Source organism: Gasterosteus aculeatus, chromosome X (assembly GCF_964276395.1).
Source record: "Gasterosteus aculeatus chromosome X, fGasAcu3.hap1.1, whole genome shotgun sequence".
Taxonomy (NCBI): Eukaryota; Metazoa; Chordata; class Actinopteri; order Perciformes; family Gasterosteidae; genus Gasterosteus; species Gasterosteus aculeatus.
This window is the reverse complement of record NC_135698.1, coordinates 7,918,118-8,042,071: the sequence shown is the minus strand read 5'-3', so window position 1 is coordinate 8,042,071 and position 123,954 is coordinate 7,918,118. Positions and strand designations below refer to the sequence as shown.

At 46.4% G+C, this 123,954-nt stretch overlaps 6 protein-coding genes across 8 annotated transcripts in view; all 6 read right to left on the bottom strand.

Annotated features, from left to right (window-relative positions):
* Nucleotides 1-2,695: 2,695 nt before the first annotated feature.
* Nucleotides 2,696-72,907, bottom strand: LOC120808970 (neural-cadherin). The gene is made up of 33 exons (XM_040162382.2): nt 71,545-72,907; nt 49,555-49,752; nt 46,364-46,589; nt 45,147-45,351; nt 43,963-44,074; nt 41,841-42,090; nt 39,461-39,603; nt 37,967-38,139; nt 36,478-36,646; nt 35,750-35,920; nt 35,227-35,399; nt 32,938-33,105; nt 32,129-32,378; nt 31,496-31,623; nt 30,943-31,129; nt 29,257-29,400; nt 27,701-27,984; nt 25,681-27,289; nt 24,863-24,956; nt 23,945-24,129; nt 22,894-23,123; nt 22,159-22,436; nt 19,228-19,442; nt 17,732-17,859; nt 17,463-17,590; nt 15,640-15,763; nt 14,761-14,944; nt 14,296-14,462; nt 11,843-12,107; nt 11,069-11,252; nt 9,661-9,911; nt 4,351-4,505; nt 2,696-3,737 (listed from the first exon to the last, which is right to left on the bottom strand). The coding sequence occupies exons 1-33, from the start codon at nt 72,542-72,544 to the stop codon at nt 3,171-3,173; spliced, it is 8,745 nt and encodes a 2,914-aa protein (XP_040018316.2). The 5' UTR covers nt 72,545-72,907; the 3' UTR covers nt 2,696-3,170.
* Nucleotides 72,908-77,341: 4,434 nt separating this feature from the next.
* On the bottom strand, nt 77,342-97,973 carry LOC120808969 (protein MTSS 2). 3 transcript variants are annotated; one of them, XM_040162377.2, is made up of 15 exons: nt 97,244-97,973; nt 94,864-94,925; nt 94,699-94,772; nt 85,373-85,457; nt 85,115-85,206; nt 84,940-85,014; nt 83,253-83,410; nt 83,058-83,165; nt 82,672-82,769; nt 80,628-80,760; nt 79,982-80,056; nt 79,606-79,761; nt 79,117-79,287; nt 78,839-79,004; nt 77,342-78,725 (listed from the first exon to the last, which is right to left on the bottom strand). In XM_040162377.2, the coding sequence occupies exons 1-15, from the start codon at nt 97,310-97,312 to the stop codon at nt 77,935-77,937; spliced, it is 2,313 nt and encodes a 770-aa protein (XP_040018311.2). In that variant the 5' UTR covers nt 97,313-97,973; the 3' UTR covers nt 77,342-77,934. The 3 variants fall into 3 exon arrangements, with proteins under 3 accessions (XP_040018311.2, XP_040018313.2, XP_077938734.1); XM_040162379.2 differs by lacking the exon at nt 79,606-79,761; XM_078082608.1 differs by lacking the exons at nt 79,606-79,761; nt 79,982-80,056.
* A 4,948-nt stretch (nt 97,974-102,921) lies between these two features.
* LOC120809364 (mitogen-activated protein kinase 12) lies at nt 102,922-108,028 on the bottom strand. Its single transcript, XM_040163098.2, has 12 exons — nt 107,343-108,028; nt 106,533-106,662; nt 106,353-106,411; nt 106,080-106,191; nt 105,940-105,969; nt 105,702-105,749; nt 105,484-105,598; nt 104,894-104,965; nt 104,655-104,734; nt 104,416-104,494; nt 104,147-104,320; nt 102,922-104,038 (listed from the first exon to the last, which is right to left on the bottom strand). The coding sequence occupies exons 1-12, from the start codon at nt 107,459-107,461 to the stop codon at nt 103,971-103,973; spliced, it is 1,086 nt and encodes a 361-aa protein (XP_040019032.1). The 5' UTR covers nt 107,462-108,028; the 3' UTR covers nt 102,922-103,970.
* selenoo1 (selenoprotein O1) lies at nt 108,006-113,440 on the bottom strand. The gene is made up of 9 exons (XM_040163092.2): nt 112,330-113,440; nt 111,977-112,180; nt 111,708-111,885; nt 111,356-111,486; nt 110,918-111,195; nt 110,656-110,824; nt 109,839-110,024; nt 109,495-109,651; nt 108,006-109,293 (listed from the first exon to the last, which is right to left on the bottom strand). The coding sequence occupies exons 1-9, from the start codon at nt 112,869-112,871 to the stop codon at nt 109,051-109,053; spliced, it is 2,088 nt and encodes a 695-aa protein (XP_040019026.2). The 5' UTR covers nt 112,872-113,440; the 3' UTR covers nt 108,006-109,050.
* Nucleotides 113,440-119,859, bottom strand: LOC120809363 (traB domain-containing protein). The gene is given in 11 exon segments (XM_040163097.2): nt 113,440-115,523; nt 115,612-115,708; nt 116,121-116,293; nt 116,781-116,920; nt 117,464-117,574; nt 117,930-118,070; nt 118,390-118,556; nt 118,960-119,026; nt 119,179-119,219; nt 119,771-119,822; nt 119,824-119,859. Coding segments are annotated over 11 exon segments (1,209 nt in total). The 3' UTR covers nt 113,440-115,339.
* Nucleotides 119,860-119,902: 43 nt separating this feature from the next.
* The window catches only part of LOC120809360 (pannexin-2), a 7,933-nt gene continuing 3,881 nt past the window's right edge, over nt 119,903-123,954 (bottom strand). The window contains exons 3-6 of the mRNA XM_040163093.2: nt 123,144-123,954; nt 122,837-122,972; nt 122,432-122,617; nt 119,903-122,073 (exon numbers count right to left, since the gene is read on the bottom strand). The exon at nt 123,144-123,954 is cut by the window's right edge and continues 304 nt beyond it. Coding sequence (XP_040019027.1) covers nt 121,730-122,073; nt 122,432-122,617; nt 122,837-122,972; nt 123,144-123,954 — 1,477 coding nt within the window. The 3' untranslated portion in view covers nt 119,903-121,729. The remainder of the gene's footprint in view (nt 122,074-122,431; nt 122,618-122,836; nt 122,973-123,143) is intronic.

Genomic DNA, 123,954 nt, shown 5'->3' with positions numbered 1-123,954 from the left:
TTTGGTCAAGCAGTGAATCAAAACCAGCATTATAAATGGACAATGTTACATGTAAAAATAAAGTGCACTGCAGAGACAATGTGTAAATTCGGAGGTGATGAGCTGCTGCTCTCAGTAGGTGGCAGTGTGCTTTCGTGCAACTTGGACAAGGGTTGAAGCAAGGCCGAGTCAATCATAGATAATTCAGCATTATCTGTAGAGAAGCAGATGCACTGTCGCATTCATGTTGTGATCTTTGAGCTCACACAGAGATCTGGTACTTTAAGACTCAGGATTGCAAAATGTCTGAACGTGAAGCGCCTTAAAAAACGGTTGTCTTCTTTGCCTGCATGTGTCTGACGATGCATCATGTACGTGTGCCGGACACAGTCATCAGGACCATCATCTCAGCTCTGTGTGCTTCCCCAGCGGCTCCCTCCAGTGTCACAGATGTTTAACTCCAGCAATGCCAGCTAATTAAGCAGTAGTGGTATAGGGCGACCCATTGGGACGCATATTTAGTTCAGTCTGCAGACCCTCAGAAGCTCAACTCAGAACGCTGAAGGGTGCGGACATGAATGATTGATCCTGAAATTGACATTACTCATCAGAGGCTCTCGTGGCCGGTGGGAGTTAGATCGTAGTAGTAGAAGATCTATTCCGGACTGATTGTGGCATGAATGAGTGTGTTCTGATATCCTAGATATGTTATAACGACGGGATTTCTGAACAGTCTCCAAAACAAAAGCGCCGGCCTTCAAGTCATCAAAATAATGCAGCTCTTGCTTGAAGTTCCATCCATCCATCCATTATCAAATCGCTTATCCTGCACACAGGGTCGCGGGGGGGCTGGAGTCCATCCCAGCCAACTTCGGGCGATATACAGGGTACATCATGGATTGGTCGCCAGCCAATCGCAGGGCTACACAGAGACACACAACCATTCACACTCACATTCACACACCTACGGGCAATTTAGAGTCCCCAATCAACCTGATCCCCAGAGCATGTCTTTGGACTGTGGGAGGAAGCCGGAGAACCCGGAGAGAACCCACGCAGACTCCACACAGAAAGGCCAGTGGGCGGAACCAAACCCAGGACCTTCTTGCTGTGAGGCAACAGTGCAAACCACCACGCCACCGTGCCGCCCTACTTGAAGTTGGGAGGGTTTTTTTGTTTCTCTGGGTCTTTCTCGTGGTCTAAAAAGGGATTTTTGTTTCTGTATTTATATTTAATTTCAGTTATTGTGGAGTCTTGTTCTTATTTTATTTCTCCTTTTCATGACGGTTTGATCTTGTTTTCTGTCTGTGTGCACTTTACTCCCTTTGCTGCCTCAATCCTGTAAATTTCCCCGCTGCGGGACTAATAAAAGATTATTTTATTTTTATCGTATTCCAACATTATTTACTGCAAAAGATTACATTTTAATGATTGAGAGGCTTTTTCTCTCATCACCTTTTCCTTTTTACTAAAGTCTAATGAATATTTTGTGTATTTTTTGTTCATACCATACTATACCATGACCTCTTTTGACTGACTGTATTACTTTATTTTTAGTTACAATACTATGACTTTTATTTAACAAACTATAACATAACTCCTTTGACATTTGATGACGTGGTACACTTTGATTCTTTAGACATCCTTTACAGAGGCTACGGTTAAAACGCCAAACATTTTCTCCTCACGTCTTTTCCTAAATATTTACCCTTCACTTCAAAGGAAAACATCTTGGGATCCAGGAAAGATGAGAATAAGTATTTAGAAAAGAGAACCTCACTGAAGAGAAAACTGCCCTCTGACGGAACAACGTAGCGATGATACGCAGTGTAAGTTATTGAAGGTCGTTTTCTGGGGTGAAATTACAACACAGGCAGAATGCAAAAACTATATTTTTACCTTTTCTCGATACTATAATATTTATGTTGCTCACTAATCTTTGACTTTGTATTACTTTTTAATAGCATTTTAAAATGTTATTGAATATTATACAATATTATTGGTGTTTCATTCTTTATTTCCAAATATTCTATGACATTTTTATGTTATAATATCATATATATATATATATATATATAATATACTATAACTGCGTCTCATCCATGGCATGCTATACTGTACTGGGATATTGTATTGCATTTACATTATGACGTTTCTATCATAATAGTAAGGCTAATGATTATGACTATGACTGAAAGTTTCATGGAATACTAACAGAAGCATTAATCAATGTAGGACGACAATGTAATACATCTTCATCTGGTGTTCGAGGTTGCTGAGATGCTTCTGATAAGCCTCCCTGTGGTTCTACAACTTCTCCTCCGTCGTACTTAATGAAGCATTCATTTTTATATTAATAATCATGTACGAGTGCAAATATGAACTGAATCCACAAAATACAAGCGATTCAGTAGGTATTCTTCTTTACTAAACATGCAACGTTTCATGCTGCGGGGTATTTGGGAAACTAATGCTCCCCTTCACAGGATGCGGCCACCACCACCTCACCTTTGAAATGGAAATCCCACCCATGCTGGAAATAAGGAGACAAATTATTCATGTCGGTAATAAGACATCTGACTTTACTTTGTGTCTTGATAAAAGAAACGCAGCCTGACCAACATTTGATGATGAAAGTCGGCTTGAACTTCAAATGCGAAAGAATTTGACGATGACTAACGTGAACTTGTGTTTCAAAAAATACCAAGCTTGGAATATTATCAAAGATCATTATTTATTTAAAAGGAAATAGATAATACAAATGAAACAAAATCATTTATCACAAATGATTTTATGAGTCATTAATGGCAGAACAAGAATCCAGCCCTCGCACAGGAAACTCATTTGCCGTCTTGCTGGCAGACTTATGAGCTTTATGACATGAAAGGTTTTGACACAGGGCGCTTTCAAAAAGTGCTTTCTGTGAAGTAAATACTGTACAGTGCAATGCCGAGTAAACAATACATCACATCCGATCATTCATTGGTAAACATGTTGTATATCAAAGAACGTAAATGTTCAAAGTTTCATCAATACAGTACATTTATAGTAGACTTCACGGGGGGGAGGGCGAGCTCCTAGTCTCAGGGAATTTCACATTGAATCATCTCCATTTGGAATCCCACCAACGCCTTCTGATTTGCGTCGCTTTTCTGCCGCCTCCAGTCCCGTTTCTCGGCGCAGCCGCAGCCTCACCCGCTCTTCTCACAGCTCAGCTGCCCTCTGCTCTCCTTCAGTTTGTCCTTCTGGCCCTCCGGAGCCTTGGACTCGCCCCTCAAATCGCTCACCACGGCCCGCAGGGTTTTAAACCTGTCCAGCCGGTTGCCCTGGGCCGCCTGGAGCCTGACCTCTGACCCCTGCGGCGCGCCGAGGGAGCTCAGCGAGCGCACCGCAGCCAGCCGGCGCTCCTTTCCGGGGGGGCGACGCGGCGTGGTCATGGCGCCGAGCTCCCCCGGGTGCTCCATGTCCCTGATGACCTCGCACAGGTAGCGGGCCAGGTCCTGGCTGGAGAAGGAGAGGGCTTTCTGCGAGCGCCGGAAGGTCAGCGGGGACGGCAGGCTCTCCGTCTCCGACGGCGGAATGGCCAGACGCAGGGCTATGGCTGCGCTGCCGTTCCCGTCAGGCGCCCCCTTCTTGACGTCGTCCTGGGGGGGCTTGGTCTGCGGGTAGGAAACGATGCTCTGCGGGTAGCTGTACCGCAGGGACTGCGCCGGGCTGGGCTGGAGGGAGCGCTGCAGCTCCACCATGTTGAAGGCATTCTGAGGGAGCGAAGCAGAGTGCAAAGGAAGGAAAAGGACGTGGCATGTTTTTCCCGTGTAATCCTTTTTTGGAATTCAGTGATAATGGAACAACATCATTGCCTTATGACACTAATTTGTGCTCAGAGCGGTGTAACAAGTAAATGCCTCTGCAAGCAAATGAACTCAGACCAAGACTAAGCTGTTAGAGATGTTAGCATCAAAGGCACCATTGATTGGCTAAGCAATTAATTATCTGATTGCACAGGGGGGTGAAAACTGCCATTAACATCACTATTAAAACAGAGGCATTAGCAGCTATTGGTGTCTAATTTCAGCTAATTGACTCACATTGCCAGATCTCCAGGGAGCTGATATTTGATTTTCATTTCAGGGCCCAAAACAAACGCCCTGTCCCTGTTTTTGTTGGTTTAGCATTTGTTCTATCTTATTTGAATTCTCATATCCCTTTAAAAGGTCCTGAAATATTGTACAGCGTTAAAAAAAAGAGAAAACACCTGCAAATTGAACATGAAAAAAAGAGAAAAGCTGCACAATGTTTGTGTTCAGTGCTGTAATTACTCTCCCTGCCTGTGTTGCAACCGTCCGTACCGGACACGTAGCATTTGTTTACCTGGTCCTGCTCCCCTCCGCCTTCCTCGTCGTAGTTGAGCACGTTTTCGCGGATGTCCTCCCAATCGCCGTGGTGTGCAGACACATGGTATACACCCTCCTTCAGACCCTTGTGTCTCCTCCAGCAGGAGTAGAGGAACAGGCCCAGCATCAGCACTGAGGGGCGCCAGAGAGACGGTTAACTTGCGTTCACATAATTGAAAGGAGACAGCGAGCAGAAAAACACTTTGGATGAACATGGAAGTAAAAAGTGATGATGCAAAGAATTAAATACTTTAGAAACTGGCTGTAAAATGTGAATAGCTACGCTTTTTGTGAAAATGGAAATGCAATCTAAATTCTGTAGATTGGTGGTATAAACTAAAACACAGGGAACCTAATTTTCCATCCCATTAATATTTCCTTTAAGAGCTCATCAGTTGCACTAGCTGTCCAGTCACGTGCCAGCAGTACGTACGTGGAAGCGGAGGCTCCACCTTTCCATCTACTCCCATTTAAGTTGCACCTCTGTCTCCAGTCTTATCAAAGACCACAGTTCCTTGGAAACCTATTAACTGAATTTGTACTCCTCCCAGCTTAAACTCAAAGCCGCGGTGGCTTTTGCTGGAGGTGGGTAGGAATGCCGCGTGAGCCGAGCAGAGAAGGATCTGAAGCATACGCATCAATCACCGCTATTGTGTGCTGAATTATACCGCCTGCTGGACTGACCTTTTAAGCCCATTAATCTCAACCAATATATTTTTCTCCCATCTGCCATTCCCCTTTTCTCATTCTCTCTTCCTCGCAGTCTGTTTTTTACTAGTTCAAGGGTTAGTTAGTTATTTTATTAATCTGTTATTCTTTCTTTTTTTGTCTCAGCGTTGGAACTTTCCTCCCGTCATTCCTCCTCACTTCCCCCGCTCATTAAGTCTGCCGAGGTTCCTGTTTTTCAGTCCCTCGCTGGCCTCTGCCTGGCCTCAGCTTTTATCCCTCACACTCGATGGGATCCATTTCAACTAGAATGGTTTATATCATGTGTGCTAAGTAGCGGTTTAATTGGAAATCTTGTGAGAAATGCAAGGTAATCACATTAGTCTGGATTTTTAAGGTAATTGCCTCGAAATAGAAGAATGCACCAATGCGGCTCTTTGGGGGTCACACTAATAGGCAGATATTCACAGACAGAAAAACAACTCCCTTGTAGCTAATCTGCGCAAAAAAATAAATAAAATGTTATCTCAATTAAAAATGATCATCTCTGCCGGGAACACATGCAACACCAGCTGAAACACGATTATTTACACTACGCTTCTCTGGTGTTATATAGAAGCCGATTCCTCGCAGGAAACGTCTGAATCTCAATGAGGCCCGGCAGCGGGAGAAGACGCCGGCCCTCCTTCTTCCGGCCTACAATTATACCTGCTTACAGGTGCTGCCTGCAGGCCTGCTGCTCCCCTCGACCCTCAACGCCACCGGATGTTCTACACAATCGGCACGGGGGTCCGAAACACAACACAGAGAGGGAAGCACAAGCATTCCACCACATACGGTCATATGCACGCCCACACACACACACGCACACACACTAGCTGCTTGGGGAAAGAATTTGCCGGTGGTGTGTGTGTGTGTGTGTGTGTGTGTGTGTGTGAGCAGCTACATTGCAGCGAGATCAATACCACTCGGGGCGGAGAACAAACATCGCAGTCATTCATCAATCCATAATGCGGCTGCCTCTCTGCCCTCAAACCGATAGCGTGAGCGGGGTATTATGATGTTAGCCCAGACTGGACTGTGCATTATAAATGAGCGTTGAGCAAACCACCACAACACAGTTTGATCAAAACACTTAACCCTTTCGTTGTAGCTCCAGTCTGAGTTTAATGAGGAAAAAAAAAAATGGAAAAAACATCAATGGTTAGGTTGAGGGGAAGGAAAATTGATGAATAAGCAGAAAGAAATGAGACAGATGAGTGATGTGTGTGAGTTGGGGGACATTATTTATTTATAAATCTTTGAGGGAATAAGAAGAACAGGCAATTAACACGATCGCTCGGCATCCACGGCCCATCTGGGAGGCTAATTTCTTCCATTCTTCAAAAAACCGGAATGTCGGATTGGAAGCTGGATTAATGAGGCTTTGTCAGAAATCACCTCATCCGGCTCTGTCAACAGCACACGCTCAACGCCCGCTTTGCTCCGTCCGTGATGGCTGATGTAAAACTCAATAATGGATGACCGTTAACTTTTAATGCACACCAAGGCAGAGGAGGAGTCCCCCTTTAATTTGGCGCCCAGCTAGTAGCGTGGCTCGGTGCGGCATGTGTGGGTTATTTATGGCAGCAGCTCCCCGAGGTGACATGTTGTATACCCACATGTTCATTAAATCACTGGAGTAACCGTCTGTCCACATTCAGGACCCTCGACTGTGAAGTAAAGCTCTTCTCTTTGGCTGAACTGTACCGGCGAACAGACGGTGGTTCTTTGTGCGGGGAAAGATCTGGACTTGCATGTAAATGCCTTGTCGGTGACAGCGGGCGAGCCACTTAAACGGACCGCACCTTTCTTTAGTCGGCATGCAAGAAACACATGCATTTTCATGAGCGACGCCAAGGCCACACTTTATCATCTTTGAATTCATTATCAAATATTGAAGACCGCTTTATGCGTTTCACTCTCAAATGTCAGAATAACTGATGTCCCAATACTAGCCACATGCCCTGGAGGGAGCGTTGAGTCGGTTATAGAGGCAGAGACAGAGTATTGAATTGCCCGAGCGTTTTATAAGCCTGCCTCCGACAGAGAGACTCATAAACAGCAGTGTGGCCCCACAGAGGGTCATCAACACGAGAGCCACTCACACAGATGCACACACACACACACGCGTGTCCTTCGGTCTTTGTGACGACGGGGAAAATCTTATTTTCTTAGCTTTGTAACACAATTAGCTCATCGCTGACAACGGTTCATCTTCTGTAGAGATATCAGTGCATGTGCATTTAAAAAGGCACGGCTGGCAGCAGATGTGCGTGTAGGTGGACAGCTGATGACATCATCAATCATGCAAACGTTGGACAGTGTCATCAGCACCTTGAGTGGTTCAAGGCATCAGCTGATTTACAACAACAAGAAGAATTGTCGACAATATTGATAGCTGATTAATTGTCATTTAGTGATGTCACTATTCATAAACAGAAGTCTTATCATTAATGAATAAGGACATTATATAGCTTTCTAAACACATTTTCACAAGTTAAAATGACATTTTTCAGAAAAATGTATTCTTATTGCTCCTACGGATTAAATTTAAGGCACTTTAAATATTAAAATCTGTAATAGATACACAATTGTGCCTGCCTGTGAAGCCAAATGGCCTTCTTTTTTAGATCCCTGGATTGAATTAAATGTAGATGCGGAGAATAGTAAAGTGTTTAAACACTCTTCCTTCAACTAAGAAATATATCCCCAAATTATTTTTGAAGCACTCCACACCAAAAAGAGACACTCAGATATTAAAACTGTCAATGCTCAATATCACTATGTACTCAGGCATCAGTCAAAAAACTAAAAAACGTCTTAATTCAGCAGCTAAGCTCTCAACAGGGATGAAGAGAGCACATTCCCCTCAGCTCATACGATTATGAGGTAAGATTATACTCAGTCAGCGGTCGGGCTCTGGTCTGTATTTCTGAACCTACGACCTTTTATAGACCAGAAAGTCTTGGGTAAGCCAAAGTCAAATTCTTCAAACGAAGGCTTTTTCAGTGAGAGTACCGTGCTTAAGGCTTTGTCGATGCAATTTTTACTTTGAAATATTTCCGAAAAAACGCCCTTTTTTGTTCTCATTTCTCATCCCCACACTCTTGAAACGGAACTTTTAAATACACGCCACTGCCCTAATCTGCTGCTTATCGTATCATATAATCTATTTATATAATCTATCTATTTCTATATATATAACGGCTGATCAGTGCACGTCAATGGCGAATAGGGTTCGGGTTGGGTTATGAAGAGGATCAAACAAACACTGGTACACCTGGGTCGTCAGTAAGTCGAGGTAAAGTCGATGTTTTCCTGAAGCTTCTGGGCTTTTGTTGCGTGAAACATCTTCCGGTGAAGACAGACAGAAGAGGGATGTATTTTGAAATGACACTGTTTGTGTAACAAGAGGGAAACTGACACGCCGTTCCAGCCACGTCCACAACTGACACTAATGGCACCGCGGGCGTCACGGTTTAAAGCTCACGGCCACTAAAGTGAGTGAAAAAACATTTTGCTATTAAAACAATGCATTACGTTTGCACAAAGGGTTTCTTGATTTGATGTCAAGCTGTCAAAAGAATATGGCAAAACGCATGAACATTCCTCTTATTCATCCACACTTTGATGTAATATTGTCACTGTTTTGAGCATTTATAGTTTATAATGTGCACTGGCTAATGTGTCCGCGCTGACAACACCTGCACTTTCCTCTATAATGTCCCGACTGGAAGGTGCTGCAAGACCGTAGTAAGTTTTACTTCACAGGATATGTTGTGATGTTTTTATACTTCTATAATATATTTATACTAAACTATTGACACAAATGACTCATTAGATTATCCTGTTTTATATTGTTCTGTTTTCCTTGCATCTTGCCTCATGCATCAGGAGTAAAATACAACGAGATGGCATTTCTTCTTCCCTGATCACAGCTCCAAATAGTGTAGATCGCAGTAAATGGACAGTGTGGACATATTTAAGGGGACTTGGGGAAACTACGATGCTCACAGAAATGTTGAAGTAATGGCATAAAAAACACATGAAGAGTGAAGAGAGGACTGTGGGATATCAATAAGTCGGACACATAAAAAGTAAGGCTGAAAAGGAAATTGACTTCTGAAGTCAGAGCATAAAATTGGAAAAGACAAGGGACACAAAAGATAAGAAATATTGAAAGAAACACATAAAGAAGCTCCATGATTTCCTGGGGACCTTTACAGCTTCCATGTGAATCATAAATTGATGCAATGTTTCCCTCCCTCCTACTCCATCAGTTTTCTTTCATGTTCGGATCACATCCTCTTGGAACTCAACATGGCTACAAGATACCGCATGTTTATGTAGACTTCACAGAAAAAGGGGGTGAAAGAAAAGACAAAACGGTGGACGTTACAGACAAAACGCTGGGATTATACGATAAAGATGAGAAGAAACAAGCTGAAAATTGATGTATTGAAGATGAAAAGGACGGAAAATGGCAGACAACAACAAACACCGAACATAAAAACAACCCACAAGAAGAGAAAAGTGTTGGGTCACCACAGGTAGAAGAGCACATAGTCGACATAGCTACCTAGGAAAGCCATGACACATATGCTGATGGCGAACATGGAGCTCAGGCTGAGGCTGGTGCTGTCCGCGTCGTGGTACATGGCGAGCGTCACCTCGCAGTGTCGCCCCCGGTAGCCCTCGCTGCAGCGGCACGAGTAGCGGGATGGCGAGTGAGCCACGCAAGTGCCGTGGCGACAGGGCCGGCTGGCGCACAGCGTGTACACGCACACCTTGCCCAGGGAGCTCTCTTTGGTCATGTGACCCGCGGGGCACCTGTGCAGAGGGGAGACAGTGGTGTGGAACAGAGACCGGAGACAGTTGGGGAAAGCTGCCGGATGAAAAGGAGCGTCGGGTTCAAAGATATGCTCTTTGAAGGTTACAAAGTGTTGACAGATAGAGAGATAAACTGAGGTCGGCTCTGCAGGAGTAGTTCCACAGTATATCTGTAAACCGGATGGAGTGGACGAAGTGCAAAGTCGCACTATTTCAGAGCCTTAAAATCACAGCCTGGAGACGTTAGTGGTCCTGCAGGCAGCTGTTAGACACTATGGACTCACAGGTTGACCCTCACAGTGGAGAAGGGGCTGAACTGACACCAAGCTGCCCTCTGGTGGACACTTTGATCACACACACAAATGCACAAACTGGGCTTCTTTTACCAGCGCTGTATCGTCTGTTTTGATTAATGCGTGCTTATTATTCTTATTTATGTGGATTCAAATTTTTTGGAAATGGAGCTTTTGGATTTCATGGATGCTAATACGTTTCATTGATGTAGATTGTTAATTCGTACATTAATGAGAACAACGTTGGGGTTCGAAGTTATGCATTCATGTAAATTATTATAAATCAATAATACATGAATATGTATGATAGGGCAACTTATTGAGTATACACTCTATTTCATACAATATGAATAAAATTATAATATATGGATTTAAATCTTTGTTCTTTGCAATGACTATATAGATACGGATAAAGTACCACACAAACTAATTATTCATGGAAAGTTTTTTTTTAATGATGTTTCATGTTATCTAGAAAATAGTAATCATTAATTAATATGTGTTAAGTAATCATTAATTAATTAATGTGTTGCTTTGAAAACCTTTACAAATGAGTGCCAATTTCCAGACCTTGTTTATACCTGACAAATGATAATAAATAGCATTCATCCTAATGTGACCAGTTGTTAATATGGTTGATAAGTTACTTGACATTTAAAGTTCCTTTCCAAAAGGTTATATTATTCTATCTGCCTGCTTTCGGAAATCTATACTGCACGAGTCTGCCGGTCTTGATGTCATTTCTTTTTGCAACATTTGCAAGTTGAGTGCTGCCATTGGTCATTTTGTCATAAGCAAGGCTGTGGTATGTATGTATGCGCGGCGTCATTAACACCCGGGGTTATTTATGCTGTATTTATTTACCTGCACTCAGGGTGTCTCCAGAGGTCCACACACACTAAGGGAGGGGAGCAGTGATGTTTCCTGCAGGCCTCTGAGTAGCAGCCAACAGAGACGCCCTGCGAAGTGATCACTTGAAGCCCCTCGGTGGGCTGGTCCCGTCCCAGAGGGACGGAGCGGCCGTTAAACCTCACATCTCTCAAACATCCTGATAGAATAGGGGGGAGGGGGGAAATCTGAGTTCACAATGCCAAAAGACACTCAGAGACAGCAGTCCTCGGGCAAAGTGTTTTATGGACACGCATTCACACCGCGGCCAGTCTGTAAACCCCAACACGCAGACACACTGGTGGACACACTCGCATGCAAACACACAAGCAGCCTGAGGCAAAGCTGTCAGCATGGACGTCTTTTTTTTTTTTTTTTGCCGGATAATTTCTCTGCCGGGTAGTTTGCTAACTGTGGGAAGCACGAGGCTCTAACACATCATTCAAATCAGCACTCAGTGCCATGGACTCTCTTTCTCTCATCTGCCTGGAACAAAAGGATCAAACACCTTTTGATTGGTTGGTTGTGAGATGTGTAACCACCAGAGAGTAGTAAAAAAAACACTGAATTGCTAATACGTCCATTTTTATGAACAGGTAAACAAGGTACTGCTTTCATGACATGGCTGTAAATGAAACTATTTGGATATCAAGCTGTTAATTCATACAAAACTTCCAATGACTCATTTGTTCACTCATTTAAATAAACACTCATTTAAGTCTCAATCGAGGGTCGTGAGCATCCACCTACCGAGGAAGCTCCGATTGAGTCCCGAGGGGAAAGAGTTCCCGAGCATCACCACAGAGGGGTCGATGATGATCTCCTGACTCCGCCCGAGCGAGGCCGTAACTTCTCGCCGTCCTCCACCTCCGTCCAGTCGCAGCGTGAACTCTCTGCCGTACCGATCCAGCTCGGCCTCGTGCCACTCTCCGTCGCCGAGGGGATAGTGGGGCAGCGTCAGGTTGTAGTCTCCGTCTCCGAGGTTGTAGAAAACAGCCAGCAGACCCTGAATGACCTGAGACAAAAAAATAAAAAACATCGGGAGAACCACAAGAAGCAATTTCACGTGTTATGGATGGGCTCCAGGTGGACTACTGCACTGCATGCAGAAGACCTCTGCATTGATTAAACCCCATCATTCACCATTTTAACGCCTGGCGTATAAAAATGTAGAACGGGGTGACCCAAATTCCAAACAGACAGGCCTGGACTCCTGCCATTTTGTTCTGTGTTGATGGGTAAAACAGATCTTGTGCATAACAACATCATAAGAAGTAGGCCAGCTCCCGTGGCGAGAGGAGAAGAAGCAAAGGTTGGGCCGGACAAGAAGTGAGTTATTAAACCAACAAGAAGAGGCTCTCTGTGGTGAACGGGCCGCAAAAAAAGCATGAAAAGTTTAAGTTGTAAAAATGAATTGTGACATTCTGCAGCCACGATGCCTCGCCGAGCCGCCGCACACAATGTTGCATCACATAAGCCAGAGGGACCCCGAGGGGAGGGTGTAGAAGAAACAACAATTATCTTCAGCAGTTAAGGATGAGCGAACACAATGGAGCGAACCAATGAGGGGCTCCCTTAGCTGCAGCTTGTCCATGTCTGACGCTTAATTGGAAACAGTGGGGCAAGATAATTCACATTCAGCCCCACCTGCATCAACCACGGCTCTCCCTCAGCATGGGCAGTTCAAATGCGTCTCCCCCACCGGACACACACAGACACACACACGCCGACCAGTAAAAGATGACTTTGTTCTCAACAGTGCTCCTCAACCTAACAGAGCAAAGGACAATCAATAATCAGGAAAAATAATGGGATTATACAAACTTTCTGCCCCCCGGAGATCTCTGCAATCACCATCTTCACAAAATGTTCAAAAATGCATTTCTGAGGTCTGAATTTTTGCAGAATACTAAACTCGGGTCACAATTCTGCAAAAAAAACAGAAAAAGGAAAGATGAAAGGCAATGAGTTTTAGTGTTCTTAAGGGTCACTGGTCCTGACAAAGCAGTGCATGCCAGTCGCTCCCCAAAACCGCCTTCACGCGCTGCATCGGATGAGTGTTTTCTGCACAGAGACACCATACTCCTTGGAGAGCTGCATGTTGTTTCTACGCAGCAAGCCTTCGGTAACCTTTGGATGAAAGTGTGGTTATTTATTCAGTGAGCACTCTACCCCATATCTCCCCTTAAGAAAAGAAGGGTGAGCGAGACAGCCCTTTAAATTCAGCCTTGTTGTAGGCAAACACACCAGGCTTCAGCTCAAGTATTTCTAAGAGCTTAGAGACAGCTGAAAATGTTTCAGCGTGGCGCAGCAGACGGACGTCAGATGTTTTATCCAGCTCACCAATCCAACTCCGCAGAGGGTTTCAGAGAGAAGCTTCACGGGCACAGCCACAGCCTTTTCCTGCTCCTGTCGCCGTGGGACTGCATCAAGCGAAGAGGACAACATTGTTTTTTTTCCCCCCCACAAGCTCAAAGTTCCTAACAGGAACAAGCGACGAGGTCTTCGCTTCAAACAACGCTGTCTAACGCGTAACAAGCGCCGGGCAAGATGCTTTTCAAACATACCAGTAGAGTGGAATACGGTGCGACGGACGCGGGTTCGGCCCAAAGCGAAGGTTCTAACGGAGCCACTTACTTCCGTCAGTGGGTCCAGGCCACAACACGGGCTTCTTATACTCTCAGTAACGTTTATCAAGGCCTGGCAAAGTGAGGTGGCCTCGTCTCCTCCTCTGCGTGAGTGCCACTTGGCAGCGGTTGCGGCTTAAACTCGCTACTCAAAGCAAGCTGTGTTAAAAGCCTCAAGTTCAGGGCAGGGGGGATCTGACCTTCACTCGACGGCACCCGTGCCCTTCGATTCGCAGTGCCCGCAGTTGCTTTTCTTGCCGCGGTGAAGTGTTTTAAAAAATGTTCCGCAGAGACATAAATAACCTTGAACAAAGAAGGCCTAATTTCTTAAACAGCAGTCTCTCGATTGGAAGCATTCTTCAGACTCCGCTGAAAGACCTTGTTGAGAACACACAGATGTCAATCCCCCGGCCCCCTCAGTATCCACGCATATGTCTCCAACCCTGATATTACTCACTCTCAGCCTGACAAGTATTTGCAGCAATCATTTGTCTCGGCTCTAATTGTCTTCTTGAGGCCCACAGACAAGACAATGAGAGCTGTCAAGGTGGAGGGGAGTGATGAGCCGTGACTCACCTCCAGGCGTAGGTATTCGTTCTGCTCCCGGGAGAGCAGGCTGAGGACGACGCCAAAGGCGGCGCGCGTCCGAATCCCGAGCTGGACCCTCGTCTGGCGCGCAGGCAGCGACCACAGGAGGTGGAACTGAACGTGGCTGCGGCCGTCGAAGGAGAACTCCGGAGCCCCTTGTCAATCAAAGAAACACACGCACGCGGTTTTCGAGTTAATTGGGACGTCGAGTGAGAAATAATTGAGGATATCGCAGCGAGGGCCGTGCTTTAACCGCACAAGCACTTTATGTTCCACCGCAGCAAAGTGCTGTTTTGTAGTGTAGGATTTTCCCCACATCCCGGAAGGCTTTCTACTCTGTGTGAGGCTTTAAAATACCCAAAACTCACACCGGGATCAAACAGGTCTTCGACGCCCCCCCCCCCACCCAAAAAAACCCTCATGGTCCAAATCAAAGCAAAAGGGTGTGCCCACCTTGATCGCACTGAGGCCCCGTGAACCCGGGTTCACAGAGGCAGCTGAAGGAGCCCCATTGGCCGTGACAGCGACCCCTCTTGCCGCAGGGGGACGATCGCTCCATGTTGCTGCAGTGGTCATCAATAAGAGAGCAGCCTGCCACAGTGTTGGAGGATTCAGCTGGGGAGCCAAGGTCATATAGCTGAACACAAGAAAGAAAAAAGAAAATGTGAAGAGGAGGAAAGCTCGGGGTGGTTTTTGCCATTAAATGTAAGATGCTACAAATCGATATCTAATTCCTGTCTGTTTAATACTAATAAGTTATGGCTTGATTCATCCTCAACTCATTGTACGCAGGGTTAAGTGTTGCACAGACAGAAAGGTGTAAAATAAGAGGTCATGTATAATTAGAATGGAGGTTTTCCAGTGCAAAGGCATTGACTTATTACACAGTACTTAGTATTGTTAATGTATTTTCACTGCATGCTGTTCTTTACTTCTTAGCAACATTTACCAGAGACGTAGCGTGCTTCGTAGGCCACAACATTGGTTTAACAGCTTTAGTTAGATTGCATAGTTAGATTTCAAATTCAAAGCCAGTGTAGCCTTCTATTCAACTACATATGAAGTGGCTAAAATCAGCCACTGACTTTTGCTGGTACATTTAAGCTTTACTTATAATAATTCATGTGAATGTTTGCATGTTTTCTTTTATATGAGTCCACTGACTCAAGCGGTCCATTTTTATTAGCAAATTTGCTGGTGCACTGTATTTACAACACATCTACGGAATAAGTTATATAAATAAAGCACTCCAGCACGCTGCGATCTAAAAGGAAACGTAGAGATGAATCTATTCATCTACCACGGCAATGTGTGTGTTCACTACTGCAGTACCTTGCTGTCCACAACTAGGTTCCTTATACATCCAGTGTAATGCGTGTGCTGCAGCTGAGGGTATTCATAGGATATGTTATTGTTGACCCCTCCAATCTGCAATACTTGACTTCCATTCAGGTACCTGGGAAAGAAAAAACAACCATCAATATGCAAGAAAAACCGAGAAGAAAAAAAAATACAGTGTAAGTTGGTACAGTTAGAATTCAAAACACACCTCTCAATATAAAAAACACAGAAATAAAAGCTGAAGAAAAGGAGCACACGCACACACACACATCATATAAGCTGTCAAGCTTAAAATTCATGGTTTATTCTTTTCCTGCTGAGGCTGCCTTCATTGTCACTGCTCTCTGACAATAAGGCTGACATCTTATTGTTGTTTCCTTCCCTTATTGTAAAAGCACAACGTGTAAATTGCATTCACCCGAAATGATGAAAACGCAAAACTGATTCAGCCCAGCAACTCTTGGAAGAATGAGATGAAACAGAATATTTTCAATTATAATTTTGGCTTGTCAACTACCACATCAAATGTGTAATGATATAACTCTTTGTATTACCTATGTTGAACTCAAATACGGTTATCAGAGTAAATGGGTTTTTAATAAAAGTTACTGTAATAAATAGTGGTAACACGTAATTAATAATCCTTTTAAATTCAAAGCTTAATTATACAACAAAACAAAGATCACATGTGCCCGGCCGGGCTCACTACGGGGGGGGGGGGACAAACTTTGCAGCAACTATACACACAAATACAGGCAAAAACATTAATTAACATTCTATGAATTTGTATCTGTGGATTTCACCATCATTTTCTTCCCTCCAGAGAGGACAGAAATTGAACGCAGTGAGCCTAAAACAGTCCGACTCATTAAATGACTCCATGCAGCTCGTGCACAAACACATTCTAAGACACTATTTACTGAGCATGATGTAAAAATCTATGTGTGTAGTATACAGCATATGATGCTGAGGGAACAATAAGTTAAAACAAATGTGCTTTTAGGGAACATTAGGGAACACGGCAAATGCTGCAACTTGTCTTTGCAAGATGAATATTGTGCTGAAACAATAAATGAATGAATGAATTAAATTAAAGAAATGCATAACAACCAGAAAATTAAATCTATTCCGAAAAAAAAGTCTGGCTCCAGCTCCTTATATCTGAGCATTTTCTGATTTCTTTGTTCTATGTTAAAGTATATATCTTACATCTATCTTACAGCCAAAGCAAGTCAAGCAAACCTTGGGCTCAAGCCGCTTACATCGTAGACTAAAATATCGATTAGTGGATTTGGAAAACTCAATACATAAACCAATAACTATATTACATACCAATACATATAAAAAAGAGTAGCTAATTTTTAGTCCAACCACGACTCCGGGTTACTGTAAACTTAATAGAATCAAAGCCAAAAAATAAACAATTCTCAGCTACAATCATTCGGCTGATGCTTTCTAAATGTTTTTCATTTTTACAGCTGTATTACAAATGCTTATTAAAATAATGAACAAAATTAAATTCCTTCGGAAGAATTAGTTTTAGATACAGTATAAGTATCGCATCTGTATGTAAAACATTGACTTAATTTAAATATTTCACTTTTACCAGCTTGCAAACTGCTGCAAGAAGAAAGAAATGGGCTTTCCCCTTGAAGCCAATCATGTTTGTTCATGCCTAAAAGTTCATGTTTATATTATACAATGAACACAATAAATTATTTATCCCATCATTTAGTACCTCCAGCGTTCGAAAGAACCTCCAGGTTTTCATCGTGAGCAGTGCTGTTCTGGCTACATTTAAACATTTATCTTACTTGTCCCGGTTGGGTGTGACCCCGCGGATTTCGCAGGATGAGCGGTCCTCCGTCACTGCCCACGAGTCCACGCCCTCCGTCTCCATGATGATTGCACTGGAACATCGATCCAGGGTGAAGCGTACTTCCTTTAAATTGAGGCAGAGTGGGAAGAGGTCATTGCTGCTGCATGTGTGGATGCGTGAGTGTAATAAAGCCATGCGCGCTCTACAAATTAGAGACCATATTTTACTCTGACATCTTGGGATGCAAAGATGTGCCGCTCTTACTTTGCTGTTGCTCCTCACGTCGAGGCGATGCCAGCGTCTGTCAGTCACCCCGATGTTATTTGTTAACTGGAGGACCAGGGTCCCCGAGCCGTGGTTAATTTTCAGACTAGGTGTCCCACCAATCAATTCTGAGGAAAATGAAGATCCAGCAGTAACGGTCAAGATCATAATTTAACCTCAATGAAACCTTTTCAACTGAAACTAGAATTGCTGCATTGCGGTTGGACGCCTCCACCGACCAGTGAAGCCGCAGTTTACCATCCACGTTTTTCTAAGATATCGTCACTTTCACAGTGACCCTGACCTTTGACAACCAATTTCAAATCAATTCGTACTTGAGTCCAAGAGGATGTTTGTCCCGGATGTAATGAATTTCCCTCCAGGCGTTCCCAAGATTGTTCACCATATTGGTACGGATAACCCCAAAACATAAAGCCCCCCCGAACACAGCTGTTGGCGTGGAGGCATTAAAAGGCTCTTAGAGATTTGTAGAAAAAGAGCTTAACTTGTTTTCTCTGACAAAATGTACTGGGCAAGGTCAAGAAAAAAAAAAAAACTGTGATGAAAAAATATGGCAAAATGCAAATTACAGTTTCATAAAGACCCAAGGGACACTGAAATGTCCCACCACAGAACTAACACACACTATAAACTGACAAGGCAAAAATAACACAGCGGGGTTATGGCCAGGAATTTGAAATCACCTGCTCACCACAAAGACGGTGATGGAAAATAGTGATGCGGAATAGCAGATAAAAATCAAGTTGAGGAACGGACACACACACACACACACACAGGGAAGCGCGTGAATAATTCAGCGATGATGACATTGTTTCTGAAATGAGGTGTTGCTGCGGCATCTTTACATGATATGAGGCTGTCAGATCGCCATAGTGCAGGAAAATACAATTTATGGAGACGTGTGTGTGTGTGTGTGTGCAACAGCAACAGAGCCCTTCCATGCATGATTTAGGAGGGTCTAAAAACGTTATGTCATTATTATTCCACTAGCATCAACAACATGCGGCAGTGTTTTCATGCTCTCATCTATTACTTTACTATTTTGTACATTCGGTTTGATCTATTCTTTACTCCTGTCCTTCACCTATAGCATTCGGGTTAGCCTTTCTCAGAATAAACCTCGTTGACGTGATCTTGGCTCAGACACTGAATATCAACCAGCCATTGAGTCTGTTCAGGAGCTGAAGCACTGACGCGGAAGCACTATTCCTTGTGGCACAGGACAAAGTATTAATACACATTAAACAGTTGAACCGCGTTGCCAGTGTAGCCGGCACGTCAAGTACTTACTGTGTAACTCGGTAGAGTGAGTTTTTCATTTCCCTCAGCGGTAGACTAACGAAAAAAATTTGCCTGATGTATCCGATTGGCTGCCGCCCAGCAATTAAGCACGAAATTAAGTTTCTGGTTTTAGTGAAATAATGGCCTGCAGGTCCCCCCAGCAGGCCATGTAATTATGCAGACTTATTGCTTACCTATGGCCATGTAGTCCTCACCGTCCCCGGGCAGCAGAGTAGCCAGTGGGCCTGCATACAGCAGCAGTCCATCGTCTTCCGCTGTCATGAACTCCAGGGAAAGATGGCTATCAAAGCATGGCCTTATGGGGGGAAACCAGGCATAGCCGTTGCCAAGGAAACTAAGCCTCGTCTGCTGACATTCTGGCCCCTCGAGCTGCGGGGGGCAGTGGCACCTGTAGCACAGAAAACGAGCGCCCTGTGAGGGAAATCAATGCGAAAGACGGGGGGAAAGGAAACAATCTGCGTTGTTCATGTTTCTCGAGCCGTGAAATCTTCACTCTGTCCAATCTCTGGATCTGAGTGTGGTGACATTTCTGCGGTGGACGTGACAGTCTTGTTGATTCGCACAGGAACGGGGGGCTTTGATGTTGCACCAACATGGCGACTGTCTACGCGGCTAAGAAAGTGCGGTCTCATCGGCCAATTGTTTGCATTTTTTAAACAAATCCCTGAATACCTAAATCCGCGTTGAATCAATTAGCTATGAACACAACTTCACTCTGTTCTTTTCTTCTTCTCAGTTGCTGGGGCTGAACCCGCCGGAGACTGCTCTTACTCGGTACGTCACCATCTTCAATGGTAAGGGATAATTCATTATTATTGTTCACTCTTTTTTTATGCACCGTCCAATCAATTTCTCCCCTTATCCCCACCCGCCCCCTTTTCATTCTTAAGGTATTACACGCTTTGGTTGATATCTGCGCAATTGCCTCTTCTTGTACTCATCTACTTTGATTAGAGCTCGAGTGATAGGGATCACTGCCTCAGCAGAAACCAGAAATCAACGTTTTCGTGAGTGAGATCGTAATTTCAAATAATCAGACAAAATTACAATGAAGGAAGAGGTACACGCGGTGATGAAAAACACCTATATGGTGCACATCATATCATTCCAACGGCCAGGGTGGGAGGTAGCGGTTGATCTCATCCCATCTCCTCCAATGTAGGCATTGTAGACAAGCTGGCTTTACTGATAATGTGAAAAGCCATCTATTTCCATGCCATGTCTGAGGAAGGCCGTGTGTGCCGAGGCTGTTGGAGGCTATTTCTTCCCATCAATGTTTATTCTGCAGCTGGGCAACACATGTCAAGAATACTGATTCATACGCACAATGAGAGGGACGGCGCTTAGGCGGAACGTAGCCTTATGCATACATATGCACAGCGCTTCACTCTTTCACTGCTCTTTCATGTGACTTGTGAGAGCAAGGCCAATCCAACTCAAGTAGCGCACGGCATGTTTTTCTCACTTCTGACTGACAGTATCTGATCAGCTACCGTCTGAGGTTGCATGTTAAGCTCCTTTGACAGAGGATATAACCCAAAATTGGATTGTGTATGGTTGTGGTGCAGTCATATATGGGCACATATGGCAGATAGTCTTCTTACAGAAGAAGGGCTCCTCTCAGCAGTGTGCCGATTAGCTGCAGTAGAGACAATTTTAAACATAAAATTGAAAAAAAAAAATAAGAGGAGAGATTTCTTCACACTGTTACATGAATTTGCATCCATGCATGTAAATGACATCAAAGGAGATTCTGAGAAGTTGTGAGCATAGAGGGGGGCCAGAGTTGTACTAATCCCCTTGCCCTATATTTATTTAATCTGGGCATTAGAGTGTGCATGAAATGAGCTGCGTGCTGTTTCTTCCGCAATAGACTCACACAGAAACCATCACAGTTGTTATGAATTTATGAATATTTCGGGTTAATATTAGTACTGAGCAACAATTATATATTGCAGAAAATTAAAAACATAAAAGTGGTGCATTTTTATTATGAAAGTACTAATATACAGTATCAGTCAAAGATTTGGCCACACTTTATAATTGAATTGAATGTGTCCAAACCTTTGACTGGTACCGTATAAAACAAAAGTGCATAACAAAAAAGCAGAAACATTTTTTTATCAGGGGGCAGCATAAACAGTCGTTGTGGTTTTTGTTATATATTGATGTTCATAATGCTTATTGATGTTTATAAGGAGCAGTACTTAGGGGACTCAGGGGGGATTTAGAGGAGGGGAACATCATCGGGCAAGAACCGCATGGCTGGTTTACCCCAGTAAAGAGTTTAATTAAGAGGAGTTTACTCTCACGTCTTGTGCGTATCTAAAAACACAGCAGGAGTGGTTACAAATAATTTTGGCTCCATCAACTTGCTCGCTTAGTAGAGATTTAGAGAGAAATTGTCCACATAAGAGTTTGCTACCTTTCTCCATTTTTCAGTCCCTGCTCATTGTTTGAGATTGGGGATGACGCCCCTCCCAAGTCAATACTGGTCAACAACCTCCCCCCGCCCCCCTCGCCGTGAGCAATCGTTTGTCTGCATGTTTATTAAGAGCCACTGTGCAACGGACATATTGTAATAAAAACTAACGGTGATTAAATAATTGTCGGTGTTAATAAATAAATGAGTTAACGCAATAATGTCTTAACGTGCCCTAGTTAATAATCAGACGATTGGCTAATGACCTTGCGTTGGCCAAATTGCAGCAATAATGCGAAAGCTGTGTTCATTATTAACTGTCAAGTTCTGCGAAACACAGTGCACAAGGTCTAATTTTATAATCTGGCCAGGATACACTTAATATACAGTTCGTATACACTTTATTTTATTTCAAATAGCCCAAAGCCTTTTGGAAAAATCCTGCTACTCTATATTCAGCTGACAACACAGCAGAGCAGCTCAAGCCAGTTAGGTCAAGTTGCAGGTGAAGGAGATTTTTCTCACAAGAGGGGCTCATTTTCGAAGATGAAACTCTTACACTAAGCCCGAGGACTAGAGCGAAAACTGCGAAAATATAAAGAATCTCCCATCTCACTTTCGCGCATCTTTTGACAGCCGTTTCCAACTCCAAGTCCCCCAGCGAAACCGCTGGGCCTCTCACCTGTATCCACCCTGGGTGTCCACGCACGTTCCTCCGTTCAGGCAGGGGTTAATGCGGTAGGAGGAGCAGGGCTGGCGGTTCATTTCCCTGGCGGCGCAACCGCACACAGCCGAGGATGTCACCTTCACCGACGCCAGGGATAAGGCACCCGAGTCCACCAGGGTGGGCGTGTCAGCGACGCTTAACCGCGTGGAGCAGCCGCCGGCTGTCTGGCAGGCGGCGCGCACACACTCGTCCACCTGCACCTGGCTCACGTTCGCGTGCAGCAAGGCCTGCAGCTGCGTAGAGCCGGGAGAAGGGAGGAGATGCGGGAGACAAACATGGCAATTACGGAACTTGTCAGTGAAGATACAAGGATTTTGTATCTCCAATGTGGGTGAGCGCAGAGTGACATACATTTAGAGGGTGAAAGGACTTCACAAGCAAGGCAAAAGAGAGAGAGAGAGGCCGGGCCTGATTTACATAAAGGCTGTTATTATTCTATATAATAGATGAAGGAAGAAAACAGAAAGAAGCAGGCAAAAGAAAGGAAAGTAGACAAAGAGAAGGAAAAATGGGAGTGACAAAGAGACATGACACAGCCAGGCAATAAACAGACAGGGAGCTGGTGTGAAAATGAAAGGGCAGATAAAGAGCCCCGTTATCGCTTCCACTCAAGCTCCCGAGCCCGAGTGCAATGCTTAATGTATGAGCATCGATCTCTATCCATCAGACGGTGGCGGTATATATATATACCTTCGTTTTATGTGCGGCGAGGACCGAATGGAGTTTCTCGGGGCGCATGTAGCCATTATCGGTTAGCACGTAGAAATGGACGTCCACGCTTCTCTCCTCCCTGTCTGCTATGCTGAAAATGTTGACGCTCCCCGGCCTGACGGACAGGGCTCCAGACAGGAAGTCCCAGAACGTCTCCAGTCGACTCTTCCCCTCGACGTGAGGGTCGATAAATCCTCTCGCTGTTATGCCTTCAGGAGACAAGAGAGAGAGAGAGAGAACTGCTCAGTCGTCGATGACACTTGCAGGGTTGATGAAAGTCTGCCGGTTTCCGGATTCCATACGCACAAAGAGGTAGCCTAACATCTCTGGTTATTGATCCACCTCCTCACCGGATCAGCCATAAGTTGTGATGCAGTCAAGTAAAAATCGTTCTTTTTCTTCGCAGTAATAAAATCAGGGTCTTGAACAGCTGCCTTGTGCAAAACGTTTTAATGACCTGGGAAATGAATCACTTTTTGTGGTGCCACCTTCCAATAATATCTGCAGAATGTGGGCAGTCATCTTTAATCTCCCGAAATGATAATGACTCCGAGTCCGAGGCATCCATAATAGCCGCCGAATGGCTTTTTAAATGTCAAGGACTTTACCTGACACTTCCAAATTGACCTTTACTACTGCCATTTGCTCTGAGAGACTGACGGAAAAATGAACACTCCGACATAAACTTCAGAGCGTCAAGAAAGCTATCGCCATCAAGCCGTGCGGAAGCTTGCTTTACAATACTTGGAGCAGTTAAATAATGCAAGTGTTAAAATGTCTGCTGACAGCCTATTATTTCAGCGTTAACTGGATTGACAACCAGCTAATCAAGTCAAAGAAAAGTACCAATTTATTCATGCTCGTGGCAGATGCTGTCTCTGTCAACAGCCTCAAAAAAGAATCGCAAAACAACGGCAACAAAAGGACGTATTCTCTAATTGGAGGAGGACGACTGAGACTGAAGATCCAACTAAAAAAAAAAACCCTGTTAAAGACAATATTGTGTTATGCCACGAAGTTGTAACGTTACCAGTCAGACGCAGCGAGGCAGACAACAAGATGGACTTTTCCTCCAGCTCCCTGACATGAACTCTGACCCCGGAGAACACGTCGGGCCACACTCCGTCAGACACACCGACCCTCAACCAGTAGCTGCCTGCTGGAGTGTTGGGTTTGATGGTCAGCACTCCCGAGCTCTGGTTCAGACCAAAGTATCTGAGAAAAGCAGAGGAGCGGTTAAGTAGGAGAGGACGGCGTAAAGTAAGAAATAGAAAAAAAATGGCAAGTGGCTTTTTTTTTTTTTTTTTGCTTCTGAGCTTTTGAAGAAAAGTACCTGACAGACGGGCACAGACAAGCACGGAATTGCTCAGGTTACCTGGGTTCACTCCACTAGGAAGCTAACGTAAGTTCATTTTGAGAAAAAAAAAAGCCAGGAAGGAGAAAAAGGAAACCAAAGGAGCTTCATAGTTGTCAAGGTAACTGTCAGAATCTGTTATATGAATAAAACAAATATGCAATTGGTATTTCTAATCTGATCTTGAGGGTGTGAATACTGAATAGCTGCACAAGGAACCTGATGGAGTCAAACAGCGTTTAAAACGGTTTGTTCCATCTTGGGAATACCATACAGTTGGAGCGAGATTGCTTATTTTCTTTGAATCTGATTGACTTTTCCAGAATGACAATCACTGCTGACGGCTGATTTTAGAGTCCCTTTTTGGAAAGTTTAGCTCATATTCGAGCCCGGGGAATTAAATGTAAGATTAGGAGTCACATGTTTCAGGCCGAGTGATATCAGAAATACAGCTGTTTTTTTTCTCCAATTTCTCCAATGTTGGCAGTTCTTCTGGCGTGTTTTGCTTTAGCACTTGTACTTGCGCTGCAAATTTGGAGATCAGCATGTTTTCCCGAAAGAAATAATGATATGCATTTAACTGAGCGCTCTTACTTGGCCGTGCTTGTCTCCAGAGTGTAGGTCTTGTTGTCCCAGTCATCAGGATCTGGGGCATACACCTTCCCCAGTGCTGCATTTGCAAGCCTTCCTGCTCAAGGTAAACACACACACACACACACACATACACCCACATTGATTGAGTCTGAGCAGAATCTGCTGATGCCTACACTTATCTAGTCGTCCCTCTCTTCTCTTTATCTCGCGTTCATGTGTTCGTTTCGACTTATTGTGCTCATAACTGAGGCGGCCCCACTGCTGGAAAGAATAGGCTCTCGGCGCTCCACTTCAGAGAGCGTGGAGCTTAAGGATGCACGGGTATCTCTGTATGGATTATGTTATTATCGACCTGCACTGCCAGAGTGGTGCAGCTGGGTAAACAATGGCAACCTAGATGAGTCACGGCGTTCCCCGTTTTTTCCACAATAAGCAAAACCGCCGTGTAGTGTGCGATCAAAACGTTAACAAGCCGGCGCACCTAACCAAATTTACCTGGATGGTTAAAAAACACCCAACTAAAATAAGAATCATAATCCTTATCATAAAGTGATGCTCGGGATGAGCTTTAGGCACACGGAGAGAATGTGCTGAGGGCTCGAGAAAGGATTTGACAACGATATTACCATAACAAAACACTGCTGGAATGTAAAAGAGTATCATTAAATTCTGACTACACCAACCAGGTACGGGGATGAAAACTTTACCCTTCAGCGGTAGCCTCCGTTTCTCCTCCTCACTCACATATCTGCCTGCAGTAAAAAAAAAATGCTCTGTAGCAAAGGAAAATTAAAGGTGGGGGGAAGCCGGCAACTCACCCTTGCGGGTATGCACATAGACATCTTTCTCTCCTGCCTGATGGGCGTTGTCATTCTGGTCGCCGATGGTGATGGTGAGCGTGGCAGTGGCTGTCATTGGCGGCTCGCCGCCGTCGATCAGAATAACCGGCAGGTGGAATTCGCGCTGCCTTTCCCTGTCAAATCGCCGCAGGGCGGTGAGCGTGGCGGAGCCGTTGCCGTGATCCTGCAGGTGGAAGTGGATGGAGTAAAGTGAGGGCAGCGAGAGAGAGAACGGAGGCCCGTGCTCCGAGGAGTCCCTGTCCACCACGCGGAGCAGGGTCGAGCTCCTGTTGAGCCAGACCACTTGGGGCGCCGGACTGTTCTCCCACAGCACGGGAGAGTAGGGCGCCTCCAGCTCGGGCCCGTTGTCATTCACGTCCAGCAGCGGCACGCGGACCGTGACGGTGCCAGTCAGCGGCGGGTTACCCCGATCCGTCGCCATGATGACCACTTCGTAACCCGCCACCGTCTCCCTATCCAGCGGCTTGGCGACCGTGACCAGGCCGGCTCGACTGACCGTGAAATGCCCATGTGGGTCAGATCGGGGGGAAATGCTGTACAGAATGTCCCCGTTCAGGCCGGAGTCGAGGTCACTGGCCACGACCTGAACGACGCTGGTTCCCACAGTTACGTCCTCAGGCAGAGGGGGGAGCAGCCGGGAGCTCGGGGTGAACACAGGAGCATTGTCATTCACGTCCTCCACCAGAATCTGACAGTGGATGAGGCTGGAGAAGTCAGAGTCCTCCACCTTGAGGGTCAGATTGAACCGCTGCTCTCCCGGCTTCTCAAAGTCCAGCTTCTTCTTCAGTCTCAGCGTGGCCGTCTTCTCCGTTCTGTGGCCGACCACGTAGAACCGCTGCTCCGCATCTCCTGCCACCACACTGAAGGCCAACTGGCCGTACGTGCCCGCGTCGGGGTCCACGGCGCTCAGCTCCAGGACGGCAGCGTCTTCATCGGCGCTCTCGGGCACGCGAGCGCCACACCGGTCCTGTTTGAACTTAGGCACGTGATCGTTGATGTCCGTCACGGCCACAGTGACGGTGGCCTTACCTATCATGCCCCCGCCATCCCGGGCCTCCACCACCAGCCTGTGGCTGTCGGCAAACTCTCGGTCAAGACCCTCCGCTGCCAAAGAAAGCGTGCCGGTGCTGGAGTCAATGACAAAAAGGTCCGCGTCGTTGGCCACGCGCACGTTCTCGCTGATCCGGTACGTGAGGATTGCGTTCTGACCCACGGCCGCATCGTCGCGGTCCGCCGCTGTCATTTCTACTACAAAGGTTCCCGGAGGAGAGTTCTCCGCAACGCTGCTGTGGCAATTATCGGGCGCACAGGTGAAGGTGGGGGCGTTGTCATTGATGTCCCACACGTTAATAATGACGTCCGTAAAGCCAGTGAGCCCTTCGCCCTCTTCGTCCGTCGCCATGACAACAAAGCGCCAGACGGCGCGCTCCTCTCGGTCCATGGTGCGCTGGGCGTACATCTCGCCTGTGATGTCGTTGATCACGAAGTGCGACTCGGCCCCCTGGCCGTGAATGGAATACCGTATGGCGCCCTGGTCCGCGTCCTTGTCCGGGTCAGTGGCCGTCACCTGCGGAGACGGAGACAACGTCTTAGGGAAGCGGATACTCATTCGTCCGGTCAAACCCAAATGACTGCTTCCTCTTATCTCTTTTCAGTCGTCACCCAGGCCTTCATGGATTTTCTAGACAGCCAATTTAAGTGTATGTTCTTTTTGCTGAGTTAAAGCGATCAGCTTTGATCGTGTCTTGTATCTTAGGAAAGGCCTCTGAGTGGGTCGGACAGCGTTACTGTGGAATTTCCTCACACAGGAACCATCGCTGTCTCTTCAACTTTGTGAAATGACAATTTCAGAATGTGTCGAAATACAGTGGTGAAAAAAACAAAAACTCAGCCGCCGCATGACGCTACACTTTAAGAATCTGTGTTATTAACGAACAAAATCATGCAGTGCGAAACCGTCATCCTCCCAGTCTCTCACCTGTAGTACAAACACGGGTGACCCATCCAGCTCCTCTGTGATGGACCCATAATACTCATTCATGGAGAACACGGGCGCCTCGTCGTTCTTGTTAACCACGGTGACCACCACGGCTGCGTAGTCCTCCCACTTCCCGTCGGAAGCGAGGACAAGTAGCTTGTATCTCTTCTGCTCCTCGTAGTCCAGTGGTTGCGCGATGAAGATCGTCCCCACCTCTGGTTCTATGTCGAAAACGCCACCTTTGTTGCCAGATGTAATCTGGTAACGCAGCTTGGCATTGGCTCCTGTGGCAGGAATTGGGAAACGCACGACCGGGAATGTGAGATCGCAAGTGTGGCAAAATAATTTACAGTAGGTTGCTGCTTAGCAATTCAGTATTGTCCCTTTTTTTTTCATTCCAGCAATAACAGAATTGCGTAACCACAAGAGTATTACACTTCATTTCCTCTTGGTATTGGTATCCTTTGCTTGTTTTGGCAACTTAATTAAATGGTAACGTTGCACCTCGTCTCCTCGGCTTTAAACATACTCATTTTAAAAAAAGAGAAAGGTAAAAGGGAGTAAAAAGCACCATACAGTAATGTCCTTTTATAGGGTCCTATTGGGAATGTGTGTGAGGCCTGAGAAAGGGTGTGTGGGGGGGGGGGGGGGGGGGGGTTAGTAAAGAGGAAGTCAATATCTGAACTTGTCTACCGTGCTTCCATGGAGACCATCCAGTCTACGGGTTTAACATGGCAACAGATAAGATAATCTCCCTGAATGAACAGTCTTCGTTTTCAATCATCCCGTCGGTTTAAAGTAGCTGGAATCCCATGTAAATACACTAATCTGTACTATTAACACAACCCCAGCTGACAAAGTGCTCTCTGCCTCCCACAGGGATCTGGCAGGCTTACAGCAGTCAAGCCCAGGGTGTTGCTGTTTAAACAAGACAGATTTAGCGTAGCCTTTCAGACGCAAGTGCAACAGTATTGCAACTTTAATGTTGGGGGGGGGTTGGTGTTATTTCACGGCTATTCATCATTAGTGCCGCAGCCCAACCTAAGCTGCGCCCCCGCATCCCCATAAATACTTGATTAACGGCCCTAAACATGCCCGATAAAAGGGATCTTAGGCGACTGCCGTACGGAGGATGAGCAACTGCTGTTTTGGTTAAATCCCGCCCACCTACTGTGTGGGAGCGTGTCACTCTTTTTGGAACATATGTGCAACATTGCATTACCAAGCACTCAAATGACTACTGCTAAATCTAGCGCACGGCACAATTTCATCAGAGCTCAGGCCGGATTGGGAAAGATTGCCCAAAGGGTCCATTTATGCTTTCAGTTACAAATGCAGACCATTTTGCACTGGGGTGCGTACTTGGCTCACAATTCCCAGCTGGACAGACTGCCAGAATACTGGGGGAAATGAAAAAAAACTTTTCATTTTAAGTGTTACACACAAAACTTTCCTACAGTTTTTTGCCGGCTGGCGTCTTTAACCTTCGATTCTAGGAGGCGGCGCGGACGAGATCTCCCTTGGACCTCCCCGGGCGGCTGCTTTATCAAGCATACCTTCATCCTCGTCATTAGCGCTAACGGTGACAACAGCCAGGCCCACATCTGCATTCTCGTCCACACCGACTTCATACAGGCGCTGAGCAAAGACTGGTTTGTTGTCGTTGACGTCACTGATGAAAACCCTCACATACGCTGTGTCTGCAAGAATGACAGAATGATTAAACGGCATAGCACAAACGCACACACACGCACACACAAACACTTTGCCAAACACGTTATGTGTGTATTTTCCCTCTTTCCATCTGTTTATTGATTCTTCTATTCATTTTCGCTGTTTAGTGGGGAAGAAGCACTTAACCGAACGCAAAGTGCCTCATAGACATCGAAATCGGAGAGAACATTACTCGTAAAAATGTGCTGCAAATCACATAAACTATTCATTTTGTTACGAGTATTTTGTTTTATGGGGTGTTTTAAACAGAACGAATAACATAACGCGGCTAAACGTCTTCAGCAAGCTGCTTTTTTTGCCTTCATATATATAACCCCTCTAAATATGTTGACAACGGTTTGTGCCCTCCTCATTACAGTGTTAATTCATTTAGTGAGAAGCAGTAAATTATCTGCTCAAAGTACACATGGGTGACAGGTTAATTTGGCGCTGATGCAGTGAGAGACGACGGTGGTGGAAGCTCGCTCTGTTTTCTGGGCTTGTTTTTACGTCTCGTGTCTCGGGTGGAATCCCGGAGGTGACTCAGGGTGACAGGTAATGTTTGCAGAGTAGATGAGCCCTGCTGCAGGTGAGAGAATCATTGCCCGAGACACCGCTAAGGCTCATTGTAGATGCTAAGCAACCCTCGCAACCCTCAAGAGAAGGATTTACCATTTCGGAACATCGCGCTTTGCCCCCTAATACCTCCTTTGCAAATATTTGTAAAATATCCACTTTTGGATACAAATGTCACAGAGAATCATGGTAAACAAACACACAAATTTTGAACGTTGAAAATTAAAACACAGGATTAAAAAAAGGGGTTGTAGCTATTTTCAGAAGGAAGATGGAGGGTCGGACTAAATTAAATAAGATGTTTTAATGTCAATCCCAAGGTACAGATGAATGAATCATGTCAGTGTGCTCTGTTTAAAATTCAGTTCACACGGAACGTAATGCTGAGAATTAAATTTCTGTGTCGCCCTGTTGTCTTTTAGGGGGAAAAATTTTTATGAAAGGAACATTGCACCAGGCAAAGCTAGCTCCATGAAATCACATTTCTTGAATGTAAATATCATGAAAAACAACAATTTATATGATACAAAAAGATACCAAAGATATCAAAGTTCTGCCGTTGCCTTATTATTGGCTCAGAAATCCCCCTAAAAATGGGCTTCGAATCGTCTTTTTGCAATCCGTCATTTTGCAATTTTTCCAAAACAACATTTTTTTTTAATTTTAGCTTCTTGAGATAAAGAGATAAATGAGAAGATTGTTTGCACTCTCATGTCGGTAAGGTACATTTGAAGCCACATCCAGCTAGTTCTAATCTAAGATAGCTGAATGGACCAAACCAAGGTTCCTTTTGAACAGACCCAGGCTAACGTTGTGCTAAGCTAAGCTAACGGCACAGATGTGTACATTTTCTCCCAGTGAGTGCACCTCCCACCTGTTCTTTTAATGACACAAAGCAGCTGTACGCTGGATGAACAAGCCTGATCATCACTAAGCTGCTCATAGTTTCTAACCTGAGTTGGGCTGTTTGTTCTTGCCCGGTCGTGCCGATTCCTGGCCGTCTACGGACTGAACCTCCAGCAAATAGGAGCTCCGGGCCTCCCGATCAAACACAGCTTCCGTGTAGATAAGGCCAAGTTTTGGATCCACGCGGAACAGATGGTGGTCGCCGCTGCTGTCACTCAGCAGAGAGTAAGTTATCTGCGGAGCGCAGGGAATTTCTCAGTTAAGCCACGGCATTATTTCAAGCAATAACCTTCAGAAATAGCCCCAATTAAATGTGTTGTAGCTGTAAATGTCAGGACGCCTTTATCATATTCCCAGACACTGTCTTCTCGTTACAAAAAAATAAAATCGATACTCTGTATCGCACCTTACCTGTGAGTGCACTGTGACAACTCTGAAATAAAAGTTTCCGTAGAGTTTAATGTGTTTCGTGTGTCTGACAAATACTCAGCATAACATAGATGTTTTTGCAAAGAAAAGTTGTCCAGGGGTGGTTGAAAATCTCTTTCATGGTTTTATACACCCGCCCAACATTAAGACAAAAAATAGACAACCACCAACCTCTCCATTAAGGCCGAGGTCTTTGTCATTGGCCGACACCTGGAGAACCAAAGTCCCGATCTGGGCTCCTTCGGTTACTGAGGCCTCGTAGATCGAGGATGTGAAAAATGGCACGTTGTCATTGACATCTGAAGGGAGAAGAGACATGTGTTCCTTATTGTAATCAATACGTTATACGTTATCTTGCATTCCAAGCTGTAGCCCGTGTAAAGGAACACATTCATCATTTAAAAGGTTTTGATTTTCTGAAGAAAATAACACAAATGCATCATCATGCATGTTTTTTAAGCTGCTGACTTGAACATTTTGGAGGTTAGACAACTTCAGATGAATTCAACATTATATTTAATAGCTAAAATATATTTAATGGATTCTTTAGCTATTGATGTCACACCGCAGTGTTGTGTCTGACATACAGCATATTGTGAAAAGAATCAAGAAAGCCTCATATATATATATATATATATATATTGGTCTTGTTTAGAATCATCTTGTTAGTATATTTGTATCATTACCTCTTAAAACCTTATGATAATGTCACAGGATGACATTTTTACAATTAATTTAATAAACCAGCAGCTAATTATCCCTCACTACACTAAATCAAATGCTAAACGAACATAGAAAACTGACCTGTAACATTAACATAAACTGTGGTGAACGCTGCGAGCGGCACCGCAGCCACGTTCTGCGCTCGAACCCGGAGAGAGAAGACGGGTGTGGTCTCGTAGTCCAGCGGCTCGGACACCAGGATGGACGCGGAGCTGTCCTCGCGGTTGGGCGAGAGGTAAAAACGGACCGGCATGTTGGTTTCGGGGACCATGCCGTCCTCCAGGTTATACGTCACCCTCGGATCACCCAGCTGGGAAGTCGCCTTGATTGTCTGAATAACCGATGCAAAAAAAAACACAGCAGAAAAACAACCCTGAGCTGAGGAAATGGAGCTATGATTACTGACCTCAGTTATGCTGCCTGATCGCTGTCAGCTATGGCTCCATAATTAACACCAATACATAAAGGTCAGACTGTTTTTTGGACTTTTGGTTTTTTGGATGTTGAAATGTATTACAATTATTGCGATGATTCATTATCTGGTAAGAAACCGGGTCGGATGAGAGTAAAGGTGTTTTTCTCTCTTAAGGTTCACAGCTATCTATTCTTCAAATCAAATGAGACATTCTGAATTAATTTACTGCCTGGAGTCATGAAACTTGCTTTGCACGTGCCAGCCGACGTCAGCCTCCTCTAAAAGCATCAAAGTAAGACACATTTCCAGATTTTGCAGCTCCCTGACAAGCTTTCAAAGGTGCATTTTGAGCCCAATGAGAGCAGTGTCTTAATAACACTCAGCCGCGGGCGGCAGTGGGCAGGCGCGGGGGGGGGGTGTAGTAACCAAACAAGCATCCAGCTCGACAACATTGGTGTAATGTACACACACGTACCACTATTGGTGTGTCCCTGGCGGCGTTTTCAGGGATGACGACGCTGTAGCTCTCCTTCTCCCACTGTGGAGGCTGGTTCTTCACGTTGGTGATGGTGACCGCCAGCTCCACAGAAGTGTTTCGTTCCCCCCCATCGGTCGCTATGATGTCCCGCGTGATATAAGTTCTCTGCAAAAGTGAAGAGTCATTTGATGATGATCAAATGAGTCACAGTTGTAACTGCTTGACTGCATGTCTCCTATGACGACATCTTCCTCTGGAAGGAATAGTGCTGCGTGGTGCAGTGTGGTGAAGCTGGCCGGTGACACCAGCGCGGCGTTTAAATGGACCTCTCTGTAATGTTTATAAGTGGTGGGCTCATCATCAGCTGATGGATAAAAATGACTTCAAGCTCCTGCCTGTACTTGTTGCATGAGCTCCATTTAGAAAAATCACTTAATTAGGCTAAGAACAACAGAGGCAGCGGAGCTTTAGGTTGCACAAAAGCTCATCTACTTTTCTAATTGTGGTATAATTGAAACGCTAAAAAATAAAGGAGTACGTTTGTCTGAGGAGCGGTATTTTATTACAGTGAAGAATTCCTTTAGAAGTCATTAGAGCATTTGATTGTGTTCATCTAAATTAGACAATGGGTAACATCAACAAAACCCTCCCCACGGAGTAAAGACACGTTTCACTAAAGGGCCTCTTTTTGCTCACACAAGGAAATGTAATTCTAACCCACTCAGAGTAAAAGATAATACTGAAATTCAGCGCTTCAGCCATTAGTGGCATCAATGCAAATTGTGCTCGAGACACGCTATAATTGTACTGCAGATAAAACAAAATGTCTCTTGACTATTAAAACTTCAGTTCATTTTATGGGACAATCTAATTATTATTTGTGAAGAAGTAAAGCTTCATAATGGAGAACAAAGATGGCCTTCGTGTTTACAACAAATACATTAATGTCTTTTTGGTAACATCCAACCAAGGTTTAAAATGAATTTTACAGTAATGGTGTCTGATCTCAACCAGAAAGTATCCCGAAAATATTCTGTATCCAGTCACAGCCGCCTCTTGCATCTCCTCCACTTCATTGTCTGTGGAGCTGCACTGCTCGGTGTGGAGAGGACGGCTCGGGCTGTACTGTCTCTGGACACGATAATAATCACTGTAGTTCTATACTCTGTCTCCTTCATCGTCCACCGAAGTGGATTGGGAACTGTGCCGCAGGCGAAATACGGCCTTGATACTTATTCACTGTAATCAGGAACCGTGGTGACCAAATCAGAAGAGAACAATGTATCAGACCAGCTGAGACATTTAACATTTAATGAAGTGCTTTTGCAATCTGAGTTACAGCAAAAAGATTAAGGGGAGGATTCCAACAGCTTCGTAAACCACATTGAAATATGCAACAGCTTTGTTCAGCGAAGGTTCTGAGCTTTACACTTTAATTTTGCATGAAGTCAGCAGCAAGATTTCCAGATACATCTAACACAACTGCACTAAAAAGCATGTTAAATAAAAAATGTCTGAGGCTCTACCGTGCTTTTGCAAGTTTCTAGCCAAAGAACAACTCCTACATTTAAATAAGTGAAAGAGGAGGAAACAGTAAGAAGAGCCGTGATGGGCTATAGCGCGCATATGAAAACAGCAATTACCTGAGAAACGTCAACCAATAAAGCACAACTTGCTTATCTTCATAGCTAGATTTAATGTTAAAGATATCTATATAACTGAAATAATCCACCTGCCTTGTAGGTTAAATCACATGCACAATCGTCCAGCCTCGAAATCTTAAATTCTTCAAAATACACGACTCGTCTCCAACTGCTGCAGGCTGTCTCCTTATCAACGCCGTATGATGAATTCAAATTGAAAGGCCTTGAATCTCTTGTATCAAAGCCACAGTATTTGACAGAGACAATGAGTCTTGATTCGTAATAATTAAACCTGTGCCGTCCACTTAAAATAAGCATTACCGTTTCTTTTGAAAGCAACTGCTACAGGTTTAATTATTGATATGCACATTTAAATGAGAGAGTTTAATAACACCAGCAGTGAAATAAAACACAACTACATGAATCCCAAGTTGTTAAAAACTATTTGCAATCACTTGTTTAGCTTGAATTAGTCTCCATTCATTTTCATCCACTGTGGTCTTGTGCACATGCAGATTAGGAGCAAAAGATGTGGCTTATTAATTAACCGCGTTGACACAGACCCTCAGGGCCCCCATGTGATACAGACTGTGTGTGTGTGTGCGCTGGCTGATAGGCAGCTTGCTAACAGCGGCTGGCTGACCTGTGATATCGGCTGGTTAACGTAGATCCATCCGGTGACGGGGTTGACCTGCAGGTACTCAGGCTGCTCCAGGGACATGGAGTAAGTGACGGCTGCATTAGTCCCAAAGTCGTCATCGTGAGCCGCCACGCGCAGGAAACTGGTCCCGACCGAGGTGTCTTCTCTCAAGAAGTCTGCGGAGGACGGAAATAATGAATGTGCTCGGGAGGAGAAGCGTACGAGGCTTTTGGTTAAGTTTGGTTACAGTCCAGCCTGAGGCCTTTTGGTTACAAGAGTGACCCAAAATTACCTAAATTAGGTTGTTTTTGTTTGTGTATTTCCAATGTTCAAACAGAGATGGAAATCATTATGCAAGAGAATTAATGGCATTTATCCTCCCCCACAATCAATTTTTGAGGAGGAATATTTACTGCATCCACAGTCTAAAAACATCCTCAATTGACCTCAGCGTTTTAAGGGCTTTGTTATGCTTCAACTGAGGATACTTTTTACATGTGTGCATGTATATATTTCTGGTACTCACACTCGTAGCGCAAGTTCTCAAACTTGGGGCTGTTATCATTCTGGTCCAGGATTTGAACCGTGAGCTGACAGATGCCAATGAGCGGCTCCTCTGCCCAATCAGTGGCCGTTACTGTAATCGAATACTCTCTCTGCCGCTCCCTGTCGAACCGTCTGGCTGTAGCAATCACTCCTGTGAATACAGAAGAAGCCCCCGACATACACACATGAGTGCATTTAAATTCATCCACCCTTAAAAAATTCTCTGATTCACCTATCAATGAATGCATCCCGCCATCCATCAACTCATCCTGCCATCCGTGCGTGAATCTATGGATCTGATCATCCGCACATCAAGTGCCGGCAAACAATTGCACATTTCCATGAGTAAGTCGTGCATCCCTTGCAAGTGCAGCCACTTTGTTATTAAATCGTGAGATGAAGAACATAGAGCAGAAGCTTTAAAGATAACACCAAAACAACATGTGGACGTGCCAGGACTTCTGAACAGCTTTTCCCCTTCATCATGTGCAGAGTTCATTTTATTACACCAAGCTTGACCAGATTCAATTAAATGACAATTGAAAGACGGCGTTGGCCATTTGACTCATTCTTAGGAACAGCAGCTTGAATTACACAGACATTTGAATGAGAGTTGTCGACTATCTTTAGCATGCAGCACTGCCTATTGACGGTGAGCCAGTGCTTAATTGAGACATGTTTTAACCCGACAACCCGTGAGTGCTCTACCTGTGTCTGGGTGAATTCTGAAGGCGGGCATGGTGCTGTCTCGGTGCATTAAGCCATATTTGACTTTTCCATTCGCTCCCTCATCTGCATCCTTCGCATGAACTTGCAACACGAAAGTCCCCGTAGACTGGTTTTCCAGCACTGAAGCCTGCTCACGATATTTCTGGCACTTAGAGAGAGAAAGAGACACAAACACTAATAAGAAGTGGTTCTGATATATAAGAATATACGGTAAAATATGTTGCATAAATGAGACTACGGGGATCAAAGAAAATAAAATCATTACGTGGAAGGTCACTACGCAGGCAGAGAGAGAAACTCGCATCAGAAAGTAAATGAAAGCTATACAATAACATCTGAGGAACTAAAAACACTTGAGCTGATTTCTTTTGAAGAGCCAGCAGTGAACAGCTTTGTCTAAACCAGGGATTCAATCCATTCCCCTTAAGAGCATATGCCCCAGATAAAGAGCTGCTCTCCGGAGTCTTCCTCTTTTGAAATCACACAGAAATGCTTGCTGCTCTTTCAGCAGAACGACCATGAAATATAAAAAAAAAAAAAAACAATAAGCGAGGAGGAGGCCCGAGTGAGCCAGAGAAAGGGAGGCGGGATCAAAGGGCGGCGAGCGAGCGAGCGATATAAAGAAGAATAATGCAAGGGTTCATGGGACGTGATGGCACATACAGCGTGGCCTTCACAGTGCTGTTCATGATAATCGCATAATATCAAACATACAGTCGTTCTAGAGGATCTGGATCCTGGGCGTGTAGGTGATCTTTAAAAGACTTCCAGCCCACCCAGAGGACCTGAGGAAAGTATGTCTCCTGCCAAAGTTCAAGTCAGTCCTAATTAAGGAGGAAGTTAATTAAAGGTAAAAGTATATTGTGATGATATTGCACTTTCTTTTTTTTTCTTCTCACAAAATTAATTGAAATCCCAATGGAGCGCCTAAAGATAGAGTGGCTGTGCAGGCTAATCAGAACTCCTGGGAAAAACAGAGCGGGGAGAGAGACGCAGAACACCAGGAGAGTGGGACGAGGAGACGGAGGAAGGAGTGATAGACCGAGGAATACCTGGAGTGCGCCGAGCGCATGAGACACACAGGCAGATAAAAGAAGAATGGAACAATACTGTGAAGGCTGATTCTTTGAATTGAGGCAAAAAAACAACAACTGACTGTCTCGCTACTGAGGATGCTTCAGGTTGGCAGCAACAATGACAAAAACAACGCTTGAAAGGAATTGTTTTGGGAAACAATAATTGTTTTGTCACCTTTAGACAGAGCCAAGTCTCTACGGTAAGTAATGTTATTATTTGACTGTCAGGAAGTGAGCAAACAAGTGTATTTAACAAAAAAAACAAACCCAGCGAAAATAACTCATACCTAATTAAAGACTTTTGTCAACCTTTTGCTGAGTGACGTTTTTATGATTCATGAGAAAAAGACCGGAAGGTTTGCTTTGAAAAAGGATGAGGGGAAAATCCTCACCTCCTCAAACACAGGTTTGTTGTTGTTGACATCGTCAACTCCGACGATGACCCGCGCGGTGGAGGCGAGAGGGTGCAAGCCTCCCGATGCATTGTCGTCCGTGGCCGTTACGTTCAGGACGTACTCCAGGCCTTGGAGCTCGGGCAGCGGAGCGGAGCGGAGACGGATCAGCCCTGCAAAGACCACGGGCCCATTGATCGACACGTCATATGACAAAGTCCCTCCTTACACATTAAGCGCAACCATTCCATTAGTCATCAAGCCGGATGTTATGTGGCCTCGCATGACATAGCAGAAAGAGAATGTTGTTGTTCTGCAAATTAGGGGAGAAAAATGATAGCGAGTAGTGGAAGAATGCTCATCAGAATATTTTAGATTTTGTCACGTTGCTAATCTAATAATAGCACTTGTGCAGAAACATAAAGTTATAAGTGACTCGGGTTAGAAGTCAACCAGGCTCAGCCGATTGCCCATTTAGCTGATCCTCTCCCCCCTCCTCAGTAGCGGCTTTCATGTAAACGTCAAGATAAAAGGTGGGATAAAAGGAAGCAGCATCTGAGTCAACATCTTTCTCGTCAACAGTAACACAAAAAAAAACATCATAGATTGCAGGACGAACAAGCAGCCTGTGATGTGGGGGAGGGGAGGGGAGGGGAGGAGGAGCATCGGGAGATTTCTTCTTTTTTTTCCCCATCCATCTCTCTCCGTGGTGTTGATTAAAGACGAGACGGCGTGCTGATGCACACATACGTGAGCGCCTGGCTCTCCTCTCTGGCCCCCGGTACGTTTTAAAACAAGCGAAGGGGCGGGGGGCGTACGCGGTAATTCCTCGGGCTTAAATGTCAAACTTGTTCGCGAGTGAGACATGAGCACCGGCGGCATCCGATGAGGCTGCTTTATTCGCATATACAGTAAGTGGGAAGGAGTGCAGTGGATTTCCTGCACCCAAAGCATATCAGCCTGAGCAAATTCTTTTCTTTTTTTGGCTCTGAGGATACACAGAAAGGGTGGAGGGGGAATATAAAAAGATGACAGAATAGAAAGAGGAGCTGACAGAGCGCAGCCGGAAGATCGTGAGCTGTGATAGAGCAGCTGTTGTGAAATTGAATTGAAAGGGTTGGGTGACAAATGTCACGGTGATTGCCACTGGTCTCGGATCAAAGGGTAAATAAAAAAGATGAACTGTGCAGTCGCCAATGCTAGAAAGCTTCCGCTTTTGGAGGTTTAAAAGTTTCCTAAAAAATGTGCCCGTTTATATTCATGTCTCCGATCACAGAAAGACGGTGCTCTCATATTGAAATTACAGCTTTAGACATCAACTCCCAAAAAGCTCTCCAGGTTGACTTTGTGAGCAAAGGGCACTCGTCTCCCACCACTGCAGCAGGAATGAATCAGCAGGAAATTGAATGTGTGATTTGACGGAAAGCCTGTCAATTAGACCGAGAAAGGCCGCAAAGTGAAGCCTCGTTTGGAAGATTAAGAAGCATCTTTCACCTTTTTGGCTGTCGATGACGAAGTTTCCCTCCTGGTTTCCCGCCGTTATGGAGTAGCTTATACCGTCTCCATCCGGGTCTTTGGCCAGAACGGTGGCCACGAGGGTGTTGGGCCCGGCGTCCTCGGAAACAAACGTTCGATATCTGCAAAGTGGAACTCAAGCTTTACGAGTGCAGGGACTAGGCAGACGGAACACACAAGCCAATGATAAACACACACACACACAGGCAGGAGATACAAGTCATTCGCACACAGCATCAGCAGGCTGATTAGACTTATGGCCGTGACTTTTGCTTGTCACTATGATTTAACCCGTCCTTTTAGCCGCCGGCACCGCAGACAAATGGCGGTGCCTACTGGGAGGGTAGAGCCTTTGGACTAATGGGGCTTCCGCACGGCCCGGCACCACTGCGAGCCATTTGATCCGGCGCCTTTTAAAATGTCAACGGTGATTTGCTCGCCGCGTGGAGCCGGGACGGCAAGATGGCCCAGCGCGACACGGGAGACTGATGTCCAGCCGTGGCACAAAGCGCGATGGAGTGGGAGACGGACTGAGTGACTTGGAGACGACGTGGAGACGAAAAGAAACGGTGAAGAAAGAACTAGAGCAGAGGGGAGGAAGGAGGCCGACAGACAGCGGGGCGCCGAAAAAACGCCGAGGTGAAAGTGATGTGAGCGAGAGAAGAGAGAGATGAGTGGGAGGAACGAGAGAGTCTGGTAGACATGGAGAGGTACACGCTGCAAGGAGGGGCGGCGTCCTCGCGGAGTTTGAGTTGATTCGTCAGCAGAACTCGTCTCCTCCGAGATCTGTGCTGCATCCTCGTCTAATGTGTGCGTCTCTGTGTGCGTGCGTGTGTGTAATTACGTGTGTGTTGTAGGGTGGGTGTTGCTGTCTGTAGTGAGAGTTCAGAGGTGATTGATGGTTTACAGAAGAACGCTGATGGGTGATTCATCTCCGCGGCAGGATGAGTGACCTGTAATCTGTCAGCCGGCTCGGAGGCCACCTCCCCGGGATGAGGCACGCACACACTCCCCCTCGGCTTTCCTCCATCTCACTGAGCCGGGAAGCCGGCTCGTCGGGTTGTTTGCATGTCCGCGGGCTCTCTGCCTACCCGTTGCTTACTTTCAGCCTCCCGATAACTCGCGGGGGTCACGCCGGGGAAGCAGCTGCCCGTCCACTCACACGCACCAACATCTGGAGGAGTCCGACTCGATGCACATTTCATTAACGGCGTGGTATCCATCAGTCCAGCCCACAACATGTCTGCCTCGGTTGTTTTTCGGTGCAGCCTGTTCCCGTCTCCGCGCCCTCGCAGCGCTTATCTTCATCTCAGCACGACACAGTACGCCGAAGCGTCCAACACACTCCAGCCGGGCAGAATGCCCGCATTTGCAACAGTCCGCCGGCTGGACTGGCAAGAGAAGCCGACCGACTGCCGACAGGCCTCTCTGTTTATCTGACAAAAAACCCGACCCGGCTGTCTCCTTTCTACTCGCCTTTCGGCATCCTCGTCTCGCTCGCCCCTGCAGACCTTGTTTCAATGTTTTTCTCTTCATGTTTCATGTTCACATCTGCACCTCTTTGCCCGCCCGCTTTGGGTTCCGTGTCTGGACGCCCACCCGACACGCAACGACAGGGAGCCACAGAGGTTTGCAACTGTCTCCCCCGAGGAGGCCGTTGACACGTGACAGACAGGACAAGCGGCTCACTCTTTTTTGGGGGGAACAAACCCACAGAGCGGAGTAACAAGTTGTTTGGATGCCAGATGTCGAGGAATGACACTCCAAATAAAATAGTCACCTGTGTCTGGTTGGTGGTGCTTTTATAACAGCGCAGCCTGACTCACAAACAGTGACTCTTATACAGTGTTTTGCGGCGAAACAGCCCAGAGGAAGTCAGGTGCGTGGCGTCTAATGGGGCGACCCGTTATGTATCAATGGGCCAACCGCCTCATCTGCTCGCAGAGCAAAGCGTCGATGTTATGAGCAGTGATCAGCCGGTGGATCCGAGATAAAGCGTCGCCGGCAGCATGAAAATAAGATAAAAGTTTATCACCAAGACGAGAAAGTTTATCTTTGCTGATCACGGTGTTGGTGTCAGGTTTGGGTCCACACTTACAATGCACACAGCGTAACAAGTGGGCAAAGAGCACGTTGCATTTTGTGTACGAAAGGTGTTATCTGATTCAACAGGACAGATTGCATAATATTTTATAAGAGCTTATTGATCCATTCCGTTCCTAATAAGTAGGAATTAATATTGGCAACTAAATTGATATCACCTCGCTCGTATAGGTCAGATCTTCTTTAAGACAGCTTTGGCCAAAATGAACAGGACAAATGATAAGACAGGTATTTTATGAGTGGTAGAGCTCCTCACACAGGCTGGGAGAATTCCGGCGCCTCGTCGTTGGTGTTCGCCATCCTCACGCGGACCGTGGCCGTCCCAGAGTGGGGCTCGTCCCCCCGGTCCATCGCCATCACCACAAATTCATACACGTGGTTGGGCCTCTCGTAGTCCAGCCGACCAGCAGGAAAAACCGTCCCATGGGGGGAAATGCTGAAGTCCGGGCTCAGGGTGTAATAGGTGAGCTCGGCGTTCGACCCCGAGTCGCAGTCCGTGGCGAGCACTGGCGGGAGGGAGGGGAGACGTCACACGAGGACCATCAATTTACAGTTTAATGGAAATGAGCTGATGAGATGGCGTCGACTGATTACTATGTTGACGTCTTTGCAGATCATTATCTCTTCGGGGCTTGAAAAAACATTAAATGGATCATAAGCTCTGACAGCTACAATTACAAGCACACAAACAGCACTGCGCCCCCCTGGAAAAAGCTTTAAAAACATTTAAAAAAAGACCTCATTCCCACTGCGCACTGATTGATTTTTTCACAGATTGTGATGTTGATGTGATGATAGATTGCTGTCTGATGTGTGATGGGACGTACATCGACACCTTTGGCGTCAGTGCTGTTTTATGTTCGCTGTGTAGTGAATTTTACTCAGACTCATTATATCATACATAGCTTTATATCATATAGAGTGTAGCTCATAACGCTGGCATGTTGCATATTTTTTATTTCCTCTGTTTAAAGCATCAGCACCTGCCGCCGTGCATTACAATGCATTTCCTTTAGCTGAAGACTGGCAATTTGCTCTTTGTGTAGAGTTTATAATGTGACAGGCTCATTAAATGTTAAAGAATTAAAGTAGTGCATTTCCCTTAAGCCACGCTGTTCCAACGGCTTTTAATTTAAGATTATTTATACATAATCCTTCCTAGGTAAAGTGTAAATGATGGCCCGCATTGCGTAGCATTCATCTGTGCCCAATAGAATGCAAGCTGATGGAGTAATGTGGATTTTACTCACTCGCTGCCTCACAACTTTGACATTTCATTAGTTTGTGTGCAGTCCAGCAGATTGATAAATTCACTTCCTTTTTCTTTCTGGGTTTTTTTTTGCCCCATGGATTTGAGTTGTTTGGGACACTGTGAGCTTCTGTCAAGGCCAAATTAATTGAAATATAAACTTTTTCACAATATATCAGCCAGTCTAATTGAAACAAAATGATCTACCTTTCCTGTAGATCTTTCTGAAGGCGTCGTGTCTTCACTCACTTTACATTGTAAACGCATTTTCGCCTTCTGCTGGATCTGCATCTCTAACCGTTAATATTATTGCTCCAGGCCGCGTATTCAAATGATTCAATCAAATTAGTTGGATTTTTTCTCGATTGCTAGAAACAATTTCCCAGACAACAACTAAACAGTCAACAAGGGAAAATCTTGAACAAAGGCGCATTTCTTACTTTTGCCCTGAGCTACTGTTAATTTGAGAGTTAAGTAAGATGAGATAATGGAAAACATTTTTAAAATCATGTTGAGCTACTTAAATTACGGCTGTATGGCTTAATTTTCCACAAGGTGCAGTATCTAAAAACAAAGTCTTGAAATCTCACGAGCGAAATCTGAGCTGTAATTATTTAATTAAGAAAAAGGGGATATTTACAGTAGCAAAATATTTTTGTTACAAACATAAGTTCAATTTTGAGGAATCCTATGAAGCAGAACATTTCTTCATTGGGTTATTTCAAAAAACCTTTCTGCAGCAGTTGCAAAGGCAGGACATTTGCTGTCAGCCTCATAATTGATACTTATAAGGCAACCTCATGCAGTAATAGATAGATTGACGTGCCATCACTCACACAGTAAATCATTAATAAAAACAAATGTTTGCCGTCTTTGTAGCTGCTGGTGTAGCTCAGTATTACCGAGCCTATATCAGCACAGATCTGAAGATCTATTACTTTCCTTCAGGATGGAAAAATGGATGCATTATGGGTCAATAAGCTTCAATAATGACACCGTCTGAAATGCAGCGCTAGCTTTCTCACAGAATACGTCTGTTGTTTCTGTTGAAAAAAATGAGTTTGAGTTTTCTTTCTTGACTTCAAAAAGAGACAGATGGATGTGAAATACGGGGTCAGAAGAGTCTCACCCTGCAGCAGGGATGTTGCCGTGGTTACGGTCTCAGGGACTCCATCCACACTGTAGATGGATTGGAGGAACTCGGGGACACAATCGTTCTCATCTGTTATCAACACCTGAACCTGATTAGTGCCACCGTGATGATACAAGAGGAGAGGCGGCAGGAGAAGGGAAAAAAAAGACAAAATCAGAGCAGAAGAATACGAAATTAGCTTCTTAACAACCCTCACATTCAGGAGACAGCCATAGGAAATCTTCTGAACAGGAGGCTGACCGCAAAGCTTAATCTAAATTGCATTTTATACTTTCTCAAGTTGCCAGTTTAACACATTCTTTATCTTCCACTTCGGGATTTTTTCGGAGTCCAAAATAGAAATGTTCTGAGCATGTGGGCTTTTTTTTTTTTTTTTGACAAAGGCCGCCAGCCGCCTAACCCCCCCCGGCCCCCCGCGTCCCCTCAAACAAGCTCCATGTCACCACTAGGTGTAAAGTGTGAAGTGACAGCTGAGTAATAGTCCTGAAATAGCTGCGATAGGTTTTCCCAGTCTCCATCTCCTCCTCCACATGCAGCTGAAGGGAGGGAGATTTTGCCTGCGAAATCTCTGGCAGGAAGCGAGTGCCTGACATGATAATTGGGTAACAACATTTTAGAATTAATAATTAAAACGATCCTGAATACATGAGTAGTTTATTTAGAAATATTCCTTTGCGAATTAGGCTTTTGGATTGCGGGGTTCTCGTGCCAAGTGCCCCAGAGTGTGTGCTGTGTTTTTCACAGATCATCTCCAGATCACACTCTCAACAAACAAGCGCTCATTCTGAAACATGGAAAAATGAGAGTAAACAAAACCCTCTTGGGCACCCGGTCGACTTGTTAACATTCCTGCAGACGGCCACAAACTGTGCTGTTTCTCCAAGCAGAGCGGCGTCTGCAGGTCAGCGCAGAGATCTGATCATTTACGATGACGCAGACTCGTCAGCCGCGCAACATTTCGGTGGGAAACGGGTCCGTCTGGGGGCTTCGTGGAAGTCAAAGGTCAGCGACAATGTCACTTCATTTCAGCAGTTCAGAGTCCGACAGACGCTATAATAAAACATCCCCGCAGACCTCGGCGTTGGGCTTCGTTGACCCGGGTGCGTGAACTGGAGCGTAACTCACTTCACTCCTGTATTGTTGTGTAAATAAAAACTCACCTCGGTGGCGGTGCTGAGGCTGCCAGGCTCTTCGCTGGCTCGCACCATCAGCAGGTAGCGCCGCTGGTCGCTCTCGTAGTCCAGCGTCCTGGTCAGACTGATCTCCCCCGTCTCCTGCCTGATGCTGAAAAGGCTACTGGGATTGATCAGCAGGCTGTAGCTGATTGGCTGCTGCTGGAAGGAAAGAGCGAACACCACCACGAAGCTGCAGGACACAGTAGTAGAAAAAAAAGAAGAAAAAGGGAAGGAGAAACAGCCTCTATTATTTGATTTCAGAGCCCCAGATGTTGGTTTGAAATCGAAATCCTCTTTTCCTACATCAGCGCTGTAAAGAAATCATCGACTGTGTGCTGTAAGCATGAGCAATCAGTGCTTGTCAGCTCTGCGTAATAACGTCTTATCATTATGCAGATATCAATGTTCTTTTTTTGGGGACGGGGGGGGGGGGGGGCTTTCCGGTAAAGAGTTTGTGTTTCCCCAAAGGTGTGAGATGATGATATGACAATTCATGCTTGAGTGCACCGGTGTGACCGAATGAATATTCATCAGCACGAGTCTTAACAGGTAGTGAAATTAACACACAAGATACGAGTGTGTCTTTCTGCACGTCTGCATTAGTTATTACAGGACTTGTGGTTGCAGAGACATTTATGGATTCATTTTCAATTTCATTTGTTCAAAAAAAAAGGGTGTTATGTAAAACATTACTTTTGTAAGTGAATCAGTATGCTTTCATGCATGCATCCATCCTAGTTTTCAGCAATTCGAGGACATGATGTACACTGACATTACATTTTTTTATATTGCTCTGCCTTATTGTGTTCTTTTGTATCTGGTATAATTATACCTATTAAGGCAACAATAAAGAATTCCACAAAGTGTGATAACCACTAGGGAGTAAAAGCCTCGGTACAGGGGTCTAACTACATTGAGACACATTAATGCGATTTATTATAAAAAGGCCAAAACCAAATACCTTCACATAATGTTTTAAATGACATACAATTAAATCCATATATATATACATGTACATATATAGACACAAATATATATATATATATATATATATATATATATTTGTGTCTATATATGTACATGTTAATATATATATATATATATATATATATATATATATATATATATATATATATATATATGTGTGTGTGTGTCTATAGCAGCCCTAATTCATCATCCCTGTTTACGTATGCAACACTCACGGCTGTCCTTCAGGCGTGTTTTCGGGTATGGCGATGGCGTAGGTGGTGTTGGTGAACTGCGGCGCTCGGGCTCCCGCCACTACGGAGAGCATAGCAGGAGCACTGCGGCTGCCCAGGCCGTCGAGAGCCACGACGCTCAGCAAGTACTCTCTATCCCTCTGAAGCACCAGCCCCGTGGTCACCACCTGGCCCGTCTTCTTGTCCACCGCGAAGCAGCCGTCACCACCTGCAGAGAGGAGGGGGGGGTATGATGACTTTATTTTCAAGTGCTGGATCCGAACCAATCCAATACAGCTGGCTTGAATACTAACTCAGGAATGGTTCCCAAATGGCCGTTTGAAATTGGCGATTCTGTCTGAGGTTTTTTTTTACGGTGTGAATCATGTTCAAATTGCCTTTCTAATTTTTTGTGTATTAAAATTTTGAAAAGTGTGGACATGTGAATAAACAATGTAAAAATGAAGGCAAGGTAACAAGGCTGCACTGTCACACGACACGCAATGAAGGCTGCTTCATTAAAACAACTTCAACTGCTACTTTGCAGTTGGGTGGGCACTGAAAAGTGACTGTAAGATGAATTTAAATTCATATGTATTTATTTGGCAGCCACCAAAGCGATGGACAAACGTGTTAATCCAACGGACAATAGAATGAGAAGCCTGTGAGAATAATTGCATCAAACACTCACCACCTGACACAAGGAACGGCAGATGTGGTTAATTTGCAGATCGCGGTGACTTAAGATAGTTGATAAACTGTATTGACTGGAGAGCAATCAACGCTGTTGGAGCTCAGAGTTTTGCCTCTCACCGTCTGATCTCTCACCTCCCTCCTCTCATCTCGCACCTCACGGCTTCCTCTCTTCCTTAAAGTTCCCCCTTTACATCTTTATCTGTCTCACTCCTCTCCCTTCTCATCCACCTCATGACAGGTCCTTTGCCCCCCCCCTCTAACCCCCTTTCCCCCACAGCTCCCTCTTAACAGCTCCACAGGAGACATGTGGCGGGAAGGAGGGGAGAGGTGAAAGGTGAAAGGAGCGAGGTGAGAGTAGAGAGGATGGAGCCTCGGGCCCTGAGCCTGCGGGTGGGAGGTCGGACCAGGAGGCAAAACTGAGCGAGTTGGAAGGTGAATGTTTATTGCTACTCATTTCGGTTCCAGAAGGGAACTCGAGAAGGAGGAGCTACGTGCAACCAGACGCAGAATAAGGAATGTTAAGGTAACCAAAAGTGGTTACAAATAACTTTCATAAGCTAAAAGCATACTGCAAACGGGTCACAGTTATAAGACTTGAAACTAGCCAATGAGACCATGAACAGATTTTTACAGTATTTATATTGCAGTGAAAAGTTGATCAGACTGTTGGAGCAGCCTGACACGGAGCTGCGTAGCGACGATCCAGGTATCATAGGCGTGTATGAAGAGAAGTGGACCAATAACCTCTTCTTGCCATACACCAGTTCATCCTTTATGACTATAGGGCATCCTCAATGCACTTCCTTTACTTCTGAATTTTAAAATGATTGTGAAATAATAATATAACGGAGCCTAGGGATTAGCATTTTTTTTAACCTTCCCAAGGCTTGTTTGCAGATGATGCAATTTGTATGCACATAGCTCCTCCACTCAAACTACGTCTCTATTGACACAGCAAGTGTTACATTGGGAAAATTGAGCTCCCTTGCAAGTTAAGCCACATTTGGGAATCACTCAGAAGGAGCTAGGATGCTCCTTGCAATAGTCCATTGATGTTGCTCAGCGACTTTGGGGTTGAGATCATAGGGTTGCAAGAAACAAAATCTTGTCAAGCGTCGGGTAACAACACTTTAGTAGGATCAATTGTTCACTGTTCAAATCATTTGCTGGGAATATAAAAACTGTAGAATATCACCAGAAAGACAATACAATCCTTTACTTGAGTATTTCCCATTTACCGGTGGCAGTATTTTTAATTATTTTCATTCTACATTTTGTGATGATACTGTGGTACTTGCAAGCCAGCAGAACCTTTAATTGTCACACTTTAAATCCTGTTGAGTTCCTGACCATTATGTGACAGTACTGTCACACTGCAAAAGAAAAATCCCGGCATACGCTTCCTAATATTCTGCAGATTGACAGCTGGTGGCAGCAACGCACCAACAAATGTATTAGTGCGCCAAAGGCGATGTAGAAGAAGACTGCAAACAAGCAAACCATATGTAAATTATGTATGATTTTAAATATTAATAACGGGCTTCGCGAATGTTGTAGAAGGGGGGAAAAGTATTCAACACATTTTACAGACCACAGAGATACAAGTGTGTTTTGGTGAGATACACTGAATGTACATATAACATTTGTTTGTTTACAAGAAAACTCCATAGGGCGGCTTTAAATAAAATATCTTTTTTTTTCCCTTTCTGGTTGAATACCAAAAAAAAAAATGGGATCAGACAGACGGACCATGTTCGTTCAAAGACCAGCTACTCTCATCCCCTCGGGGTCTTAAAAGTTAATCGCAGCATAAGAGGGTTAAATAAATACATGTGTTAAAATGAGGTCTTAAAAAACGATTGAGTTTACCCAAACCTCCCTGTTTTAGCGCGCTCATGTAGGACCAGGGTACTTTGTGGTAACTGTTGTTTAACGCACATAGGAGGATGTGAGCATTGGCCTGATGTAAGTCAGAGGGGAAGTGTGTGACAACATTATCACATCGCCCGAATCTCTGAAACGGCAACAAGCCTTCGACCACCAGGGGGTCTGCTGCTCGGGCAGACTTCCAACAGCCCACTGTGTGTGTGTGTGTGTGTGTGTGTGTGTGTGTGTGTGTGTGTGTGTGTCTGTGTGAGTTCATGCCCGGTGATTCTGTGTGTAAGAACCAGAGAAAAGCAGACAGACAGACAACAGTGCATGATAAGTGTATAAACAAAAGTGTGAAGTCCTCTGGCTGTGTGCCTATGTGTGTGTGTGTGTGTGTGTGTGTGTGTGTGTGTGTGCGCGCGCGCGGGACAGAAAGACAGAAAACTAATGGACACCTAAAGAGTGTATGAATGCATGAATGACTCTGCTGTGAATGCCTGTGGCTGTCTGCTCCATAGCTCTGCCAACCTACACTTACAACAACAGAGCCCATTCGAATACCTCTTCTCATGCATCTTGTGTGTTGTAGGTGTGTGTGTGTGTGTGTGTGTAAACAGCAGAAAGCTTACCATCAGACAAAAAGTATTCCACCTCTCCGCTTTTGCCCTCGTCGCCATCTCGAGCCCGGAGCTGGTAGACGAACGCTCCGGCGGGGGCCTCGGGGGACACTACGGCCAGGTAAGGGTACGGCTCCATGTTCCACTCGGGGACGTTATCGTTGACGTCAGTGATCTTCAGCTTCACCTTGTTCAGGTACCAGTCCGGGCCTGGGGGATTGTGCAGAGATAGTGACGGAGCTGCAGTTACTGAAAGTGACAGCTGTCATGTAACTGTGTGTGTGTGTGTGTGCGTGCGTGCGGGAGACAAGCAGCCGGGGGAACCCGAAGCGGTGGGTCAACTGGGTGCAGGTACCGTCGTCTTCGGTAGGCGGTACGACATAATGCTGCTTGTTTGGAGAAATGCTCCTCTTTAAAGAAATGAGCGCTGGCCCTAAACAAACAAAAAACGTCAAAAAAATAAAAATAAAACTTTGAGGTGATTCTAAACTAATACAAATGTAATTCTGAATACTACACACTATGATCTGACCCCGCAGTTCTCTGTATTTTCAGTCTGCAATGGGAAACTGACACCAGTCTTGATTGAGCTTTAGAGTTTTGGTCAAGGTGAATCAACACAGTATCCTGGCAATTTCCTCGCTGTCTCCCCACTTCCTTTTCCTTCATCATGTCTGCCGGTTTGTCAGAAGGGCTGTTTGGGCCGGTGCCGGTGGACATGACGTCATTAATCCTTTTCCGACCCGGGCTCCCATTCAGGAATCTAGACAACCAGGTTCCCATGGGGGCGGGTGGGGGGAAGAGACACTCATCCACAACCGCATCTAGCAAGTCTATGTATAGCTGTGCCTTGATCTCCCCACATGGTCCCAGGGATGACACCTCACGGCTGCAGGCTTTCTGTCGCTTGCACACTGCCTTGCTGGAGTGAATAAGAAGATTTTCAAGAATCCAATTAGCAGCTCGCTCACCATGACTGTCTGCAGACGGAAGGAGCGCAAGGAGGAGCCTCCGTCACGGGACCCGAGCGTGCACTTCGCCGGGGTGGATGGAGGGGAATGGTTATTCCCGTTAAACACGACGACGCAAAGCGGAAACAAAATGCACCCAAATATATTTCCAGGCCCGACCTAAAGCAGCTTTTTGGGTAAACTCTATTCTTGCAAAGTGGAGCAAGTCCCAGGAGCCCGGGCTACGAACAATATATCTGCAGATATTGGCTGCGATCATGTGTCAACGTGGCATTAAGGAATGTCAAATGAGCTGCCAACCCGTTCAATAGGCTGCAAACCACAGCGGCCCACTGCCTTACCCCTGCCAGGACACACACACACACACACATACACGCTCACACCGATATGAACAGTCGCAGACATTTGAAACACAGGCAAGTCAGACCCAGACACATGCCTTCTTCCTGTTCGCCGTCTCGCTCTCTCTGTCTCTGTCTCAGAGGTGAGTTACCTAAGGGCTAAAAGTATGTACAGATTTTAAATCCCATTATGTAAAAGCTCTCCTGCGTGTGACCACAGGCTGTACATGTGCTTTTTAAAACCAAGACAAAGGCAGTGGGAGTTTGTCCTGCATCCTTTCACTAGGAGGGCTGTCGGTTTGCGTCATATTCCGTGTCTTTAAAGTTGATTAAAACCGATAACAGAAAAAACACACATTGGTAATGCGCGCCACATGCACGCAGCAGATGGTATAAAGTCTTCAAACTGCCGGAATGGCTGTAATACACATTTTACTTCACCTCTTTCCTCAAATGAGTTGAAAGCAGAAATAAATGCTGAGATCACAGTTTCTATTTCAACTGGCTTACAGTTAAGATGCATTTTGATGGAAAATACAATGTGTTGCACTACAGACTAGCTCTGGAGTGTTCACAGCTGAAACACAATGGCTATAAAGTGTGTGACAGCTCCTAAAAGGATTGTTAGAGGGATAATAACAGAGAGAGGAAGGAGCTAGAGGAGAGAATTAATCTAGCTTTCTGCTCGGGCTTTAAAGTTGCTCTCCGCAGAGGAAAAGTTCTCACTCGGATCTGACGTTGGTTCGTTTTGGATAAATAGCCGCCGCATCGTGGGGGCAGAGAAACTAATCAACGCTCCGATGCTATCTGCTTCAAATGTCGACAGCGGCAGTTCGTGCAACTTAAGCCAGATCATCCTGCCCTGTAAGACGGAGCAATCCTTTCGTGATGAATAATGAAAAAAAGGGGGAAATACTCTTTTTCAAAGTAGAGGGTTTGAAAGGTCCTTAATCAAAACTAAATCACAGCTCCAGCACTTAACATTTAGTCGACTATCAAATCAGCAGCGCCAGACACATTTCTTGCCTCCTGCTTGTTGGTGTCTTTCCCAACCATGTCTCTGTGGTAATGGTGGTGATGATTTTACAAGGCTCCATCTAATTAGCTTGTTACAGAGAGACTCATCAGAGTCAAGGCAGATAATTAAAGCCTATCAACTCTGGAATAATAAATGATGAATGCACTTCGTGTGTGTGTGTGTGTGTGTGTGCGTGAGGTTGGGGCTATCTTGGTGAGGTTGGGGGTATCTTGTGTGGAGGCGGGGAGTGCACGCTGTGCATGTTCTCAGGCTGCAAACCCGCAAGCGTGAGCGATAGCTCTCTGATCCGGGGAGTCCATGGAGATGGAGCGGATGTGAGCGATGCCCCACGAGCAACCAAGCCGACACACAACGTGCCCCAACATGGCCGAGGCAAAAGATGCGATCAAACAACCGGGGGGGGGGGTGAGAAGGCTCCCAGGCTGCACTGGATTTTTCAGTTAAATACGCTTTCTGCTCGCTCAGTATGATGAAAAGCCGGTCTATACTGTACATAATCTGTAGAAGTACAAGAGGTCTCTGCCGAATGACTAACGCAACAATGCATTTGCAAAAAAAAGTGTGTGACAGTGGTGTGCGCCATGCGTTTGGCCACGGCTCAGCGTCTACAGCCGGCCTTGTGTCACCTATATGTGCACGGCGGAGTGTGTGTTCTAAATGACTGCATGTTTCCTGCTGTTAATCCTCTCTTTGGGTATAGCTGCTATATAAAGCTCGCTTAAAGTGGCTTGCCGCTATAAACAACAACAGAAAAAGAAGAAAAAAAAGTTGTCTCAAGTGCTGCTGTGCACACATGTGCCCACAGTGCAGAGACTCTTCGGTGCGCGAGTGGGAAGGGGATGAGAGGGAGAACAAGAGGGAAGAAGAGAGGCACCAGTACAGAAACACAGATATCTACAGAGGAAGCGAAGGAGACGAAGGCGAGAGCACGAAGGGAAGCACAACGAGCAGTGGAGCAAAAGACGCCCGGTGTTTTGGAAGGGAAAAATACAGAAGCAACGCAACGGACCACAAGATAAATGAAGATGAAGCAAAAAGAGTGGAATTAATATCAGAGGGTCTGATTATGGACCCCTTGTTCCTCCTCTGTCTAACGAGGAAGGAAATTAAGATACAGATATTACTGTGATGAATTAAACAAAATGCGTCCGCAAGCATAAATAGCAACGGCCCGTGCGAGACACGGAATGTCAGTGGTGCTTTTCTAAGCAGCGAGTGAATGGAAAGTGAAAATCAGCTGAATGGAGGTGTAATAAGGTACATTACCCGAGTGTTTGCAGTGTTAAGGAGGTTCTATTCTAAGCATCACCCCCCCACACCCTCACTGCGCTTACAGCAGAGTGTGAAGTCGTCAGCAGGAGATCAACACGCTAAAAGCACCGGGGACAGAAATCTATTAACTCAGAGCAGCACACACGCACACACACACACACTAAGCATGTAAACACACATGCAGGCCCCTTCACCTCGGAGCCACTAGACACCTTCAAGTTTTCCACAAGCTTTTCTCTCCAAAGCTGCATCTCTGTAGAAAAGTGGTGAAGTGACGAAGTGGCCTGTATCTGTATTTTAGAAACTACATATTCAAACAGTGAATAAAAAACAGGATTAGGAACACGGAAGAAAGTGAAAATGTAATAGCGGTTTCTTTTTTTTATCCGAGACTTATCCAGTCTCTTTTTATTGACTTGTTTATAGCGGTGTTGCCCTGCTTCTATCAAGACAAACAGAATTAGTTGCTTAGATCACAAAGAAAGCATCGCTAAAGGGGGCGAAATTGATCTTGTCCATTCAGTTGTTCTGGTTCCATCACTTCTTATCGAAAAGTGGAGCCAATAAAAAGCTGAGTTATTGTAACACTTCTACTAAAGACAAAAGCCAGATGTTGGTGGGTGCTTTTCTTCCAGCGGGGTTTGACATTTATTGGTCCCAAAACCTTCCCACCATGTTTTAAAGCTTCATGTCTTTCACATTAATATTCATTTTATTTTAATTATTTTATTCTGGTTTTACATACGCTGCACGCCACATGCCTTCCTCAGAAAGAGCGGCACACAAATGCCAGCCATATACACACACAAACAGACTTAAACATCCAAATATTTACAGAAGAAAACGAAAAATGACTTTAAAAGAACAATCGTAGGGGCCAATACACCAAACCACGCCTTCCATAACGGTCAACCAGTGGGTCATACCCAAAGGTCGCAGAGCTTCATTGTATGATTTCAGTATAGTCTTACCCCAATAAAATCAATGATACTAATTTGTAATTTGAGAACATATGTTGAGCTTTTCCAATGCGACAAGTTGTAGAATATTATAAAGCCAACAGGTGGTTTTAATGTTGTAGGATTGTAAGACGTGCAACATTCTAAGTAGCCACCAGTGCCCCATTAGAAGAACCCTTTTTGTGGGAGAAATATTTGCGACTTTAATGAGAAAATGTTCCATTCACTCCCAACACAATATGATCCCGGACTGCCTCCACAAACCTCACAGAAGCCATTAACTCTCAACTGTTCACTTCCACAGCAGTGAGATAGAATCAGATGGAAGCATGTACGGACTATTGCGTGACTCTCCAATCTAATGCGCTGTGATACCTGTACGCGCCAAACTATTAATAGTGCTAAAACGTTCTTCTTCTTCCACTGAAGACGTACAGCGTATCTCCAACCACAGGCAGATTTCGGCGTGTCCCCAAAAGCCTTTTTCCGGTGGGCTTGTTTTTTCTCCACTGTGTTTCAGCCCCCCACCCCCCCCCCCCCCCCCCCAAAAATTACAAAAGTAATTCAATCCGTTTTGTTTGCCTTTAGCAGAAAGAAATGTGCCCATTCACTTCTATTCACTTGCATAAAAGAGGCGGATTTAGAGAGGAGCAAGTGTTCAACGTAGATATGCTGGCACTGAATATGGCCTTCAGGGAAAGGAAATGTGATAAGCTGAAATATGCAACTACGGCATACGACTCATCCCCACGGTCTATGAACCTGCTCAAATAACTTACAAATATCTATAAAGTTAAATATTTGCAATTCTGAAACCTACCTTCCCATCAGTGAGACGTTTTGCATCTAATTGTTTACGCACAGTAACACACATTCTTATCTATTGCCCCTCGACGGATCTCAACACGGAGATTAATTAGTGAAAGTGACTGTTTCAAGTCTCCGAATGAACCACTTTGTGCCACCTGAACCATTATAAACGGTGTGGTTGTCTGCATTTTTTGCCAAACGCTGCCGATACGTTGTTCAGCTGTAGCAGTGACTCCAAGATCCCAATATCTGTACTCAGTCAAATAGTTTAACGCGATTACACACATAACCACGAACCATCGCCTTTATATTGCAGTACGCTGCCCGAGGACAAAGTCAAAACGTACCATACACCACCTAATAAAGAACAAATCATTCTTCAAATAGAATTTGAAGGCATGCAGATGGTATTAGAGGCAGGACGATAAAGCCCCAAAAAACCAACTGTGGTTGGTTAATGACTGATTCCCATTACTGACGCAAACAGGTGTATATTTCTTTGATATGAAAGAACAACACAGCGCCACATTTCTTCTTAATGTGTGCTGCTCTCCTGAGAGACAAAGACAACAACAATAAGGAGTTGCACGTTATAGAATTCTCCATGAAGAGCCTGTATGAATTACACTCTGTGGCATCCTCCATCCGAGGTGTAAACTCCCCAAAGACCGCCAGGCGCACACACACACACACACACACACACACACACACACACACACACACACACACACACACACAGCGTGTCTCAGACAGGACATGCATTTTAACTCTCAGTTAAAAGCCTGCAGTGTTTGTTCAGTAAACTCAAGCTATCCCTGTGGTGTAAGGCCAACGCTTTGTCGACACAACGTTATCCGATACCAAATGCAGTGCGCGTAATCTCACTCCCTGACTCCCGAGGTTCTGTATATCTGTATGTATGTGTCAACTATTGACTGAATGCTCAAATAAACCCGATATAAAGATATATCTTATGAGTCTTAAAGTACCAGTGCAACAGAAGTTGAAAGGCTTCACCCTCTGCACTGTGAGATATTTCACAGTGAAACTGAATATCTGAATATAACGGTGTACAGTTATTTAACTACTGCCAGGGATTTAAATCAAATCCCTGGCATTTGATTGGGTCCCTGAATGGTGCACGCAGGCTTACATTTTGGCGCGATATGGAGCCACGGAGGATTTTGTGTCTACGAGCTAGTAAGATCCACAAAGTGTGGTTTCATACACTGTGATGAACTGCTGTAAATGAATGGCGGATTTACAGTATTTTCTCATAACTGTGACATACATGTAAATATGTATGGTTTGCATGTAAACAAAGGGTTAATGCCTTCAATGAATCTAGTTCACCTTAATGACACGAAGCCATCTTTAATGCTCTTGACCTCTCAGATGACTGCTCTGCAAAAGGTGATAAGATGGCAATTCTTGTCTTAAAAAGACTGAATAATAGATTCTGCACCTTTTGGAATTTTCGGAATAACACCTGCGCGTGGATGCGCTGCCTTCAACGTTGAGTTTGTGCCGTGCGAAGCCTGTTTATATACATACTGAAGCAACATGTTGACCAGACATCATTTGAACAGGAACCGACAGAAGATGGGAGAAGCAAAAACACATCCATGACAGGAACCTCAGTCATTCCGAAAATGACTCACAAACTCCTGCAGGCCATAAAGCCGAGGATACACATTTGCCAAACGGAGATAATGAAAATGTCATGTCTGTTCTAAAAACAGGCCTTCTTCCTTCCATTGTCTTGAAACCGCTTTGTGTTTTAGCCCAGAAACCTCGGATAAATTAATATAGTATGAAGACTGTATTTTGTGGTCACGAAACAGTGTCTGTCTTACAAATACTTTATGTACAAACCCACATCCCTGGAGGTCTGAACAAATAATTTTGCATTAGTTGAAGGCTGAAAACCCAGATGTGAGGAATTGTAGTGGCATCATGTTTGCGTTAATTAGACCCCTTTTCACCAGAAAATCGCCTATTGGTGCATAAATGGAAGCTTTGTGAATTCGCGTTGAGAAACCTTCAAAAATATAGGCAACATTTGACCAGTATGAAAATTCCCAAACGCAAAAGAATCAAATCTAAAAATCTCATGTTTACCAGTTACCAGTTACACTTCCACTGGGACGCATCTATAGACTATTGTTACAGTTGTTGCTCTGTTAGTATTTGAAGAGTGGAGATCTGTTATCTGGACGTATAGAATGGAATGCAAAAGAAATATGAAGTGCAGTGCATGTGTTTTTTCAATAGTATCTGTATTGGATTTGTGCAAACTCTTCCCAATGTTTCCGGTGTTTTCAGGGTTATTCAACAGCTGTTGACAAGTTTCCACCCCATCAAAATGCCTTTGCTCTTAAAAAGGAAAGTGAGTCATTCTCGGGTGGATCTTTTTTGTCGTTTTGTTACTATCGTCATGCGGCAAATTGAAAGACTACAATGACAATGCATTTCCTTTACAAACACTTCTGCGTGGAGCTGCATGTCTGCAGGGCGTCCTCATTTTCAAACCCTCTTCAAACTTTCACACCACACAAAGATCTATTGATGCGAACAAACATTCCTTCCTTTGCTTTCACACTCACGGTGCAAACAGTAGGCTGGATTTTTTTTGGGGGGCGGGGGGTCTACTCTTGTCATCTCCTTAATCCCCATATCCGCCCTAATAACTGGTTGTGCTCCCCCAAACAACTGCAACCAAGGGTTTATTGTAACCGGCCACGAGTCTTTCACATCGCTGTGGAGGGAGTTTGTTTTATTTCGGCCCCGTTGGAAGGTTTTCAGCCGTGAGCGGCTTGGCACGGCATCTCAATACATTTAAGTCTTTGACTGGGCCGCTCCAGAACCATCATTTAGTTTCTTCTGAGCTATGCAGAGGTGGACCTGCTGGGGGGGGGGGGGGGGGCTGGATTATTGTCCTGCTGCAGAACCCAAGTGCTCTTGAGCTTGAGGTCACAAACTGATGGTCGGACGACTCATGGTTCCATCAATTGTGGCATGTGGTGCAGGTCCTGAAGCTGCAGCCCCGGACCATCCAACCAGCACCAACACGTTTGACTGACGGTACAATGTGGTTTTTATGAAACGCTGTGTTAGTTTTACGCTTGCTTTTGTCTCGTCAGCCCACAGAATATTTGCCAAAAAGACTTGAGGATCATCAGGATAATTTCTTGCAATTACTTTTTCACCTATGGGCCGGTAGGTTGTGAGAGCTTTTTTTCCCTTTATACCTTAGGTGGACAGAATAAAGGCTTAATATTTCCCACAGTAGGCCAAAGTATCAATAGCCAGGCTAACGTTTTCAACACCTTTTCTGCTAAGCTACCTTCGTGCTAAGCATTCCCCTGGCCTCCAGCATGTCTGCTCTGGATGCACGTCGATATTGATGTTCTTATCTGCCTCTGCCTCTAGACAACAATGCGCACTAATCCCCCCCCCCCCCCCCAACTGGCACAGTGTTCATCTATTGCGTCAAATTGGACAATACGACCAGTGAGAAACCATCAGACATGCAAACAGTAAAGCCCACAGGAAGCAGAAGCTTCACAGTAACACACACAAAAACAGGCTTAATGGTCCCAGTCACCCTTTCAGCAAATGCTAAATACACCATCGAAGCCAACAAGACCCTAAACTCCCAAGAAATCAATATTAGTCCTTTGGCATAATGAGGGCAGTAACCGGTCGACTGTTGGATGATAATTAGGTTTTCAATTGTGTTCTAAAAGAAGACAATGCTGCAGTGGCTCTTCGGGCAAGTGGCTTCGACGTCGCGAGGCCCCTGATTGAAGACGCCCGACGGTCGACTTTCTTTTACAGAGACTATGAAACAAAACGCCTTTTCTTTTACTAGAAATATTGTAGATTGGGAGTGAAAAGCCCCCTTAACCTTTCTTCATATACATCTGGTGGTACAACAAGAAATGATCTCGAAGACGACATAACAAGCTGAAATCTCAATTCCCCTAAATATCGTATAGTTACATTTTTCCATGGTAGGTAAGCGAAGCAACTAATACGTTGAAATTAAATTGAAGTGAGAACGAGTGATTTACAGTGCGTTGGACTGCTCGCTTCTTCTCGAGTGACACTGTAGGAAGGTATTAGGTCTCATTTACATAAACACTACATTAGTAGTCAAGCATTGTATCTCCACAACTATCTGCTAACACCCTACGTAATTAGAAATGTCTGTAAAGTACGCTCTCGATTCTCAAATCTGGGACAGAACAATGTAGCCGCTATCCAAGCAGGCCCTGTTGTAGAAATAATATGCACTCACGCACACGCACGGTGCGGCGCACTTACCCACCTTTCCACCCACCAACCGCGCCAAAAAAAGACACGGACGCGCGACGGCGATGCAAAGTATACAGACATAGATGGCCTCACCCGCCTCGCTCTGCGCCTCAGTGTATGTGGTGTGCATGTTTCTATCACTACTCCCGTGCACCTTTTGTGTGCATCCGTGTGTCATGTGCTGTTTGTTGCCAGCGTATTGACATTTGTTTACGCATTCATGCGCGTGGGCTTTCGCATTTCTTTGCACGTGCGTGATGTCAGCGTGGCAGACTTGTCGTGTTTCCGTGTTTACTGACGTGTAACAGAAGTGTTTGCGTGGGGGGGGGGGGGTTTCCGGGTGAAAGCAGATGCTCAAAGTCGCACCGGGGTTAAGTGGCAAGTGTGAGGAGTTCAAAGAAAGTCATGAACAACAAAAAGAAAAAAGGTCTGATGTTCATGAAGGTCAAAAAAGAGAAGGATGGAGGAAAAGGCGATTGAAACTATGCTCTCCTCCATTCTAGCCAGAAAAGTGCTTTTATTTCATCATTAGTCTCTATCAACACCCGTCTGTTAGTGTTACTGTGTGTGTCAGAGAGCTTTCTCACTCTGCCTGGTTTGATGATGGAGAGGTAATTTCAGCTATATATGACTCTAGTGATGAGGGTGTGAGAGCTGAAAGCATGTCACGTACCAACCGGGGGAAAATGCACAACAAACGGCACGCACCCTTTTCTCCATGTGTGCCTTCGTATTACTGTGTGTGGAAAAATGTGGGACGGGGTCCAACTCCCACCACTGTCCCCATCATCACTGAACGGGCCGTTAATGAAGAATAATGAGGGAGTACTTTCATAGCAGATGTGCCCTCCCTGAAATTCTTGTTTTTACCCCGAGACTGTAAAGTCGGCCCAAGCGAGACATCGGCATTCACGCAGCCTCTCCCTCGCGCCGAGTGAGCTCTCTGTGCGTGATGCAGGATTTTTTTGGAATGGTTTGTTTGGTAAGTTGGGGCGAACGCTGCTGCACCCCAGGACGTAAAGAGTAAGTATCATTTCGACATAGCACCTAGAGTCGCGTTTAATGACAAAATCCCCGGCGGTGTCAGCCAGACCCCCAAAAATCTGTTAGAGGACCATCTTCTTCACTGGAGTGTGAAATTATTTTAGCTCTCTGCTCATTATAGGATTTTAAAATGCATTATAGTTAGGGCTTTTATGGTGTGCCGCGGCATTAATTCAATTTGCCCCATTCACGCTTTCGTATTATCATGCTCGGTTCGAGCTAAAGGGGGGAGGGGAGGAAGCTGCTGAGCGGTGTTGCCTTATCTTTAAAGGATATAAACCACACCACCCGGCTCAATCAGAGTCAGCCCGGACTGCTCCATCCCTCCGTCTACTTTTTCTGCCTCCGCCTCTACTATTCTCTAAATGCCGCTTCCTGTGGCGACCCCCATCTCTCTTTCCGTCCTCGATTCCTCTCTCCATTTTCCTCTGAGCCGGTGATTGATGGGGGTTGTCCTGGAGCCCTTTCGATATCTTTCCATAGAAACACACACATATATATATATATACACACAGGCAAAGAAACAGCACCGCGTACGCAGCTCATACAGTCGGAGATGTCAACGCACACAAACACACACAGCTATAGACCCGGGCGAGGCAGAAGCAACAGAGGGAGGCGCACATATTTAATGGGAAAAGCAAGCAAACGGCGTACGTGTGAGACAGCATTAGTCTGTCGCTGAAACCAGAAGCCGGTTCGGTTGTTTGTTCAGCACGGCCGGGAGAGAGGCATTGTGGGAACACCCTTCCACTGACTCTAATTGTACAAAAAGGTGCAATAATGGGTTACACTGACCTTCTGATTACTGCGGATGTATTTCTACAGTTGATTGTTATGGAGAAGCAGAATCTGACAGTGTTCCTCTAATGGTAATGAACAAAGAAGAAATCAAATTGAGCATTGTCTGCGTTGCACACACACACACACACACATGTGCAGTAATTCAGCATGTGACCTGGCTTATTGGTAATGGGTGAAGAGGCGGGGAGGATGGGGATAAAGTCCTCATTTGGATATCTAATCCAGCGAGCAGCCTGTCCTCTGAGGACCATCATCTGCCGTCATTACCGGCAAGATTAAACGAGATCAATGTTTATCACCCACTGTGAAAACCAAGTGTTAAACTCCCCCCACCCCATCACAGTTTGTCACACCGTCTGCTATCTGAGCCACGCTAGAAAAACTGAAATCTGTGATTACGCCTGACATATGCAAAGACCAATGTTAACTTTAATGCCCCCAAATCTGTAATAATGGTCACAGATTGACATTGGGTGAACATGATCGCATATTAACATCTTTTTTTTAGTAAGTAATGCTCCATCAGCAGGATTTACTGTAAATACACGGGGAGCTCAATCCAAATGTTAAAAATGTTCAACCTCATCGCTGTCTATCTCAGAGACGGATACAGTGTGAAAAATATACCGTCGGTTCATGCTGATGTTCTCTGTGTCACGCAGCTACAAAGTCTGTTGTTCTTCCAGCAGCCGGCGGGATAATTCAGTGAGCGTTTGGGGAAGAACTTCAGAGTGGTTCTTTAGCTCCGGTAGCTGTGGGCCACAGCGCCACTCAAACGCTTCTGCTGGATGATGTGGAAAAATAGGTCATTTCATACCTCAATAATGATTTGTATCACAGCACGGCAGCGTTTCTACGAATTATAAATAATTATAAATAAAGTCTATGAAATAAAGTTGGGGTGAAGCCGATTTTTGTGTATACTTTATCTACTGTTTGTAAAACACTAATAATCGTTTTATTTTAGTGGGAAATCAGATAAAGTGCTAAGATTTTCTGAGACATTCGTCATCATCAATCTAGACAACGTAATCATGTATTTAGATATTTTAATATATCATTTTATCACAATATGACTCACCAGCCCTTCAGGTAAGTCTTAGTTTCAGTGGGATGTGTGTTTTAGAACGAGGTTAACAACGCTATCAGGCCCGTCTCGATTCAGAGAAGTCATTTAGAATGTGTACGGTTGTATTTTTCTATTTACCTCTATCTATTTACAAAAAAAAAGAAAAAAAAAAAAAAGCAAGAGAGCTTGGTAATCGCCACGCGCAATGCATCCTCCTGCTTCTATGAGCGGGCGACCGCTTCAATTATTTCTCGAGTGGATTACATTTATCATCAGCATGATTTGGACATCCACACAAAAAAGGTGGCAAATGGCCGAGTGACTCATTCGCAACTACGAGCGCTCGGTTGTTCATGTGGCTTATTCTCAATTTTAGGGTCTGGAAGATGCAGCCGTTTCTCTTTCAGCGACATCCATCAAAACCAAGTTAACGTGCATTCAAACAATTGATTATTGAAACGACATGATTTAATAGAAGCTGTGGTGTCGGGCGGAAAGGGCGAGAGTAATTATGGGTGAAAAATGACGTCTACGCAAGCTCTGGTTTTTAATCTTTTCCTTTTGTTTCCTTTGGAGTAAAAGGGCTTCTGAGGCCTGCTGCACACACTGCGCACTCAGTTCCACTTCTTGATCCTTAATGTGTGGCATCGGCGCGTGCCTATGTGTTTCCACGGCGAGGCTAACGACGCGGCGGCATCCCTGTCCCCGGTCTCCTCAGCGCATCATAAGACCGCAGAGACCATATGGTCTGATTAGTCTGCAGAATTAAGCCCTGCGCTGTCGAGGCAGAGAGGATGATAGGGGAGAAAGCCGTCTACGTTCACTGGTTCAGATGAGAACGCACACAAATTGGTAGCTAGAGAAAGAGAGAAAGAAAAAAAAAAGAAGAAGGGAGAAGCACTCGCACAGAACAGAAGAAAAGCTTGCGATAAACAGCCTGTGAGCACAAACAAAAACTGTAATTCCTCCTTTTTTCCGTTTTACATCCCCTGTTTTCACATTTCTCCATACGTGTCAATCTCACGCGCGCACAAACAAACTCAGAGTCATGTTTAAAAACGGCCAATACAGCCCATGCTCTGTGCTGGAGGCCCATTAGACCTGAGAGGCACTACATTTTCTCTGCATCCAAAGCACCTGCTCCTGTAATAAGTCATCCTCTGGCTGTGATGGAGTTGTAGACCGTCTCCCTGTTTCCTGCCAATTGATTAGACAAGTGAACCGTGAGATGGACGTCGTCCTCAAGCACATTTTCAGAACTGAGCTGCGGTCCTCTTTGCTCCTTGAGAGCCTTTCTTTTTGCCAGCTGGAAGCGTCTTGTTCTTCTTCGTTTCAGCGTCTCTCTCGCACTCTCTTTGAATGACAGTCATTCTCATCTTTTCAACAAAAGCCACACGTACACTCTGCAAATTGGTGTTGTGCAATTACTGACATTTCTGCAATTTCTGCAATTTGCGCGCTTTCCTCCGAAGCAAAGTTCAGGCCGTGTCAAAACATATCACTGAGCAGCTTGGCCAGCCATGTGATTTTTTTCTTTTTTCTTTTACAGCATTAAAAACCTCCTTGTTCACAGTTCACCCAGCAAAGCTTTGAACGTTGTCTGTGTCCTGCGTGTTTATCAGTGCCTCGTTTGGGCCACCGAGAGCAAAGCTGCAACCATTGTTATGCTCACTTAATTGGACCTTTGGGTACAAAAGGTTGAGAAATTCACCACCAAATAGATAAATAAGCACAAGCATTGAATTCCCATGACGTATCCCAGCGGCAGCTCCAATTTCCCCGTGTTCATTCTAGCGGTCTTGTCTGTAAGGCTGATTCATTAGAGGGCTTCGGGATAGTTCTATCAGCCGTCGGACTCAATCCAACTCCTACCTATCCGCGAGTTTGTAAACAGTCAGCAACAGTCACAGGCTGCTTCTGCTACGTATACATTGTTGTTAAAAGTGAAGTTTTGTCGCTGGGAGCAAAGCAGTTCCAGGTTTATCCACAGCACAAAATCAATTCAGCGTTTTGGAAGAAGCCACCGAGAGGTTATCCGTCATGCAAAGGTGGAGCCAAAAGATCGTTTTAAATGGACGGGAAAATGGCAGGTGTGGAGGGGGACAGTCAGTGAAATAAACTGTCACCGCGTTGAACGAATGATTCCAGATTTGGCAAACACAATAGCAGGAAGACTAAATTGCATCATGGAACCCTCAAACCTTTGTCTCCCACTAAGTTGGTGTCAGCACATCATGGATTAGATTTATAAAAAAAATAAAAAATCTCGGTCGGCAATAAGCTCATTCTACAATGTCCAAGCCGTCCTCATTTATCACACAGGTGGGAAGCAGGTTGCATTCTGGGACTGTGTGCTGCTGGGGGGTCATTCCTGACAGCGACTGCCTCCGTGTGCACGGCAGCCGCGAGTTGACAACGCCTGTGGTAATGGGCATCAATAATGCAGCCCCTTGGCCAAATAAAAACTCTGTGTCCTCAGAGCGCCGGGCCTCATGCAGCGCTCACGTCTCCCACCGCACCGCACACAACATTCCTAATTCATATTGGTCGACTGTTGAGGATTTCCGCTTTAACGAGAAATGCATAGCATGTGCAGTATACACCGTGCGCTCATTTCACTTCTTCCGATGCATAATTATTAGGGGTGTAACGATTCATTTTAACAACGATTCGATTCGAATCGCGATCCATGGTTGCCGATTCGATTCATAGACGATCTGGGTTAATTTAGAACGATTCGATTCGATTCCATTCAGTGACTTGAAATCGATTCAGTAACTTTACTGGACAGTGCAGGCAAAGTTTCTGAGATCCCTGTTGTTTATTTGAATCAAGTGCCATTTTCAATGTAAATATTACACAATAATTACAACGTTTTTATTTGGCTTCTACATATTCTACAAACAGCGACCGACTTATTTAGAACACCTCCGTGTTTGCAAAAGCCAAAATGTTTCCACTCGCTGGATCGATAAGTTGGTTTGTAAATGTCTCGCTCGCAGTCGTCTCCTCCACGCTGTGTTTTGTTGTTGTTCTGAGTTTCGCGCGGCTGCCGCTGCGTACTGATGACGTCACAGACAGGCAGACTGAATCCAGTAACGTTTAACGTGTCTAAAGTGCTAAAAAACGAACGAACAAACAAATACACATCCACACCGTTTTTGTATTTAAATCCAACGTGTAGTTTCCAAGTATCGATACAATCGATTATGTACCATTTCAATTGATTTATAATCGATATATGTCGTCCGGAATGCCGATTTGCGGAGCACAGATCGATTTAGTTGGATCGCAGGAATATAAATCAATTACTCTATTCAGTGAATGAATTGTTACACCCCTAATAATTATGTTGTCCTGCTCAGACATCAGCGCAGACACACAAATCCCCCCGTTTACGTTGTGATCATTATAACGTCTTGATCAAAATTGGCGTTCATCCTCTATTGGTGTGTATTCATTGAGTCGCGGCAGGTTTCGCCGAGTGGGACGTTTTTGGAGACGCAAAGTCCCACGAAGGTGTGGGGCTCGGGGCGTCATCAAAACGTCCACACATGCCACGCTGTTTCACCAAGAAACACGTTATTGGTATAACCATGACAACAAAGGTCATCAAACCATAGAGTGGGTAGCAGCTGGCGGCCTCTAGTGGTAAGGTTACAGATTACGCCCAGCTCAAATCACCCGGGTGCCAAACGCGTAGAAAAGCTTACACAAAAACACGGAAGGAGACGGCGCTCTCTGTGCTGTGAATGTCCGCTTCTTCCCCTCAACTGAGCGTCGTCATCAGTTACTTGTAACGCTTACGAAATAACTTTTAATAACTCAAAGATCTGCCTGGAAGGGAGCAAGCACAGCAGAGCAGAGCAGAGCAGAGCAGGAGAACATCTAGACGCAACGATCGAGGTCTCCGGGTAAGTCGAGAATGACAAACAAACTCGACAAGGGACACACGTGGTTGAAGTACACTGGGCAGGTGCAGGTGATTGGACACAGGTGGGAACAATTAGGGGGGGAGGCGACGCAATCACAAGGGAGGGAGAAACACACCGGGTGAGAAAGTGAAGTTACTCCGTGGACACGAAAGGCAGGAAAATAGGACAAAGACAAACCAACCCTGTGACATATTGTTGCCCCGCTGATAGTGGGGACAGACATGGTCGAGGTGTCACTATATATAACAATGATCCCAGCCAGCTCTAACTTTAAAAATGTCTCCATCCGCCGCCATAACTTAACGTATTGTTCTGGGTAAGAACACACAGTGTTCTCTTACTATCGCTCCATCTCTTTCTCTCTGCACGCCCCTTCTAAAGGGCAGGTCATACTTTTTTCTCGTACCCCCCCCCGCCCCCCCATTTACCCCCCAACCACCTTCAGACACATCCTAGTACACATTGCCCTTTTCACATTTGTACAATACGGTATTGTATTTTTCCCAAGTCCTATGCCCTGTAGCTACCCAGAGCACACAAACACCACCCTTATCCCTCCCCATGCCACCCAAATAGTTTCTCACTTTCTGCCCTCTAACCGTTGGACAATTATGTTTCACCAAGATGACCTCTCATCAGCGGTGCACAACTCCCTGCCTCTGATCTGGCTGCCCTTTACTTATCTTCAGTGAAGCTCGTAGGCACACAGGGGGAAAAACAATCTCACACAGACATGCAGTTACACGCTCCCTCCATCTTTTTCTTCCTCCATCCTTCCCCTGCTTTTCTCACCCATTTCCACCTTTGCCTCGCTCGACCTTCTTGACCTTAAGGCCACGCTCCGTGTCCGTGCCCCCAGCCTTGCAGCTTTTCCTGACCCCGTTGTGCCCTGATATTAGTCCCTTGGACCCGCTTTGAATATCTCCTCTGCATTTTCAGGAGAGCTGTTTTCCTTCCTCTCCCAGCTCTCTGAGCTTAATCCCATCTTAAAAAAAGAAACTGTGACACACACACACACACGCTCTCCCCTTTCCTCCTACATGGCGTCAGATACATACTGGCGCTATAGAGAAGAGAGGGCTGCAGGGATGTTGCTTAGACACGTCCATTTGATATCTGAGAACCACAGAGCAGAGATATAATGCTGCAGGCATGTTACAGCTTCACAGCATGTTGTCAGGCAACAAATCTGAGAAGCTCCGCTCCAGGGAATCTGGCTACTAAAAGGACAATGATAACATTTAACACCAACACAGAGTAGTGCAAACACAGACAGATTTGCACAATTGTACATGTGAAAAAAAATGTCTTGTGCGTAGACACATGCAACCACATGCGCACATTCTCACAATAATAGAGCATAATCAGCACAGCCATTCTGACTAAATTGAATAAATGCAGACAGCCTTTTGTAAAAATTGTTTTCCACTTAAACAAACATCTCCGCAGTCGCAAATTACAAACAAAAATTAGATTGGGTCTCTCCTTAATTCAGTTCACATCATAAGAGGAGTATGCAAATATAGTAGTGGTGGTGTGTGTGTGTGTGAGGGGGGGGGGGGGGGGGGTTAAAAAAAGGAGTATGAAAGGGTAAATTGGATTAAAGACAGCATGAAGCTAGATGCTGATTACGAAACGGGAAAAAGAGGAGAGAGTAGGACGGAGAGAGAGCAGAGTACGAAGGAGCTGAGAGCGAGGTGATTGCGGCGAGCTGCCTGCCACCCGACCCACAGGTACCTAAGGAGAGGGGGGGGGGAAACCACCACAACACCCCCAACTCCAACTTCCCCAAAGACCGCACCGCTTATTCGGCACCGTCAAATAACATTAAGAGATCCCAACTCAGGTGTGAAGAAAAGGATTTTTCGGGTGGGACGAGCTAAAGATCTAAAATAAATCCCGCACCGATGAAAATCTAAACTGACGTCCTCTGTGGGCCGGTGGAAATCCTGTAGAGGGAAGGCTGTCGAGGTCCCTCACTCGCTCTCCTCAGAATCAACACCACGTAACCGGTTTCTGTGAGTTGTGAGTCATGGCCTACTTCTATTACTTTTCCCCCTTCGTATATCGCTGGTTTGATACACAAAGGCTATGTCAGAAAAATAGCACTTCATTTTTTTTTTCCTCTGGGGATTCTTGGTGCACTGAATACGGATTAGCAGGTAAATATTTCTCCAACGTTGCCAGCGGATCTACACGAGGAGAAAGGAGGAAGTCTTCCACAAGCTGGATAGTTTGACAGAATCTGATGCATGAGTGAGAGAAACATTATCAAAGCTTGTCAGGGGTCATAAAATCCTGTATATGCACATAAAGTAAAGTCCTTATTAGACCTCCCCAAAGTGTTTTATTATGATCTTTAACAATGCTCCATACATACATACTGTGTATTCTAATGATGAGTTACAAAACCTCATTTTCTGATTATGTAAAAGTGTTTGGAGCTCAGGAATGATTAAAAGATAAGAGATTAACTGAAAAGGTTTTTCTGCTTTTTTGCGAAAAGAAAAAGTAATTCCTAACTTTGAGGGTGTGATTAAAAAGTAAGTGATGTAATCAATCACAGCGCAGTAATAGTAATATATGTTATATAAGAATATTTCTCCAGGAATGGGAGAGAGTAAAGAAGCAATGTCATTGGTCACACTGAGCGGCTGTACGGCACAATATGTCGCACAATTACATTAAACATTCAATTTCTGCAGAAAATGGCGGCCATGATGATGACAAATCATATCAGACAGGAGCAGATTTGAGTGATATGGTGAATTATCTCGGTTCTATGAGAAGTAACCACATTTGGCGGATGAAGGCCTCTGTATCTTTTTACAAATGGAAAACAAACTGTGAAATTCATGGATAAATTGTGAGTAAACTACCGTGTCACTCTGTACTGATAGCAAGACAGCTTGGAAGAATTGAGCCCATTATAACCTTATTATCTAACATGTATTCAAATAAAAACCTTTCAATGTGTTTTTTCTTTTTAATATAAATACAACAGACTACAGAGACGCCTCAGTGCTCAAACAAATCACATCTTAGAGGCGCCGGGGGAGGATGAGTTTTCGGTAAGCATATTTCCTCTCAGGTAAGTACGTCAATGAGGACGGACCCCATACTGAGCGTAATCCAGTGTTGCTGTTCTACGTTCTCCTTATCTGCAGCCTGCCAGAATAATTTATCAATTTATGTCAAACTACACTTTTTAATCTGCATTTGAACATTAAAAAGAAACGCTCTTTTGATGGCACTAATCAAAACGATGTACCCACTGCAAACTTATTAGCATAAGAAAGCCCCGCACCGCTGGGATTTGCATTTCATCCCCACATTAACCAGCTAATGAACACATTCACTTCACATTTAGCAAATCTACATCCACCAGTTAAGAACCACAGTGATCTTTCCCACACACCGACTGTGACGGCCGTGTTTGCATTCTCCAGGAGAGTATAAACATTAAGAGGTTGATCCCAAATCCATAAGGAATACATTTCCATACGGGAAAGTCCACAAGGCTGTAGCCTACAGCTGTAGAGGAAGACAATGAAGAGCTAGATTTTCCCTTGGTACTGGTACATTTGTGTTAGCATTAAAGTGGCGGTGTCCAGCAGATGTGAGAAGAAAATTAAGAATAAAAAAGATCAAAGGCCGACAAATAGACTATCTGCACTATTAGAATGTCGCATGCAGCACCGGTCTCTGAGAGGTATTATTTCAACTCTGGTTCTGGCTTTTGAGGACGCGGTTTGTAAAGTCGTGGCTCCGGATTTTGTGAGAGTGTGCCTATTATTTGGTCCACCCCCCAGTATGTGAATAATATATCAAATGCTGTTGTGAATAGCACTGGATGCCAGCGACATGAATATTCTTTGAACTGCTGGCAGACTGCCGTCTGACTGAGGTTTCTGTTTGACATGCAGCAGGTGACTGTCAGCACCGCGGACAGCTCGGTGCTACACAGAGTCCACGGTAGGGAAATTAGTTGAGAGGATACAACACATGGGGCCCTATTAAAACTGTTGTTATCGTGCCCGGGGTCAATATTAGTGTGACTGTGTAGTCTCACACACGCATACAAAACATACACCTACAGAGACTCACGTAAGCATATTGCTCATTATTTCCTCTCACTCTGTCTAGGAAGTCCTTTATCTATTGAACTGGACACCGGATTTGTCGCAACACCACAAGCACGGCGAGAAGAAGATTCACCAGAGATATCAGAGTTGAAGACAGCTAAAATGGGCTCATTCATTTAGAGGGATTGGGAGGGAGTCCAGCAGCAGAAAGGCCGGGTGCCCCCGGACTCGCGTCGGGACTCCATCTGGATAGCTGAAGTTAAAGGATGAAGAACACGCTGTGTCCTTTGATCGGGAGAGGAGGGTTTTTTTCGCAGGTGCTAGAGAGCTAAAATGGTGGAAGGTAGATCTGAATATTTGTCAGGCTTTGAGTAGCTGCTTTCTGTTACGCATCTGTGCAGGAGAGAAAGTGAAAAACAGACTGTTCTGACTATTTGTTTCGCTCTCTGCAAAAACCTCCAGCCAGCGCATTGCAAAAAGTGTCCCAATCAGGCTTTGCAATTACCATCCAGAGCATTCAGCGCAACGCAAGAGCGGCAGGCCATTCAAATGAAAAACACCACACACTGTTTTCTGCAATTAAAAAGCAAATCATTTGTAGCCATTGTTTTTGTTTTCTCATCTTTAAGAAGTCTGACTTTTGGAGGAGGAAAAATCAAACTTGAACTGTTGATATACGCACTGGTTTCACCTTTCCTCCAAGAATTCGAGAGGTTGCCCTGCATTGGCAATGCTGCTTGAAATCCCTGGGACTAGAGAGTGAATGAGAGGGGGATTAGAGGGGTAATACCAGTAGATGAGAGGGATCGAGGGTCGCAGGGGTTTGCCACTCTGCGAGGATTAGCTCTGAAAACAACTTTGCAGTCGCAAACTCTGTCAATCAAGGATGTTGCTGCAACCGGTTCACAAGGACCACTAAACACAAACTGAAAAAAACATGTTCCCCCTGCTACAAATGAGCTTTTAATATTCAGTGATAATTGAAATATGCACATCTTTAAAGACTGGACAAAAAATAAATGCTCATTTTTGTTTTGTTGATTCGTGAATTGCATTGTTTGAGCTGATATTTCCGATTTGCAGTGATGACAATGAGGCACACTTGTGGAATGAGCCCTTGCTGTAGACACCGGCGGCCTTGTATGGATGTGATGGATATGTCAGGCCTGCTGAAAGGGGCTCCGCTGATAACTGGGGATGTGTCCAGATGGCACAACAGCTTTACCATGATGTGCAGCAGTGCCATTAAAATAGGGCATCATCCCCCACAATCCAAATAACTCCTGGGTAAAGAAGGGGGCGGAGGAGGGGGGATGGGGGGGGGGGGGCACTTAAGTGAGGAATAATACACACCTCGTTTATCCTGAATCTTAACATTGAGCTCCAGGAAAGGATCTGTCTCGCGATCCAGCCTCCTGCTTATCATGATATCTCCACTGTCGCGCCCCACGGTGACCGGGGAGCTCTCTGGCTCCGGGTAAACCACCTCGAAGGCGGCTGACGCGAACCTGGTGGGACTTAGGCTCGTTATGACCGAGCCGATGCTGGCGTCTTCGGACACGTTGAGGGAAACCACCGTGCCGGGGTCAAGTAAAGCCCTCGGAGGCCGGCCTCCCCTTCCCGGTGCCGCCAGTTCAGCGGGACGCGTCGCCCACCGCTGTGGAGCGACGGTCACCAGGACACCTTGACTGGTCAGCGGGGGCCACCCGTGATCTCTGGCAAACACATAGAATGTGACTTTAGAGGGGAGCCCCAGCAGCGAGTCAACCAGCAGGACTTCCCCCGTTTTCGGAACCACGTAGAAACTGCCATTTCTGGGGATGGACATGTACGTCAACTCCGCGTTGTTGCCGCTGTCCGTGTCGACAGCCTCCAGCCTGTACACCGCGCTGCGCAGGGCCGTGGTGTCGTCTAAAGTGATGTGAACGGCGTCCGCGCCGCGAAAGGTCGGCGCGTGGTCGTTGGCGTCCAGGACGTCCACTTTTACCGACGCGACCTCGAAGACGGCGGACTCCGACGCGCGGGTCCGGCAACACAGACCGAGGCTCAGCAGGTAAACGGAGCGAGCCTCTCGGTCCAAAACCCTGGAAGTTTTGAGCATTACATTTCCCAGCTTGTGGTGCGCCAAGGCGCGGAAATCGTCGCTGCCGTTTCCGTACAGTTCGAAGCGCATGCCGGAGACTGGGCACCATTTTTGCGCGTTGATGCGCCTCACCGGGATGCTCAGTCCGCTGACTTTGGAAGCCGCCGGGGAGTTCTCAAAAATGTGCCCGTGAAAGAAAGGCAGTCTCTCCCGCGCGTGATGTCCACCGGCCGGCGTCAGGAGGCAGCATAACAAAACACCCCAAATCATTCTCGCGGCAAGTTATGTGCACCTCGGGGGGGGTTGGCAGAAAACCATTAAAAACGAAAAGAGAAACACGTGAAAAACGTTTCCTTCACGGTTATGGTCCTTCCTGGAGTCCACCATCACCCCTCGCTCAATTTGAGAGAGATCCGCGCGCTGTTTCCGCGCCGCACGGCCGCGTGCAAGGCGGCTTGCACTCGTATCCCGCGTTCAGCACCAAAGCGCCCGGACAGCGCCAAGCGCGGGGGCGTGGCGGCGCACGGGGGACGGTGCTCCTTGGCGAACCCCACCCCTGCGCGCCAGGCCGGGGGAGGGTCTCTCCAGCCTTCGAACCTATGTGCGCGCAGCCGGCTGAGCCTGTGCACACGCAGCGAGAGCCTCTCCAGCTGCGGAGCGCCGCCCGCCACAGATCCGCACTCAGGGGGACGAAATGTTGACGGAGAGAAAATCCCTTATCCTCCCTGACGGGAGAAGAGTCGCGTAAACACATCGGCTGTCACTCATTCCGACGCGCTGTCTGGGAATACTGGATCCGGTGAAGCAGTTAGGACTGCCTTGCTCAAGCGCACTTAGTTGTTGTTGTTGGAGGAGGAGGACACGCTGGTGCCCTGCATCTGTCAACGACCTGAATCCCTCTTTAAACTTTATAGTTTATTCTTTCGATGCTCTGCATGTATGCATGCACATGTTCAGCCACGTTTCACATTGTCTGAAAAAAACAACAACGGAAAGCTATAAGAATGCACGAATTTCAATGCAATTTGCCGTGTAAACAGGAGGATTTAAGACAGCCTGCGTGGCTCCACTCGTCTTTGCAGGCAGTGTTATGTGCACACCAGTTCACATTAAAATTGTCTCCCTGATTGCTCTCACTTTTCCTTCCCACTCTGCTAGGCAAGCCGAGCACCCAGAACACTCTAAACCTAATCAGTAGGTGTCTGCCGCTAATTCCCACAGACCAAACACTTCCAATTCCCCCTCACTTCTCTGACATGTCAGAAGACTAAATATTACACAGACTGCCAGAATAATATGAATTGTCAAAAGATGGAGGAAATAATGGGCCGGAGGGAACGGCTGTAGACACTGTGTCTCCCATGTCATGTCATGTCTTTACCTTACACGTGCATGGATCAATATTCACATTAAAGGTAGGCTGGACCGGTAATGTAATGCTAAACCTCAGCTCGTATATTGGTTACATCTATATTCAGCTTGGAAACTCATCAAAGCTCCTGTTCAACAATCCTTATCAATTTGCAACCCCAATCCATCACTGCAATTTTGCCCAAAACCACTCTGTTCTTTCCAGGCAATAACTCCGCTAACTGGCGGTGAGCCCCCAGACAATTTTGTATCACAGCCTGCAGCTGGAGCACAAAGCTCATATCGGTTGATCACTTACATGGTGCGAGCAAGCTGTGGGCCGTGTCCCCGCAACACATGAGCTACGCCCACTGGTGTTTTCACCTTCCGGGGAAGACATTTTTAAGATATGTTAAAACAGCCGTATACCACTTTACGGCAGGGAGGGTAAGTGACCAAATGTAACATTTAAAAATGAAATTGTGAAATCTAAAATGAGACTGTTTGATCAGTCTGAGGGGACCCCGCGTCCTTCATTCTGCTCTGTAACTTCTCTTTGAACTTCCTAAGTGCTTTCATGAATGCAAATCGAATCCTGCCTTTTATCGTGTTGTCTCACATGGTGAAATTCAGCGTGACCGCCAGCATGGGAGATAGCTGTGGCAAAGGCTAATTCAATCACGGGGGCCAGGCCAGAGTGTGAAGGATAGTTTACTTGAGCGTTGCAGCAGTCATCCACTGAGATGAAACACCACATGAAAAAAAAACAAAGCTGTAATGAATTATTATCTTTTTTTTTATATCACGAAACATCCTCATCATCCATCTTCTCCAACAGATAACTAAAAGAGCTGCAGGGCATTAAAGGAAGAAAAAAAAAACATCTAACTGAAGAAAGTAGCCTAGCGACTGCTTACTTAATGAATAACTGACCCAATCCGTTGTCTTCACTCAAACAGAGGCAGACAAAGGGGACAATATTGAGGCCTTGTAGCATTTAAATTCTACCTTTGCTTCTGTGCTCCCTCGAGACAAAAGGATGACGGGAAAGCAGCTTCTGTGAGTTGCAGGTTGTCGATCAACCTTCCTGTATGCTGAAGGGGGAGGGGGGGGGGGTGCACAAACAAAAAACTGGCAATGATGGAAGGTATTGTTAAGAGGAATTGGCACTCGCATCAGTTAATAGGCCGTTTATGCTACAGTGACGGTGGAGTGTTTACAATAGACCGTTCAGCAAAAGTCAATGAAATAATTACCTCGTATACAGGCAGGTTTGTTAAAGAAGGACAGGGCAATTAACATGGATGACTAAGCATGTAGCTCTCTGGTTGATATTCATCTGTGAACACGTATAGTGATCATTTATGGAAAGCTTAAACCTCCCGCTCCCTCCTGATGAGTTGCAGAGAGACATTTCCTGAAACAAAATGACAGCTCTGTAGTGCCTTTTATTGCAGCGTTGTATACGAGCCCCTCGGGACACCTTCTCCCATCACAACCTGACGGCGAAACGCATTAAGAGGAGGTACAAGAATATAAAGACATTTCCCTAATGCATGAGCTATGGCTAATTAGATTTGATCTGTGATCCCCTTTAGGCTCATACCACCAACTGCAGCATTTAAGCTGTGCTGTATAAACCCAAACTGTTTATAAACAGGTATTAATTATGGAGCACCGTGTGAAACAAGGTTAAGAATTTCCCTTTGCTATTAATAATGCAATAGAGGTACAATCTCTTTTTTGAAAATGTCAGTTTGCCCAAAAAAACAAAAAAAAACTTCTAGCAATTGTTTCTTTAGCCTTTTCCTAAGAATGCCACATCTAATGAGAGTGGACGTCTGAGAAAGAGCGGCCACTTTGAAGCAAAATCAAAAAATAATTGAATGTTTAATGCATGTCCTGTTGTTATGACGGAATCAAGACCACGTTGTTGTCTGAAGAGCGATTTATCATATTGTGATTGTGATTGGGGAGCCTGGGGTTTGCCACAGAGATTAGAACATTAATAAATGTTCATTGATTTGAACAATTACTTACTTTCTACCGGCAGTTCATAAGATTATTCATAAGGCCAAAGACACAGGAGATGATCATCGAAAAATAAAATAAAATGAAAGATCAGCACAGCTTGGCGTCTCTCTGCTGCTCTCACAATCTAAGGGGTGAGATATTTGTCGTTATTCGTCGAAGGCGGTGATGATCTTCTCGTTGAAACACAGTTTAGCGAGTGAGAACAAACTCACAATGAATCTCCTCTATACTTCTCTCAGTCAATTATCCCAGCAAGCCATTAGGCGGGTTCCCATTACTCGGCCAGTTCAAGACTGTGAACTAATATCGTAAATTTGATATTGTGATATTTATGAGGGTGAGAGGATTATGAGGGACCCAGTTAGGGGAGAATCACACAAAAATAATGAAGACTTCCCGAGCCAAGCAGACTTAATCATGTTTTCCGTTGTGGCCGTCCTGCAGCACCTCTGATCGTTTACACATGGGACCAAATTAAGACCGCTCCACCCCTCATTAATAATGGTCCGACCACTGGATCCAGCGGTCTGATCCTCATCATCTCGTCTTATATTCAGCCTCCACTTCTCTTTGTAAATCCGCGAGAACTGTCAGCAATGACTCGGTCGGAGACATTAAAATAGATCAGCGGTGTTCCCTTCTGTTCCAGAAACCCTGCCTCACTCCCTAACTTCTTTTAACTAAGACGCTTCATAATAAGTGTAGGTCTAAAGTGATTTAACGTTCATACATCATACATTAGGGCCCCTCCAATAGAGGCCCCTTATCCAGGAGAAGGGACCTGTGGTGAATAGTCACGTTGAAGGGGAAGAGGCTTCTTCCAGCAGGACTAATCATTTACAGAATAATGAGGGGGTTTTGACCTGCTCCCAGGTAGGTCAATGGCACATATTCTGCTTCTGGATATACTGGTCATTTGTCATTCAAAATAAAAGCTGCAAAATAATGTCAAAAATGAATCGCCTGACACAGGGATTTATCTGTTGATGGAAATGCAACCAATGGTTTGAGTGAAATATAACGTTAGCACATGTTTGTCAATCAGAGTATTTTTTCACGTGAACACATAACGTTACAGGCTGGACCATTGAATTTGGTGTATGCATTGAAAACCAGGAGTAGGCCGGCATGTATGTCGTTCCTCTGGTGTCACATTAATGTAGTTCGTCCTGGAGATTGTGGAACCTTCTTCTTACCTTCTTCTCTCCTTCTTCGTCTGCCGCCTTTCCACCCTCACAAATATATGTACAGAATCGGTGCTGTCTATATGCTCAATGACGGGCTGGCTGGGCTGCAGGGAAGGATCTCTAGCGCTCCCACGTGTTCTTTTTACAGTACTGCAGTGTTGCAAACGGTATGACTGAAGGCAAAGTTGATGTGAACTAAGCAGAGAATTAGACAACATACGTAATTGGTTTTCAGATAAAACTACACCGCAGAGCACTGAGAAATTAAGAAGATTAGTTGCACTATTTAATTCATTTTAAAAAAAAGTTTATAGTATAAAATACAAAGTAGAGAATGCTCCTGGGGAAATACTAATAAAATACCAAGTGGAGAAAGTAAAGAAGAAATTAAACTTGGAAGTGGTCACATTTTGGATGTGAATGAAATAATAAATGTTGGTGTACACAGTTCATATCTATTAATGCATTACATTTTCTGACAAAGGCAATCGGGCCATTTAACAGTAAAAAGCTGTTTAATTGCAGAATATATTGACTGTACAGTACAGCAATAAAAGCACTGCCATATTGCTCCTATTTTACACGACTTACAAAGCTGCTGTTCAGCTTATCCAACAAAAACAGTAATACGGTACTTGTACAGTAATGGTGAGAAACACAACATACAGACGGGCCCACAGAGCGCTTCACTGCCCATCACTTCCCACTGAGCGCTGGCTATGTTGATTAACAAATGCACAATAATATAAATGACCATAAGAGCAAGAACAAGGACAGTCAACCCCCTCAGCAGCGATGTCCTCATCACTGGGGCCAAAAAGGGGGACGAACCGAGGTGCACAGCCACAAAGCCCGAAGACAAGAACAAAAGAGAAGGATAAAAACCAAAAGAATATGGATTACTTTGTACGTACACAATACATACATAACATGAAATAAAGACACTGTCCATGGTCACCCATTGCTCTGCGAACTGGCCTCCTTTATGACTTGTACCTGCGTGCGTGTATCACACGAGTGCTTTTGCATTTCCCTACGAAGCTTCAGTTTGTTAAAAAAAAAGGGAAAAAGAAAAGGGCTCCACAGCAGCTACCGCAGGAACATGGGAGCGGAGCGGTCGTCGGTCACCGCCTTGCGGAGCCGCACCCCCCGCCGTATGGTCACCAGCATGTCCGTGTCCTCCTCGGTCGCGGGGGACGGGTCCCCCGGTAGCTGGCTGTGGAAAGGCAAGTGGCCCTCGCCGAGGGCGTGGGCGCTGGCGGCCAGCTCCCCTATCTTCTCCACCAGGCTGTGGCGGTTGGCGGCGAGCAGAGGGTCCTCCTCGGAGCCGCGGGGTGCCACGCCGGGGGCCACGCCGGGGGCCTGCCGGCCGTAAACGCTCCGGTCCGCCCCCCCGCAGCCCCAGCCCGCGTCGGGGAGGCTCATCCGCTTCGGAGTGGCCCTGGTGTAGTCGCTACCGATCGGGTCGTCCCCGTGGAGGAACTCCTCGCTGCCCGCGCGGTGCTGGGACGGGCCGGCGCGGCCCGGTGAATCTGGTGGCACTGTTGGGGTTTTGACCGGCACAATGGGCGGCCTGATGGGAATGGGGCCGGACGTGGACGGCGTGCGTCTCACTCCGGTTTTCGACGACGGAGTCCGGCGAATGGTTGCCGTCCCCGAGGCGACGGCCCCGGCGCCGCTCCTGGCCGCGCCGTTGGGAGCGCACTGCAGGGCCTTACCTGCCGGCAGACCCGCCGTGCTGGCCGGCCTCTTGGTTTGGATCATGCGGCGGTAGCTCTGAGCGATGTTGCTGTGGCGCGGGATGGTGGACGACTTGTCAAAGTCTGCCTGTCCTTCGCCGTCAGCATCGCCGTTGAGAGAGTAGCACTCATAGTCCGAACCTGGAAGCGACAGCACCTGCCAAGTTACTCAATCGCATCACGCATTCACATCAATCTGTGCCGTTCAGAAGAACCAAATGTGTTTTCGTCCCGACGGACGGGGTGACCACTACCTTGTGACGGTATGGTGTCCTCGGAGCAGGAGGGGGTGTTGGTCTGGGTGCTGTAGCCGCTGGAGTACTGCAGCGAGTCCCTGCTGCTCTTCTGCTGCTCCATGCTCAAGCCTCTGGTCAGAACCATCGCCAGAGTGCTGGCCGCCGGGGAGAGCGGCTCCCCGTGCTGAGGAGCGCACACAAAACACAAGTAGGAAGTACATATAGATCAGCACACGCGTACATATTGAATTCGTCGCAATAGTGTCGAGGCGTACAAATGTACATTTTTTACTCACCTTGGCTGCAATGGTTCCCGGGACGGTTCTCCCTCTGTGTGGCTCCTCCGGCTGCGTCCCAGAATACCCCAGCGGACTGGGCGGAGCATCCGGCTCTGTCATCTTATCCGCAGACTCCCTCCTACGCTGCAGAGTGGTGGCCAGTGACGGCTCACAGGATTTGGCCCAGTCCTACAGCAGCAGACGAGACAATGAGACTGTCCTACGACTTGTGCACCTGGGGAGTTCGCCAGCCGACAGTTAAAGCGAAGAAGCTGCTGATTAGGACTCGTGGACCGGTCAGATGCAAGTGTCTCAGTTTTGCACATCTTAGCGGGGTGAAGATTTCAAAACTGAGCTTGATGAGCAACAGCAAAATGGCAACTGTGAGGGTTAATCCTGACGCTCATCAGTGAGCACGATGTGCAGCAGAACACAAGGAAGCGAAGAAGCAACAAAGTTTTAAAAGAGCAAACGCAAAAAAGTAAAATTGCAAAAGAAAAAACAAACCTTCCAGCTAGGAATCTTTGATGTGGGTGAGGGGGTGTTGGATCCGAGGGAGTGGTTAAATGTAGGGGACGCAGGAAGTATGACAGAGAGAGGCCTCATGGTGCCAGTGTGAGAGAAAGCAGGGCGGAAGGTACCGAAGGATGAGCATGAGCCAAACTGCAGAACGGACAGACAAGTCTGAGTGAGAGTGCTCAACAATCATGAATAGTCAACGATTCAGGCTGTCAAGAGGAGCCCAACGGGCCTCTAAGCCATAGATAACAATGAGTGAGATGCAAAGCCCATCGTGTGCGTGTGCACGGGAGTGTGTGAGTCTGTGTGTGTGTGTGTGTGAATTAAAGCCAGTAGAGGCCGGTGAGATGCATGCAGTACCAACCGCTGTGGGAGAGTTGCACTCGCTGATAGACTGGCAGGTTTCTGAGGCCTCAGAGGAGGCTGAGCTCGTGGATTTCTGGGAACGGGAAGGTGGGAGTTAAAAAGCCGTGGAGGGGAAGAGTAAATGGGGGGGGGAGAACGGTAGGCGAGAGGGATGAGAGCCGCACAGGATGAGGCAGAGGGTCGGAGGAGTTTTGATGAGCTTTAGCATTTTGGTCTCGGAGGGGATCTACAGACCTTAGCCTAGATCGATAATAAAGTAGCCTGTAAGATCATTTATTGCGTACCGAACATTGCGTCAGTAGGTGTGTTCGGTGCATTACACTCTTTTCAGACTGTGAAAGCCTTGGATAACTTTTTAGACCGGTGGGATAGAAAATTCAACATTTCTAAGGGAGAAAGCTCTGCAGCAAAAAGTAGATGAATGAATGAATAAGATGGGTTTGGTGGTCGAGCTATGGAGCAGGGGTCATGGTTAGGTTCAGATGATTGTTGTTGTGCAAGAAAATGTCGTTTCTGCGTCATGCTAGCTTGTAGCATGACCACCTGGGGAATCTCGGTCTGCTTAATGCAGATAATGCCTTAATGCCTGGTGCAGTTGCCCCGGGTCAAAGCATACGCTTTAGTAAAACGGCTGAGACTACTACCTGGCTGGCGATGTCAGAGGGCATAGGCGACGGAGGCTTAGACTGGGGGTTGGCGTCCTGAGACACGAAGCCGGAGTCGTGGGAGGAGACACTGCTGAGCCGATGGGCGCCTGCAGAGGGCATCTGGAGGATGCTGTAGACGGGATATCACATCGGTATAAAACACAATATGTATGGAGGAGACAAATCAAAACAGGGACAAAAGTCATTTGTATTTCCTTTATATTTACGCATCAATTTAACTGGTTTAAGTGACAAATAGTTTGCCTTTTGCTTCATATAATAAACTGACATTATACCTATAAGAGGCGTATTTATCTACATCGAAATAGGATGAATCAGATCATTATTTATCAAAATTAAAATACTCAACCCTCCGATCAGATTGGGATTTTCACCATAGATGGACGCCATGACAGACAGCCTTTCACAATAAAAGACTTCCCTGTGGGTCACCCGGTTACAAGGATACTACCCATGCATTCCAACACCCATGCTACCGCAGAATATGGAAAATATTTTGTATATTTGACATCAGTATTTCTAATGTGTCCTCAGTGGCATGCTTTTCTGGCGATTCTGACCCCCAATCCTGCAGTATAAATAATATAATGTCCACTAATCCAATGTCCAAGTATCGATTTGTTGTGTTCACCTCTTTGGTTTCTATATAATCATTACATTTTAATATGGCATGGAATAATTCAAGATGCAATAAAAAACATATAGCAAAAAACAACAAGCAAAGAGATAATTGTCCTAATAAAATACAGTACGTGTTTTCATTCAATTATGCATAGAAGGAAATATATATTGCAACATGCGCAATTGTTTGATTTATGTTAATTTGCACATTGTAAATCATCCATAAAAATATAAAATGATGCATGCTAAAACTGGATTGTGATTAGAGCTCGTCCTCCCAACCCACCCTTTACGTTTTCTTTATGAAGCTTATTATGGAAGATTAATAGTCATGGAAAATAGAAGAAAACGCTTAAATGAAATAAGTACCACAAAAGCAACCTGAAGGCAGTGATCAGAAGTTATAATTTTTCCATAATATTCGTCCTCTAGGATGAAGCATAACGAGGAATGCCGAATGAATTATGACAAATTAAACACACTCAAACGATTCATTACTCAACTCTGACCTTATGGCGGGTTTTTGTACAGACCGTTGTCTCTTGATCACAAATACATTCTTAAATTTCCATATATCATGCATATCCTATTACCAACATCTGAATGAAGAAAATACCATGGCCTTCAGCTCATCAAAAACCTTTTACTCAGTAGATAAACAGATACGTCTACATTGGCCGGGCTGAGACCCCGGTTGTTCCATTTGGGAGAAATAACCTTTGAACCTATGGATCTTAACCTCACTCAAAACATAACACCGGCAGATGTAATAATCAAAGTTTGTGTTAAAATCCATCCTCTTAACATTTAGTCAGTCACTGTACTGTTGATTAAAATTGGCCCTCAAAAAAGGCTTTTAACTGGTATAAATATCAGAGAGGTTACCAAAACAAGTTGATAAGACAATTTATCATTGCAGACTATTACATGCTAGAGAGCACATTTAATCAGCATTTGTAGATATGTCTCTGAACGATCACAATTAGACTTACAAATATGTAGAAGCTGGCTGTCAAGCTGCTACGTTTCTCAAGCTAATCTGGCTGCAAGAAGCTTGAGAATTGCAAATCTACCAGGTGCAGGAGCTGAGAAGCTGGCACGGTACGCCTGCACTCTATGTTGATTGTCACTGACAGCCTGGATGTGTGGTGAGTGGGGGTGGGGAGGGAGGGGGGGGCACCTGCTCAACCCCCAATATTTCATGTCCTGCGTGAATAAGTGAGTTGAAGTGAAGAAAGTGCCTGTATGTTCACTCACCTCCCATCCATGCAGACACGGCACAAACTGAGCAGAGCACAAAGAGCCACAAGGCGTGTGTGTTTGTGTGTGTGTGTGTGTGTGTGTGTGTGTGTGTGTGTGTGTGTGTGTGTGTGTGTGTGTGTGTGTGTGTGACATATACCTGCACATGCTGCTCTTCCTGGAGCCGTTGCTGCTGGGGGAGGAAGGGGGGGTCTGGTAGGACCAGCTGTAGTCGGAGCCTTTCAGGTCCCGGACCACCTTTCGGCAACATATAATCATAATACGGTGAAGATTTGCTAGCAGCAACAGACACGTCGAGATGGACAAAATAACACGCAAAGGGTGGAGATTTTAAAAATAATATATAACTTAGCCACAGAAGAAGTTCTTTCTTAATCTGTGTTGTGAAATATATTTATATACATAGCTGTATATTTCAATTTGTGGTGGAATTGTAGTGTCTATTTCATACGGTCGCTTGAAGAAAATGAGTAGCAGGCCGGAACATTTCAGATCTGACCAGCGGTAGTATTGCACCCGTGTTACCTGCTCACTGGCCGGCGGCAGCTTGTGTGGGTCTTCCGTCAGCACAGTGAGGTCATCGACAATTGGCTGCAGGTGTGTTATCTCTCCCAGCATGGCGATCTCCAAATTCTGGAGGGGGAAACAGGCGGCATTTAACAGCCAACACGTCAGAGCAAAACGTCCTATTTTACCTTACGACTCCTAAACGTTCCTCACCACCACAGGCTGCAGCAGGTTGATGAATGTACAGTAGCGGCCTCTCTCCTCCAGGAGCGCCCTGCGCACCGCCTGCTTCTCCGTCTCCTCCATCAGCAGGTACAAGTCGCTGACATCTTGCATGGCGCTGTCCAGCTGCGGGCGCAGGTTTCCCCGCCCTGTGCAAGGCAACGGAAAGGGTGCGTGGGAGAGAGGAGAGGAGGGGGGTAGGGACATTAAGGGGCGGGTAATAATTATGGAAATGACATCCAGGGAGAAAGGTGCACCCATTTTCAGAGGCGAGGAGGAAGAAGAACAAAATGAGAGATGATTAGAACACATAATGATAAATTGCCTGCGTGCCGGGGGTTCAACGCGCTCGCAAACAGCGGAATGAGAGGACGGCGAGAAGCTCCATCAATCATGACATGAAGGTCGTAAAAATGGATGTGATTAGACAAGCGGGCGTAAAATGAATGTCTGGGAGTCCTTCAAGACCGCAAACAAAACCGACACCAGGTGATGGATGAAGAAAGGCAAAAGGATGCAATGATGATGTGCACAGAGATGCCACATTCTTCTGTCACTCTAATTGAATGATTGAGACAGACCTTCACTGCCAGATAAAAACACCCTAAAAGACATCTTAGCATATTGGGTGAATCTCAAACAAAGCAGTCCCTTTAATTACGGTGAGACTTGAAAATGCAAGTGAGGAATATAGTTTGGAGTGAGTTGACATATTGTTCATAACTCCGTGGATCATAATCTCTCGCGCTTTAAAAAGGGTAGTACCATATGGCGTAGGTTAAAGACATAACTTTAATCTGCTTTAATCCGTCAGGTCACCAGCATTTAATAGGACACTGATTTAATTAAGGGGATCATAAGGATCTGACAGTTTTCCCAATTAATAGGCTAACTTAACTTAGCATAACATCTGGAAAGACAGCGAGCTGGAAAGTTAATCAACGGAAAAACACTTTGTGTCGTCTGCACACTTGTATATTGATTGGTTTATGGATAATGCTAATTATTCCACAACTTAGAGAAGCTGGTAGCTAAACAGCGGCTGGCTGCACACATGAGCGTGGTATCAAATCTTCACAACTCTCTACAAGCAAGAAAAGATTTCTGAATTTTGCACCCGATTCCACTATACAGGGTTGTCTTTGTCTGGCAGTTTGATCCAACAATGATGGGACGCCTTTGAAAACTATCTCATGAAGCACAGCGGACGTACCTAGAAGCTCTACAGCCAGGGAAATAACCCCAAAGAAATAGAGGACGTTGCAGGGGAGAGGTGGGGGAGAGAGGGGAGGGAGGGGGACAGAAGAACAGGCAGTGTTAGCCGCATCAAAACAGGGCACATTGCATGTTTATGAGCAGCCCGTGGCACCGGGGTGGATCCTGTATGGTAATAGGAGTTTAATTACGTGCAGCCGGGAGCGGCTAACGCCAGCACAGCCAGCAGAGGCGATTATTTCTTTGATTTATACGCTAGAGGCTGACAAATCATCCGCGGCTGAGAAAGAGCTTTTGAAACGGGTCCAGGTTGTCATTTCTGATTCTAATCTCTAGATGGCGCCAGTTTATTCTGAACCACAAGACCGGACCAGGGAACAGTAGCCGAGCAGATTTAAGAGATTAATGTCAGCCCTTGAATCTCAATGAAGCAGTGTAAATGATTCTGTTCTCTTTTTCTCACCTTTTCTGGCTTTTTTCTGGAGTTTAATGGTATCTAGCGACTTCCTCTTGATTTCCTGGCGAGACCGCTTGTATTCTGTGGACAAGCCAGTCAAAAAAAAAAAAAAAAAAAACGGATTTAGATTCCAAATGCACAGTGCTCACAAACAAGCGCTCATAGTTTGCAGGTTGTTCACCTTTGGCGTGGTCTTTGTCCAGCTGATTTGCAGTCTTCTTCCATTCCTCTATTCGGTCCTGGAGTGGCGTAACCAGGCCTTCCATAAGAGCACTACAGAGAGTTGAGGACATTGTGGTGTAAAATGAATAGCTTTGTTTCCATGGCAGAGAAGGTCAATAGGAACGAGACGAGACCTGGGGGGGATATTAAACCCCCCTCAAGGCCGGAGAGGAAAATGCAGTGGAGGGTGAGGACAGAATGTCCAGGTGACGCTTACTTGGTGAAGTGGCGTAGTTTTGTCTCGATGCTGCGGTGTCGCATGCACATCCTGGTCAGAGCTGAGCCGACATCCCTGGTGGCACCTTCGATAAGAAAGAAACAAATTGTCACCCCCGATTTTTAAGGCGTTCGGAATTACGAATCTAAAATATTCCACGTGGCCTAGAAAAATATAATTCTCCATGGAAGAGACATAACGCATGAAAGGGTCTGATTCTCGTGCGTGTCCCTGGCGGGGAGGCGTCTCCAGCTGCAGCCACTAGGTGGACCAGTGCCGACAGTAAAAGCAGAGCCCATAAATGTAACGTTTGTTTGTCAGAAAGCAGAACGCAACACAGAAAACTACCCCCCCCCCTCTTTTAACAAAACATGCATTTCTCCCTTTGACAATTGCACGTGTGATTCTCACCACAGCGTAAACTACGGCTCGTGTGAATCAGTTGCTGTACTCAAGTGTAATTAAATACGGGGGGTTTCAGCCCCTAAAGCCCGGGCTGGCCCACTGTCTCTGGGATGGTTCACAGGCCGGTGTAATATGTGGCAGCGGTGATCCGCTTGTAATCTGGGCCACATAGGGCTAATCTGAGGGGTCTCTCGCTAAACAAACACACACACACACACACACACATACACAAGCCTCTCAGCAGCAGACAGGTCTCATAGAATCGCGGCACACAGGGTTTCGTTTGTGTTCATTGATGTTTTTGGAGCATGTGCACAGGTGTGTGTGTGTACATAGACAGGTGGTGTGATTTACCACCCTCCTCTCCGCCCTTTCCAAGGTCCTCACGCCCTCTATCCTGGAGGAAGAAGGAGGGAACCCTGTAAGGGGATATCCCTCTATTCTTCCCTGGCTGCTCGGCCTTTCCTGTTCCCTCTGTTTCCTAAACACAAGTGAAGCAGGGCGGACAGAGAGAGAAGGAACCTGGCGGCCAGAGAGAGTGATGCGCGCGGCGGGGGGGGGGGAGAACACAACTAATATAGTGAGCCCGAAATAAGACACGGAGCAAAGAATGCAGCACGGAGTTGCCCGCTGAGGTCTGTGCCCTTTTCCAGTTTGCGAACAATAAAAGGGAACTGGGTTAGCATGACGTCACACCGCCAGTTCAAAGACCCTCTCTGTCGACTTGAAGGTCGCCCCCTTTCAAAGGCAACCGACCTGCACAAACACACACACACACACTCACTCGCTCTCTCTCTCTCTCTCTCAGAGGCAACTTTTCATCGGACAGATGCAGAATAACTTAAAGGTGTTTGTGCCCCGGGTCGGCATTGCTTTTCTAGTTGGCAGGGAGAGGGGCGGGTTAGAGGTGAGAGGTCATCCAGCTGTATCGCTCGCAGACGTTTTAAAACCCCGGCAGGAAGTGATTGAGTTAACATGTGGAAACAGCTATAAATAGCGGAAGAGGTGTCCGTCTTCCAAGGACTGGCTTCGAGTGTTATGTAACGACCTCTCTTCTGAAAGGCTCCGACGGCGTGCAAGGGCACACGCGTGTTCAGCATTTCTCCTTTATGACTTTCCCCTCTTAAAAAGCATCACGGGAGGCGTCCGCAGCTGCAAATCAGCTCTTGCAGGACAGAGGGAGAGACCGGAGGAAGAGGCTGAAGACGAGAGAGAAAGAGGGAGTATTGTGCGCTCTTATATCTGTATAACAGACCTTCACGATGTCCCCCCCCCCCTTCCTTCTCCTGTCCCATCCACACCTGCCAATTTCTCTTCCTCTCCCGCCTCGTCTCCTCTCCCGCCTCCTCTCCTCTCCCTCCCGGAGGGAGGGGGTCAGCTGACAGCCACATCCTGGGGAGGTCCAGGGCCTTCCTGTTCATGTCCAAGAGCCCCGCTGGCCTCTGGCCTCCACCGGATGGACGCGGCTGAAGTGATTTACTCCCACAGCCCCCTGCGTGCACTCTGGCATGTGACAAACATATAAACGAGCAGGGAGGACAGTTTCGTTTTTATATTTTGTAGATTGCAAACGACGAAAATATCCATTCCATCCCGTTTTGGTCTCGCTGAACATTTTTTCTTTTTTTTTGGCCCTTTAGTGTTGTTCTCTCTTATGATTAAGGATGTGATGCTTTTATTACAGATGGATACTTGAATTATTAGCAGCTTGAAACGTGGCTGGGAGCTGGTGAAGGGATTATTTAGCAGACCTGGACCCGAGGGGCTTTCGGGGGAAGCGGCGTCGAGCGCACAGCAGACATCCACACGTGCGTGAATGAAGAAAAACACAAACCAGTTATTGATCCCGGCACTACGTCTTAAGTAACGGCGGAAACAACATCACAGTAACGTGTCGCCAGAGCCGATGGCACCTTTAATACATTTAATGAACATGAATATACATTTCCGGCAGGTGGGCTGCGTACGCTGAGACGTTCACAGGGTTGTTGTTGTTGTTGTTGGGTGGGTGAAGCCCTCACTGTCGGGTTATTCTGTGATATTGGCACAGTGGGGTCCCGGTGTTTTGGTGCGTGGTTCCATCCAGAGCTCTGGTTCCGATTATCGAGGTGGGAGGAGCGTTTTAATAGGTCTGCTTTATGGGGAGCTCTCCTGCCAGGAGCCCGGGAGCTAAACTGCCACGGGTCTCATTCCCTGATGTCTTCAACATGGCAGCTCGGCTCAACCGTCTCTCCCCTTCCAGCCCCGAAACCCTGCTGCTCAACTCGGGTTTCATTCGCCGCGCTGGAGTGAAATTCCAGAAGTTGTTAAATGTTTCTGCGAGTTGGATCCGGCTCTCCTGAGGCTACATCCACGACACTCATTTTTCACCCAGTGTACATTGAAGGTCACGTGACACACGTTTGCGAATATGCCAAGTGGCCTCGAATCGCCTCGGGAAAAAAACGAAAAACGTAGCCCCGTCGAGCGCGCGCCCCCTTCTTTCCCCTGCTTCCTGTGTCAATAAAGCATGTTTATGTGGGCTGCAGAGCAACAAGGTACAGAACATCCTCCCAGTTGGACTTCCAGGAATACGAAATGTGGGGCTGCTTCTGCTAAGCTCTTCTGCAGTTGCTGCTTAGCAAAAAGGAAAATTCCATCACCAGCGAGACCGCAGTTATTCCTCACGTCGGCGGGGGAGGCCGACCGCGGCTGGCAGGGCCTGTGAGCTTCCTGCCTTCGCTCGCTCGCTCCCTCCTGCCCCCCCCCGGGGGAAGTGCTACCGAATGTGCACTGGCAGCGACACAGCGGAGGCCACTGATGGATGAAAGGCGCCGTGCGGATGAGACGAGGCGGAGGAGGAAGAAAGGGAGTTTGCACGCTGCCGAGGCGGCGGACGCGTTGGAGGGCGGCTGCAGGTGCGACGGGCGCCGCTCGGACAGAAGCCCTCCCACATTAGGCCCAGAAGACGTGTACTATGATTGATGACATTTTTCCAATATTATAAACATCTTCAAATAGTTGTGTTGATCTTTTCAGGGGAGGGGGGGGGGGGGAGCGAGCGAGAGGAAAACAAAAAAGAGAATAAGGAGGAATGCTTTGACTTTCAGTTCAGCAAATACGCAACCGCGATTACAGAGTTCAAGGACCTGACAAAACATCATAACATCTTCAAACCTTTGCTTCAAAGCACAGCTGGAGTTCAGCGTTCCTCACTGGGAGCAATCAGTCAGTTAAAAAATAAAGCAGCGTTCGTCTGCTGGTGAGGGAGAAACCGCTTCTGATGGAGCGAAAGGAGGCGATAAAAGAGCCGATCACGACCGTTGATTGTGGAACAAGAGCAGACTGATGTGCTCCTGCAACAAGATGGTTATAGATCCACTGAAGTTACATACTGGAGATGACAGGAAGAGACAGAGCTCAAGTCTTTTATTTATTTTTATATTTATTTCCTTATTTATTTATTTATGATCCAAACGGTAATAAGTATATATATTTAGGTACTCATAAGGAAATAAGCATTTTAAATCAGAACTAGTTCAAGATTGTAAGAAAAAAAAAACACCGGATTCATGTGAATATTTAATGTTCTGACAGATTGGGGTGACGCAGTGAGTTGTTTCCTAGGCCATCGTTGTGTGTACTTACTAAACTAAAACAAAGACACCTCTGTGTCTCTGTGCAATGAATAATAATACAAAATATATTATGATTATAAATTATAATATATGTAGGAATATATTGATGTGGTAACCCTTCATTTATTTCAAATTGGAATATGTATTAAACACAAAAGTTTAAATAAAAAAAAAAGTGACGGATTATGACGGAATTAACCAATAAACGCTTTGCAGTACGTCTGCACTGGGAATCAAAACACCATTCAATACCTTAGTGTCACTTCCTCACACACGGAATGTCTCTTCTCACCAGCAGGAACACAAAAGGAAGGCCGAGGAAACGGCCCCGGGATCGATTGTTTTAGGCGACCAGAACAACAGTCAGACGCACACTCAACCCATTGTTGTCTGACCGGTGCGCACAGCGAGGTTCACCTCACAACAAGAAACACCGGCGGACAGAACTTGCTGTGTCCTGGTGTGGTGTAAACATGGAGGAGATGGGCGGGGCGGGGGGGGGGAGCTTCCTATTCGGTGACATTAATGCTGCTAGAAACAGTATATACTGCATAGAGTAATATACTGCACAGGTCCTCATCTTCACCTCGCCTTGAGAGGAGGACGCCTGGGGAGCCCATGTGCCATTACCCCTGATATTCAGCCCCCAGAAGGGATTAGTCATCTTCACCTTCTTGGTGGAGCACGTTACCATAGTGACGGGTAAACACAAAGGACAGCTGATGCCGCCCGGAACGTCATTAGTTTTGCACCTGGCGATGGCGCTACATGAATAGTGAGAGATTAGAGAACTACATTATTAAAGTGAATTAAAGTGTTGCAGGGAACATCATTGCTTGAACTAAATATCATGGCGATCCATCCTGTAATGTTTCTCTATACATCCCAGTTCGGAGTGGCAATAGAGGAAAAGTTAAGAGGATTCCTCCTCTGGGGATTAGGAATGCTTGGACCAAAGGGGTAGACTGACAGAGCCATGATGATATCATGGGTAAAAGGCAAGATTTAGGCAAAAAAAAGTGAGCACATTAAAAATAATAATCACACAATCATGAAATGGGACTGATGATCCTCCACCGGTCTCATTAAATGTATCCAGCAGTTTCCAATCAGCCACCTCGGCGGATTAAAACTATGCATGTGTCTCTTTCATTACTCGTGTGACGTCCTTTCTTCTACTCCTCCGCCAGGCTCACTCCGGTCGGTGTTTTCCCTCCCCGGCTCCCTTCCTGACTTTGTGTTCTGGACAGAGCTGAACGGTGTTACGATCGTGTTTGTCTGCTTAGTTTGGCATTTCCCCCCCCCCTCGCAGCGAGAGGAACAAAATTGGTTTTACTTCCATTATTATTCCCTCTTTTCCATCTGTTCTTCGCATCATTGCTCCAGCCACTTCGGCCTTTGCATGTGGTCACTAAAATAGCTGCAAAACATTCCTTTTCACTGCGAACCACATTGCGTATTGAAGTCAATAACCTCCGGTGAGAGATGGAGGGCTGTTTTGGGAGCTGTTCCTTCAGACGGCGTTGGACAGCTGAGGGAGAAATAAGAGGCCTTTGTTACTACTCGTGCAACTTTATGGCTGGAGGGGGGGGGGGTCGTGAAATACCTGAGGCGCTTTGCATACAAAAGGCACAGCTGACCATAACACATCCTTTGTTAAAGAGAATGCATGTGCATGTAAGTCCAAGCTAAAAACAATGTGTAGCCTCCCTGTAATGGCACAATATAGGCTCATATCGGGCTTGAGCGTAAAATGTCGAAGCTCGGCGGACGTCAATGTCGGTCACACGGTCCTGCACTCGCATTATTCGACGCGTCCGTAAAAATAGCCGTGCCGCCATAGGACGGCGCAGAGGACAGTAATCCCCTGATCTCGCCGCGCACTAGGCCACGGCCGCCTCTCATCCACGCCAGGCCGTGCAGATGGCGGCTCGGGATATCCGTCCCATCTGCCGCCCCAGAGATGCACGGGGGCCAAGCAGATTACCGCTCGGCTGAGGAGACACTGATCTACCGGCGCATCTCCATTCCACCGAGGAGCATGGACTGAAGGGGTGAGAGAAGGGAGTCAGGCAGGGAGAGTTCGCAGTGACCCCGTTGGGGACATTATGTCTGCGTAATGGTGTGTGTGTGTGTGTGTGTGTGTGTGTGCGCGCGCACAGACGCTGTAAAAGCTCTGGCCCACAGATGTAAAGAGAAAAGCGCCGAGCACAAACTTGCAGCGCATGGCAGTCTGGCCGGTGATCCCCGAGTGTGAATGTTTAAAGCCGGGGACGGCTGATCAGGAAGGGAGGCAAAGGCAGTCTGTGTCCGTGTGTTACAGAGTGGGGCTAAGAGGATTAGCTAAACGCCTCTGCCTAGCCTGGATAGCCGGGGCTGTGGAAATCCCGACCACAACCCCCACCCATGGCTAACACCCCCCCCACACACACCACCACCACCACCACCAACCTCAGCCCAGCTCACTCTCCCAGACTGTATATCCCATCGCCTGATGGACCGTTAGCTCTGAGCGACCGGCTGTTTAACTTCTTTCTCATTCAACCTTCACCAAAATGAAGTCAACCTTCCACTAAAACATTCAGCCCGGCGACCACATACACAGAGCCCACTATTCTCTATAATAATAATGATAATAAGCTTTTATTAGGTACCCAAAGACGCTTTACAAAGACAGACAAGAACAAAACCAAGCAAGAAAGAAAGAGAAACGAGCAGACGAAAGAAACAAACAGAACACTAAGTTGAAGAGGTGGGTTTTGAGGGCTTGTTCGAATAATGAGACAAGTCCACTCTTCTTATATACGTTGCACAACAATATAATACGAGTGACGAAAATGGGCCGGACGACACACCAAAAGCCACTGAGCTGACCTCAGACCAAATCCCAGGGGGGGAAAGCTGAGATATCTAATATAGACTTTGTGGCTGGCAGACCTTTATTGAACCCAGATGCAAGAGACAGATGTGCCTTTAGACATCCATCCATCAGCACAGATTACAGAAACACTGCAGTCGGACACAGTGCCACACGCCCCCTCCAGCTGCCTCATAAAGCACACACACTGACGCCATGCCCCTGACCATAAACTCTAAAAACGGACAACACGGAAAAGAGGAAGCCTGAACACGGAGTCCGTTTGAGGTTGGAAACGGGGGAGTGATCTCAAATACAATACAGCTATTGCTGCACATGTATGAAGAGCTTTCCTCCAGGAAAAAGACAACAAAACACGCGGAGACAGGAAATCATAAAACCTGAATAAGGGGAAACTTCGCTTGGCGGGGAGACGTGCGGTCTGGAGTTTGTGCGTATGTGTGTTTGCGTGCGCTAAAAGGGGTTGACGCGGGGAGTGTGTCAAAGGTAAGGATTAAGGGAAGCAGAAGACGAACGCGATGAAAGCTCCAGCTGTGCCAGCAGCTGCAGCTCGTCCACGAAACACGAGAGGGTGGGGAACCCGGGGTGACAGCAACGGCGGGCCAACGGTTCAGAGCCGCCGGGCCGCCAACCCCCCCGTGGTGCAGTCAGCCCTATATGGTCGGTGCAGACGCCGAGATAAACATGACCGCTGCAGGCAGACAGACCCACACTCGCACAGGAAACGGGGCCCGAATCAGCCACAAAAACACTTTGGAAATGGGGAGAAAGTAGTGTGTGTGTGTGTGTGTGTCTTGAGTCAGTCAGTGGAAAAGAAGGAGGAACATCTGGATGCCAAAGTATTTGGGATAATAGGTTTTAACATTGCAGCAGCCAGCAGGGTATGTTTGCCTAAATCCTGCCCATGGAGCTCGGGGTTCAAAAGGTTATTCCAATCCACTATGAGCCAGCTCCAGTACATATCGACATTCCTCCCGCTAAATTAATTGCCGGGTTTCGGAGCACGCAAAGACTAACGCGGCTCACCGAGGCAGCACGCGGTTAAAGATAAAGAGAAAAGCAACGAGGCTGATGGATTTACTTTGTGTCAAATAAACACGGGCCGAACGTCGAAACCATCAGATTATTATTTTTGCACGAGATTTGACAATGCGAGTAGAATTAATCTACTGTTGAACAAATACAAAAATCACAAACTTTCATGTAATCCGATGTTCTTTGGTACAGTCAAAGCGTCATGGCAGCAGAGCAAGGCAAATCAGTTTTGCAAGAAACGGTTCACAAAAAACAAAGATTTTTACCTGGATGAAACATAAGGCCCAAAGTTTACAATGTCATGGTGTCTAGTTTTCTGTCTGAACCAAAATGGCGTTTGACCGACCACCAAACCAAGACGCCGACCGCATAGACGGACTGTTGAAACCATCAGATGTTGCGACTATTCATCTGCACCGGCCTAAAAAAAAAAAAAACACGTTTCATCGGTTGCTCTTCGCTTGCTACAAAGTCTGTCATTGCATATCGTGCCACGCATCACTCATCCAGTCGGAGGCCTCGCAGGGATGCCGATAATCCTAAAAGTTAATGTCCCCGGAGAGGAAGAGTGAGTGGGAGTATGAGTGACACACTTAGAGGGATTTTATGTATCTGCAGCTGAACAACTCAAAGCACCCCTCTCAGCTATCTCTTCCTCCCTCTCCCTCTGGTCCATCAATCATTCTGCCGTTTTACAGTCTTTTACAGTACGTGGTTTCCCTTTGAAATCCTGCCCTGGTCACGCTCCATACCTGCGTTTTATTGAAGCAGGCAGCCAGCAAGTCCACGTTGCTCCACCTCGCTTCATGTTGAAGTCACATCAGGAACCCTTTAAGGTTTATGTATCGCTGGGGTAATAAACTCTACTGTTACTGGACAAGCTTACGGAGTAAAACTAGTGAGAATGTGTGAACACGGTTGAAGAAGAAAGGCCCCTCCGGTCCTTCCAGCAGTGAGCGACTGCGACGGAGCCAAATGCTTAAAAGCATGTTGTGACCCACGAGGTCAAGTGGCCCGGCTACCAGCTGTCAATCCACGCGGGTGTGTTTTCTATTTATCAGGATCCTTTAAAACGCTCACCAAGCTATGCGTTTTTTTCTTTTTTTTTCTTATTGACCTACATTCTGCTCTCTACGATCGCTCCGAAAGAAATCTGTGTTAATCAGCTGCTTCTCTGGCCGGCTGGCCTGTCTGCTCCGCTGCCACTGGCAGCGTGATAGCAGACCAGCAGATCAGCAGACCTCATTAAAGAAACAATAAGCTCAGATTTTCACTTCTCTGCAAATCCCCCCCACCCACCACCACCAACCCATCCCCCAGAGCCTCCACCACTTCTGAGAGGCGGCACCTTCTTGAGTCTGAGTGGAGACTTAACAGAGATCCCTCCTTACCTCTGGAGTTGGTGGCCATGTCTGCCACCTTCTGAAAGGCATCTAGGAAGGCCACCGCTGCCAGAATGGTGGTCCTGTAAATGTATTGGGCACACATTTACTACACCGGCACCGCGTCAGGAGTCACATTTACTCAAGAACCGTTTTTTTTTTTTTCTTCCTCACCTGAGTTGAGAGTGCAGTTTTGTGGCCTTGGCACTGAAGTCTTCCCACACGGGGTAAGAGCTCTGGTGATGAAAGGGAAAAGAGCAGTCATACCCTCTGCAGCACACACACAAAGTGGAAAGCAGAATAAAATCTGGTCCAGCATAAGACCATAAGTCCTTTTTTTCCCCATTGCAAATAATGAGTTGAAATAAGGTTGAATAATAACTGGAATATGGCTGTTTATGTGCCAATAGTGCGGCCGGTCTTTGAAAAATGTGGCTTTGATTGACCCGAGGATCATCACACGCTGCTTTGAGCTCTAACGGCGGAAGCCAAAACATGAAACACATTCGTTATCTAGATCCCATTAGACAAGAGCTTGAGAGAAAGGAAGACCATTACGCCCCACGTGCCCATTTGATGGACACGAGCCAAAAGACGCCGCACATCCTGACTATATATAGTCTTAGTGGTCTTGCTCTTCCTCGCGTCCGGCACGACCAGAGATGGAGACGGCGTTTTAACTCACAGCTCCTCTCCGCTTTAGAAAGCGATTCGGGAGCCGTCGTCCCCCCCCCCCAACAAACTACAAGACACTTTAAGCCTCGCCGGCTGCACTTGACTCCAGCAGGTGTCCAATTAGCTTGTTCGGCCTCTGGCTCCCGGGGACGCGCTGCCAAGACAGCTGAGGTGGTGAGGGTGAGAAGGAGGGCGGCCAAGGGGGGCGAGGACAAACATCCCCTCTCTTCGTTCACCCCCGGCAGCTCCCGGGCGAGGTCGAGGGGAGACGGGGAGGAGTGACAGGAAGACACTTCCTCCGACGCCTCCGTCGCTCAGCGCCATCCTGGGAGGCGGCAGGCTCAAGGTCAACGCAACAAAACGGGGGGGGGGGGTTGGAAGTCACATTGGACCCGATTCTTGATGTCGCCGACGTGAAGACAGCCAGTGTCGCGCTATTCCATCCTTCCTTCGTTTCCTTCTCACCCTCCGCCTCCACCATTTTGCTCGATAACGGTTATGCAACCAACAGGTGCCGCTTACATCACAACGTGTAGTCAGTACCGTCCATAAGGGAGCCTTTTAGTAATTGTTCACTGTACTGTGACTCCCTAATCGCGAGATCAGCCGTGTTGTTCCCGGGGTGGTGGTGGTGGGGGGGGGCGGACGGGGGAGGTGGGGGTGAAGCTGGTTCTGACAGCGCTGTGTGGCCCAGCCAGGCGGCAGGAATGAGATCAGATGTCTGTCTCCGACAGTGGACACGGACACTGTGCTGACTAAGGGCTCCGGCCTCATTCGTCTTTGCTGCTTGTCAATACACACACTGCCTCTTTCCAAGAGCCCCCCCCTCCACTCCCCCCATTCCACCCCTTCCGTCTCCGCAAGCCTGGTGTCAACGCACCGCTGAAGGGAAATATATATATATACGAAAAACCCAAACGTCGCTGCCAGCAGCCGGGGAGCTGATTCCAATGGAGCGTGACAGGCGGGGGCCCATAAACAGTCGGCGCGAAGGCCCCCGTGGCCTCGATTGAGCCAGCGATCAATAAGGAACCCGTTGGGCTTATTCGCTGCCTCTCAACACTTTGTCGCATCGGCGTCCTGCACAACGAGGAGCCGCCGCGCTGTGGGCCCGATGAACGCGTTCACACTTTCCATCTGTTGTGGTGAAAAACAACAGACCACCCGGGTTCAACTTCCTCGGCTTGACCCTCCCCCAACACACACACACACACACACATATGTGGGTTATAGATCATGACAGACAGCAAACTTTCTATAATAGCAGCGTTCCACCGGGGTCAGTTCTGCTCCGCGAGGTGAAGCCTGGATCAAATGTGACGTACCGCTGATCAAAACATCCGGGGGCTCGATCGACAACCTTTAAGGACCTCGTTTTCTTTCACAGCTTCCACCTGTGTCATTTAAATCGAAGAAAACCTGGGAGGCCGGACGAAGTGTGAACAGTTGTCAGGGGGGGTCACGTGACAGCCAAAAACAGTTGTGCTGCACAGCGTAGAAATGACCTCCCAAATTCTAAAGCTCTCCTCCTTCTCTTGAATAATCGATTTTTGATTGTAGTCGTTATGAGGTTAGGTTTTGAACTTAAAACACATTAAAGCACCCAAATGGTCTTTCTTTAAAATTAAACATTTCATTATTTAGCGCATGTTGGCAGGTATTCTGGTCAAATGAAGTATTGTTAAATAGACCTGCAAATAACACGAAGGGATTACGTGTTTCATCTCTGCCTTTGACCTGCAGCGGTGTTTCCAGTGGGGGGGGGACCCCGCACAAGAGACAAAGGCAGTAAAAATATGCGCCCGATGAGCCACCGCGTTACCGCAAAAGGTCACATCTCGCCCCGGTCCGCCAGCGGGGCTGTGCGCGCGTCACCTACCTTCATGTCGCTCACGATGGCCTGGAACAATCCACCCAGCGCCCCGCACTCCTTCTCCACAGACTCCATGGTGCCAAAAACAAACAACAACAACTAAAAAAAAAAAGCTGGGGGGGGGGGGGGGGGGGGGGGCAGTCTGGATTAAGGGATCCGCTTTCAAACCCCAGACATGAAGATCTTTGTGTTGGTCTTCATCCGCCCTCCGTTGTGCCCCTTTTCGCACAAAAGCCGGGAGCGCGCAGCGCAGAGGATGCGAAAGCCGCAAAAGCCCCGCGGCCAGAAGTCTGCGCAGCGCACGGGGACAAAAAGAAACGTGCTGCTCGATGGCACCGGCTGAGTGCGTGTGTGAGAGAGAGAGAGAGAGAGAGAGAGAGAGAGAGAGGGGGAGGTTAGGGGGAGAGAGGGAGGAGGGCACTGCTGCTGCTGCTGCTTGCACCGCCGCCGCGCTACTCGCCTCTCGGATGCACGGGAGGGATGGCGCTTTGTCCCCGGTCAACTACCGCCGGGAAACGTGGAGGGGACGCGCACTGTGACTCCTCATGGTCGCAACGATGAATGGAAGACAAAAAATGTGCAGGAGGAGGGAGAGAGGCCGGGGGGGGGGGGGCACCAGCACGGGAGATCGGTCGCAGGTCTGGAGACGCGGGGACGCGCTGCGCTGTTCGTGGCGGAGCAGATGTCTCCGGGCTGAAGCCTCCCGGTAACACGATCCATGGGAATGGGCAAAGGGGGCTGGTTTCACATAATGGTGAATGAAGGAGGCGGGGTCAAGCAGGAACACCCCCTCCCTCCTCCTCCTCCTTCTCCTCCCCCTCCTCCCTCCTCTTCCTCCTCCCACCCACGCGCAAACAAAAGTGTCACCTCGTCTTCCCCGTTAAAAACGACGCGAACGCGATCGGCTCCACGTGCGTATTCACGCACACGCCTGATAACGATCAATTGTCCCTCTCAGTGGGTCTTGATCACCTCACTTTGCCTCCGTTGATCTGCTGATAAAACGAGTGGTCCTTCTACCGAGGAGGATTCCACTCTCTTATTTTATGTTTTATGCTCAGCTACGCATATAGTTGAATAAGCTTAACGCAAAGACTGCAAATCAAGCATATCAATTTTATTTGTCACATGTAGGCTAATCCTGTAATTACAGGGAAATAAAACTAATCCCGCCGGTTCCTTCAATTTGTGCATTTGAATAGAGAAATAATAACAGGCCTCCGTGTGTACGATTAGAAGAAGAAAATCCCCTTAACAGAACCTTTCAAACTCACCGTTGAAAATCTTGTTTGCTGAATTTATGACTCGAAAGGAACCAGAAGTTTTATAATGACGTGTTGGTTCATGTGCCAACCAGCAGAGACGTATATACAAGCTATATGCAAGGCAGCAGATCTACGTATTACGTCATCACTGGTCTGGTACAGAGTGGCTACAGGGGGGACGGGGGGCGGCTCGGGTCACCGCCCTGCATTCCTGACTAACACCCTGTCAGTTTGTAACCCCACACACACCTTCCCCTCTCACCTGTCTGCTCCCCCCCCCCCCCCAACAAGAGAGCATCCACCACCAGGTAGACCATCGTTTGCTGAACAGAAAGGATCGACTCTGCTCCGCCACATACCGCTGATGCACGAGGGTCCGCGTGAGTTTCCTTAATTCAGCAAGGATGGGTTTTGGTTGGGGGGGGGATGCGACGGTTTGTTTCGCTGCGCTCTCCCAGTAAAGACCTGAAAGCAATCATCAGCCCCTAAACGCATCAAGCTGGGGAGACTAAACGCTCACACTGCACAACAGACTTTAAGGGCTTTGACGTCTGGGTGTATTTTCGTCCAACGTTGTGCGATAAATGCCTGTTTATTTTTCGTCCTGCGTTCCACTTCCTTCATGTGAGAGGCTGGTGGAAAAAGGTTTATTATTTCATTAGCACAGGCCAATAGAGATGGACAATAGACAATAGAAGCTGCCTGGCATTTACAAAGTAATTGAAAATCTGGATGACGTTGGGTGTGAGGTGTACTGTAACACTCCCTTATATAAAGGTCACAGGGTCGGAACTTTCATGCAAACGCCTGTTGATTTTTCTAATCTGGCTTCCATTGACTTCCTGCTCCCTCTGGATGGCGTTTCAGGTTCCCTCCAACCTGGACCAAGCCACAGGAGGCAGCTCTCCTTAATACAAAAAGGGAAACAGCGGCTTTGTGAAATACTGTGACCTCTGACCTCAGAGTCAGGTCCTACCCATGATTCAGCCCGAGGCCTCGTCCTGGTTTATGGGGAAGCTGTGGACCCGGATGAAGTCACCGCTGAGGTCACCACAAATCCATCGTGCTTCATCGTCTGAGGTCGAATCTGCTCAGACTTTAACATCTAGTGCAGCTTTCCTGGGCTCACCTACAGAGCGTGGAGAGGACGCACACGTGAACATCTGCTGGGCCTCTGCTTTTCCCTCATATAGGACCAACGTTAAAGAACAAAGAGGAATCCGATAAAAACAGATTGACAGCGGAGCAGTGGGTTATACAACATGTCCGAGAAACTCCCGTGGGAGTTCTGATACAGTTTTTTTGGTCACCGTTGGAATCCATTTTAACAAGATGATTTCAAGCTGTTGTTCTCGGTGTGAGTGGAAAACATTCGCCAGAGACCTTTCAAATCTACAGGGGGGAGCGTTTGATGCTCACATTTCAGATTTCAGGTGGAGCAGTTTGTCAGCTTCTGCATGGCGTTACGTTGACCCACTTCTTTTGTAAGTATTTTATATTTACCCCCCCCCCCTTACTTTCAACTGTCTCTTTTGATTGTTTCAATGTCAGGCTGACAAAATAAAGAAGAGAGTAGGGCAGAGATGCTCTAAATGTGGGTAAACTCTTTGGATTTACCTCAATGTATAACAGTAAGAAGCTTTAAGCAACTTCTCCCCCTGGAGACAAGAGAAAAAGATCTGCAGGTTTTTGATCATATTTTGTTAGTTAGCTAGTTATTTCTAGCATCGAATCCAGCACACAAAAAGCTGTCATGATGTCACGTGAAATAATCAAGTACAACGCAGAAATCCGAGATGCAGAAGCTTTCCAGCAGCACCCGAACACAGCAAGATAAAAGCATTTCGATCAAACCCTTCCTTAAAGAGTTCCTCTTTTGTCCTGGGTTCAGCAGCCTGCTCCCATCGCTCCTCTGGGTCTGTAAGTGCCTCTCTGACTGTGACACGCTGCAAACCCCGTACGTCAACGCGGCACAGATGGACACGAGATTGTCCTGGGAGAGGAAGAGCAATGTGTGGCATGCGCTCTTCACCCTGTCTGCTCCATAGAAGCCTCAAAAGAAGTGGATGTCTATCGGATGAGCTAATGTAAACTAAAGGGCCCATTCTGGCGGCGATAGGCTCTCCCTCGGGCCCCCTGCATGTCTTCTGCACCCCCCCCCCCCCTTCCCCTTTCTTACATCCACCCATCCACTTCTTGCTCTTGCCTTTTGTTCCAATCCTTTCCTCCACCCTTGTATATCACTACTTCCTAAACCTCCCAATTCCTTTCCTGTTATTACCCCACCCTATTCTGTCCCCCCCCCCCCAAACACACTTCTCCATGTGTGCCTGTGTGTAATTTCCTCTCCATCGTTTGCCCCGGGGGTCCCGCTCTCCTGCTGAAGCATCTCACAGACACGTGTGCTTCTGTATACAATCTCCCCGAGATCAGAGACGCGTGGGTGAGGAGAGGGGAGGGTTTGAGGGGCGGAGGGGGAGCGAGTTGGGCTGAGAGCCCCTCAGCTACAGAATGTCGGGCCTGCTTGATCCACGTTGGCTGGGACCGCTTGGACCTCCGCACAGATACACCATCCTACCGAGCCACACAAACAAACAAACAAAGAATACTGGAGCCGGAGAGCTTTAACCCCCCACCCCCTCCCCCCAAGCCAACAGCAACTATCAAACATGTAAACATGCCTAATTAAGAAATGATGGAGCAGCGTTTGCTCTCTTTTGAATGTGGAAAAGGCCATTTGCAGCCATGTGTGAATAAACGCAGACCTCTGCCAACTTGCAACAGAGCAGCAGCGGAGATCCAGACCGACATCTGGAACCAAGCAGACAGTCACATGGTGAACATCATGTACGGGAATACCCTGAAATGTAAAAGCATGAATCTGTGCAAAGCCCAGAAACAATCACAGACAAGGACATTGGGAGCGTTGGAGGATTTTGAGTTTCACTCCTGCTGCAACTCAGATCAATTTGTCTCCAGCGAGGACACGACAGCCCGAATTATTCGGAGACGAAACACTCGCTGTCACTGCTGTGTCAGTGTGTTTTATTTCAATTAGAAACTGATGGATGGATAATCCACGAGGGGGGGGTGGGGGGGGGGGGGGCGTTTTGTATCGAATCACCGGCTGCCGCAGCTCCTACTGTGAGGAAAATGATTCAAACTGAAAAGATTCCAAGCTCACTGACAAACACAAGTTCTATTTTTCACACGCGTGAACCGAGATGATCCGAGAATCTCGATAAATGGCCGACCCTCTCATCACCACGGTGAGATTCCCAGCACTGTGCCCCCTCCCCTCCCCCGACACACACAGTAAACACATTTATAACAGACATTCCGCTTGGAGAGCGGTGACCTCGGTCACATCAGCGTGTTTGAGCATCGCTGCCATTCCACTCGTCCTCCGTCCTGAGCCGGCGTCAGTCCAAAGTTTACGGGTGTGTGTATCCAACCCGTGAACGCGGCCCTTGAATCCAACGTGCTCGGGAAAATAAACGGCGCGGTCAACAATCGAGCCGGGGACGGTTGAACTCGTCAACTGTGTGCGTGTGTGTCACGAGGAGGACACACAACGTGCACCCGGGGGTTCGGAGGAGGCTCGTCCTCGGGGAGAGTCACCCTCGGGAGTCAAGGGCCCGGAGGTCACCCAAGACGAGCTTGTTAAATTCAACACCCGGCGAGGGAGGGCATGTGGAGGAATGTTCTGAATATAACAGCAAACAGGCGTTCTGAAAGAATGTGTAAACGCTTGATACGCAAAGTCATTAATCGTATCAAGAAGAAGAAAAAAAAGTGGTTGTCAGTGTTAAGTGCAACACAATAAATCACTGCAACAACTAATGTGGCTTAGTTTAATCTGCTAAAGGGAGAATAACAGGCCGAGGGAGTGTAGTTCATTGAGCGCAGCGCTGACCTCAGCGTGCCAACGCGCCCGGGATGACAGCGCTGACGTGGCGATGTAAACGCACTGTCGATCATGGGAACGTCATTAAAAGTTGACCCCCCGATGATGACGTTAAAGATCAGAAATCCAGGGGTCACTAAAGTTAGAACATATTGTGCAAGAACCACAAACGTTTTGCACCAAATGTTGTGCGATTCCAGACAACTAAATCCAGACGTATTTAGGTGGACATCAAAAAAATGTTTATCTGCTGGTGGCGTCAACACAGATTCATCGTAAATGTTTCCCATATGCAGCCTGGTCATGACTGGTCTGTGTGACTGGTTTGTTTGCTGCCACCTGGTGATGGTGTGCGTCAGGCGGAGCATCCCAAAAGGGCCTCATCTATTACCGGATGGATTATTGTCATTTATATGGGAAGACTTCTAATTCTAAACGCACCCTCGGCTTGCAAACTAAAATTAAAATCCAAGGTTTGACACGTGACCGGTAGAAGAAAAAAAAACAAGACATAATTGGAGACTCTTTAATGATAAAAACACATGAGTGGTGTTTACGTCAAGTCACCAATCAACGTACGAATCGACGCCGCGGACAACATAGGCAATGTGTTGTCTGCCACTTTCTTTGTTTCGGTTGTATGTCTGGTTTTGGCAGCTGACCATAATGTGAATGTTGGTTTCACAACCTGCCGGCATGGATTTCGCACAATCAGCAGCCGGACAGTGTCTTCTTTTTGTTGTTATCTTAAGGCCACTAAGATGAATAAGGTCAGAGCAGGCATGTAAGTAAGTAACCCCTGCCCCCCACACACACACACACACACAAACACAAACAAGGACGTCCCATTAATGCAAATTGAATGTCCTTTTCAAGGACCGGTACTTAGATAAGGGAACGCTACTTCACAAAACAACATACGACAAGGAAAAAAAGATATGTACCACTGAAGGGAAACTGAACCAAGTGACTCAAGTAATATACCCACTAATTCCTTGGTTACCTATTTGCTTATTGATTAATATTAATACTTGACTCGCAGCAACTGAACTATTATACTCAGTACACTGCAGGACAAGGTGGGACGGTCTGATGCTAAACTCAGGAAGAAAGCTACAGGACCAATATGATTTTGAATGTCGAACCCAAGACGTGACGGCTTGGTTTCTGTGAATGGTGGTTGTATCTGATGGTGGTTGTATCTGATGGTGGTTGTCCTTGCACTCGGCTTACTACTCTCAATATTTGAATCACCCGTCGTATGAATTGAACATACTGCACATCTTTTATGTCGTTCATTCCGTACACGTGACGTCCGTTGCAGTCCGTCAATCCCGGGAGAGGAATCCTTCCTCTGTCTCCCGAAGGCTCCTTTTTTTTTTTCTGTGTACAGACTTTAAAGCCCTCTGAGGCAAATGAGTGATTTAAGGAAATACAAAATAAAATCAATTGGAATGAAGAATTGAATTGTGAGCGCGTAGAGTTCTCTCCCAGGTCAAGATTTTGAAAAAGACACGACAGTTTGTTCTGGTCCCACGCCGCTCCACGGACACGGTCTGTCTTACAGCGCAGTTTCCTTGGAGTCTGGCACCACCGGTTTGAAGGTCAAGATCTCTGTGAAGGTGTGACCTGAAGGAAGAAGCACAGCACTGATCATTAAAACGCAAAAGCTCACTTCAGCTCCGTTCTCCATTTATTTTGCTTCCTTCCACCGGGATCAACGTGGCTCCTGCTTACGTTTCCACTGGGCCAAGGACTGGTCCGTGTTGTCTAACGAGTGGTCGTACTGCTGCGGTACCGTCTCCTCCTCCGGTTCTCTGAACTCAGTGAAGTAGGGCAGCATGAGCGCCTCCTCAGCGCTTACCCTGCTCTCCGGATCCAGCAGCAACATGCGCTCCAGCACGGCCACGGCTGACGAAAGAGTGGAAACGGGGGAATTGAAATCGCTCGGTGCGACTGTCAAACGGATAAATGCGATCAATTGGCGAGTCTAACCACCATCTCACCTTGTGGATTAGTTGTGGAAAACACACTGTGGAGGTCTTTTTTCTCCACTTTCGGGAGGCTCTTGACATAGCCTCTGGCCTGAGAAAAGGAGTGAGTACATTGAATGCAGCACAAACGCAGATTTCCCCCCAATTGGAATTCCAATTCCTAAAATTCTTTAGATGTGGGGAGGGGGGGGTGATATGTTGCAACAACGAGATAAAGGAGTTTCTGTATGAGTTGCATGCTCACAACTCACATCGTCAGATACTAGTTTTGCTGCAAACTCCTGAGTCGGGGTTCCTGTGACCTTCATGATCTCCGTCAGCTGATTCAGGTCTTAAGAACTGCGGTCAAGGGTCAAACGAGAAAAGTCACATACAAAAAGATATTAATTTCAGATGATTGGAAAACGTCAAGCAACGTTTTGATCCTCAAAAAAAAAAAAAAAAATTAAAAAAATGTCAGTGGAGAGGGGTCGGGGAGGTCAAAGGATACGGTCGCTGCCTTTAAAAAGGGGTTTTCCTTGCAGCATCTCTGCCATGATGCAGCCCACGGACCAGATGTCCACTGAGAAACGAGCAGAAAACAACACTTTTCACATGTTTTGTTTGAATCTTGAGCAACAAACAATAACAACACACTGTGGGTCACTGAGCAGCGACTAAAGATTCCCCATTAAAAGCACGTTACATGTTAAAGTGTTGAGATCGCCACCTAGTGGATAATACGTAACATCACCGTCTGACTCCAATTAAACATTTTTTAACACCACATCTAACCACTTAAAAAAAAAAAACATTTTGTGTAGCTTTCCTCAGTATTTTTCTATTTACAAATTAAATATAATTGTTTAAAAAGAGGAAAAAGTACCAACGTGGCCTTGTTAGACTACAATGCACTGCAACAAGACGCACGATAAATCATTAAATAGAAAGAAACAGAGCAACACAACTGAGAGGATGTAAAGGTCTGTAAAGAAGCAGAAGATCTGAGGGCCGGCGAGAACACTAAAACAACTAATGCGGCGCTGATGGGCAGCAGCGAACATAACCACACGTTGCTGAAAGCAGTCAGGCCTTTATTACCAGTCTGCGTGTAGTGCATCCAGCTCAGGATGACCTCTGGGGCTCGGTACCAGCGAGTCACCACGTACCCCGTCATCTCGCTGTCCGCCTGCCGCGCCAAACCAAAGTCCAAGATCTGAGAGAGAATGCAACAAAAAAAAAAAAAAAAAGTTCGACGAAGCAACGTCGTTAAACACGTGACGGGGGTGTTGAGGTTATCAAGATGTGCTCAACTGTACCTTGAGCTCACAGTCTTGGTTGATGGCGAGATTTCCTGGTTTGAGGTCCTACAAATGTCCATGTGAAAAGAGCAACTATGACTGAGAGTCTGTGACGGAGCGGCAGAAGGAAACTAAAACCAGAGTCACCGTGGTGCACTGGGAAGGGTTTGTCAACAGGAAGCACCAGCTTTATTTAAAAATGTTTGAACGTCATATTTATCTCAGGTACACGGTATAAATATAACTAACTACTTACCCTGTGAATGATACCAGATGAATGAATATACTGCAATAAAAGAATACGACCGGGATTTAATCAACAGAACAAATGAGCTAACGTTGTAAAGTAATAAATTGTGCAAAAGAAATCAACAACCGACGGAGAGAGTGCTCCACCTTGAGCCCTTTCAGCATCTGGTAAACCAGATACTGGATTTTATCTTCGGACAGCCTCTGAAGCTTCATCAGCCTCCCCAGATCCGTCCCCATGAACGGCATCACCAGGTAACTTGAGGGGGGGAAAGAGACGCGTCGAGTGGGAAGCACCCAACGGGAGGCCGGTTAGAAATGATTGAGAAAAGCAGCGCGCTCACAAACAAACGAAGGAGAGACTTTACAGACGGACGAACGCTGCCCTGCTGCAGCGGCAAGAGCACAAAGAGCACTTACAAATCATGGAACTTGTCCAGAGAGAGGTCAGCGGTGAAGACGTCAAAGAGGCCGATCACCTGCGGCAGACAGAAACACTTCTGGTCACATTACATTGCTTGTCAGAAAGGCAAATGCGCTGATGTGATGAGAAATATGGGCCCCCCCCCACAATGGACAGCTGATCACGCCGACTCTCACATTTTCATGTTTCATATGTTTGAGAAGCCTCAGCTCCCTGTAGGCCCGCTTGGCGAACAGCTCCGACTGGAAAGGTCTGTACAGCTTCTTGATCGCTACTTTGGTTCCCGTTCTGGAGTCCACCGCAGAGCTGAGGAGAGGGGGGGGGGGAAATAAAGCATGTTGGGGAACCTCGACGTGTTCTGACTGAGGCTCTTGCCTTTTCTTCTGAGATCAGGAATGTTCAACCAGAAGCCCAAACCGGTGTTTAAACACCCCCCCCCCAAAACCCCCGTGTTTATAACTCCAGCAGTGATGGCTGCAGCATGCGGGCCCGACACACACACACACACACACACACACAGCGTTTGTTCATGTGTTACTAAGTTGCGTGCAGTCACACCGGGCCCTTTAGGTCCCGCCCACACGAGCTAATAACAAAGGGAGCGCGTGCTGCGCGACGAACGAGGTTCCTTCGAAAAGGCTCCGTTGTTCTGTGTCGTGTGTAAACTTTTTGCGTGAGCGCGTTCTTTTCACGAGCGCGCGCTCCAAACGCCACCCGCACACACACACACACACACGCGCGCAATCATCGCAGCCACGCGCCCCAATGGAGGACCGCGGGGAGGCGACGCCGCGGCTGCGCGTGTCTGCGTGGCCCCCCATCATATGAGGAAGTGAAGCAGCGTGCGCTCGCGCTACTTTTTCTTTTGTTTGGCCCGTAGGACGGCACCATCTGTTCCGTCGCATTCTCCACCTCCCCCTCCACCCACCCGCGATAATAAACCCGCCGCGGGAGCAGCATTTATATTATTCTGGGAATCCACTTACCACACCGTCCCGTACGCCCCGGTCCCCACCTGCTTCAGCTCCCGGTACCGCTCCGGTACTTCCCATGAAGTTTTGTTGACGTCCTGGCGGTAATAACCGGGCCTGATTCGCTTGGACATCCTGATTGATGGTACGATCCGAGAAAGCGTCTGAGAGCTTCTTCTTTTGTTTAGTTGTGTTTTTTTGTGCGCGTGTCTCTTCCGTCGCTACACACCCATTGTTCCTGATCCCACCTATGCGCGCACGCACGCGCGCTCGCTCGCTCGTCGCGCGGCTCCTGTGCGTGTCAGCCGGTCGGGGCGCACCCTGAGGTCACGGCCCTGTAATTAAAAGGTGAAGCGCAGAGCGGAATGCGCGGAACACGGAACTGAGCGCACGGCGTCGGTTGGAGACGCGTCGGCGGTTTGGACAGCAAGAGGAGCGCTGGCCTTTAAATGGCAACGTGTACTGTGGATGCGCGGTTCCTTTGCGCATTGGGGGAGGAGGAGGAGGTGGTGGGTGTTTTGGGACTTGCTGGGACACGATGATTGCTGTCTTGACACAGCGGGCCGTTGACACACAACTATGTGGTTAGTTAACAAAGAGGACAACTTTAAAGTTTCACGCGGCGTCCTGAACACACGTCCAACGTTGGGTGGAGCTCATAAAATGAAAAGGCAGGTGTGTGACTGGCAACAACAAAGTCCATGTTTATTAAAGAAATATGCAGCTTTTAGAACATTGTTTTGTGTTAATTCTACAATTTATTGAACATAGATTTGGATAAAGATCTATTTACTATTTAGATTAGTTAACAAATAAGTTTACACAATCACATGGCTAAAATAGAAAAATTCTAACACACAGTTCCTATTTTCCCCCTAAGTTTAAGATTTGGTATCTCTGTATACTTTACATGTGAAGTAACAAAAGTGATGGATTATGGTTGTGGCTCCAAGCCTATAAAGAGGTGCTATGACAGAAGGCAAACGGGCAATGCTACATACACGTATAAATAAAATAGAGAATTAACAGTATTGTGCGTTTAACTGCTGTGGCTTATTGGTTCAAGTGCAATGACTCTCCTTTACCCAGATACAGGGCAAACCGTAACATTATCATTATTATAATCTTAATTTCTCTCTTGCGCGCGCGCACACACACGTTATTTGGTTTATGTTGAGGTGACGCCTCACAGGTTGTCAGACTCAGACAGGTTGCTGTAGGACTTGTTGTCTGAGTCGTCATCAATAGCTGGTCGAGCACAAAGCAGACGGGACGGGCTGACGGCTTTCTAGGAAAAAGTCCAGCAATGTCTCTGGATGTCATTTGTGACATCTAAGTGCCAGTTATCCTAATTCGTCTTACATTCAAGGAAAGATCCACCTAAAAAAAAAAATAATGTCAATGGATCAGTACTGATTGTGTTTAGGACATTTACCACTTTAAAGTAATTTCCTGAGAAATTTCAAATATGCTGAAAATCTCGTCACGTCATCATATTAGTGTCTATTCAAGTTGTATTGCCCTGAATTCAACCCGCCGGTCTGCTTTGGCTCAGCCAGGTGCCCTATGGGGCGTCACGCCTCGCGCTAACTTCCCTGACGCTGCCTGCCCAAGTCATGGAGAGTTGCACATGAAGCGGAAAGGACATGAAAATGCCCAAATCAACTCCAATGAACTCTCATCATCATCATCAGCACAAGAGCAAGACAATCAAGGGAAGTTTTTACGAAGATCATGTGACGCAGATTTCACGGGCCCAGGCCGGGGGCCGGCTGTCATAAGGAACAGGAATTCTGGCTGTGGATTTAGAAGCCGCCTCCTGCTGCTGGTCGTCATCGTCCTCCTCCTCCTCCCCTTCGCCCCTCTCGGCCTGCTTGGTGGGCGCGCCTCCGTCCACCCACGCGGGAAACTCCAGACCGGGCTGCGAAGAGAAGGGCTTCTCCAGAACCTTGAGCACTCGCTGGACCTGCAGCGCAGAGAGGAAGTGAGAAGTGACGGCAGGTAAACAAGCTGAGAGTCCAACACTGAGAATAAGGAGAACTAAATGAAATGTAACTTGGATGCGTTTAAATCTTTACTTTAAAATTGGCCTCAAATGCAACAAAAAAAACTGTTGTGTAATATGACAAAGTGACGAGCTTCTGCAAAAGTATAATCCAAACCTCACCTCAGAGAAGTCTCCCTTCTCTGCAGCTTCAATTGCATTCTGGGCAATGTAGTTCCGCAGCACCACGCGAGGGTTGGTGCTGTCCATCACTCTCACCCTCTCCTCCTGCACCGCCTGCACATCGCTCTGGCCTTCCAGCTCCCGAGACAGGCGCTTCCTGTGGCCGAGAGAACACAACACAGTGGAGCAGTGGCACATTTCCCCTCCTTTACTTCCCTTCCGCCCCCTTTATCAGCCACACTTCCGCCCACGAGCTCTTATCCGCTCCATGCAGTCCTCCACCTTATTCGTCCTCATCTTCGCCTTCCATCCCACCGTGAATTTTTTATCAAAAAGACGCTCACCTGTAGCGTGTGATCCATCGGCTCCAGTCCTCGGCCTGCTTGGTCTTCAGCTCGTCCGGACCGGCCTCCGTCAGGTCTTTCAGTTTGCTGAGCTTTTCCAACTGCCTGGAAATCGTCGTCCTGTCAGAGATCATCTGGAACAGCGCCGGGTTGCTCTGCGCCATAGAGAGCAACATCGCCAGCTCGCTGCCATCGGCGGGCAGAAAAGACAACGGTTCGATGATTTATTGGCGTGTTGGAGAAAGAAGAGGACCAGTGCGGGTACTTGATACAATATGGACAATCTGAGGTAACATGACCAAAACAAGTATACGCAAGACCAATGATATAAAGGCTGAATGGCGACACCTGGTGGCTGAAATCTGCATCACATCAAACTAAATACAAACATGTATTCCCAATCATTTAGCTATTTTTGTATTGTTACACAAAAGGTTTTGCAAAGTATACAAAATAGTACAATTAAGTTTTCTGACACACATGAATATCTAGTCAACTTTATTTGGATTTAGTCCCTCGTTTCACGAGGCACACTACTTTGTGTCCAGTAGCAAACACAGTGTGGGTCAAAGAACAACGTTGCCCTGGCAGGGGTCACTGGATAGAGGTCAAGTTGCTGGACACCACGGCAACGTCGAACGGGAAAAACCTTAAAGAGACTGTCTGGCTAATCAACTCGAAGCGGCTTTGCCATTTCATTCCTAATTCCTCGAACCCTAAATAAAACTAAACCGGCGGCCATTACTTTCCTTTCCGTGACGGTCTGAAACAAACAAAACACAGTTTGTCTATAGGAGAGTACGCGCGGCCCGCTCACCGTGGATCCATCGCGGGCTTGTTTGCGGCCTTGAGCTCCTCCAAGGAGGCACACTGCTCCAGCAGGAGGGCCGTGGCTTTCCTGACGAGCTCCTCTTCTTCCTCACTTTCTCCCTCGGTGGGACAGGAAATCCGACTCAAGCCACGAAAGGTGTTGGTGAAATCGGCGCCTGCAAGAGGGAACCCGGGAAAGGTTACCGCGGTGACGCGACGGTGGCACCAGAGACGATTTACAAATCGGCCCATCGAGCCGCTCGTCCCACCTGTGTTGTGCATGGTCTGCAGCAGCTCCGTGATCAGCATCTCGTCCTCGGGCTCGTCCCTCTTCAGCAAGCCCAGCTTCCTCCTCATGTTCTCCAGGTAGAAGCTGTTATACAGCCCCAGGTACTCGCTCAGGACGGCTTCCGCCCGGTCCGGCGGCAGCTCTGGGGCTAGAGCCTCCGCCAGCTTCACCAGGTTCCACCTGCAGATGGCCGGCTGGGCCTGGTAGGAGTATCGGCCCGAGTTGTCGGAGGCGTTGCAAATGAAATCCGGATCAAACCTGAGAGGTGTTTAGGAGAAATCTGGTAAACGGCGCACCGCGTGTGTCCCCCGATTACCTCTTCGCAATCATTTTAACCTCCTCCTGTATGACGATGATGAATCGGATCAGATCCCCATCCCAAGAAGAACATCAAGTAAATCAAATGCAAACGTCTGACCTGTCCATGAAGCCATATGGACCGTAGTCCAGCGTGAGTCCCAGGATGCTCATGTTGTCCGTGTTCAGGACTCCATGGCAGAAACCCACACACTGCCACTGGGCCACGACTCGAGCCGTGCGGCGCGTCACCTACAAACACCGACAAGACTTTAAAATCTGAAAACATTGCCAAAAGCCTCCACCCGGAGTTTAGTGCTTCGGTAAACGGCGTAATCTCATATTGAGCCCGCGTCACGTCGACTCGGCACACGCAGTCAGCTTAGGAGGATTAATTGGGCCACATGCAAGCCTTCCATTCATGACCCGAGAGCCGATTCACTGGCTGAAACGTGCGACCCGCGTGCCCTGACCTCTCTGAAGAAAGCCACGTTCCTCTCCACCCTATCCGGGTGGTCCCGCTGGATGTCAGGGTAAAACATCTCAATGACATAATCCATCATCTGACCGCGGATCTCATCCCGTCCGTAGCTCGGCCCCTGGCGGCCGGTGTGCTCGTCGGCCTGCTTGAAGATCTCAAAGGATCCAAACCTGCACAGAGAGCACGCAGCTGAGACAAACAACCCCCGTGTGCGTGCGTATCTTAAGAGGTTCTCACGAGGGGCTGAAGATCGCTGCTCACCTGAGGAAGGTGGGAGCGATGCGGATGACCGCAGAGCACCGCTCATTGCGGGGATTCCCGCTGTAGTAGACGTCTCGTACGACCCTGGTGTCGGAGGTCACCACGCAGGCCGCTCGGGTGGTGGGAACGCCCAGGAAGTGCATGACCTCGCTGCACAGGAACTCCCTGATGCTGGAGCGCAGGACCTTGCGGCCATCAGCTTGTCTGTGGCGAGAAAAAGTAGATCCCCACAAAAAAAGGCAGAGATTTAATTCAGTTGCACTCATCAATTTGCGTTAATGTGTAACAATCCCTTTAAACGCATCTGCTCATTTAAATGACCTGTAGGTTTAAAGCTGTAATAACCCTTGTACCTTGAATAGGGAGTCAGTCCAGCTCCTTTCACCTGCATCTCCCACCGACCGCTCGGGTTTTCCCGCAGCAGTTCCGGATCCTGACCGGGGGGCACCTTCACCTCCCCCAGGTAGCAGGCGGCGCCGTCGCCCAGCTGCCCGGCGAACTGCCCGAACTGATGGCCGCAGTAGCAGTGCGCGGCGGGCTCGGAGCCGGGCATGATCCTGGACCCGCTGAGGTACTCCGGCGCGAGCGGGTCGCGCGCGACCTCCTCCCCGTTGAGCCCCAGCAGCGCGAGGGCGTCGCGGGACACGGCCACGAACCGGGGCGCCGCCAGCGGCTGCGGCCTCACGCGGGAGAAACACGCCCCTTTCACCGCACGCGCGCCGGGCTCCTCGGACGGGTCCAGCGGGAGTCTCCGGAGGGCGACGTTGTCGAAGTCGAGCCGCTCGAGCGGGGAGCGGCTAGTCACCAGACCCATGTCGGCCATGCCGGCCGTAGCGAGGAGTCGGAGGGGGACAAAGATGCGTGACGGTCCGAGCCGAGGCCTTAAATAAGCCATCCAGACGCGGCCATCCGCCTGCTGAATGTTGGGTGTTTTTATTCGCTGGCGCAGTTAACTGCGATGTGGACAAGTCATGCTTTCGTAATCCTGCTCAGTGTGGCGGAAGCTACGCGAGACCGAATGTGTTACATCCTTATTTGTCCGGAAACAAGCAGTGAAGACGGAACCATTTCGGCCAACATCGTAAACAATTTCAAAATAAGTACATATACTATTTGTATTATTATAACTTGTCTAAATATCACATCACAGAACACGTTAAATTATTCATGCGCTTTACATTTTTAATGTGGTCTATTCCTGTTATATTTTCTTTTACTAAATTAATTCCTTGTATTGCGGGTCACTTGATACTTTCACTTAATTGTTTACATTTTTCATACACTGTTTTTTCTAATTCTAATTGTTGTAAACAAATCTCCATCCAAAAACTGCAATATACCTGCAATAACTGCAAAAAACCTTTCAAAGAAATGAAATAACTACTCAAAGCAAATGTAATCATCTCATCTAATCTTGGAAGCGGATGTGGTGCAACTGGCTGTCTAAGAAAATAAGAAAAAAATTCAGGAGGTAAATATATGTTATCTTTATTTAAAATTGTTTCAAAATTCATTACAGAGGTTAGAATTGAAAGTTCGGTAACAATGACAAAGGAAAACAAACCCTGCAATGAACACAGGGATTCATACAGTTCTCCAACATAAAATACCATTGAAAATAACATGGGAAGGACACAGACAAATGATGTTCAAGTTTGAGGGAATGAGATTCATGTCTATATATCTACTTGTAATATCCTAACCTCTAAAGCAAGATAACTCATGTATTAATTGGAAGACATTCTATCAGAAAAAGTTTAACGTGTGGAGAATTTCATTATGTGTGGCAATGCTTCAAGTCCCACATGAGTCCATTGGACCATTTCACATACAAAAGCAGCTAATGATTACAGTCATAGCGCTTATGATTACATCCAAAGAAATCCAGTACTGTACATAAATCACTCATGGAATTCTTGGAACTTGATGTTGGTTTGTGCACTTGCAGACTGGAGTTCAGTCTATTATCTTCCACATAACACAGCTCCAGGGATGTGTTTTTTTTTTCCATGTGCAAAAAGAAGCTCTGTACTATGGAGGTCAGAGCTGATAATCTGAGGGTTGAAGGCAGCAGTGATAGCAGTGCAAGGCTTTACCTCTAAAACTCTGACAAACCTCAACGGTCTGATCCTTTCACAGCCGTCAAAGCAAGTCCGTAACAAAGGTCCACTGGCAAATCATTTCAGTAAAGTTCGAGGCTCAATCGAAAGAAAACCCTCCCCTAAAAATTTGATTTCTATCATCTGTATCCCATTTAACTTCCATATAATAATAATGCATATATCATAAAAGTACAAACAGCTGGTGTGCTGAACTATGGTTCTCATGTGGAGGTTTTTTAAGAGACGTCTTTCTGTACACATGCATATTTTTGGTATGAACAACTTACTGACAGATCAGCCAACATGTGACGGTGCTTTTTTTTTACTGGAGATACAATCAATTACACAAATTACAGGACCAATGCAATGCGCATCCGGAGGCACGATTGAGCCTGCCCTGCATCGGGTCAGTTTTGAATGCATGAATGGTTTAAAATGAAGAGGCTACGGCAAGTAGATGGGACATGGGATAAGAACAACATTATTGATGAAAGAAAAAGTCCATCAGAAAATAATACAAACACAAAATATTAGAAAATTGCATCGACCATTTGGTTGCAGTATGTGTAAAATGCATATACTTATTTTAACCCATCCCATTTAATTCCCGTTCAGCACTTACTGCTGCGACATGAGGCACTTATCTGTAAATATGGACAGGGCCGTGCACATGGGAAATACCTTTGTCCCAAGTAAGTTTTAATAAATGTGAATTACAAATGGTAGAATGAAGAAGATAATCTTTCGTCGAAGTCAGACTTTTATCTCACAGCATGAGGGTCACGCTCTGCCTCTAGATTATATTGACAACCTTGATATTGTGGTTTATTTTCCTCATCCACAGGCTTTATGTGTAATACAATATTCCTTTGTAAAGTGCTAGATCTGAAATGGGGAAATTATCAGAATTGCCGTCAAGGAAAATGGCTCATTTGCATCAGGACAATTGACCGACACGAATTCTGATGTTACTTGCTATCTAAAAAGGTTAATCTATTCAAAATAAATTATTGGCATTTGTAAACCTTACAAAATGCAGTATTTGCACAAAATCTGGACGAAAACAACGAGTACTGTCATGGTGTCTTTGGCAGTAAAGCCCTCCCAAGTCTACGCGGACTTCAATATGGTGGGATGCTCCAAATCCCTTGAAATCCTTGTAAATTATCACGTGGGCTGGTGAAACCTCTCTTCCAGCCTAAACTCCTGGTCTTAAGGCTATTGGTGAAAAATGTATGATTTCAGCAGGTCAAAGGTCGTATCACTGTTGGCTGAGAGCAGAGGGTTGCCAGAGAGTCTCCAGTACAGATTTGACTGTAGGTAAAGACATCAGCACTCTACCTAGACTCCCTCCGACACGGTAGCAGGCGTATCCCAGCACTCCCACCATGGCGCCCTTTATGACCGAGCGCAGCACCCAGCCAAAACGCGAGGGAGGCGCCACACTGCGGAGGGACGGACGGACGGACACAATGAGCAGCTGTGGGATTAAAAAAAGTTCAAATTTTTTTTTATATTACATCCGGAACTCACCTCATAATTTCATTAATGTTGAGTTGCTTCTCCCAGTTTCTCTCTATGCCGGGAACGTGACCCATCCCGACAACACCGACCACCACAGCAGGCACTTCTGTTAGGAAAACAAAAACAGAACAAAATCAGTCAAAACTTCTACAACCACATAGTCGTTATAGATCTCATAAACATGTATGACACCACAGGTCTTCTCTTGACAGACAGAATGAATCGCTGGCTGCGTTCTGGACAGATCGGAGTGTAAATGACGGATGAACAAAAGAAGCCCTGAATGTCTGGATTCTGCCTTTTTGCATAAATTATTCTGAGAAAATGCACTGCTAGACGTAGACAACGCGATTCACTGAGCATGACGTCCTGTGCTCTCACCATGAACGAAAAATGAGCTTTTAAACTCAGTAAAACATCCCACTGTTTTTGTGAGATAAAGGTCAAATCACACACCGATACACATACATGTCAATGTGGAATAATAAACATGTGATTACGAGCTCATTGATACGCACTGAGAGCAGTACGGGGGTCCTCCACACAGCGAGTAGCCTGGCGCAGTGTGTGCGTGAGGTAGATGTCTCTTTCAGCCACGATGGTCTGGTGCAGAGTGGGAAACTCGCCGATCATCTCCGCCATCGTTTGTTCCAGTAAGTCCTTCTGTTTGCACTTCTCTACGTCTTCTTTACTAAAAACACGACAAAAAGTGCAACAGAGTCGTTAGTTGTCACGCTGGAAGGGGAAGACTTTTTTTTTTTTACTTTTTCTTGTTCACACAGTATTAAGTAAGCAAAGAATGAGGAACAAATAAACCGACGTGTGAATTGCAAAATACAGTTGGTGTTCTTTCCTTCAAAACTACACACGTCTTATTACTAGAATTTAGTTGATTGAAGCATTTTTTAGCATCTACTAGTAAAATGCAACAGGCTAAATCTAATAGACGATGGAAACATTTTATGCTAAAGGCTTCAATTTAGATCTAAAAGACTGTCAGCTCAACAAATTGGCAGAGTGAATGTAAAATATGTGTGGGCACAATTTTAAACACAGGACACACAGGCAGCTATGAATGAAACTATATGTGATCCTTTTCAACCGTTTCTGGTGCATGCCCACATGTGGTTCTTAACCACAGTGTGCTGCGAGTGAAACTAACCATGGTGAGCGTTTACCTGATTGGATCTGACAGAAAGCAAAGACCCCACCCCAGACGGGCCTTCTGCCACAGACTGAGGGCTGCAATGGCCCGCTTGAACGTCACAGGGATCGGCCTGTCCCCAAGCTGAAATCTACAGAATGGAACTTGTCCAGCCTGTGTAGGAAAGAAAAATAACTGAACAAAGGACATGACATAACATAAACTGACAAATCTGAAAGTATCATCTACCTACATCCATCATACACACTTGGTTTGGGTGAAGAAACAATTTTGTTTGGCAGCTGGGTGTCCATTTATGCTGATAGTGGACATTGGCTAAGTAGTTCCAGTTAAAAGGTCTGTTCACCAATTTAAATTCATGCTGGAACTTAATGACTCATATAAGCTTTAGTCTAACAGGCCGTTCGCTTTTCATTTCGCTAACAGGCCGCGGCAAAAAGTACACAAGGACTCGTTCCTTGTGAAAATATTTACAGTGATTATGAAACAATTACATGGCTGTACAGCTGGCTTGTCTTGCTTTTTTAACGTTGGCCTTCTGGCTTGAGGCTCAACCGAAGGCTTTACGAGCTGAGAGGACTAGAAACATCTTCTTTCGGCAAGTCGTAGCCAACCGATTTGATGGAGAAGTAAAAAACACTTTTCCAAAGAATGATATTGATATTGATATTGTTACACAGCATCTGGGTACTTTACCTCTTTGAAGGCTTCCCTAAACTCTCCTCCAGGAGCCATGCCCAATTGCTCAGTGATGTGCGCTGAAACTTTGAGCAGGAGAATCTGCATGAGGCCAGACATCAGCCCATTCTAACAAACAGAGGACAGAAAGTCGGGAAATTTGAGTTTTTAAATAGACTGACAGTAGTGCAGTCCTGTGTTTCTATGCATGCTTACTTAACAAATGGTTTAATAAAACCAAGAAGACAAAAAAGGACACAGACACAGACACCTAATCCTGCTTGAGATGTTAATTCCCCCACTCACAATGGCAGATGCCCTTCAGGGTTCCTCGCCACTATGGGACCAGAGCGGCTTCATATTGCAAAAAAAAAAAAAACCCTAACGCCGTATTCAGATTACACAGTTCCTTCTTAGCCATATTTGCTCTTGCGGTGTTTCACAATAGCACAGTCGGTAATCTCCATCATTCCGAAAGCCTGACCTGTTTAATGGCCTGCTGAACCTTGTCCAGGTTGATGTCTTTGGCTTCCCTCAGTAGTGTATTCTCGTCCATCCTAAGCATAGACACCCTGTACTGGCACAGCTCCACCACAACAACGTCTGGCTGCACAGCGCGGATCGTCTGCGTGAGATACGTAACAGACGGAATGAGAAAGCATAGGAAGAAAGAGATAAATGGCAAATGAGCAGCTTGGAAGGAAGCAAAGACAATAAAAAAGGGTAATGTAACTAATGTACAACAAAAGACCAGATTATGCTTGGCAAAAAGGGAATGCTAATCATGCACTTATGGTATGTATACATGACCAAAAGAAGCTTTAAGGTGCTACTTTACAACAATTTCCCCCATTCAGAAAGCTGCTAAACTACTTCGCTGACGATTCACTTTTTTTTTTTTAAATGGCATTGTCTCCTGCACAAATCCGGTTGTATTTTCTCACCGTGGTCACATCGTTTTTGCTGCTGTCACTGAAGTGGGCGGTGCCCACCAGGTACAGGAGGCTGCCATCAGGGGCGGTGAGACGGGACACAGTCTCCGGGAGCTCAGGGGACGCCTGGCGGCGCTGGGATCGCAGCTCCCAAAGCAACCCCATCGCTTCTCTGTCCGCTACACAGGACCAGCAGAGACATTGTGACTTTTGAAATGTGTTGTTACAGTTTGTCTTAAAATGTTTACTCTTTTAACTTTATATGTGTTACTTAAAAACATTTTTTTTCCACTTATTTTTTAAGTCTCATCAATCACCATGGTGTTACCTCCTTCTGTGTTAAATAGTTATTTAACAGACATTTACCTTAATTCAAATCTTGCCTAATATTTACTTTAATGCATTAGCTATGGTGGTTGCAATTCAGGTCCTCGTCCTTAACACACAACCAGAGTTGAGTTACACAAAGCTTAAGATAACAATATATCGTATTTTAACATGAACTTTTGCAAAACGGACAAGAAATGCCTAAAAAGTCACAGTATTTGAGCATACAACAGCATACAAAAAACACATAATTACATAGCTCTGGAGGTAGACAAGGCAGTTCCTCTTGTAGTGCGTCGCCAGATGGAACGATTGACTCATCCTGTGACACATAAAAACACCAAACAATATCTCAGGGGGCTTATTTGCATCAGTGCAAGATTAAGAGATCATGTCTGTCCAGGTCTAGCCTGCTCGAGAGACGTGGGCTGATTGCACACGGTCAGGTAAACACGCACACAAAGTGTTACACACCTCTGAATGGTTGTCTTGATCCATGTCTGAAGCACTGGAAGCTGCGTGTGACAGAGAGCAGGACGCGGTGTGTTACGGCGAGACGTTCAACTGACGCAGCTGGCGTTTAGCTGGAGCGCTGCTCACTGATGACGTCGCCTTAACGTTCGCTTGCGCCCAACGACAACAACGTAGCAACCACAACGTTAATGGGGGAAACGTAGCGAATGTCAACCGATTTATTAAGAGGGAGGGAGGATATCTCTGACGTGGCCGTTATTGCGACTAACTTAACTACATGGGAAGCATAAGGTTTTCACCACCGAATAGGAAGTAACGCTTTAACACAACTAGCTAACGTTGTTGTCAGTTACCCGGCACTACGTTAGCTTAAGCGCCTCCTGTGGACGCTTCGGTTGGGCTAACGTTAGATACCCGGATGATGATGGCAGTTAACGTTGAATCAAGCCGATGTAAGCTAACGTTAGTAAGTCCGGGTAAGAATTTCCTCAAATCTAAAACGACTTTCCAACAAAGACTTCAGGCATTATCATTTACTAGATATTGGGTATTTTATACAACGGTTGTGTAAAAAGAAATATGCACAACTTACTGAGCAAGCCAGCCCGTGTGTTGGTGTTCTCCTCGCCAGTACAGCGGTAGCGTTGCACTGCTCGGCTGAACGTGACAGCCGCAGTGCATTCTGGTACATGTAGTGTGCGGTTGCTGGGACACTCACATTTAATTTTTAAAGTGAAAATGTTTTTTAATTACTCTCCACTATAACACTTCACACAGTACAATCAAAGTCTGGACTCTTTTCTCCACGTTTCCACCAGCTAGCGTTGAGACTGTCACAGATGTACGTCCTCGACTACTGTCTCAATGTTCAAATCTACACAGAAAATCGGTTATAAGCAGAGCTGTGTTTTCAACATATTACATGCTCTCACACACACACTTGTGCTACAAGTCTTAATTAAAGTGCTTTCGGATGCATTTAGTGTTCTTGAGCAGACTAACAAGAGTAGTTTGTGCCAACCTGTGTCATGACACTGAGGTGGGTCGTTTGCATTCTCCACCAAATGATTGCTCATTTAAAGTGTATGTTCACTGAATGCCCCAGAAATAAAAATGATGACTATGCATAGGTCTACCAATCATGTAGGTAAGCCCCTGACCACAGTACCACTGTCTTCTGCAGTAGATCTCATAATGGTTTATGTCAGTGAACAAAGCTCCTTTACTAATATTCCTTTAATCACGTATGCAGCTGCAATAAATGTGTATGGAGAGGTTGTGGTAAGCACCCATTCCTCCTTTCTATTCTTTCCCTGTGAAAGTGCTAACATCCCTTTAATGTTTTGCATCCACAACAAACAGACCTCCTATTTTAATTGAATTTCTTCTTAAAGCAGATGTTGGCACATTATGAGAGAGGAAAGCTACCGAGAGAAGTTGTTTCCGAAGATGGCAATGAAAGCATAGTCATCATGTGATAAACCTTCTAGTGTCGTATGATTTATCATCAACTCATCACTTAACATCACAGCACTCCCACAAGAAGCCGGCAGAACACAAAAGCTCCATACTGTGTCCAGCTTATTCATCATATTGAAGCTGCTATTAAAGTCTTCGAGAAGAAAACATCTCTACATCAATGCATTTCTGTCTCAGATATCTGGTACCGGTCAGACAAATCGTTCAGTTTCTCACAATTATATCCTAGTTGCATGTCACCTCACAACCCTGCTCTTTTGTATACTTCTGCAGTTGTTTTAAATGAAAATGCCAATTTACCTATCATTAGTAATGACATGCAAGATGTTGAGTCAAGATCTGATAAACGTTCCTAATCAACTGTGAAGTGAATATGACAAATCTATGAAACATTTGTTTGTAACACCGCACAAACACACCATATACAGTGTCTAAACACGTACAGCGATCTGTGAAATATGATGCTGCAAGCGCATACCTTATTGCCACAAATATATTGTGATCTTTTGCATATTTATTGTGCAGATCTCAACTGTATTGCGTGAGCTACCTTTCTACTTGGCTATCGGGATAAAGGGCCAAAGCATTATCATATGTGTTTTAAAATACATTTCGTTTGAAGCTTCTTTGCGGATATGTAAAGTGTCTGTCTTTTATTTTTTGTATTTACCTCTTTTCATTCATCTCTCATCCTTTCATTGAGCCTTTTGCTTATAGCTATTTGACCCTGCACTGTAGCACCCTGTTGAATCCCTGCTGGTTTCATTGGATGCTGTTTAGCTGCACACAGTCATCCTGAGACATGAATGTGACATCATAACCTACAGCAATACACCGGTCAACACACACATGTTTATCCCGTCCTCGCTGAGTCATTTTCCCAGCTAAAAGTGAAGGCTGCTTGCTTTTTACGACGAGGGTTCCACGCCGTGTCCTCGTTGTCCAATCCGTCCACCACAGACGTGCGTGAGATGAAGAGCGGAGGTGGCGGTCGATGGCTGTCGATGACGTTGGTGGCCATGTGTGCAGAGCGTGGTGCGAGCGTCCCTCTTCTCCTCATCCTCCTCCTCCTTCAACATTCCCCGGCAGCGATGAGCTCCACGGCTCTCTCCGCGAGTCTGTCCCTGCGCTGCTCTTCATCCTCTTCTTCCTCAAAGAGCGTGTGATGTATACTCAGCAGCTGGTGTGTAGGGGCTCTGGCGAGGACCGGAGGGTCACACGCAGCGTCTTCCATTAGCGAGAGGGGCTCCCTCGGAGGAGGCGGAGAAAGAATCGGAGGAAGAAGAGGGGACTTGGGACTGGAGGGATCCTCGCTGGAGGGAGGGTTCGGGCTGACGCCGTTCGCGTACGTTGTGGTGGGTAGTGTGATTGTAGAAAAGGCAGTGTTGGTCATTTCTGGTGAGCAAACCTTTGTTTCTGAAGCAGGAAAGTAGGAAAATAGAGATCAGCGGATTGTCAAGTCAAACCCCGTGCAGGCAGTGTGTCGCAAACAAACAAACAGCTACACTCACATTCTCAAAGGTCAGCACATATTGAATGCAAAGACTGACTATCATGAAAGGCTGCATTTTCAATATTTGCTAAGCAAGTGGAATCTAGCAGATGTAAAAACATGTCGTTAATATCACATCCGCTGTCTGGACCAGTCTGTAGTCGCAGGCATATGCAGGGTGGAACTAGACATGACGAAGATGCCCTCAATATTTGACAGCGGAAATGTGATAAAAATCCACCCTGAACCAGAAGACGCAACTGTGAAGGAAAGATCACGTACCTGTAATGGCACCAGACACATGAACAATAGTGTGTGTGCCTTCAAGAAACACTGTTTCCATGTTGTGCTCTGAGGGAAGAGGGTCGGCGGCCGAGGCCTCCACCTTGGGCTTACGGATGGTCAGCATGTACGGATGGACGTCCAGAGAGAAGTTGCGAGTGAGCTTTTTCTCCATCCCACTCAAATCTGCGATTCAAAATGAACAGTCTGACTTAAAAGGAGAACAAAACAGAAAAAAACAGGTCATCCAAATAAGTGAGCTTCTAGAAACAACAGTAGCTGAAAGATGATGAAATGTTTGCTGGAGCTGAGATGAATTGTGGGTTTGTCACCGTGAGCTATTTCACATTACACAAATACCTAAATCAACATTTTTAAAGATCTAGTATTCATTGCACTACATACCTTTTATTGCAGGATATTGTGTGCTCTTCGTATCCAACATCGGCGCGATGAAGCTGTCTGCCACTGTTTTTCTTCTGACTGGTTTGGGTTTTTCAGGCTTGGTGTTATTTTCCAGACGCGTCATGCCAAGAGGTTCCTTTACAGAAAACACCGATACAGGTACGTTATTTCACAGCTTATTTCACAGCATAATCTTCAGTTTGGGGCCACTTCCTAAACCTCTTTGGAGAAAGACGATTCAAGAATTCATTTTGCTCCGCCAGCATTGATACTAAATGAATGCTGACGAATTGAACTCGGGCCTCACCTTGAACGGCTGAGGGAGAGGATTTGAGCTTGGGATCCACTTCATCTTTTTGCGGGGCCGTTTGATGACCAGCGGCTCCACAAACATCTCTCCCACCCTAAGGTCCGAGGGGTCCATGTTCGGATCGAGGGTCTGTATCCCAGAGTCCCTCACGGTGGGCGTAGCGTCGTGATTGGACTGCGCGAGCGCAGCCAGCAGCTGCCGGACCACATTGTCATACATCAGGTCGCTCTCATTGGTGATGAAGTCCAGCCGGTTGAGCGACTTGATGTGGTCCCTGTTCTCGTTGCAGAACATGGCCAGGATGTTGATGTCACAGAACTGAGACTTCTGCCAGCGCCGCCGCGTTTTAATTCCAACCTTGTGCAGTTTGTCAAACACAAAGTTGGACTTGCGCACCACAAACAGGTGCAGCAAATTAACCAGGATGATGAGGTTCATGGTGCAGAGCAGAGAGATGTCGACCGCGGCCATGATGCGCTGCAGCTGCACCGCGGGCAGCTTACAGTTGACCCTGAGCTTCAGCTCGCTGTAGCTGCTGATGTCTGGGGGCTCTCCCAGCGCACAGGTGAACTCGTTCTGCCGTTGGCGGGCATAGTAGGCGCTCAGGTAGGAAATGGGGATGGAACTGAGGCAGACAATAGCCAGGTGGCGTCCCAGGTACAGCTTAGCCAGGAAGTTGCTTTGGCCCCGTCGCTCCAAGTATTTCTCAAACAGGTTCTGCTCGGGGCTCTTCTCCTTCTCCGCGTTCTCTATGATCTCCCTCCTCTCTCGCTCCGTTATGCCGGGTCCTTTGGACTGGATCTGCTTC

Excerpts from the sequence above, each read along its gene's own strand:
- LOC120808970 (XM_040162382.2), bottom strand. The coding sequence starts at position 72,544 with ATGATTTGGGGTGTTTTGTTATGCTGCCTCCTGACGCCGGCCGGTGGA. Across the intron at positions 19,443-22,158 it reads GACACCCAGGGTGGATACAG|GTGCCACTGCCCCCCGCAGC; the intron begins GTGAGAGGCCCA and ends TCTGTGCTACAG. Across the intron at positions 12,108-14,295 it reads ACGAATACCTACGCCTGGAG|GTCATTCAGGGTCTGCTGGC; the intron begins GTGAGTCACGGC and ends TTTTTGTCTCAG.
- LOC120808969 (XM_040162377.2), bottom strand. The coding sequence starts at position 97,312 with ATGGAGTCTGTGGAGAAGGAGTGCGGGGCGCTGGGTGGATTGTTCCAG. Across the intron at positions 85,458-94,698 it reads CATGGCCACCAACTCCAGAG|GTGCCACCAGGGATGTCGGC; the intron begins GTAAGGAGGGAT and ends TTCTTATCGAAG. Across the intron at positions 85,015-85,114 it reads GGACAAAGACCACGCCAAAG|AATACAAGCGGTCTCGCCAG; the intron begins GTGAACAACCTG and ends GCTTGTCCACAG.
- LOC120809364 (XM_040163098.2), bottom strand. The coding sequence starts at position 107,461 with ATGTCCAAGCGAATCAGGCCCGGTTATTACCGCCAGGACGTCAACAAA. Across the intron at positions 104,321-104,415 it reads TTCCACAACTAATCCACAAG|CCGTGGCCGTGCTGGAGCGC; the intron begins GTGAGATGGTGG and ends CTCTTTCGTCAG. Across the intron at positions 104,039-104,146 it reads GTCCTTGGCCCAGTGGAAAC|GTCACACCTTCACAGAGATC; the intron begins GTAAGCAGGAGC and ends TTCTTCCTTCAG.